Source organism: Cyprinus carpio, chromosome B3, assembly GCF_018340385.1.
Source record: "Cyprinus carpio isolate SPL01 chromosome B3, ASM1834038v1, whole genome shotgun sequence".
Lineage (NCBI taxonomy): Eukaryota > Metazoa > Chordata > Actinopteri > Cypriniformes > Cyprinidae > Cyprinus > Cyprinus carpio.
The window spans coordinates 9222634-9366812 of record NC_056599.1 but is presented as its reverse complement, the minus strand read 5'-3'; the positions used below and the strand labels follow the sequence as shown (position 1 = coordinate 9366812).

The 144179-nt window shown below is 36.3% G+C and overlaps 4 protein-coding genes and 1 long non-coding RNA gene across 7 annotated transcripts in view; all 5 read left to right on the top strand.

The window, feature by feature from the left end:
- LOC109097892 (protein shisa-6-like) overlaps positions 1–23456 on the top strand; it is an 89499-nt gene extending 66043 nt beyond the window's left edge. The window contains exons 6-9 of one of the 2 annotated variants that reach the window (XM_019111507.2): positions 11059–11121; positions 13373–13393; positions 16094–16219; positions 21278–23456. In XM_019111507.2, the coding sequence (XP_018967052.1) occupies positions 11059–11121; positions 13373–13393; positions 16094–16219; positions 21278–21900 (833 nt within the window). In that variant the 3' untranslated portion in view covers positions 21901–23456. The remainder of the gene's footprint in view (positions 1–11058; positions 11122–13372; positions 13394–16093; positions 16220–21277) is intronic. The other variant, XM_019111509.2, reaches the window with a different exon arrangement.
- Positions 23457–48556: 25100 nt separating this feature from the next.
- Positions 48557–51154, top strand: LOC109070264 (phosphoinositide-interacting protein). Of its 2 annotated transcripts, XM_042721461.1 has the most exons (2): positions 48557–48736; positions 50530–51154. In XM_042721461.1, exons 1-2 carry the CDS (start codon positions 48567–48569, stop codon positions 51002–51004), a joined length of 645 nt encoding a protein of 214 aa, XP_042577395.1. In that variant the 5' UTR covers positions 48557–48566; the 3' UTR covers positions 51005–51154. The 2 variants fall into 2 exon arrangements, with proteins under 2 accessions (XP_042577395.1, XP_018942392.1); XM_019086847.2 differs by lacking the exon at positions 48557–48736 and having other exon boundaries at positions 50432–51154.
- Positions 51155–55234: 4080 nt separating this feature from the next.
- On the top strand, positions 55235–57606 carry LOC109070266. The gene is made up of 3 exons (XM_019086849.2): positions 55235–55679; positions 56102–56487; positions 56913–57606. The coding sequence occupies exons 1-2, from the start codon at positions 55358–55360 to the stop codon at positions 56479–56481; spliced, it is 702 nt and encodes a 233-aa protein (XP_018942394.1). The 5' UTR covers positions 55235–55357; the 3' UTR covers positions 56482–56487; positions 56913–57606.
- Positions 57607–71934: 14328 nt separating this feature from the next.
- Positions 71935–100754, top strand: LOC109051403 (forkhead box protein K2-like). Its single transcript, XM_042719552.1, has 9 exons — positions 71935–72398; positions 88398–88589; positions 91712–91856; positions 92835–92981; positions 93618–93811; positions 94100–94308; positions 96939–97178; positions 97260–97472; positions 99047–100754. Exons 1-9 carry the CDS (start codon positions 72127–72129, stop codon positions 99238–99240), a joined length of 1806 nt encoding a protein of 601 aa, XP_042575486.1. The 5' UTR covers positions 71935–72126; the 3' UTR covers positions 99241–100754.
- LOC122136467 lies at positions 89645–90437 on the top strand. The gene is made up of 2 exons (XR_006154154.1): positions 89645–89775; positions 90286–90437. It is a non-coding gene; the product is annotated as an uncharacterized LOC122136467 (long non-coding RNA).
- Positions 100755–144179: the final 43425 nt, after the last annotated feature.

The following is a 144179-nucleotide window of genomic DNA, read 5'->3' as shown; positions in this document are numbered from 1 at the left end:
CTCTAACCCCTCAGAGAGACCTTTAGGTAGACCACCCCATACTGGACTAGCATATTCGAGAACTGGCCGTATAAAAATCAAATATACTTGCACTAAAACATCACAAGGAAGACCCGCTTTTTTTGCAGTGCAAAGATAGTATATTCTGGGGCGCACCTTCAAAATCATGTACTTAATGTGGGCATCCCATGACAAGTCAGAGGATATCTGAACTCCAAGCAATTTAAAGGTGGAGACTCTACTAATTGCATGTCCTGAGATAACCGGAGAGGGAGGGGAGGGAATGTTGTCCCCTCCCCTGGCACTAATTACCATGTCCAAAGTCTTAGCTCCATTCGTTGCTAATGTAAATTCCTGTCCCCATTCCAGTACAGAGTCCAAGGCCTTCTGAATGAGTCCAGGTAAGGATCCCATTAGAAACTCTGTGGTTGTTAGATCATCAGCATATTTCACAGGTATTACAGATGGAGGCAAATATGAATCCAGGCTATTTATGCATATGATAAAAAGCAGAGGGGATAGAAGTCCCCCTTGAGGAACTTCATTGACTTGATTGCAAATGATTGCACAGATACTATTTAAACGTAACTAAGATGATGACATCACTGAATTCAATGATGAACTGCCTTTAACTGTCATTTTGCATTATTGACACACTGTTTTCCTAATTGATGTTGTTCAGTTGCTTTGACACAATCTTTTTTGTTTAAAGCGCTATATAAATAAAGGTGTCTTGACTTGACCAGCTGGAACTGGAAAGGAGTTAGACACACAAGAACCCCACTTCACCCTCTGCTCTCTGTTACTCAGATAGCTCCTTACAATAAGGCGAAGGGGTCATCTAACATGCAAGTCAGCTAAGGAATGTGGTAGTGGATAATTTGCAGTTGTGTTTGTAGCTATTGTGTTAAGTGATCAAGTGATTAAGTTGTTGACATAATTTAAGTTGTTGACCTAATTTACCATGCATCTGAAGACTGAAGTAATGATGCTGAAAATTCTGCTTTGCATCACATGAATAAATTTCATCTTAAAATATATTACAATAGACAAGTTAATTTAAACTGTAATAATATTTCACAATTTTACTGTTTTTACTGATTTTTAATCAAATAAGTGCAGCCTTGATGAGCAGAACCGTATTCTAGCGTCGTTATGCACAAATATTATTGTACACAATCAGAGTGAAGTATTCCTGAGAGCCTGATGTTCCTGGCAGGTTTCGTGTGATTATCACAGAATAAACAACAGCCGCATGTAAGCATGCAAATTATGCATTCAAGTCTAGTCACTGAAATGTCAGTACGCAGTCAAAGACAATCCATAATTGCCAAGTCATTTACAGATCTGTGGTGCAATTTTCCAGTTTGCGGCGTCTTCACAAAGCCTGACATTTCTCCCTCATTAGAGCAGTTTATATTTTGTGCCTGTTCTCTGCAGGCTCGTGCCGCAAACACCAGCCTAATTGGGAGGAAAAATGCAAAGTAATTAATCAAACAAAATTAGGGCCAATGAGAATTCAGGAAAATAATCCACTTTACATTTTTTTTTTTTTTTTGTATCCTCATGCCGTTACGCGCCGCTAACCGAGTGGGAAGCTTGTTGTGTCGGTTTGGAAAGTTTTGATTAAGCCATACAGAATTAAAGTAGTTTATCATTCCCTGCTGCCAGAGAGATTCATTCACTTGGTTTGCAATCGTTTGACCATTTTTTTTTTTTTCTCCAGAAGCAGCAAGGTTGAGGGAACAAGATTGAGTTTGTGGCTCTGCGTGCCAAGCGTTTTAAGAGAGACACTCGGGTTGAATGAAAAAAGTGAGATCTGATGTGCACTGAAAAAGACATTGGTGTAGAAAGAGTTTTCACTCGGAAATTGCTAGTACATTTTTTAAATAATTACAAAAGAGTGGCAAGCAACACATCAAATTAAACATGGAATTTTTACTGAAAATTTCAGTAAAAAATACTGAAATAGTATTTTCTGGTAAAGCATACTCTAATCGCCTTTGTTTTGTTTACAATATATATAATTTTTATTTATTTATTTATTTATTTTACTGTGAAGACAACTTATTCAAGTTCACTTTTGAAATGTGAAAAACCTGTTGAGATATGAACTCATTGTATGTGGCCAAAAATGTGCATTAAAGAAAGGTTTACCTAGAAATAAAAATTAGCTGAAAATGTCCTCACCCTCAGGTCATCCAAGATGTAGATGAGTCTGTTTCTTTATCAGATTTGGAGAAATGTAGCATTACATCACTTGTTCATCAATGGATCCTCTGCAGTGAATGGGTGCCGTCAGAATGAGAGTCCAAACAGCTGATAAAAACATCACAATAATTTTACACAAGTAATGTAAGAATGTGAGTTCTATCCGTTAATGTCTGGTGAAGTTTAAAGCTGCATGTTTGTAGGAAATAAATCTATCATTACTGTAATTTAACTGTAAACCATTGCTTCTGGTTTAATACGAGTCCTCTATTCATAATAATGCTTTCTCCAGTGAAAAAGTCGTCTTGTCTGAATCAAGAGAGAAATATGCACAGATCAAGCCCTGTTTAAAAGCCAAAACAGACCAAAACTGATATAAACAAATATGTAAGAAACAAATCCATCAAGATGTTTTAACTTTAAGCCATTCCAGTGAAAAAAATCCATCTACTGTTGTCCTCTCACATCAAAATCCACCAAAACATTAGTTTTTCTTTCTTTCTTACTTTCTTTTACATATAACTGTTTTCAGTTGTAAACAGTGTTTGATCTGTGCATATTTCTCTCCTGATTCAGACCAGACGGCTTTTTTACTGGAAGAAGTGTTATTATGGATTATTTACTTATATTTTGACGAGAATCAATGGTTTAAAGTTAAAACATCCTAATGATGGATTTGTCTCTTGCAAACACACAGCTTTTTACTTCAAAAGACATTAACTGATGGGCTGGAGTGGTGTGGATTACTTGTGGATTATTGTGATGTTTTCATCAACTGTTTGGACTCTCATTCTGACGGAACCCATTCACTGCAGAGGATCCATTGCTGAGCAAGTGATATAATGCAACATTTCTCCAAATCTGTTCTGATGAAGAAACAAACTCATCTACATCTTGAATGACCTGAGGGTGAGGACATTTTCAACAAATTTTCATTTTTGTGTGAACCGTTTCTTTAAAATCCTTGTAATATTCACAGTATTCAAAAGGCTGCAAATCAAGTATCTTGTGAAGCATATTTTACTGTTTTGCTTTGTTTTGTACATCATGTGTTGTTTCTCCTGCACTGAGACTCATTCTCAGCTCCTCAAGCTCCTCCAGGACGTCATGTCACGCCGGCTCACGCTGCACCCCGGCGGTCGGACGAATCACTGCGTAGAGATAAACACAGTTTTGAATGATGTTACTTCTTTCAAACTGAGGAAGACATCAATTAAATCTGTGCTTATCTCTACAAGCAAGGCAATGAGAGCCGGATCCCAGCTCCATCACGCCATGACCTGCCAATGACGGATAACACGGCTGAAACAGAGCTTAGTCTCGCTTCACAGCCTGTCTCGCTGTGGAAAATGAATTATGCTGCACTATAGATGTTCATAAAATGCATGTTTAGCACTGCATTTCTGTACTTAGCATTCAAAAGTTTGGGGTCGGTAAGGGTTTTTGTTAAAGGAATTAATACTTTTATTCTGTGAGGATGCATTAAATTGATTGAAAGTGACAGTAAAGACATTTATAATGTTATAAAGGATTTATATTTCAAATAAATGTGTTTTCAACACTGATAATAATCAGAAACATTTCTTGAGCAGAAAATAAGCATATTAGAATGATTTCTGAAGGATCATGTGAGAATGTAGACTGGAGTAAGATGCTGAAAATATAGTTTGATCAAAGAAATTAATTACATTTTAACATATAGTCACATAGAAAACAGTTATTTTAAATTGTAAAAATATTTTACAATTTTACTGTATTTTTGGTCAAAATAAAGAACCTTCGGTGAGCAAAAGTGACTTCCTTCAAAAACATACATTTTACTGACCACAATTTTTGGATGGTAGCATGTATTATATATTGTATTGCTGTTCAGAAATATTGATAAATAAATTTTGATTAAGTGGTTTTCTGTAATTTTCTTTTTTCTTTCTTTTTCTTTCTTTCTTTCTTTCTTTCTTTCTTTCTTTATAAAGTATATTAGTATCAAAAGCATCTCTTTAGAAATAACAAGAAAAAATTGTCTGCAAGCCATATTTCTTCTGTAATCTGACATTTTTCAGAGTGAAACAGAAAATTCAGCTAGAATGAATGTAGAACGAGACTTGATCTTATCTGTCAGGAATTGACTGCATTGTCAGAAGTGGGCGTTACATACAGGAATTGCCTGGTTTGAAAATTATGATCTTGTAAATAAAGGTGGTTTCCGATACAGAGCATATTACAGTACATTATGATATAAGATTATCACGTGAATGTTTTCCTCTCTAAAACCACATGCTGATGAATAGTGCATGGTGTGACCAGGAATGCGCATTAAGAAAGTAAACGGGGTCAATTTTGATTTGCTGTTGACTTGAAAGCGTGTTGATTCCTCCATCTGTTAAGGACAGAAATTAGAGCTCTTCTGAAAGGCCTGCAGAGCCGCGCAGAGCAGTTTGATCTCCGTTGCCAGCTGAGAGCTGTGAAATGGCCCGTTCCCCTAGCAGACCACTCAATGTAGGGCACTTACATTTAGAAAGCGGCCTGGATGTGAGCTCTGCGCTTTAACTCTTGCTCTTAAAACTGCAAACAGCTGCTGCTCCTGTGTCAATGTGAAGTTAAGCGATCTTTCCTCATCCTGCTGTGTTTGTGGGATGAATGTGAATTCTGATGAACCGTTCATTTTATGAACAATTTGATTCATTTTTGTCCCTGGTAGAAGAACAAACTGGTGATTTGCATTGAAGGAGGGACCCAAGCCAAATTTAGAGATGAGAATATCACTGAGACTCAAGAACGGAGGGTGCTTTTCACTCGAGACCATCCAGAAACCTCATAGCAACACACTAAAAGCCACTCAGAACCGTGTGGCAAACACCCAGAACATCTTAGCATGAAGACAGACACATACAGTATGCTCAAACATACGGGCGATCCTGATGAAAAACATGTCCATGTTCCACTCTAAAATTAAACAGATAAATACATATATAAAAAGAAGTTTTGTGTTAAGAAAATAAGAGCTTTAAGGTTTTTTTTTTTCTTTTTTGAAAAGTGTTATTTTAGTATCATTGCTGTAATATTATAGTTTTTGTTAATATTTTGAATAGATTTTTGTTGTTGTTTTCTGTTTTCATTTGAATTTTAGTGAAATTTTAGTATTTATAGTTTTTATTAAGTTTTAGTTCATTTAACATATAAAAGTAGTTGAAATGAGAAAAATATGTTTTTTATATATTGTTTTGTTTCAGCTAATGTTTATTTTATTGCAATTAATATTTTAATTTTAGTAATGCTAATAACCCTGATAGTGACAGTTTTTGTTATTGTAATTTTATTTATCTTGTTGATTTATTTTTTATTTTGTGTATTTATGTAAATGATTCTCTTATTCAGCATTAAATTTCATTTATTTATTTCATGTGATTGATTGATTGATTGATTGATTGATTGATTGATTGATTGATGGATGGATTGATTGATGTTGTTTGCATGAGATTATTTTATGTTTTATGCAAGGATGCATTAAAGCGATTCATACAGTATTCATTTATTTATTTATTTATTTATTTCGTGTGATTGATTGATTGATTCATTGATTGATTGATTGTTTGATTGATTGATTCATTGATTGATTGATGTTCTTTGCATGAGATTCTTTTATGTTTTATGCAAGGATGCATTAAAGCGATTCATATTCATTTATTTATGTAATTTGCAGTATTTTCAATGTTGAAATACTTGGTGGTCCTAAAAACTTTTTCTTTTTCCTTATGCAAAATATAATTTCTTCTTTCTTGGTTTAGTTATTAGGGTAAAATGTATTCAGCACAATCGTCCAGTCATCATAACAGAATAAGTCAACTTTTTTTATGATAGGTAGCTAATATGAAGTTACCATTGTTCTATCACCGTATGGTGGAGAATTAATTTGTTGGAGAAGTTGTTTGAAAAGCTGATTTTTCTGTGAGGCGTTCTGTCAGACCGTCAGTCATACTTTGAGCCGTGTGTTTTATTGAGATGAATAAATTCCCCAGAAGCGCTGCTCATGTTAATCGGGTCAGCAGGAGTGTGTTTCTGCAGTGGCCGCTCTGAGATCTCTCAGCGTTTGATTAACATCCACCAGCAGGTTTTTAAGTGTCTGCCGCACACAGGACATTTCAGAAAGTGCTTTGTTCCAGCCTTTGGGAATATTGTCACTGTCTGTTGAATAACTCTGCCTTTTTCTAGGTCCAGATTCATTTATGTGCCTGACTGAATTCAGTGAGTTATTCACACAATTTATGTGACATATATTTAATATATGCAGCAGCACTGTATGTTTTATTAAAGGAATAGTTTCAACCCCATATCTTTCCAAACTTGTATTTTCACAAGGAGATGCTGTTCTTTTCCAGATGCTGTCAAGCTCCATCATATAAGAGAGGAATGTGGTTCTGTTTCTCAAACAAAACAATCATATGATTTCAGAGAACTTGTACTGTAGTGCACACATATTACTGACTACTTTTATGATGTTCACCTAAAAATGACAATTTGTTTAAAATTGACTCGTCAGGTCATCCAAGATGCAGATGACGAGTTTGTTGTTGATCAGATTTGGAGAAATGTAGCATTTCATCATCACTTGCTGTCAGCAATGGAGTCCTCGTTATCATAATAATGCTCCCTCCTCCAGTGAAAAAGTGCAGTGAAGAGAGGGTGCCATCAGAAACAACAAACGTGATAGAACCGCGCGGATGTATGTGAGAGGGAAAAATAAAGTTTTCACTTCACAAGGACATTAACTGATGGATGGATGTGTGGTGTGGGTTACTTGTGGTGTGGGTTACTATTGATTATACTTGTGGATTATCAGCTGTTTGGACTCTCATTCTGACGGCACCCATTCACTGCAGAGGATCTATTGATGACTGATGTAATGCTACATTTCTCCAAATCTGTTCTGATGAAGTAACAAACTCCTCTACATCTTGGATGGCCTGAGGATGAGTGCATTTTCGGCAATTTGTATTTTTTTTTTATTTTTGGGTGAACTAGTTCTTAAAGCAGTATTTATCAAATTATGGGTTGGCAACTAAAACATCTGTTAACCCTCTTCTGCAGTCGTGATTCTACTGTAAAAGTTTTGAAATTAAAATGCTAATTCTCATTTCTCCGCATGATCGTAAAATGAATTCACACCCCTGTGAATCTGACCTAACGGCATGTGTCTCGCATAACTGAATTAGAGGGCAAGGGTTGTGTTCTCTGTCAGCAAACAGCCTCTGTAGAGACAAGAGGATGTAGAAATAACTTCCAGCGCTTGAGGGGCTCTTTGACATTTTGTTTTGACACCAGGCCTGGGAAACTTCATCAAAAAATGTAAATTCAGAGAATTTATCACTTAAAGGCATAGTGTACAGTATGTCACGTATAAGAGCACATTTTGTAATTGATGTCTGGTGGAGGGGAACTCTTTCTTTAAAGGTCCAGGAATTTGTGGACCTCTTTGTTTTTTTGTTTTTTGTTGTTTTTTTTTTATGGGTCTATGTTTAGCTGAGTGCTATAACATTGGTCTAGGATGTGTCACCATGCAACAGTTTTTTTTTTTTTTTTTTTTTTTTGTAATGTCACTAAATGATCAAAAATCATAAGCCATGATTTGATTATTCAGCAACTAAAAACAGAACAACAACAAAATGATTATAGACAGGCCTTACATATAGGCCTTTTTATCCATTTATTTATTTTTTAATTAATTAATTCATTTATTTTTTAATTGGCAAATTCCCAGGGAAAAACTACACTGCCCATCAGGGTTGGGCAAAATTCAGATCTGGAAAATTGACAGTCTTTTGATTCATTAGTGTGATAATGCACAGGAAGTGACTTGGTAATGACTAGAAAATGAGTTTATTATATTGCATTTCACAGAAATTCAACACAGACTGAATATCCATCTCTCTATCTAGTCTTTACAAACTTTGCATTTCTGGTTTAAAAGGACAGTAACATGAATTTATTGTTATGAATTTCAATTCTGCATTATGTTTGTTACCTCAGTTTTAATTGAAATCCAATTCAGGAATTGAAATACAGGTCAAAAGTTTGAAATTAGATTTTTTTTAAAATGTTTTTGAGAAAAGTCTCTTCTGCTCACCAAGGCTGCATTTATTTGATCATAAAAATTTGATTTTTTAAAATGTTTTTGAGAAAAGTCTCTTCTGCTTACCAAGGCTGCATTTATTTGATCATAAATACAGTAAATACAGCAAAATTTTAAAATATTATTACAATTCAAAACAACTGTTTTCCATTCAAATATATTTTAAAATGTAATTCACTTTTGTGATCAAAGCTGAATTTTCAGAATCATTACTCCAGTCTTCAGTGTCACATGATTCTTCAGAAATCATACTAATATGATTTGCTGCTCAAGAAACATTTCTGATGATAAGCAATGTTGAAAACAGTTGTTCTGCTTCATTTTTTTTTTTTTTTTTGGAAACTGTGATGCATTTTATTTATCAGGATTCTTTGATGAAGAGACATTTTAAAAGAAATGCATTCATTTGAAATATAGAAATCTTTTATAACAGTACAAATCTCTTTACTGTCACCTGAACAATTCAATGCATACTTACTGAATAAAAGTATTAAAAATGTGTCATTGTTTCAAACCTTTGACCATTAGCTTGTATGCATGCCAGTGTTTTGCAATGAAAATAAGTTTCAAAACTTTAGAATGGCTGAAAGTCAATGTTTTGAGTTGTACCTTTTTTGATTATCTGCCATTCTTCATGGGATTTCAGTTCAGAGTTTTACAATTTTCTTATTCTCTTTGCTTCAGAAAGTGATGTTGTAATTTATCATAGAGCTGGTTAGTGTGTCTCAACATTTACAACTCTTTATTGAAGAATGTTTTGAAATCGCTATAGAGAAAATCAGCAGAAAAATATCCTTGCGAAATCAAGTGGACAGTCCCTGTTGTTCTGTGTTTGATGTGTGTTATCCAGAAACCCTGAAAGGCCTAAAACTACGAGGGACTGCTGGGGTTTGACAGCATGTGTTGTTGTTCTGTCTACGCTGAGCTGAAGTTGTTTTGGATCGCCATTTGAAGCTAATTGATCCCATCTCTGCATGTACCTGCAATGAAACATGAAACACGCTCCAAGGGTTTTAACAAACTCTGCATTCGGGGAAACTGTTTTCAGGCATCGTGCAAAGCTTTTTTGTATCCGCGCCAGAGATATTTCTTCTTTCAAACTCTCTCCTCACTGTCAGTCCTGATGAAAAGCGGGTTTGGTTTATGTAGCGAGGCTGCAAAGTGCGTGTCCGTGTGAAGCCGAGGAAAACTGTTTCTTGTCTGAAAGCACCAAACAAGTTCATTTACGTTGAGAAGTGAAGACGGGATAATTGGTCCCTTGATCAAAGCTGGCCGGTTGAGTGGGACAGCAGCTAGCGGTCCTGCGGTTTAGCATACAGCGTTGCTTTTTGTAATTGGACTGTGTTTTCTGCACCTAATCATCTGTGCTTGTCTGTTTCACTTTGGCCCTCAAATCCACACAGCAGAAGACAGCGAACAACTCAGTGATGGCTTGAAAGCACCAAACACGACATGTTTTTCTTCTTAGTGTCACCAGAGAGAGAAGTAAACCTTTGCACGTTGTTATTTACAAGCTTATTTCACGCTAAGATCATTGTTAACAAAAAAACGTGTCAGTGTTGATTTGTGACTGCATTATAGCCAATCAAATGCGCTGATGTTAATCACATATAAACACTGGGTTTTCATGCTGTTGTTATCAGCGGTGTCGTTTGCTAATGAGATATAATTGTGTAAATGATACTGAAGTGTCCCCGTGTCGCATTTAACGCAGATTTTATTTGTCTATTGATGCAAAACACTTTATAAAACCCCTAGACACGTCTTTGGAAATTCATAAGCGTGATTCCAAACCTCTGAACGTTAAGACACTGAGTAAATATGAATATCAATTGATTTATATTTACAACACAGCTGTGGTTGATTGCTATGTCAATGACAATTGCTGTGACTTGTACTTGGGGTTAATGAATTGAATAAAACAAACTAAAATATTGAAATTCTTTACTTATCTTTCAGTTTAGTTATTTTTTAGTATTTTGTTAGTTTTTTTTTTTTAAGTATTTTGCATTTATTTGATCAAAAATACTAATCACATTTAAATTACGTATAATATTGTCAAGAATTTAAAAGAACTGTTTTCGATGTGAATATACAAAATTCAGCTTTGATCACAGCAATAAATTACATTTTACAATATATTCACACAGACAACAGCTGTTTTAAATTGTAATAATATTTCATAATTTTACTGTTTTTGCTTTATTTTTAATTAAATAAATTCTGCTTTGCTGAGCAAAAGAGACTTATTGTGAAAACTTTTTACGAGTTGTATAAGCAACACTCACTTCTTTCTCAGAAAATGTACAAATCTGTTGTTTTCCGGCAGTCCTTGCATGAACCCTGTATCCCTGAGATCATAGTTTAATTTCAGTTTCAAGAGTAAACGCTGATGTCTAGCAGAAATGGAGCAATAGCGCTTTTATTAGTTTTTCTTTATTTGGTTAAAGGCATAAAGCTGCAGTTATTACAGTGTACTTGTTGATTTGATCTTGTTTTGCTCTCTGAAACTTTTCTGTGCGTGTTCCTAAAAAGTCTCAGGGGGATTTCTTTCGGGAACTGTACAGATGTTTTCCATTGTAAACACAGACGCATTGTCTTCCAGAAGCATCTGCTGGTCAGAAAAAGTGTCTGGAATGCTGCGTTTTCTCTGTCACGTTGATTAATTGGTATGGAATACATTAAACCACAGCAGTTTTTCCTTGGTTTTCTTTTGACAGATAACCATCCACATGACTACACCAGCCATCTGGATCTCACTGGGTCACACACACCCAAAATCGGTGAGTTGTTCGATATCTTTGTTTCCAGTAAATCCCGATCACTCATTTCGTCTGCAGTATGAAAATGATGCTCAAAAGCGGCTCAGAGTTTAATTGATTTGTGACGACATCTTGATGCTATCAGCATCTTCCACATCCAGATGGTTTGAAGGGTGAAGAACGTGGTGTTTAATATCAGATTGGAGTAATTAATGGAGCTAGATTTTATCTCCAGCAAAGATTTTCGTAATTAGCCTCATCAGATGAGCGCTGATAATCTCCATTACTCAAGATGCTTAACTCCCCGACAGCCCTCGAGATCAGAGATTTGATTGGGATGAAAAAAGCAGGGTTTTGACCAAAAAAAAAACCGGCCTCTTGACAGGAAATTAAAAGCTTAGCCTGTAAATGGAGGATTGTGTAACAAAACAGTATGCTAATCGGATCTGCACAGTTTGCCGACGTTATTGAAAAGCCACAGTTGTAATTATTCTGACTATATCTCGTCTTCCCAAATTTGATTTTGTGTGAAAAAGCTTTTCAGAGCGTAAGCACACATCGGTCACATCTCTCGAGGTGGAACGGCGATGCTATTAGCTTATACACTCAATTAAATCAAACGTCTTGTGTGCTAGATATCACTGAAACCAGTTAATATCAGCTCACTCCATTAATAATATTCTTTGTCAGCTCCACCAGGCTAAAACTTTCTAGTGGAAAAAAAAAAGAAGAAAAAAAAAATGTACATAAATGAAAAGAAAGGCAAACTATCAAATGCCATGGATGAATATTTACTGAGTAATCCACTGTTTTATAGAGGGTAGTCAACAAGATTTACCTGAGATTTGGAACCAAATTACATGGAGGAAAAATGACTTTAGAAAGATTGCTGCATCATTATGTTATTTTTACACAGAGATTTGTAGGTTTACTAGTGAAATCTGTCGACTTTAGTAAATGCATTACATGCCAAAAAGTTTGCATACCTGTAACTCAAGAAGTATTAAAGATATCTTGATATCCTTCTAGATTTTGGTTCTTAACAAAGATTTCTTATGGCATCTTTATTTTTAAGGCCCATTATTGTTCAGTTCCAGAGATATGGGGATCAAAATATGGCTCCGGGAGTAAATTGTACACCTTTCCAGTTGTCAAAAACCAAATGTGGTCACTTTGCATACATCTGGTATATTTTTTTTTAAAGAGGAATGTCATAAGAACAAATAAAGTTATAACTAGAAATGTATCATTTACTTCTGTCAAAACATCTGCATAGATCTTAACTGTCTGGGAGCCAAAACTATTATTTTTCCAAAGTTGGCATGCCTGTACCGCAAGCAGTATTAAAGATATCTTAAAGGGTTACTCCACCCCAAAATGAAAATTTTGTCACTAATCACTTACCCCCATGTCATCCCGAACATGTAAAAGCTTTGTACATCTTCGTAACACAATGTAAGATATTTTGGATTAAAATCGGGAGGCTTGTGAGTGTCCCATAGACTGCCAAGTAAAATACACTGTCAAGGTCCAGAAAAGTAGACTTGTTGAATAAAGTCGTTATTTTAGTTTTTTTTTTTTTTTTTTCGATTACAAAAAGTACTCTCATTGCTTCGTAACGTTACAGTTGAACCACTGATGGCAGATGGACTATTCTGACGATGCTTTTCATACTTTTCTGGACCTTGATGGTGTATTTTACTGTCAATGGGACAGTCACAAGCCTCCCGGTTTTCATCCAAAAAATCTTCAGTTGTGTTCCGAAGACGAACGAAGTTTTTACAGGTTTGGAACGACATGGGGTAAGGGATTAATGACAAAATTTTCATTTTGGGGTGGAGTATCCCTTTAATAAGCTTTTAGATTTTGGTTATTAACAAACTTTTCTTTTAGTATCTTCATTTTTAAGGTCCTCTAAGGTTTAATCCCATAAATATGGGGATCTCAGTGTATCTCCATGAGCAAACTGTTAAATTTCAAATCAAATGTGGGTCACTTTTAATTTAGCTGATACTTATCGTATTTGACAAAATTGTCATTTTGACTACTGCCTACAAAATTGTGGATTACACAGTGAAAATTAATCTATGATGTTTAATATTTTGGCTTTCACTACTATTTATGTTTGTCATTCTTCAGGAAAAAAAAAAAAGTAGCTAGGGATGTTTCTGAATTTGGTTGACACAGAATGATCCTGCAATATGTAACACCGTGAATTAAAAGCATGCAAAAGAAAGTTACTGATTTTGTGTTTCTCACTTGGGTTTGTTAGGACACCGAATAGACCACTACGGTAAGCTGTACACATGTTGTACATGTGTATGATTTCTCATTTCTTTGATGTCTGTGAATGTAGGGTGGACTCTGTATGTGTGCGATCTCTCTCTGTGTTGGTTTATGTTTGTGTGCAGTCTCTCTGTGCTTATCTCTATATATTTACACTCTCTGTGTTGGTCTCTATACTGCAAAAAAATATTTTCTTACTCAGTATTTTTATCTTGTTGTCCATTACAAATATCCCTTAAATCAAGATATGTTTACTTAAGATGCAAAATTACTTAATTACTAATCTAGTTTTTTTGAAAAATGTATCAAAATTAAAAGGAAAGTAAAAACTCTAAAAATTAATTCAAAGGGAAAACCAGTTTATTTTTCATACCCCATTGCAGGTCTGTACAGTGTGACATATATGTTGCATGTGGTACGAAAAAACTGGTCTGTACGATGAATAAATTTAACACTGTAGCACGCGTGGAATACAATTTTGCATGTTCATAATGGAGCCGCTTAATAGTGTTATTACATTGTGCTTGTTTGTTTGTGTGAGATTGATTATACTTGGTAGTTGGGTGTGCGATTTGACAATTTTTGATTGTGGACAATTAAAATGTCTCCACAATCTGCTTTTGAATAAATGTCATAGTATCGTGCTACAGCTGCAGTTCTGGCGCCTCCATCTCAATATACTGTGCAACGCCACATACATTCACATCAGTGTAAAGTTACACACATGGAACAATCACAAAAGTACATTATATGGATCTGCTTTAAAGCCAGTTAAGAATTTCATTCACGTTCTGTTCACACTGCACACTAAAACAGTGCCTGATTACTCGTTGTCTTTCGTGTCTGATTGACTTTGCATTTAATAATGTCAACAACACACAAGGTTTACATATAAACACAGTTGGTCATGTCTAAAATGAAAGTAAACAGTTGAGAGAGAAACAGATGTGTGCAGCTCTTAAAGCGACAGAACTAAACATGCTGCCACTTGTCATTAAAGGAATAGTTCACCCAAAAAATTAATTTCTGTCATTATTTGCTCACTCACATGTTGTCCCAAACCTGTATTCAACTCTTTCTTGTGCTGAACACAAAAGAAGATATTTTTAAGAATGTGGGTACCTAAACATTCTGACTTTCTAATAACAAAATATAAAATAATGACAAGGATTTTTATCTTTGCCCACTTTGGCCTAAATGTCTGCCATTCTTTTTCTGTGCTCTGTATGCAACATCGTTGCCTGTTTAAGTCTTACATTGTGTTTGTTTTCAGACATGATAACACACATTTTATACTTGTGCTACAACTGTTTGGCCTTTGCTACAACACTTTCAACCTCTGTAGCACCAGTGCTATGAGCAAAAAAAAAGTTAACACAGTCCTGCCCCACTGGCAGATGTTTGTTCTTGATTTAAACATGAAGTCATTTAATTTTGATAGTCTGATACTTCATAAATTTTGCTTTGCCCGAAAATGAACATTTGCTGAAAATGTGCTCACCTTCAGGCCATCCAAGATGTAAATAAGTTTGTTCTTTGTCAGATTTGGAGAAATGTATCATTATATCACTTTCTCAGCAATGGATCCTCTGCAGTGAATGGGTGCCGTCAGAATGAGAGTCCAAACTGCTGATAAAAACATCACAACAATCCATAAGAAATCCACACCACTCCAGTCCATCAGTTAATGTATTTTGAAGAGAAAAACTGTGTATTCGTATGAAACAAATACATCAAGACATTTTATCTTGAAACCATAATTTCTGGCCAAAATATGAGTCCATATTTCATAACACTTCCTCCAATGAAAAGGTCGTTCTGTCTGAATCAGTAGAGAAATCTGCACAGATCACTGTTTGCAAGTGAAAACAGTCCAAAACAGCTCTAAACAAATATATTAGTGGATTTTGATGTGAAACAGCAGCAGAAAATGAACTTTTTCATTGGAGGAAGCATTATTATGGAATTTGTAGTAGATTAGTTTAGATGGAAGCATTGGATTGTTTCTTACGAACACAGTTTTTCGCTTCACGATTAGTCATTAACTAATGGACTGGAGTGGTGTGGATTTCTTGTGGATTATTGTGATGTTTTTATCAACTGTTTGAACTCTCATTCTGATGGCACCCATTCACTGCAGATGATCCATTGATGAACAAGTGATGTAATGCTACATTTCTCCAAAATGGAGAAACAAACTCATCTAGATCTTGGATGACCTGAAGGTGAGCACAGGACATTTTCAGCAAATACATTTTTGGGGGTGAAGTATTCCTATAGGAAAGTTTAGAATTTTTACTAGGAAACAAAACAAAAACACTGAGTATGAAAATATTTTTTTGCAGTGTATATGTGGTCTGGTATATGTGCGCCTATGAAATGTCATATATACAAGTCTAGAAACACAAGCCTTTGAAAATAGCCTGCAAATCCCAGGCCTGGCAGTTCATAGTCCCATGAGCACAAAGTTAAAATGAGGGAACGACATTCCCAACAAGTGTTTTATTGGCTGAGCAGCTGCCTGGACCAACACTCACCCTCATTAAACAAGTTCTTCAAAAATGATTCCAGCACCCACACTATCAGACAGATGCCATGGAGGCCTGTATACACTGAGCTGGAACTTCTTTCTCTTATATGGGATGTGTTTCATCTTTCTCTTTCTCTCTCCCTCTCTGCCTCTTTTTTTTTCCTTTCTGCCCTGCAGAGAAACCGAGAATGAACAACATCCTGACATCCCAGACAGAGCCGTACGACCTATCGTTCTCCCGGTCCTTCCAGAACCTAACACACCTCCCACCATCCTACGAGATGGCCATGAAAGCAGACTTAAGTACATACTCCTCCCTTCATTATTATACATCCTATATAAGAGACAGAGAGATTCATTTTCATACATTCATGTGCAGAATTCACATGATAAATTATACAAGAATTGCATTAGATGGATTTGCAATAGTGAAAGATGTCTCTTCTGCTCACCAAGGCTGCAATTATTTGATCAAAAATACAGTAAACTTGAACTAAAGTGACAGTAAAGACATTTATAATCATGCAAAAATGTTCTGTTTCACATAAATACTGTACTTTTAAACTTTCTATTCATCAAATATATTGATTTCAACATTGGTAATAATCAGAAATGTTTCTTGAGCATCAAATCAGCATATTAAAATGATTTCTAAAGGATCATGTGACACTAGACTGAAGTAATGATGCTGAAAAATCAGCTTTGATCATAAAAATAAATTACATTCTCCAATATATTCACATAAAACAGTTCTTTTAAATTTTAGTAATATTTTACAATATTACGGTTTTTACTGTATTTTTATTAAATAAATGCAGCCTTGGTGAGCTGAAGAGACATGAAAAATATATTTAAAAAAAACATACGAATAATTTTATTTGCAAAAAGAGTTTATTTGCATTTTCAAAAATCATGTTTTTTATTATGTTGTCATGTTTTTATTGTGTTTTATTTTTCTTAATCAAAATAAGCCAACTGCAGTGTTTAATTGAGATTAATTGGAATGCACAATGAAAAAAACATGAGTCTGTTTTTGCAAATGAACTCTTCAAACTGACCCCAAACTTGCAGGTTTAAACCCCTGGTAGGTTGCGTCTTAAATGAGAAAGTGTGTGTGATCTGCTGTCACTTCAGTGTCCTTGCACAGGACGCTCATCTCCACAGGGACTGTAACTATAATACATGCACTGCGGATAAAAGCACCTGCTAAACGGAAAAATTACCAGCCGACCGGCTTTCATTAAATACAATAGGGCAGGATAAATTAAACATGAAAGTATTGCCATGCTGCGTTAACATAGTCCTGAGCCGAATGAAGAAAATGACAAGATTGAAAACCAAGAGGAATCAATAATGAAGCTTCAAATGGACACTGATCTCAAAAACAAACTTACCATGGATTACAGAGAATAAAAATCACAAAAGACCCATTAGTCGCTTCTGTAGACAGACATGAATAGTCACAGACGTGCTACAGACATGTTGGAGCATTGATGTGGATTTTCTTTACTGTGGGATGTAAAATAATGGTGCTTCTGGTGTCTTAAATCACAAGGCCTGTTTGTAGTGCTGTTTGAGTACTGTAATTTAAGGCTTCACCTGCTGTGAGTCGACCAGAGGCAGACCTGAGAGTAATGAACCGTAATGGAGAACAATTACTCAGGGTTTTAATAGGGAGAAGAGTCGCAGAGCAGAGAGAGAAGAGATAACATGCTATTTTACAGGATTAACCCTTAAAATACTACTGTTTCATATTTGATACACACATTTCTAAATTATCAACATGATCAAAACTTTGAAAAACCTGTCATACACAATCTACTACATGCCTTCTGTCGTCTGATTGATGGTTTTAGCAAGTCAAAGGTCTTTTAGTATAACTGTAAAAACGTCCACCTTTAGGCGGTGCTTCACGTGTCTTTTTGCTGTGAAGTCTTTATTAGTAATATTTCAATAGTAATACTTGCTGGACTGAATCATCTTAAGTTTACTTGATTATCCAGACATCATTTTTAAGAAAAATCATGTTCAAATGCATCAAATCTGATGATCAGGCTTTTGAGGAGCGCTTGTTTCCAGAAGCTTTACTTTCACTGTTCCTTGACGGAGGAATGATCATCACAAGCCTGCAAAACATCTCACATCTCATCTTTTGAAGAACATTTATTATCTCTCAATCGTCACAGCATTAAACTACAGAGTACTGATCATCAAACTAAGCATTTAAATATCGTTTATTGGCTGATACAGAGTAGTTACTGATATTTATATAATTTTAAATTTCTGTTATAAAGATTATTGATGTACGAGCTATCAGGATTTCATCTTGCTTTTTGACCATATAAATATCAGTTTCTGCACCAAATTACGGGATAAAACTAAAAAATAAAATAAAAATAGTAATTGAGACTTTTTCTTTCACAATTCAGACTTTTGTATAACAACCCTGAGGAAAAAAAAATGATATAAATGTGAGTCATAAACTCAGAATTGTGCCTTTTTTTATTTTACTAATTTTGTGGAAAACATAACTACAAAATGTAAAATCAGAATTAATCAGAATTCAGCAAAGAAAAAAAAAGTCAGAAATGCAAGACAAAAACTCTGAAATTCTGAGAAAATAAGTTCCAAGGTTCCATGATTTTCAGTGGACTCTTCCATTTCAACGTTACAATTGTAGATTTATCTGACTACTTTTTGTCCATATATAAGGCTTAATATGCAAAGTCAGCTTTAACAAAAAAAATAAAAATAAAATAAAAATATCAAACAACATTTATTATTTTGAGGAAACAACATGCTTTTATAGGTTGTCTGGTAATGAAAAAAAAAATAAAATTTAATTAAAAAAGAGATATTTAGCATAATAAATAAGAGACCCGGAAATAAAAAGGTTGCTCTCTTTGGCTCATAATGCAGCTGACCTGAGAGATTAGCACTCCCGCTCCTCGTGTGATGGGACGTCCAGCGCTCTTCATCCTAGAAGGCCAGTAGCTTATATTGTGCGTCTGTGGCATTAAATTGCATTACTGCATGCTGATCTAAAGCCGTCGTATCTGAGCAGATAATTGAGCTCTGGGGTCCGGCGTGACCGTCCGCCTGACCTTTTCATGTCTAATGTCATGCCCTCACATCAGCACATTCGGCCTTTGAGCGTGTTGGGCCGCCTGCGCTGTCAGTGATGGTAATTCTGAACTACAGCAGCTGGCCAGCTATCGGATCCTGTCTTCATTAACTCCAAGATAAACAGTCGAGCAGCGAATCGATAGCTGGTCTCATACTGAACGCTCACAAACACATTCATCTGCAGCTGCAGCCTCTGTCCACTGCTGCTCAGAAAAAGAAAAAAAAAATCATCTTGTCAATTTTGGGGAAGCTACTTAAAAACTGGAGCCTGTCAACAGTTCAAGTAGTTACAGCTATGCTTTTAGAAAAGTAATTACACTACATGACCAGCTAGAGATAAAAATAAAAGTTGTAAAATGTATTATTTTATTGATTTACTTAGTTTTTACACAAGTTTTGTTTTAGGGTTGTTTGGTAGAAGTTAATATACGTAATTTTTAGTGTGATGAATAAACCTTGAGTCAAAATTAGCTTGGACTTCCATAAATTAAAACATTTTAACACAAAATTCAGTTGTGAAAAATAAGCACGGATATTAATAAGCACTCAGATATCAATATAGATAGGTTACTCATTGACTGTTATAATTATAGATAGATAATAGTAAAATATAATACCAATAATAATTAATAATAATTATTGATAAGATATTAAAAGTTGTTCAGTTGTCACTGTAAAATAAATAATAATAATCATTATTATTCCTAAAAACTTATTTTAATTTTACAGTGAAATATCAACAGCAATATTCTTTTTTATTTTGTTTAATGTTTTATATAGTAGAAATACATTATAAAATCAAATTATTATTTTCTTTTTCTTTTTATTATTATTCCTCAATAACCTATTTTTCTGTTTTACAGCAAAATATTACAATAGTAATTTACACATTTCGTTTTTTTTCATATTTAGTTTAATATTACATATTTGGCCACACTGTGTAGTCATTAAACAACCACAGCTTTAATCACACTTTAAATAAATTTTGTATCTGAAAAAAACCTGAATAAAATTTTCTGTGCAGCCCTACAGGTTAGTAAATTGCATAATGGTGTGTGTGTGTGTGTGTGTGTGTGTGTGTGTGTGTGTGTGTGTGTGTGTGTGTGTGTGTGTGTGTGTGTTTACTAAATTGAAGTATAAAGCACATAACATGCAGTCCAGCGGTCATCCCAAACACCTACTGCTTCATGAGTAAGTAAAGGAAAAATAAATAAATAAATAAAACATTGCAGCATCTCAGGAGAAATGCCCTGTTCTTGAGTTCATCTGTTTCTCAACAAACTCAACACGTCCCACATAAACACACAGACACACACACACACCAGAGAGACTCATCATAGCCGCATAAACTCTGACTTTGTGTTTCCTGTGCCATTGTTGAGAAAAACAAGGAAAAGATAAACAGAGCGATAAAAGCTGAGAAAGTAAGGAAACAGACATCAAAACACAATTTAGTGCTGTATTTAACATCAGCAAAATCGTTTCTGCAGGACTTGTAGCTTTCACATCAGTTGTACTTTTTTTCTCCAAGTAACAAAATTCGAATTTAGGACAGCTTTTTTTCTGTGTTTGTTTTCTGCTTTTGTGACTGATCCAGTTATTTTAGTATCCTTAATAAAGTATGAGTTGGTTGTGTCTCTAATATCTCTAATTAATTCTTGTGTTTTTGTTTTTTTAGTTGAAGTAATTTAAACAGTATCTGTTTATATTTGTAGCATTTTTAACATTTTTTTTACTTATTTTCCGTTTTAGTTTAAATGCTGCCTTGGCAACTAATTTATTAACTAACTTTAATAATTACTTAGTTTTACTAAGTAATGTTTTACTTCTTTTTTTAAATTTAAGTTTTGCTTTGAGTAGTTTTAATTTGACTTCAATTAAGTAATAACATAACTACTTAGTTAACCAATTCAAATAACATAGATGTTTTTTTTCAATAGTTTGCGTTTAAATAGTTTGCCCTTGGCAACAAAATAAATTTTAATTTTAGTCAAGTTTCAGTTTATTTCAAGTAATGTGAATGTTTTTCAGTATATATTTTTTGTTTGTTTTTGTTGTGTTTTATTATTTTGAATACATTGGTAAATTTGTTTATTCTTTTTTAATTTAGTATTAGTTTAAACAGACTACAGATTTAGCTAAACTAAAAAGAGACAAGTAAAAAATAAGATGCGTAAATGTTTTTTCAATTGTTTTCGTTTACCGTTAACAGCACTGCTCTGCTCTCTTCCTCAGGCGACAAGGACGACGAGTACTACATACGCAAGCACCATTTGCCCGACCAGACGCATCGCGGCAACCTGCAGACGCACATGATCAAGTTGAACGTGGATCCACCAGCGCAGCGCCAGAAGCCCAAACGCGTGCAGCGCGCCATGTCCCAGGACCACGTGCTCTCGCCCGCTCACTCCAAACCACATCGGGACTATGACCTGTCGTCGTACAGCGGCGGTGCTGGCGGTCTGTCCCCGTACCACGGGCGCATCCTCTCCGAGGAGCAGCTGCTGTCGGCCGACCGACTGCACTCCCAGGACCCGCTGCTCTCGCCAGATAAGATGCTCTCCCTGCGGCGCTCCAATTTCCGCGAGAAGGCCATGTCACGGGCGTTGTCGCACACGGACATGTTCGTGCCGACCACACCAGTCATGGACAGGCACTACAAAATGATGAAGATGCATTCACACCCCAGCAGCAGCAACGAGTCCTACAACACACTGACTGTTGAAAGTGCACAGGTGGGCAACAAAAGGCAGGCATTCGCCAACCGCCGCATGCATACGGTGGACCACCTGCAGTATATCCCCGGACATCACCATCATCAGTACAGAACCGCCAGTAAGACTGAAGTAACTGTCTGAGTGGGCGAGAGGCGGGAGAGCGAATGATGTCAACAAACAATCCAGCTGGAGGAATCCGCGGCGGCAGCAGCCCACTTCGACAGGTTTCTTTTTTAAGCGTCCCACCTTGACCCGTTCCCGCTTCCAGCACAAGCTTTCCACTCCATCAGTTCCGGGTCGGCTTGGGAAGGACCTAAACTTTCTTTTCGCACGTAGAGTAAATGCAAGGGCTTCACGCGCGGACGCCAGACTAAAAACCTGAAACTATTTTTCCAGAACTGCTGCGAAACCTGCACTGACTTTATACATACAGTAAATCAGAACCTATATAGATTTATGATTTCTAACTCGAGTCCTATACAATAGCGATAGCGGTTGAATATAAACTGGCGTAAGCACTTTAGCGAGTGCCTCTTCTCAAAACACATCCCGTTTCGATAACGAAGTGGGGAAAGGGTTTAAAAGCACAATAAATGACTGATGTTGTTTTACTTTCTTTTGTCACATTCCCAGCTAACAGGGATCGTTTTTAGAACTTTAGCGAACATTCTGGAAAAGTTATGAACAAACGTTCTATCAGAAACGTTAATAGAACGTTCGTTTAAAGTTATCTGGTGTTTTCAAAATGTTTTTAAAGCTTCAGCACAACAACATTATTTATACATTGTTTATAGAACATTTGTTCCTGAAACATTTTGGCTGGATGATCAATTTATTTAATTTTTTTTAAACATTCTAGAAACATTCTCATAATGTTTGCGAAGTTATACAATGGAATGTTCCCTTAATGTTTTAAGCTCGGTAGTTGCTCTTTAAGTAATGTTAGTAGAACATTTGTTCAACGTTCTCTGGTGTTTAATAATGTTCTCAAAACGTCATTATAAAAACATTATTTTTTTCCCCTAAACCCATCTGAACGTTTTTTAAATGCTACTTTAGAATGTCAGAGAGCATTCAGAAGTAACATTCCCATAATGTCTGCAAAATAATCAAATGTGATGTTTTAGTTGGATGTTCATCTAACGTCTTTTAAATGTTATTACTTCTTCAAAAGTAACATTCCCATAATGTTTGAAAAATTATAAAATGGAATGTTCCTGAAACGTTTGCATAACCAAGAAACAACGATTTAAAATAAATAAACTGGACATTTAGAGATGGTTCAGAAATAACATTTTTATAACTTAATAGCAATGTTAGCAAAACATTCCTAGAACATATCTTTGTTAGCTGGGTTATCTCTGTTTTGTTTCTGGGTTTCACTGAGTTTTTAGTGCACCTGTGACAGTGTTTCATTCTGCGTAGGTGATTTGTAAATATGCTCGGTTAGCTGCAGTTAAACAGTGAGTTGGCTTTGTGGATTTTGGGTTGCTTTTTGCATTTTCATTGGTTCCGTTCGGACATTTTCTAGCATAATCAACACACCCAAAGTATATCTGACGACACAAATGTGTACAGTAATGTGTGTGTGTGTGTGTGTGTGTGTGTGTGTGTGTGTGTGTGTGTGTGTGTTTTCTAATCTGTACTTGTAGACTAATGGTGAATAAATTTGGTTGATTCAGCCATTCATACGCATTGTGTGCTAGTTTTGAATAGGAATCATATTTCTATTTGATTTTATGATTGTCCGACACAACATCTCTGACACATTGAACAAACAGACAAAAGCCATCGAAAGCAATTATGGTAAGAAAATGAGTGGCGGGTAATTAACGATAATGGAAGATATGCATTTCATAAGCAATTATACCAAATCAAATGGAGTTTACTCTTGAAAAGGTGTTAATTAACAGCATTCTCTCTATAATATTCACTATCAGTCCATCAAGGATTTTCCATGGTGCTTTGCCACAGCGATGATGGTCTGTAATAGTGTGGCACAACAGGGACACTACAGGGAATTTGTGCTGCTTTCAGTGTGTTGGTTCTTAAGAAATAAGGTTTTAATGAAATGTATGATTTGCTGAAGGTCGCCCACGGAACCCCCATCTTAAGCTTTCATAACTTTTTTTTGTTTTTTCTTTTTTTTTTTTTTTTTTTGTTTGTTGGATTTTGGTTTGAATTTGGAATATTAAAAATTATTGCTGATTGTTGATTATAAATTTGCATTTGTATAAAATGAAAGTTTGTGGTTCAATGCAAGTTAAACTTTATCAATAGAACTTGTGTCCAAAAAGCTTAGCTCTATCAACAGCATTTGTAGCATAATAACAGAAGTAACAGAATTTATTAATTTATTTATTTATTTATTTTAAACCACAGAAAATAATTTCAACTATTTATTTAAAAACCTTAATAATTGGATTATTTTGTTTGGTTGTTATAAAGCTTAAAAGCTCCGTCGGCTTCATTTGTAGAATAAGGTTACACTTTATTTTGATTGTCCACTTTGGACATTCTACTAACTGTAAGACATTAGACATTCTACTAACTGTACTAACTTTGCAACTACATGTCAATTAATTCTCATTAATTTGCAACTACTTGTGTACTAACTATGTTGTTTGTTGTGGACCCATCAAAATAAAGAGTAACCTAAAATAATATTGATTACCACAAAATAAAATAAATAAATAAATAAATAAAAACACAATAAATGTATAAAAAAAACATGTGCATGATAAATAATTTTTATTTGTACAATTTTAATTATTCATTGAATTATTTATTTAAAATATTTAAACAACAGAAAACTATTTCTTAACTTTTTAAATGTATCTTTCATTTGTTTTAAAAGCAATTTCATTATTTTTTTCCCTTAAAATGTGCACTTTTAAGCTGTTAAGTGTATAAATAATCATTATTGCAGTTCCTATGATGGTGGTGATGGGAGGATTGTTGTTGTATCGTAGAGAAAGAGGTGGTAAGTGAATTAATTGTGCTAATCTCATATAACACAATGTTTAAGCTTTGAAAAGGAGTGCATTTTATATCCAAGAATTACATCATTAATCAGTTTCTTGTTTTTCTTTTATTCCAGGCAGCATCTACTTATTTTCCATGCACTTTTACAAAAGCTGTCAGTGACTTCACTATATGTATTTATCTTTTTTTTTCTGTCCTTGTAGTTGGTTTTTTCTGTGTTTGTGATTTATTTATGACCCTGCTATGTTTCAGCGTAACTTCGCTACTAGTATAAGAGATACTCTGATACTCTATAAGAGATATGAGATGCTTCTTCACTTTTAATCTTCAACAGCAGGATTCGTATGAGACGTTTTTCAAAGATTCCCAGCAGCTGGAAAAATCCTCCTTTGATTGGCTGTTAACTTGAAGGACTGTGGCTGTCGCTCCTTTAGGCTACTATTGGAAACAGTAAATTGTGCCGTCCAGCTGTTTGTGGGCAGATTTGTCTACCAACAGGCACTGATTGTTTTTTTGTGATTTCGATCTGTAGTTTTGACTGCCCACACTGTCATTACATGATGAAATCAGACTATATTCATTGTGGTCAATATCCGGATATCAACACTAGTTGCTGTAATATTGACTCACCTGTCAGACTCATGACAGACTAGCTGTCAGAGTGAAAAGAGAGAATGGAAAACTGGAAATTTTGCCTCTGGTCATGTCATCATGACATCCCACCACAGTCTGACTGAATAAACACAACTACTGAGTATTGAGTATTTACAGACCTTCATTATTCCCTGTCAACCTGAAGTGTTGTTTTAATACAAATGAATTTTTGTCCTTAAAACATTTGCATTATTTAGTCTTTTCCTTGCCAATTAATGACGAGAAAATAGACAGTCTCTGTAAAACTCCACCTATATTTGTAATAATTAAGATTTGTCTTCTGCTCACCAAGGCCACATTTATTTGATCAAAAATGCAGTAAAAACAGTAAAATTGTGAACCATTATTACTATTTAAAATAACTGTTTTCTATTTGAATATAGTTTCAAATGTAATTTATCACAGCTGAATTTTCAGCATCATTACTCCAGTCTTCAGTGCCACATGATCCTCCAGAAATCATTCTAATACGTATGCTGATTTCCCGCTCAAGAAACATTGATGTCAATGTCTTACTGTCACAAACAATTTAATGCATCCTTGTTAAATAAGAGCACAGGCGGACAGTGACTAAGTACATTTACTTGAGTATTGTACTTAAGTACACTTCTTGAGTATTTGTACTTTACTTAAATATTTTTTTTTTTTCTACAAAACTTTAATTCCCCTACATTTGAAAGACAAATATTGTACTTTACAAAAAGTTCTTTATTCCAAAGATACTACAAGCTAGTCAGCCTATTCAGTAGCCTACAAATGCAACCTGAGAAACAGCCTATATATTTTTCACAATTCTTGGGACATTCCAGTTCAGCCCAATGCAAGGGTTCTGCCAGTAGTGGACACTAGTGGTGTGTACTCATTGAATTATATCTGTGTAGTATATATGGGTGGAAGTTTGTGAGGGAAGTTTGTGAGTGAAGGGCATAAAAAATGGACTGGAACACAGCCTTTGTAAGACATAGCCAACAAATGCACTGAGCAGCACTGCCATCAGAAATTAGTCTTAAAAGATGAAAGGGTAGTATGACAAAGATATCGCTTTCCTCAAAAACAAGTTGAAAGCATACTGAGCCACGGAGGAGACACTGTTTCTCAAGCGCTGTCCATGAGTGCAATACAAGACAGAGTGAAACACGGACAAATGCGTTACATTCTTTCATTCATAATCACTCATACCCCACTCCACCCCACCCCCCGCCGACAGTTTTTGCATAAGGCCCCCAGATGCCTAGGATCAGCACTGACTCTGCTCCACAAAATAGTGAGCTTTTAATACAGTAATAAGCTTTCGATGAAGCAACTTAACATTACTCATTCTAAAGTAATATTTCAAATTAGTAACGGAGGCTTGGGCCAAGCAGTTAAACTGTCAAACTGAGATTTAGACTGGTGGTGTAGTTGTGGTTGTTGTGTGTACAAATTTTTTTTTAAGATACTTGGTTGTTATTTATTTATTTTTTACACTGTTGTGTAAATGTTGTTTTATGAAAAGAGACATGTGTGAGTGTGATTGGTTGATGAAAACAAAAATAAATAAATAAATACAATACCAAATCTGATATGACTAATGTTATTTTTGCCTTGTGTTTGAACAAAGCTATTGGACGTCAGCTCTGGTGACATCAGTATCATAAAGGACACAGTCTGAGCTGTTAAATGATCAACATGATGGCCAGATGGCCACTATTATCACTTTTAATGTTGGGAAGACCAAAAAAAAAAGGAGAAAGTATCTTTCCATCCTAATTAAATATAATTTCAGATCTTGCATGATACGATCAGTCACTAAAATGGTTTTCAGCAAACACATTCACAGATTATTCGTCTGTGCATTGTTAATGACTCTGGTTTCTGATGGAGGCTGGTTGTTGTATCATGTATTACAGATGTTTTGTGTGTCTCTGATTGGATGCTTTGTAGTCTCGCTCCTCTCATGAATACGAGATCAGTACTTGTGTTCTCAATGGCCTGAAGCGCTACAATCAAATTAACTCCATAAAATTATTACAATCAATTTTTTGAAAAAAACTGCTTTAGGAGATATGCCATTCACAAAGTCGTTAGCTTAAACATTAGCATAGCTAAGATACGGACATCAAAACCCACTTTGAAACACCTCCGGAGTTTCGCCGTTTCGCTGAAGGTGCTTTGTAAAAAGTGATTACAAAGTCTTTGTTCAGTAACAGATGGTGAACACTGATTTCCCTTTGATGCGATAGTTTGATCTTGCTTCTAAGGCGGTTTTGTTTGTGTTTTCTCAGGTCTGTGTTCAGAGGGAAGGCGGGTCTTGTAGTGAAAATTATTCATAATATCGGAAACATCATCAACTTTACTTAGGGATGCATCTGTCGGCTGATGAGGACCAGATGTTTGCTGCTGCAATTATTATAGTTTTTAATTAAGTTCATAAGATGGATAGTTGTGATTTTTAATGAGGTTCCATATCATTGTGTTTTTTTTCTATAATGTTTGATTGCGGCAACAGAAGTTTAATATACAAATGGTGTAATAAAAAAAATCAGAAAATGCCATGTTAAAAATTATATTTGGTACAGAATATCAGATTTTTGCTACTACCAAAAAAGAAAAAAAAATGAAGAAAAACAGACACAAAATAACCATCCTAAACATGCTATTAGGTACAACATACCACATTTATTGATACTATATAAAAACTGACATAAATGTTTTTTTAATGTCATATAAAAATTTAAATAATTAATAATTATTATAATAATTATTAAAAAATAATTATTCAATAATGCTTTATATATTACTGTACATTTATATGCTAGAATATTGATCTGCAACAACAGTGATGATATATATATACAAACATTTTTGCATGGATAAGTGGATATAAATGCATAAACTTTCTGTGCAGTCTTAAACTAATCAGTATTGGTTTCAGTACATGTTCTTACAGTAAGACTAAAACTTATAGTATGTTCACTGAACTCATTTATTATTATTATTTTTTTTTTTTCTATGGTGTGACCCCTTTAAGAGCCCGAGTCTAAGATGAATGTGAAAGCAGCAGAATGGTTGGTCCTGTTCCATCACAACACAAACGCCTCCGTCCCTTTACACTCAGTGATTGTGGGGTGATACATCTTTCCGGACACGAAAACAATGCCTGCAAGCTCTAATTCTTCACGACAGCACTGTAAATGGGCCACAGATATGATGCCTGCTGTTATCGAAAACATTTGCATTTAGATGGGAAAAAAGTATGAGGTTAGTTTGAACACAGTAGATGTCAAATGCTCAATCATATATGTTGTGGTCAAAATTTTACATATATAGCTATATATAAATCTTAATTATTTTACCAAAACAAGCGGGATTGTACAAAATGCATATTTTTATTAAGTGCTGACCTGAATAAGATATTTCACAGAAAGTCGTGTACATATAGTCCACAAGAGAAAATAATAGTTGAATTTATAAAAATGACCCGTTCAAAATTTGGCACTTGACTCTTAATGCTGTGTTGTTACCTGAATCATCCACAGCATTTATTTATTTATTTATTTATTTGATAGTTTTTCATGAGTCCATTGTTTGTCCTGAACAGTTAAAACTTCCTGCTGTTCTTCAGAAAAATCCTTCAGGTCCCACAAATTCTTTGGTTTTCCAGCATCTTTTGCATATTTTGAATTTGAACATCTTTTCACACTGAGGATAACTGAGGGACTCATATGCATGTAACATGTTGGTCATACAATTTGCACGAGGATGAAAGAGATCAAAGAAAAGTATTTTAATTAGATAAATCCAGGAGATGGCGCAGAAACCATCTTCACATAAACGAGAACAGACAAAGACCAACTGTGGGCTTATACACATGTGGGTGAGAGCAGGCATTTGTTTGTTTACAGGCACTTTTTACGCACAAAAACAAAGTATTCACACATTTATGTTCTTAATCTTCTGCCAACAATTTGTAAAAAAAAAAAAAAAAAAAAATTGTAAAACACAACAATTTGTCACATTAAGCCATGTATTATCTTTTAATTTATAGGATGTCCCAGTTTAGGTAAATGCTACTGTCCCAATTTGTCCAACATGTTCAGGTAAAATAGGACAGTAACAAAACTTCATTAAAAAAATAATACAAATAGAACAAAGAGACATGCATATCATTGTATAAAATTGAATGATCACATGAACACATGTAATAAATTTATATTGTTGGTTGAAATACTGATTATAATAGATTTTAAACCTTAACTATTTTTATAGACTTAAACTATGTACGGGGACTTACCATGTACTTTCTCAGACCTTCCAGCATTTGAGTGGTAACCATGCCCATATGATTTACATTTGACTAATCAAATGTTGATATTCAAATTAGGTGTTATTACAACATTACAACATAAAAAAAAAGAAAAAAAAAAAGAGCACATCACCAAAAACTTATTTGTCCCACTTTTGCTGACTTTATGCAGCCCCAAAATCAGAAAGTTCCACCTTTATTTATAGGCCGCATTCATACTTTTTTTCTTTTTTTTTTTTTGGTCCCCACAGAAATGTGATTACTTTTTGTTAAACATAAGCTCACAGAAAAACATGTTTGTGTTCAGTGAGTTTCTCCAGTGAATCTTGATCAGAGTTCAGAGTGGCTCTGATCCGGAGATCCAGGAGGTGAGCCAGAGAAAAAAAATGAAAAATCATGAATAATGCAGCGTGTCACTCTGTGTAAATGTTACTTTATAATAAAGCGTGTTATCTGAAATGTTGCGGCTTCCAGCAATATGACACTGACAGGGCTGAGGGTAATTATTTTAACCCGGCTCAGACTGCTTGCGCTGCACAAATCCTCTATAAGCAGCACCGTATACGTGTTACAGACGAACCTACAACAACGAATCTAAATGCGACTTGTGAAAATTAATCAGAGCAGCTGTCTGGAATTTGCATGTAATGACTTCTTTGCTTGCTTTTATCGTAAGTAAGAGAATAATACCTTTAATTTATGAATACTAATAAATCCCTAGAGACATTGCATTCAAATGCTGCCAGGCCTATGTGTTATTATTCAGGCAGCTGCTGTAAACATGTCAACAGTTTAACTAACTGCTCAGCAAGATTTCAAACTGTTGAGCTGAAATAACCAAAGATGATGCATTCATATTACCTTGAAGGTGACAAAGGAAAGGGAGAATGCACGCTTGGGACAGTGCATGCGCAGTGGCTGGTCTAACCCAGAACGCAAGACTTTTAACGTTATTTGAGCATAAAAACAACATCTATGAGGTAGTTCATGCATTACAACTGCCCCCGAGCCACATGAGTGTTACCTTGTTTATCTGTTGACATACTTTTCAGTTAGAAAATTTACATATTTAAATGTAAAACTACATTGTAAAAATACAATGAATGTTATCTCCACATGATCTCATTGAGTTATTCTGTTAATATGTCTATTTTGTACCATTTCATTAGTTTGGCTCAAGACGTTTTTTACTCGTCAGCTGATTCATGTTTGAGTAAAATATATATTTAAATTATTTAAATTATTTAAAAAATAGTTGCCTAGTTGTAAAAATAGAATTCTGCAAAAATAGAAGTACTTTTGCTTTTTGAATGCATATGATGCCTGACATCTAAAATAATTTTAATCATGCAAAAAAAAATTATTACCATTATTACATACTATAGCAATAAAGTGATTACTTTGAGGAAGGCTTTTATTTGAGATACAGTGCATGGGTTAATATGAATAATTTTTTCAATGTTACAATTGCTCCCAAAAATGTTACAATTTCCCCCATTCTCCAACTTCTGAAGATATATAGGTCTAGTGCAAGAATCACATGGATTACTTAGGCTACGTTTATACGACAATGATGTAGTCAAAAACTGAAAAGTTTTTCCCTTGTGTTTTTAAAATGTTTCACGTATACACAACAATGTTTTCAAAATGATTCATGTTTACACATATCTGCAAAAATTGCCAAAAACATTGTATTATGTATGCCAGGCCAGTAGTTGGCACTGTCACCTTGTTAGTAAACGTTACTTGTAGGAAAGTGACAATTATATATTCTATATGATGCGTCTCCGCTGTTGATTGTAATATAGGTGAAGTAAATCAAAACTTTGCTGAAGAAGCGGTTAGCAAACTCTTGAACAGTACCCTGTACTCCGCCATTGTGTTTTATGTTTGTTCGCACTTGCCTTTGAAATCAACACATACTGCGCATGTCTACATAACTAACACATACACGCATGACGTCACCATTTTCAGTTATTCCTGTATTGGGTGTTTACACGGAAACAATAATGTCAGCCTTTTCAAAAACTTTTTTTCTGTTTGTTCTTTTTGAAGGACTTTTTTTTGCTGCAAACGTCATAGAAAGCAATTGTACTAATTCAGAAGACTTAGTGAATGAATCACGATGCTTTCATGGTGCTTTTTGTCCATTTTGAAGATCAACATGTTTTTATTAGACCTATTAAAAAAGAGCATCTTTCTTTATAGTGATGTTTGGAGCGACATTCAGGTGAGTAAATGATAACAGAATTGACATTTTCAGCTCATTTTCTATGGGTCACAAACTTCTGGGATTTTTTGTTTTGTTTTGTTTTGTTGAGAACTTTCCAGATCATTAATATGGCTGTGTTTGCAATTTGTCTGTAGATTAAAGTGCTTTGCAACCCAAATGATTGTCTGTGGACGAGGTGGTCTGGGGTGACCACGTCTCCGCAGTTCCCAGGGAATCATGGGTCCTGTGGGTGTAGAAATAGAGATGAGAAACGAAATGTGAAGCTGGGAACTTCTGAGGGGCTTATGGAGGAATCGATTCTTCACCTCAAAAGGAGAAAATGCAATCTACAACCCTGTGAGAATCTGAAGGATTCACCTTTACCCTTCACCGCTGGAAAAGTCTTTATGCACTGATCTCAGGTCAGAGTATTGAAACGCTGATCTTTGTTTAACCTGTGCATGTAATTAAAGTACTTGAGCCAGTCAAACTGAGCATCCTAATGAGGAATATGACTAGAACTGTGATTTCCTAACTGTGGGAACAAATATATGCTTGTTTTAGTTTGCTTTTGGCCTAAGATTATTTGGGAACAAAATAACACATTTATTGTCACTATAGAAAAACTATATGTGACCCTGGAACACAAAACTGCTCATGACAGTCAATTTTTCATGACAGTCATCTGAAAGCTGAATAAATAAGGTTTGTTAGGATAGGACACTATTTGGCTGAGATACAACTATTTGAAAATCTGGAATCTTAGGGTGCAAAAAATTGCCTTTAAAGTTATCAAAATGAAGTCCATAGCAATGTATATTACTAATTAAAGAAATAGGTTTTGATATATTTTCAGTAGGAAATTTATTTTTCATAAAAGAAAAATTGATAATTTTGACCCATGCACTGTATTTTTGGCTATTGCTACAAATATACCTGTGCTACTCATGACTGCTTTTGTGCTCCAGGGTCACATATTGATTTGATAAATGCCACAAACAATAAGGAAGTAATGTATTAAAAAAAAAATCATAAAAAATACCATGGTAAAATATTATAATGTACAAAATATCACATTAATTGTTACTATGGAAAAAAAAAAAACTGTGATTTGGTAAATGCCATAAAAAGAAAGAGAGAGAGAGAGAGAGAGAGAGAGAGAGAGAGAGAGAGAGAGAGAGATTACCATGTTAAAAAATGTTATTCAGTCCAAAATACAACATTTATTGTTAATACAGTAAAACTGTTCAATTGGTAAATGACAGGAAAATAATGCAATCAAAAAAAAAGAAAAGAAAAGAAAAGAAAAGAAAAGAAACTGTTTATTTAATGTAAAAAATAATATACTGTAATAAAAAAAATGACAGACTATAGAGATACAGTTGATTTGATCTGTTTTTGTTAGGTTATTTCAGCCTGGTGTTCTCCAGTATTTTATATTTCTTATATTCACATATGCATTTCCAGTATATCAAAAGTGGCTTATAAAAATGTTTCTGAGAAATTATAGGTCATGTCAAGAGCTCTTAAGAATAAAGAAAGTGATGGCAGAAACACAATCTTTTGGTTTTAGAGAGACCGGGCTTAACATTACATTTTTATACTGTGACATTTGGACTGCCTATAAAATGTTTTTGTTGCTGTTACTGAATATTTAAATAATAATAATAATAATAATAATAATAATAATAATAATAATAATAATAATAAATAAAATGCCATGCAGAATTGACACGTAGCTCAGCAATGAAGCCCTGCTGGACTGTGAACAGTGAGTCGAGGCTGAAGCCTTTCACATTAATTATGCTGAAGAAACAGACGGAGAAAGTGCTTTGGGTGAACATTCACCTCTGAACACTGTTTATATGTTCCCTAAAAGAAAAGTTTTGAATATAAGTGCATATTTCATGCATTAAAAAAAAAAAAAAAAAAAATTCATGCCACTTCACTCTTTTGCAATAATAACCCAGTATTTTATATAAAATAATAAAACAAGGCAAAATGATGCAGTTTGAGTTCTCTCCGTTCTCCTCAGCTCTATATTGTTTATCCAGTTTGTTAATTCAATAAATGCATATAATACCTTCAGCCATTAAATTGTCAAAGCAACTACAGATTTCTTTCACATCATCATAGCAACTTATACATTTGCTGCAAAATATCATTAGCAACTCAAAAAAAAAAAAAAAAACTTAATTTAGCTTGTTGTGATGTTTGTCTTTTGGATACTAGCATCTGCTAAATGAGTTTATGTATATGCAAACATTATTTGTCATCATTTTTTTCTCACATATTGTTTAATATGTAATGTGAACTCTATGCCTCTGAAGAAAACAGCTTGCAAAACAAAGATATTAGTGTAAAAAAAAATAACATTATAAAGTCAATAATCATAAAAAAAAAGTAACCACATAATTTATTCATGCTGCAGTGATGGGAGTTTAAAGAGTTGTATCCAATAAGCAGCATTAAATCAAAATTAAATTGTTTATTAAGACTCTGTAAGGCTACTGGAGATGATATTTGAGGGAATATAGTTGGTCTAATTTGTTTTTATGCAGAATCATAATAATTTACATTTGTTGTCATGTGTGATTTAAAAAGCCCTGGATGTTTAATTAGAAGTAATTGCTTTTTTACAGTGTTGCACATTAGCAGTTTCCTTATACTTATGTTGCCACCACTTTAAGAAACCAATAAGAATGTGACTTTACCACATTTAGGGAAAACTCCACTTGTGTCAAGCCTAAGAAAACCCATATCCATGGTAAAATCAATGTAAAGCAGTGTAAAGTTGTTCATTTTCTTGTTGTCCCGATGCTCTGAAAGTAAATGGCGCTGTGAATCTCTCTGTAGTACTCTCTCCATCTCTCCCACACAGAAAGTGAGTCTTGTTCGGGATCTTTGGCCCCATAACTCTTCTTTATTGCTTTGGCTGACTTTACCGCGGTAAGCGCTGACAGAGGCCTTTGTGCTCTAAGAGGAATGACATGTATTACAGGAGTCAATGGGTTCAAATCCAGTTTGAGATTCTGGACAATAAGTTCAGGATCCGGAGGGCAGATGCAGTAAGGAAACTCATCCGGAGGACTCAAAAACTTCACAAGAAGACTGATGTGTTTTCAGGTATTTAAAGATGAAGGGCCCTATTTTAACGATCTAAGTGCATGGTCTAAAACTCCCAGCGCAGGTGCACTCAGGGCGTGTCCAAAACGACTTTTGCTAGTTTAATGAAGGGAAAACAGTCGGCGTGCCTGAGCGCATGATCTAAACGGCTTGCCCCTATTCTCCTAATGAGTAATGGGTGTTGTTTGGGCGTAACGTGCAATAAACCAATTAGAGTCTCATCTCCCATCCCCTTTAAAAGCCAGCAGCTGCGCTCGCACCATGGTGGGTTCGCTATTTACATGGCAGAATGTAATTTTTCATTTTTAAAAATGTTTTTGTGCTGCTGTGTGTCCCTGTATGTGTAATAAGCAAAGTGTACACCACTACACACGTTGTACTAATGTGCTCTTTAAATAACAAAGAGACACAAATGGGCGCGAATGCATTTGCTATATAAAGGGTTCATATGATGTTGCTAAAAAGAACATTTTTTTTTTGCATTTTGTGTAATAAAATGTGTTTATGCGGTTTAAGGTTAAAAAAAAAAACATAATTTTTTCACATACTGTAAGTTATTGTTTCTCCACTATGCCCCGCCTTCTGAAACGCGTCATTTTCAGCTATCCAAAGCATTGTGATTGGCTGAATACCTCAAGTGTTGGACCGAAATGTTACACCCCTTGTCATACTGTGAAGTGTGTCCCGGTCAGACCACCAAAAACAATAAAAACCCATTACAAACGAGCCATTTGTAGCATCCAGTAGGGACATTATTATGGATTATAATGACTTATACCGTATTTTTACGCGTTGTGTTGCATCGCGCCATGTAAACATAAAACCATGTCTGCATTTGTGATCGGAGAAACGACAAACAACAAGCTCTACTCTACTTTACTCCAGTCCTCGCACCCCCCAGCTCTGCATATTTTGCACGTCTTTCTTTGTTAACACACCTTATTCAGATGATCAGCTTGTTAGAAGTGAACTCCATGCATGAACTGTGTTCCCATTGACATGGTCCCTACACAGTGTTCACTGCTCCCTACTCCCTGAGCAGGGGAAATCTGTTGAAGTTTACCTCACTTCTGAACATGCATTCACAGATTTGTGCTGCGCAACGTCTTCACACACGGACAAGTGTGACATCATATACCTCTGTAAATAAATAGAATTTAAATTCACGTCTCACACACTTCAATGCACTTTGAATGGATCATATACGTTTTCTTCGAACTGGGATCATGGCGGAATATCCAGTGATGTCCACTTTGCAGGGCACTTATGTTCGAATAGAACAAACGTCTGAAGCGATAAGAGAAACATACAAAATGTGCAGAGCAGGGGGGCGCGAGGACTGGAATTGATAACCACTGCTCTACACTGCACAAAACTTACATTTGAATCATCAGTGGCAAATCTTTTACATATGAAAACGTACTTACAGACTGTGAGTCAGAACAGCCGGCATTGTAGTCTTCTCTCCCAGGATCAGGAAACAGTCCTCCATAAAATGTGCTGCACATATCTGAATATTTGGGTTGAACTGTTCTGGTAAATAAAACTTAACCACTGATTTCTAGTTGTGTCCTCTTTTGGAAGGCCAAACAAAGTATTTTCGCTTTCACAATGAAACACACAGCGACTCCACAACATGGCACCAGCGGCAACAGCGAGAATCAAAGTTACACCTTCTTTCTTTGCGTGAACATTTGGGCAGGGTTATGCAAATCTTCCCACGTAGTGACGTAGACGTGGGGGCGTGGTAGAACGAGCCATTTTAGGAGGACGTGGACGAGTCTTAACTTTTATAAAGAATATCTCTTTGGATTTGAGACTTTAGTCTTTGCAACAATACAGATCTTCTTTATTCACCAAGAGCTTGTAACACTCCAAAGAGAAAGGAAAAATTGAAATCGCATAATATGACCCCTTTAAACAATGCGGCACAGGATGGGAAAATGAGAACTGTGTCGAGCTGAAACTAGCAAAAACACTTGTGCAGTGCTTTGCTCCGCATTGTGCCGGGTGTATGATAGGCCCCGAAGTGTGTCGTTTTTTGGATGTTCGGATAGTTTGTGATGTATCTGTTTAATGTTTACAGTCAATATAAGTCAGTCATAAGTAATTTGAACAGACAATTTCAAGGAATAGTTCACCCAAAAATGACAATGTGCCAGAATGTGCTCACCTTCAGGCCATCCAAGATGTAGATGAGTTTGTTTCTTCATCAGAACAGATTTGAAGAAATGTATCATTACATCACTTGCTCAGCAATGGATCGCAGGGCAATAATAATAACTTGTAAACAGTGCTTGATCTGTGCAGATTTCTCTCCTGATTCAGACGAGATGACTCTTTCACTGGAGAAAGCAACATTATGGATAGAGGACTATATGTCTAGAGTTAAAAATGTCTTCATGATGGATTAGTTTCTTACAAACACGCAGCTTTTCTCTTTACAAGTCATTAATTGATGGACTGGAGTGGTGTGGATTATTGTGATGTTTTTATCAGCTGTTTGGATTTCATTCTGACGGCACCCATTCACTGCAGACCATCCATTGCTGAGCAAGTGATGAAATGCAATGTTTCTCTTAAAGCAGATACACAGCTGTGTGATGTCAAACATCTGTTTTATTATATAAATACAATTATGATCCAGCAACAAATCCTAAAACCGGCATGTGAGTTTTGTGGTGAGAAACATATTAACAATGGAGGACAAAGAGACTGTGCAAAGATGAAAGACTCTTCACTTTAATCTCACAAGTGCAAAATACATAGAGATGCATTACAAAACATTCAATTAATCAAAAAAACAACTTACATTTACATAGATTTCTGAAAACAGCAGTAAAATTTGTTGCTTGTTGCTCGCAGTGTTTACATGAAAGTCTTTTAAGGAACAATGAATGAATAAATTAATCAGTTATTATTATTATTGTTATTATTAATTTTGGTCATATAACTTTACCTCAGAAAAAATGGATAATATGTCTCCTAAAGGTTTCATTAAATGTTTTACAACATGTCACTGTCAGACAGAGAGAGGGTGCTTTGATTCACAAATGAAGGTTTTATTCATCATACTCATCTCTTAAAAACTTGCTTACATGGGAAATATTATTCAGAAAAAAATTAAAATAAAATATTAGTTTTGAAATGCTTTTCCCCGGTGAATTCATTTGGAGCTGATTGTGTTGAACATGCAGTGTTTGCTGTCTGAAGGCTCATCACAGCTGCTCTCTGTAAAGTCTAATCGAGTCTGACTCACTGTGTTTCTCTAGTGCAGGTTTTCAGATGAATGTTAACTAATAACCCAAACAGACTCAAAAGTTTGCTGTTTGATCAGAAATGATGAGCTGTTTACCCACGACATTCTCACAGCACACAATAATTACCAAATAAACATCCTGCAAGGTGCTTCATCAACCCTTGTCAGTTTTTGATGTTTGTTGTTTCTGAAACATGAGAAACTGTCAGAGCAAACACATAAAACATAATTTAAATTTGAATTAATCTGCAAAAATAGATTGTTTTCTTTCATATTGCATAAAGCAATTAAATATAACACATCTTCTCTTGCTTTTTGATTTGTGTGTTATTGCTCAGGTTGCTAGTGGGTGTCAGAATTAAATTTAAGCCAACGTTTGTGTAGGCCTACTTGATAAAGAAGAAGAATTTCACATAAAAATAAATTAATACAAGAAGTTACCGTAAATTATAAACTATAAATGACCTTTCTAAAAACTTTACTAGATTATACTGGATTTACAATTACAATTTAGTAATTTTACTGTAAAATTAATACAAACATTACAGTACATTCTAAATTAAACAAGTTTACTTTCTAAATAATTTGAAAAACACATTTTACTAGATTTACAATGCAAGCACTTTAGGGCCAGATTTACTAAACAGGGCAAATTAGCGCAAGAGCGCAATTCCAAAACAGCGCCGATGGGTGGGAAATTTCTGCGGGTGATTTAGTGACCAATGCACCAATTAAAGAACACGGACGCAACATCTCATTTACATATCGACCCACGCAATATACCAAGCACAGCGCAAATTAGCGCAGTCGCAAATAAACAGAGCCGATGCACATCAGCTGTGGGTTACCTACAGTGGCAAAATAATTTAAGACATGCTTTTTTAAGCTGTAAATAATGGCGCAAAAATAGTTTTCCTTTTTTTAAATTTGATGAGCGCAAATGTTAAATCGCGTTGTTTGATTCATTGTAAATCTGGCCCTTAGTCATTTTACCTACACGAAAACTACAAATAATAAAAAAAAATCAGTGAGTTAACTTTCTAAATACTTCAACAGATCATGTACAAAATAAAAAGAGAAAATTATACATTCAATTTTAGCTTTTTTTTTTTAATTCATGAATCTCTTTTAAATGTATGAAAATTGAGGTGAACAACAACAAAAGGGCATTCAGGTCCCCATGTGATCTGTTAAGTTTGATTATACTTCGTTTTGAATTATTTTTTTTTTAATAGATTTTATTTTTGTTATTTGTTTAATGCATTGGATTGTTAGTGTTCATCTTTTTCTTATTTTGTCCATGTTTATTGTGATATTTTACTGTCAACAATAAACTTGATTTTTCAAACTAAAGACTTTTCAAACTAAAGAAGGTACGAGTCAATACTGAAATTGATTGAGTCTCAAGAGGAAATGTACAACTAGCTGCTTGTTAGTAAATTTAACAGAAGACCTGTCATATGTGTTAATGTGCGTTTAAAGCTGTTCAGTTAAACAAATCCATAAAAGAGAGAAAGATCTGCTGGGATCAGCAAGGACTTGATAACAATCTTTACCACACACACACACACTCACACACACACTATCCTACCCACACTGTGTTAAATAAATAAGTAGCTCCTGTCAAAGGAAGGGAACATGATAAATCCACACCTGTTAACAACGAGAGAGAGGGGCTGGTCTCTTGGTGAGTATTTGCATATGCTACTAATGTGATCAACGATGACATTCAGTCCCTGGACAAGCAGTGTTTGTTTTCTGCTGGATGTGATATTCACTGGCTGCATTAGTGCTAAATAACTAGTCATCTGAGTTCCCACTTTTCCTGTCTACTGTGACGTCTACATGGGCAGCTTCCTTTTAGAGCAACATCCAAACTGACTGCTTCAGAACAACAGCGAAAAACACAAATATTGTGTAAAATATTGAATTTATTTTCTATTCTTTTTGCTGTAAGTATCCTATTAAGTTTTTTTTTTTTTGGTATTTTTATTATTGCAGTGCATTCTGGCATTGTCTTCTCCACAAAGGACATATGCAAAGCTGCTTTAATTTGGAGAAATTAAAGAAAGCAACATAATTTAGAGTACATACCCCCTGTACGATACCATGCAGCTCACTAGATTTCAGCCGTTTAGTATGATTTGGGGTGATTTATAGACCGTTTTCTTGGTTGTCTGTGTTTTTAATATAAATCTGTCACTCCTGCCGAATGATTTTAGTTATACTGATTAATATAACACACAATAGAGTGAGGGAACTATGACTTCACTTTGTAGGCAGATCGGCTGTTAGCATCACACTGGTTCCCTCGACAAAAAGCCAATGAGATTTTTCCACAGGCTTATGGATTATCGCAAAAAAAAAAAATAAGCTCTGTGTTCATAGTTCATGAAATGTACACATTTTGTCTATTGAGATAATCTTTACAAAACAATAAAACTTTAATGAATTTTGAAGCCTAAATAAAGGCGCCAGAACTTAAAAGTTAAAATAAACAAACTACAGCACCACGGTCACTCGCCTTCAACGTCACCACCAGTATGCTCCCAACAACTATTTCTTATATTGTCAAGTCAGCTGCCTAAGTTTTTCGGATGCAGCCACTGACTATGTTTCTCTGTAGGTGAGGTGTGGACTTCCCTATTCTCGTAGAATTCCTAGAACAATTATTATTCTTATCGTCTTTGGTGTGAATGGGCCTTTAAAGGTACTAAAACTTATTTATTAAATTTGTCTGTTTCAGATTTTCCAATTTCAGATCTAATTGTCCATCATGCTTTCTGACCGATGAGTTCTCCTCAGTCTGTGTGGTTTTTGTTCAAAGCATGGTGTGAACTGCTAGTTCTGGCATACAGGGTGATTTGTCTGATTTGAAGCAGATTTATCGAGTTGTCTGTCTGGCTCCAGGGCTTTTCGTGTTGCGGTGAAAAAGAACATGACTCTCCTCGTTCTCTCATTTTTTTTTTTTTTTTTTTTTTGAGGATTTATCTGTGTTTGTATCAGTGTAGCTGCTTGTATGAAGCAGCCCGTCGTGTTAGACTGTTTTTTTTAAACGTGTCCTTTAATTAAGTTAACTATGTCAACAGGTTCACTCTTCAAGAAGCCAAACTACCAACAGCCAAACAAACAGCCAGCAGCTTTAAACCAGCCCATTAATCATCACAAGCGATGAGCATGTCAGATATGACCAGTGTGACAGCAGCTTATTTTACAGAGCTATCACGTGTAACAAAATGAGGTTATAAAAATGCTGTGGGAACATTGTTTTATGTTTTTTATATTGTTGTGTTGTATTTTTTAGGTTGTTTTTTTGTTGTTAAAAAATTATTATTAGATTATTCTACTAATATATTTTGTTTTTTGTTTTTTTTATTATGGAATGAATTAACTTAACATTTAAACCAATTTTCATATACATCTCTATATAGCCTACTAGTAGCCTACATATTTTAATATTTTATAAGCTAGGCCTAACCATTTCCATTCGGGTTTTGACCAGACGGCAGACGGATCCATTCCGGGGTGAGATGGAGCATTAAAGTTCTGCGGTTCAGTTTATAGGCTACTTGTTTTCATGGAGAGATGGACTTTTATTGCTTTGGTTTTGCTCTACAGGAGGGCAGATGATATTTCTAAGGTTGTCGATAAACAGCTCACAACCTTGACTGTGTGAAAGTGTGTGTAGCCTGTGTGTGTGTGAGAGAGAGAAAGACAGAGAAAGAGCTACATGTATGCAAGTGTGTTCTGAATATTGTCTTTCAGAGAGAACACAGACAGTATAGATTTTATTTAACTAGTTGGGCTATCACTTTCTTGCTGTTTAGATTCAGAGCTGGTGGTTAAGAATAAAGCTCTACTGCCCTCTAGTGTTGAGCACTGGTAAGTCTGATTCACTTGAATGAAGTGCTTGGTTCAAATTGTTTTTTTTTAATTAGAACAACGATTTCTTTGTCATTTCAAAGTCGTTTAACCGATTCTTTTTTTAGTTAAATATTTTGTCTTCTTGAAAAGGTTTGTTTGAGGTTATAGTGTGGCCTTTCATACCTTATTGCTTTTTAGATCAGTTTACTTGCTTTCATTATTTAACAGGGATATAAGTGAAGTCGTGTGACCCGCACCGCTCAGCTGGAACCGCTCTGACAGACCGTTCGATTCAGGATTGTGTGTGAATACATGCTCACATCTGCTTGAAGATTCATGCAATCGAACTTCTGGAAAGCATGTGTTTGAATGATTCAGTTCTTGTATCTGAAGTTGAATACAGCTCAGGGAATGCATCATTCTTCTTCATATGAACAGCAGAATATGATGGAAAGTGACTCCAGCACTGAAGCTCTACACGACTTTATGGGGAGAATCTGCCCTAATCACTCACTGATTAATGGTTTCCCGGCAGCTAGAAGGTGAGATCATGATCATATCAAGTCCTTTCATTCTATCTATCTATCTATCTATCTATCTATCTATCTATCTATCTATCTATCTATCTATCTATCTATCTATCTATCTATCTATCTACCTTTGCTCGTCTGAGGACACACAAGGTTACGTATGATCGTTCTGCACCATGGTATAATTTCCAATGCTGGAAAATGGAGCGTACATGGCGTCTTACTGGCTTGAATGTATACTATCTAGCTTGGAAGGATCTTCCGGGTGATTACAGAGCACTAATTAAGGCTGCAAGATCTGCTTATTTATCTCAGACTATTGAAAACAACCAAGGAAACCTTAACTATAAATTGTCTGCTCCAAGTTAATGCTGTTTCCACCATGCCTGTTTCTCAGCAGTTATGTAATTCATTTCTTCATTTTTTAAATTCAAAAGTTGATAATGTCCGTAAACAAATTTCCATTTCACCTGTTTCTTCTACCACATGTCAACGTTAACCAGAGTTCACTGGTGTTATTACTAACTTTCCTCAACTTGATACTGAAACTCTCAAATGGGAGGTATCTAACATGAAATCTACCACTTCCATGCTTGACCCTATTCCCACTAGTTTATTTAAATCTTGCTTTGATGCTTTGTGTCCTGCTGTTCTCAGTATTATAAATGACTCCTTACAGACTGGGGTTGTTCCAGCAGCCTTAAAGATTGCTGCTGTAACCCCTGTACCAAAATAAGAAAATATTGCACTGGACGACTTCAATAACTTTCCTCCTATTTCAAATCTCCCCTATTGGCAAAATTACTTGAGCGTATTGTTGCTTCTCATTTGTTTTGTTTTGTTAAAGTTATTAATGTTTTTGATCTTTTTGAGTCGGGTTTTCGTAAATTTCACAGTACTGAGACGGCCTTGGTCAAAGTCACCAATGATTTGTTGATGGCTTCTGACTCTGGTGCAACATCTATTCTTATTCTTATTCTTCTTGATCTAAGAGCAGCGTTTGATACTGTGGATCACAGTCTATTACTTACTCGTCTTGAAAGATTGTTTGGTGTGTCTGGGACTGCCTTAAAGTGGTTGAGGTCTTATTTTACTGACTGCTCCCAGTTTGTTTCTATGGGTGGTTATAGGTCTGAGATTAGCTCGGTCTCAACTGGCATCCCTCAGGGGTCGGTTTTAGGTCCTTTACTTTTTTTTTTTTAAATAGTATTTTAATTAGAATTTCCATTTTACAAAAAAAGTAAAAAAAATACATTTAGACAAATATATACAAATCAATGAATGGTAATATTAACAATAAAAAACAATATAAATGATTATTATATAATATAATATAAAAAAGAAAAAGAAAGGAAAAAACAAACAAGCAAAAAAACTAAGAACCAGGGCGTATATGCAGTTTCAGTGGTAAAGCATAAACAAACAAGCACTCAGTAGAGGGCAGAGCAGACAGGATACTTAGCCCGACATTACTAATCAGAGTCAGCATTTAACAGATTTAGATGATTCAGAAATGGTTGCCATATGCTGTAGAATTTATCAAGGTTACCCATAATTCCATACCTGACTCTCTCCATATGCAATATCTCAGTAAGATAAGTCAACCAGGTCTTGAACTGAGGGAACAGGTCAAAGTCACCAATGATTTGTTGATGGCTTCTGACTCTGGTGCAACATCTATTCTTATTCTTATTCTTCTTGATCTAAGAGCAGCGTTTGATACTGTGGATCACAGTCTATTACTTACTCGTCTTGAAAGATTGTTTGGTGTGTCTGGGACTGCCTTAAAGTGGTTGAGGTCTTATTTTACTGACTGCTCCCAGTTTGTTTCTATGGGTGGTTATAGGTCTGAGATTAGCTCGGTCTCATACTGGCATCCCTCAGGGTCGGTTTTAGGTCCTTACTTTTTTTTTTTTAAATAGTATTTTAATTAGAATTTCCATTTTACAAAAAAAGTAAAAAAATACATTTAGAAAATATATACAAATCAATGAATGGTAATATTAACAATAAAAAACAATATAAATGATTATTATATAATATAATATAAAAAAGAAAAAGAAAGGAAAAAAAAACAAACAAGCAAAAAAACTAAGAAACCAGGGCGTATATGCAGTTTCAGTGGTAAGCAAAGCATAAACAAACAAGCACTCAGTAGAGGGCAGAGCAGACAGGATACTTAGCCCGACATTACTAATCAGAGTCAGCATTTAACAGATTTAGATGATTCAGAAATGGTTGCCATATGCTGTAGAATTTATCAAGGTTACCCATAATTCCATACCTGACTCTCTCCATATGCAATATCTCAGTAAGATAAGTCAACCAGGTCTTGAACTGAGGAACAGTATCTGATTTCCAAAGTCATAGAATGATGCTCTTAGCAATAATCATTCCGTAAATAATGGTGCTTTGTACAGAGACATTATGAACTGACAAAGAAGCAGAATATCCAAATAATGCAATCTCTGGATCAGGCTTAAACTCAAAACCATACATGTCAGAAAAACACCAAAAATAATAAAGTTTAGGGCATGTCCAAAAGAGATGGGTAAGAGAGCCCCCTGCAGAGTTACACCGATTACATGTAGGGGAAATGGTTGGGAAAATCCTGTGTAATTTAGATTCTGAATAGTGCAATCTATGCATCACCTTAAATTGAATTAACTGATGCCTAGAATTAATAGAACAAGAACAAATCCTGCTAAGGCTCTCCTCCCACACTTCAGTTCCTATCTGTATACCTATTTCTTTCTCCCAAGCATTTTTTAAAGAATGCGAAGAAAAACTAACTTCTTCAGAGAACACAATTACAAAAAGCCTCAACACGTTGAATGTATCTGAGAGAGAAGGGGAAAATGCGTGATTGCGATATAGTGGGGCAAAAATAGCAGTGTCAGGTAATCTGCATCCCTTCTTGATCTGTCGCCATATTTTCAAACAGTTTGAAACAATAAAATTATCCACCTTAACAGATGCAGGCAATACAGAAGTTGAAAAGAGAAGTGCTGGGAGTGAACCGTTTTCAACTCCATTTTTTTTCAATAGCAACCCAGGGGGGAGTGTCAATTGAGATTTCTGTTTTATAATCCTCCTGCCAATAAACAAGGGCCCTCCCATTCGCTGCCGAGTAATAATGAAAAAAGCAAGGTAGCCCTAGCCCACCATTCTCTTTTGTTTTTTGTAAATGTATTTTTGATATTCTGTGAGCTTTAAATCCCCAGATGAAAGGCAGGATTACAGAATCTAATGATTTGACAAAAGCTTTTGTCAAAAAAAATGGAAGATTGGAAAGGAAGATTGTGTAGGAACTCATCATGAATGAATTCACTCTTCTGCAAATTAATTGTATATCCAGAGACTGTACCAAAAGATTTTATAAGATCCAAAAATAAAGGAATTGACTGCTCAGGATTCGACAGAAAGAGAACAACATCATCTGCATTCAAGGTAATGTAATGATCTACATTTCCCAGTCTTACAGGCTCGAAAGATGGATAGTTTCTAATACTGATCGCGAGGGGTTCGATCGCAACTGCAAAAAGCAAAGGGCTAAGGGGACATCCTTGGCGTGTCCCACGATGCAATAAAAATGACTTTGATTTTTCTTGATTTGTGAGTACGGCAGAGGTTGGGTGAGCATATAGTGTTGTAATCCGTGACAAAACGATAGTAATGTCAGAGTTTAAGGCCTCACGAGTAACATCACTCAGTTTAGGAAGATTCAAAGGACCTAGCCAATTAGAGATGTCCCCTCTTGCTCTTGATGTATATAATTGTTCGTAATATACTCTAAAACAATCCTTTATACTTTTAGGATCCACAAGTATGTCCCCTGTTTCTGATTTAATTTTGTGTATGGCTTTATTAGCTTGTAAAATTGCCCTAGCAATTTATGGGGCTTATCCCCTACTTCAAAATATTTTTGTCTTACCCTTAACAATTGATCCCATACCTGTCCAGATAAAATGGTATTATATTCATACTTTAATTTAAGAATAGTCTGTAAGGTAGAAGGGCTAGAGGAAATTCTATAAGAGGGTTCCAATTGAGATAATTCCTCTTCTATTTCTGATGTCTATGTTTGTCTCGTCTGGCAGAAGACTCAAATGAGATAATATGTCCCCTGATCACAGCCTTAAAAGATTCCCACAAAGTGGAGTCAGTTACTTCAGAATTATCATTGATATCTAAAAATTCTGAGATCTTTTGAAATATAAATTGACAAAATGATACATCAGAAAGTAGAGAAGGATGAAAACGCCAACAATATGGTTTAGTCTTATGGCCAAGATCAAGAACCACTGAAGTCGGAGAGTGATCAGAAATTAAGATGTTCTGATAATCTGAAGTGATCACGTTTGATATAAATTTGGAGTCAAGCAAAAAATTATCAATTCTAGAAAAAGATTTGTGCCTTTGTGAAAGAAAAGAATAGTCTCTACCTGCGGGATGTATCAGTCTCCATATACTAACCAGATTCATGGAGGACATTAGACTATTCAGAACTATGGAGGCAGAAGGCAACTGGCTTATTTGGGCTGACCTGTCTAAAACATTATCAAGCACACAGTTAAAATCACCACCTACAATAACATGCGAATCAGTAAAATCAGACAATAAATTAAATATTTTAGTAAAGAAAGTAGGGTCATCAAAATTCGGTCTATACACATTAAGAAGTGTAAGATGAAATGAATAAATGTAACCAGTTACCAAAATATATCGACCGTTTGGATCACTCAAAGTGGAAACATGTCTAAAAGGAACTGTCTTGCGGATTAAGATTGCAACTCCTCTGGCCTTGCTGGAGAATGTGGACTGAAAGATATGGCCAGCCCAGCTGCATTTAAGCATCTTCTCTCTAGTGGGCCTAATATGGGTCTCCTGTAAGTACATATACATCAGCGGACAGAGATTTCAACTGGGAAAATACTTTAGCTCGCTTGATCACATGACCCAAGCCACGCACATTCCAGCTGGTAAAAGTGATGCCGCTGCCCTTCGAAGGTAAACTAGGAGAAAATAAACAATATACAAGTATACCGCCCTTTTAAAACACTTAATGTTATAAAAATAAAAAAACAACTCACACAAAAAGAACATTATCCCCCAACCCCCATCCCACTTTCCCAAACAAAGTAAGAAAACGCATCCCAAAAACTCACTGAGGGGTAGCTGGACCATCAGAACAGCGAACCTATAGCTAAGAAGCCCTACAGCTCCCTCTCCAACCACATTAATAACTTTATGAACAAAAAATGGTCATATAAATGTCCCAGTCTGAATTACTGTTGCATAAGAGTCACATATCAGAGCATATTATGCCAGCATATGTAAATGATTTTCAAGACAGCGTCCCGATGTATACCTCCGCCTCGATTATACTTGTTGGTTATCCATCAAACACGTCTAAGATCTATGGGAGATAAGGCTTTCTCTTTCTATGCTCCTGTCCTTTGGAATTCTCTGCCTCTTGAACTTGGGAAGTTCAGAATTATGATGTTTTTAAAGTTCAACTTAAGACATATTGTTTTAAACTTGCATTTGCTTGTTGATTTTGTATTGTTTTTTTGTATTGATTATATTGTGTTCAGCGCTTTGAGAAGCTGCTTTTAAAGGCTTTATTACATAAAGTTTATTATCTATCTATCTATCTATCTATCTATCTATCTATCTATCTATCTCTTTCTATCATTTGCCTGTCTTCTCTTTATATTTTAATGGTAAAGGGAGAATGAATGGTCAGAGAGAGGAGGAGATAGAAAAGGATGAGAGAGTGTGGAAATGAGAGGAGAGGAGGGGGGAGAATTCCACTTAGTGTCCATCTAATGCACTTTACCCCACTCACACTCTCTCTCTCTCTCTCTCTCTCTCTCTCTCTCTGTCTGTATGTCTCTCTCTCTCTCTATCCCTCTCTCTCTCGCTCTCTCACGCCTCCGAGGTCTTGGATCATCTCACAGCAGAGGAGTTGACAGGACTGATGCTCATCTGACAGATATCAGACTCGAGAGGATCCTCACGATTACACACACACACACACACACACACACATCTGACAGGTAAGACCTTCCAATCTGTGTCTTTTAAACCTTATTTATTTATAATGAATGAGCAGCAATGTACTGAAGTACAGAAATGATCTGCATATCGTATATATCTTTTTAAATCTTTGCATTATGTAGAAATTACTCGTCTAACTCTCGGCTCATAACTGACGTTCACTGCAGTGTAATATTCACATGTGGGCTGTCTGGGATGTTTCTGTACAGTAGCTGATCAGGGTGTGGCCCTGTATGGCCTATAAACTCAACAGTTATTTTACTACAGCATTGCTGAGGTTTTCAAAAACAGCAGTGCATGTAATGTAGTGTGACTGCTGGTAACTTCTATGCTGTTTATTACATTAATTTTAACATTGTTTATAGTCTTCTGTTTGGTATGTTTTAGTGATGTTTGACAAGAAAAGCATTGCTGTTATTAATGTCGGTTTTAAATATTACACTAAACATTTGTGGTCTTGTTGAGGAGAGTTTGTGCTGTTACTTTAGTAACTGATCAGATGCAGCTGCTGGACCAGAAAACAGGTGAAAAAATCACCCAGATGCACAATGGAGGAGGAACTGGACAACATCTAAAAACTAGATGATGACAGAGCGAGGGTGCGGGACTCTCTTTGTGACAGACAGGAAGAAAATACAGAAACCACCCAAAACATCCTAGCAACTGTATAGCAACCAGCCAGAGTACCTTAACAACTGCCTAGCAATCTTAACATCAGCAAATTTTTGGTGCGTGCACCAAAGACATTTTTTTTTTAAATAAAATACAGCAACAATACAGCACAAAAAACACTATGGTTTGTTAGGAAAAACCATTTGCATATTAATTGATGTGTTGTGGGGTGCACATTAATTGTCAGTGCACATTATTCAAAATAAAAAACCTTTATTAAAATGCAGTAAATTACCCTTCCTTCAAAACGTGTTATTTTAGTATTGTTATACTATCTTTCTTTAACAGTTTTATATTTTATTTTTATATGTTGCATTTACATTTACATTTTTAGCCATTTTGTTGTGTGGTCTGTTTTTATTTATTTATTTATTTTTAGGGTTTGTGTGTGTGTGTGTGTGTGTGTGTGTGTGTGTGTGTGTGTGTGGTGTGTGTGTGTGTATATATATATATATATGTATATATATATATATATATATATATATATATATATAGTTTTGTTTGTTTGTTTTAAAGTTATACATTGAGTTTAACACACTGAAAATGTGAAATGTTTCCTTTTTATTTTAACTGACATTTATTTTATTTCAAGTAACTTTTTATTTAGTTTTAGTTAACTGTAATAGCCCTGCTCTTTAGTCTAGTTTATTTTATTTTAAATAACAAGAAATGCTTTTTATGGTTTTATAGGTAACTAAGCCTGCTGTGATTAATATAAATACATTAAAATAAATGCATTATCAAATGTTTAATTTGTGAACATAAGATTAAATAAGAAATGTATTACAATCATAAACCTTTTTTTTTTTTTATATAGTTACATTTTGTGCTATAATATTACTTGATTTCAGATAACTATTATTAAGTTTGGCAGCTAGCCTAGATTAAACATGTTTTTTTTTTTCTCCAGTTACATTTTTATTTCAAATATCAATTTTATTTATTTATTTATTTATTTGGTAGCTTTTGGTTGAATTTTTTTCTTTCTTTTTTCAAACTTTTTCAGATGCACTGCAGCATTAGCAATAATGCATTATTAAAATTATTAAAATTGTTTATTATGTGAATGTAAGACTGAATGCTTAAATTCAGAAGATCTCAGTTTCATTATTACCCGCAGGCTTGGCCGAACCAGGCGTCACAGTGCTGTTTACCAGAGACAGTGTGAGGCGCAGGGGTGCGGGGCGTCCAAAGACATGCCATCAGTCCCAGAGCACCTGCCCCTCAGTGACTGTCCGCGCTCATATTCCCGCGAGCAGCTCACGCCTCGCTCCGTGAACACAGTCTTCAGCTTGGCTCACAATGACACCTTCTGGACTCTGCAGCCCGCTGCGGGAAACTGCGAGTACTACTGGCAGGCCATCCTCCTCATGACGTCCGGGGGCAGCGTGCTGATCTGCGGGATGGTGCTGAGCGGACTTTACTTCGCTGGCTTCTCCATGATGGCCACCAACATCCTGGGCCCCGCTCTGCTATCTGTGGGGCTGATGGTGCTGGTGGTGGGGGTGGTTTTGATGCCCATCACACGACAAATGAGGCATCAGAGTGCAACTAAACACCTCTGCAGTTACTACAAGCCTCACATAAACATCTGAGGAGAACTTAATAGTTCTCTAGTAGGATAATTCAGTTCTCTTAATAGTAGGATAGTACACCCAGAAATAAAATTTCTGTCATCATTTACTCACCCTCCATAGTGACTAAAGTTTATTTTTTGGGGGGTGAACTATCCTTTTAAGGCAAGACACTGCCGGCAAAACATTTTATTATTATTATTATTATTATTATTTGTATTATGCACTGGTCAATTTTGTGATTTTGAGATATTTTGCTTCCTTAACTTAACTTTCAGACTAGAGTTATTATAGCAATTATCATTAATTAAAGCTATTACAAACATTTTTTGTTATTTGAAATAAAATAATAGTAAACATAAATAGTAATGTTTTAAATAAATAAACACAACAAAATTACATACATTTCTACTAAAATTAAACTGAAAACTGTAAATAAAAAATAAAAGCTAATTCAAAATATTAATAAAAACAATAATAAAAATGTTGTCCTTGCAACTAACTGAAATATTGAAGCATTATGATTACCAACAATAAATAAATAAATTGTAATATTTAAAAATATATAGTAAAACTACTAAAAAATAAATTAAACATTTAACAAAAATATATATTTTTTTTAATTTAACATTTAAACAAAAACTGAAAATATAATAAATGCAAATAAAGCAAAATATTAATAAAAAAAAAACTACATAATATAAATGATACCAAAATGTTTCGGATTAGTGGTAAGAGAAACAACCAAAACACATTTAATTGTCTGTGTTATTACACTTTATCAATTTGCGTCTTTGTGAACTGATTGTGGTGTGTGTGTGTGTTTACACAACATTTCAGGAAAAAAAAAAAAAAAAAAAAAAAAAATAAATATATATATAATATATATATATATATATATATATATATATATATATATATATAATTCAGAACAGTCATCTTAATGTACTGTGATTAATCAACTGGGGAAACATATTTTTATTCTATTCACCTTTAGTGTCTTGCCTTAATGGAGAAATTGCATCACTCATCATTCTGAACAAATGTATTAAACATAACTTGTTTTTGGATGACTAAATAGGCAAAAAATCTCATAAATTCCACATCTGCAGTAGAAACAGAGACTAAAGGATGGACTTTTTCCCTTGGGTCTGAAACCATGCATTCTTCAGAAGTGTAAGAATGTAGTTTACAAAGTTTTCTGGTTCGCTATGAGTCCTAACCAGCGTGGCGACTAGCCTGCCTGCTTTGTGTGTAGCTTTCAAACTGAGGTCAAAACTATGCATAATGTGAACATTAAAATTGTGTTTGAGTATTGACTCAAATTCTTTTTGTGAGAAATGTGTTGTCTTTTTTAAAGCTGGAAATATGTAAAACAATTTTTATACATTCTTTGTTAGGCTATTTAGTAGGCTTAATAATATTTTGAATTTGCGTTTCCTCATCATAGCCTACCATCCAATCAGGACGTGTCAGAGATTAGAAACTAAAGTCTGCAAACATGAATAGAAGAGAAAGATGCATGCAGCTTTTGTACACAGACCCAGATCTCTCGTTTGAATGACTTGAGCCCTCATTTGACAGGCAAATTTTTAGGATGTACAACAGAATCCAACATCATGTTTTATTATTGGCGTGTAAACCAGCAGCATAGTCTATATGAGACATCTGGGCCCGTATTCACAAAACATCTTAAGGCTAAAAGTAGCTCGTAACTCGCCGATTTAGGAGAAAATCTTGAAAATAATGGGCGTGTCAGTCCTAAATTTAGGACTCCTACATTTTTATGTATTTAAGTATTTCACAAAGCATTTTAGCTCTAAAACTAGCTCCTAAATCTCTGAAAGGTTAGAAGTAGTGAAGAGGACTCCTAGGTCACTAAAACCAAACCACAAACTATCATAAAATGGCTGTTACCAGCAATTAGCCTTGGAACGTAAACATTTTAGAAACATCTGACGATAGTGAGCTTATTTAAGGGTATCATCTTTGGTTTTGGAGGTTATCCCAACTCCAAATTTTCCTTTGATTATATCCTTGTTTTCATTAACCAGTTGGGTAAGAAGTAACAGCTGTTCTTGCGTCCAGTTTGCATGTCTTACTATCAGCCATGATTTTTCTGGTCTGTTAATTAAATGGCTGTTTATGTGCATATTCACTAATTGTTTATGTGCAACATACATGTAAGAGGCAGACAATTAGCTGAACACATACTTGTTTAATTAGTGACACTTAGTCTGCATTTTAAAATCCTTATTTGACTGTGGCAGCATTTTTATTTTCAAACCTTTATTTTTACTCTAAAATATTTCTATGAATAAATCTCTGACAGAGACTATCAGCCAATCACTGTGTGCATAGTTAGTAAGCAAGCTGACATCATCCATAGCAACAAGATTAACCCCGCCCCTTACTCTAAGCTTAAGACTTCTGTCTATTCCTCAGTAAAAGTTTGTCTCAGCAGCTTTGTGAATAGGTTTTAAGAGAAAACTCTTTGATAAAAACTTTTACTTCCATTTAGGAGAACTCTTAGTGGTAAGATAAAATGTTTTGGGTCCTGATATCTAGTTCAGTGCAGCCAAATTTACCATTGGTCAGAGAAATTTTGCAGGCGAAATCATTCAAATCCGTGCAGTCGGGAGTTTCCCATGAAGGTGGGAAACTTATGCCCACACAGTTTTCACTCTTGTTCAAGTTGCGAATTCAACATCTTGACCTAAAGAAAACTGCTTGAAAGTTACTAATTTAAAGGGGTCCTGTTATGCTTTTTCACTTTTTCAACTTTAGTTAGTCTGTAATGTTGCTGTTTGAGCATAGAAAAGATCTGCAAAGTTACAACACTCAAAGTCCACTTCAAAAGGAGATATTTTATTTAACAGAAATCACTTTTCAAGCTAGGAGTCTTCATTTCATTATTTACCCACTTCCTCCCAGATAGCATTTGAATGATTGTCAAGGCTGTAAATAGGAACATTTAGACTTTATTAAGGAAAAATAAATAAAGATTTTGATGTAAAATTGTAAATGTTTTGACCAAAACTATATTTTGTTTAGATTTTAAACTGTTGCAGATAAAATCATATAACTTACATTAGAATACATTTTAGATTCTCAGATGAAAACTGATGCATTTTTAAACTGCTAATTTCAAACCATTATGCTTTGGGGAAGTCGTGGCCTAATGGTTAGAGAGTTTGACTCCTAACCCTAAGGTTGTGGGTTCGAGTCTCGGGCCGGCAATACCACGACTGAGGTGCCCTTGAGCAAGGCACTGTACCCCCAACTGGTCCCAGGTGCCGCAGCATAAATGGCTGCCCACTGCTCCGGGTGTGTGTGTGTGTGTGTGTGTGTGTGTGTGTGTGTGTGTGTGTGTGTGTTCACTGCTGTGTGAGTGCACTTTGGATGGGTTAAATGCAGAGCACGAATTCTGAGTATGGGTCACCTTACTTGGCTGTATGTCCCGTCACTTTAACTCACTTTCACTTTAATACAGCTAGCTAAACACTAGATGACAGGGTGGGGTAAGTTGTAACACATTTTAGCATCCCCTTACATAGAACTGAGAACTTTCATGTTGTGTATAAGGAGCTTTTTGGCAGCTCAAAGCCAAAGGAAGTGTGGGTAAAATATGCCCTATAGTTTCTGGATCCACCAAGTCTGCTCTCTAGGGTTAAACAGATTGGTTTGACACCATTGTGACTCTGACTGAGAACATTCATACAGAGAACATTTAGATCTAGGCTTACATGTTCTTATCTACATGTTCTTTACACAAGTGCATTGAGTTGAGTGTTCATTAAGCATAAATAAGGAAGTTTGTCCTAGTAGTGTAATTTACACAAGCGCACACACACACTTGTAGGCCTATATGTTACGCAATGGGTAGGATTAGGGTTGTGGGGTAGATGTGTATCATATGTACACGAAAACTGCGTATTATACACAGGCAAAAGTCAATTTTTGTTTTCAATACCACAAGTTGTTGTTTTTATTTGGCGTAGCCTATTATTTATATGCATTTTCACGAGACCGGGCTCTTTTAATTGGTGCCTTTTGAAGTAAACAAACACTTTGTATAAAGGTTTGAGCACTCTAGCTCAAAAATTCAGCAACTACAAAATTGCTTCCTATAGCACGCTTCTGTCAGCAAATTAAGAGCCAGAATGGAGATGTACACGCTATATACTGCATACATATAGTAATCGTAAACATGCGATATAAGGCCATTTGATGGCAGTCCCACCGTCAGCAGCCTTGCAGCCATCGTGACGTCACGAGGGCGTTCCCTCCCTGTGAGCCAGGTGCGTCTCACCTGAGCTCGGCAGTTCTTCCGCTAGCGACGGGAGCTGCAGCATCCTCATCCTCCTTCTGAAGATGACGGCGCTGAGGTACATCGGCAGCTGCCTGCCGTTATTCGTCATGGCGATCGTCTTCGACATCCTCGGTGTGGTCCTGCTGTTCGTCGGGATATTCGGTAACGTGCGGATGCACGGCGTGTTTTACGGGGATTTCCTCATCCACACCGGCGCGCTGGTCTTGTTCGCCAGCCTGGCCTTGTGGCTCATGTGGTACGTGGGGAACATCAGGGTGAAGGACGAAGGTTTGGCGCGCAGATCGAGTGCCGCGCACAGCGTCAAAAAGCTCGCGAGGAAACTCACGGAGAGACTGTCCAAAACACACCTGAAGGACAACACCGGTGAGAGGCGTTTTATTATTTAACCGATGCTAAAACACCGACTTGGAATCCAAGAATTTAACATTAAGAACCTTTTTAAAATACAAAGAACCATATTGCAAGTCAAAAATCCTATTAAGTCAAACATGTTCTTGATAATAAACAGAGGCGTCTGTCAAACCCTAAAATTAGGATGTTATAAAAACCCACTGAAGTAGGCCTACCTTTCATTTTTTAAATGTATTATCCTTAAGTTCATGAATTCCATATTATTTTTACTTTTATTATTAAACGCTTAAAAATTTAATTTGTATTATTATTTTTATATTCTTTCAAGATTACATAATAAATTGAATATTAGATACTGATTAAATAACCATTACTATTTTTGTATTTGTGTATATTGATCTATAAATAGAAGCTCATCTATAATTTTTACACAGGTGAGAAAACAGGAAGCAAAGCTTCCACCATTCGAAACGTAACATGGGGAAAATCCACCTATTTCCCAGGACACAAAGATCCTGAATCGGATTTGATCAAATGTGATGAACTATCCAAAGAAAAGTCTGCTGATGATCAGTTCATGTGCTACCAGAATCAAGGCTACGAGGACGAGGAGTCATGCAAACCGATTCAGGAGACAGATGACCAGACCCGGTCAGAAGACGGTTCTGAATCAGATGTGAGCAAGTGCAACGAAGAGTCTCAGGAGAAGAAGGAAGGGCATGAAGAATCAGAATCAGACGTGACCAAAGATGCTGATAAAGCTCAGGAGGAGAAGCCAGTTGATCAGCCAGAGAGCATTGATGTTCTGCTGTGAGAAGAGGTGAGTTCAATGAACTCTAAATTACCAGCACAATAAAGTTCAATTTAACAGAATAAACTCAGAGTATGTGACTCGATCTTTACAGTTTCATGATATGCACATGACATTTTCATAAATAAACATCCGTGTGTTTTATTTTAACTGGTGTGTAATTGTTTACCAAGATTAGCTGCGGATCTAAACCTACAATTTAAATTATTTAGATAAGATCATACTTCTTACTTCTTATTACAGTCTTGCGTGCATTCATTTTGTAGTATTTTTATTTTATTTTTTTCATTTAAACTACATCATCCTTGACCTTTAATATCCATTATAGATGTGCATATAGATTTAAGAATTAAAACACACTCTCTTATTCATTCATAAATTGGAAATATGTCCTTCTCATAAAAATTTAAGAAGCTTGCTTTCTTTTTTTCTAGGTCCTAAAACAATGACTGAATAGCCAAGAACCTTCAGTAGTCGTCAGACGTTTGCCATCAGCAGTACATTTAGAGATACTGCGTACAATTCAAATAGTACTATAGTAAAACTGCTTGAATATAGTGAAACACAACCGTCTGTTGTGTTTATATGGGGGTTGAAGTTTCTCAGTGGCCTGATATCTGTAAAGCAGGGTGGCTGATTTAACACTGTAATACATTTTATGCACACCAAACTGGTGAAATGAAGTGAACTACTTGCACAGAAATCATTAGAAGAATGTATAATGCTTCGACAAAACTGTTGTTTCACCAGCTGAATGCTGATCATCTCAAAATGGCCAAAATATTGTCTGATGTATAGACATTCAATGTGTGTCACTGTGTCCACTTGTGTTGTGTTCTTGTTATCATTGATATTCCGTGTTGTTGTAAAGAGCTACTCAGGTACAGCCCTTGTTTTTTGCACATCCTCATTTGTAAATTCACGCACCACCTCATGCATTGTAGGAATCCATTTCCCTTTCAAAGTGAAAGCTGAGTGTTCATGCAAACTCCTTCAGAGTCAAGCCATTTCATTTGTTACACTCAATGTTGTCACCAGCGACCAAACCAGTCCGACAGCAAATGGACTGATAGTTTATTCATGCGATCTGTTAGTTCATCTTGGTACACAAGTGAAAGCTGTATATATATATATATATATATATATATATATATATTTCAAAATATACAAAAAAGGTCAAAATGTTTTCTAAAATGTTTTAAAATTCATTTAATGTAAATATCTTTTCTACCAATATATTGTAAGCCTTTTTTTGTATATTTTACATTTTTATTTTAAATTATGGTTTAAAAAAAATGATTTTGCCCTTCAGATATTTAAATCCAAGAAAATACATTGTAACAATGTTATCATTTTTACAGTATTTTCTTGTCTCCAAAATACATTTTTAAATATTTATGAAGTATATATAAATACATTTTAAATTTATTTATATATATATATATATATATATATATATATAGATATAGATATATAGATATAGATATATAGATAGATATATTTAATATTATTGAGCTTGACTGCTTACAGCATGTGTTTGAAATATATTTTGTCTGTTTTTTTGTTTGTTTGCTTTTTGGTCATATGGGTTTATCCAACATTGCTTTAGTGGAAAGAAATCAATCAAATCAATTGCTTAAATTACTGCTAATTATTGTGGCTACACAAAGAATTAATTCAACTATAATCAACTATATTTTTATTTATATATTCTTTTTTCAGTAGTGAGCGAGCTATGCTTGCGTAAACATGCTATGAAAAATTGGATGACGTATGTAAATATAAAACATGTAATCTTGACATGCCAAACAAATCCTGACTAAAACACTCCCTCTTTCACTCACAATACTGTAGTTGCTGTCGTTGTAACCAATGCAATATGAAATGCATGTAAAGTCAAAGCTGTTTTCAGTTTGTATAAATGATACACACTATTAAACCACATTTCACCCATATGACTGTGTGGTTCATTAGTGATGTTTGTTTAGTCAGCATTGCTTACGGTTAGTGATTTGATCTAATGCCTAACCTTTAATTTTCAAATTGAATAATGCCTCAATTCGTGAGACTTCCTGAAACGTGCAGTGTGTTTCTGTGACTCATACTGGTTGTTTGAGAATTACGTAACTGAGAAAACAACTCAGCAAAACTTGTAATGCTTCATCTGCGCCGGTGCTTTGACGAAGGCTTTTCTCTGTCTGTGGAAATCTCTGAATCTGTTCTAGTTTATCTAGTAGATCCACTGTCACGGTGATGAGAACAGTCTGAGGAATAATATGCAAAAAAATAAGTCTTGACAATTCCAATAGGCGTTCGGCAGGCAGTTGAACTTGTTTTGGTGGTTGCATGCCTCCCGTCAAAGAAATGCACTGCGTAAGAATGTGGGTGAGCTGCTTTATGAAAGTCTTGTGGAGAGAACGTTCCTGTCATTCACTCTTCAGGCTCATCAGCCTGCCATACGTCGGTCGGCTCTCCTCACCTGAGCTTCTCCAAGATGGACTGCAAGGAAAGAGTGGGACGCTGCTTCCTCTTTCTCTTCTTGGCTGTTCTGCTTGACGTAGCCGGACTAGCTCTCTTCCTCATTGGCATTTTTGCACCCATCAGTTTTTGGGATTTGTTTGTCCTGTCCGGACCGATCATCATCTTCCTTAGCTTGGTGTTTTGGATCTTTTGGTACCTGGGGAACCTAACGGTGCCATACCGAGAACTCCTGCCCAAGTGATCATGGACTGGAGGAGGAATATGGACTGGAGAAGTCGAATAAATTAACTTCAGGAAAACAAAAGGACTTTGGGAATCACTGAGTGACTAACAGAATGGATGAATGACGTGTCACTTGAAGGCCTGCTGGAGTCAACCATTTGATCATCATTGTCTTTGGAAATTAAACTCTTAACAGTGATTGCCTTCTCAAGAATGAGAATGAACGTGGGGTGCCAGAAGATAAACCCTGTTAATGAATTTTAACAGCGAAGGACTGGACAGCTTGACATCCAAAAAATCAGCTACTTCAATTAGATCTTCATTTTTTTTTTGTCCATTTTTTGAGCACATCATGATCGTGAAAGACTTATTTTTGAGTATCATGTGTAGTTCGCGCCTCTTTTTGGAAGATCCTGTCATGCACTTTATGGAAAACGTTGGAAAACCTCAGGTGAACCTCTCAAGTGCTGAGCTTGACCATAGACACTATGATTATTGCACTGTACTGAAAGTGAATTATTGATTTATGATCGATGTCTTGCATTTTCCACAGTCTTTTACCTTTATTTACAGGTTTACAAAACCTGTTATAACCAATATAACCATTAAGAACAGAAAAATGTTGATGCTGAATGTGAACACCTGTATGAAATGATACTGTGGTTATTGTGAATGTAACGTATAAGATTAATTTATAAAACAAAGTTTTTGTTTGCTCAGTGACAATCGGGGTGTCGTCTTCTAAAGTCTTTTGTTTTGGTCAGAGATGTCTTTCTGGAAACCAGATGAGCTGGAAACACCAGTGCAAACATCAGCATTGAGCGTGAGAGATCCACCCTGTGAGCATGACGCACAATATTTTTTTCTTTGTGATTTTGCATGAGGTGCTTCCTTGTCAAGGTGTCCAGTATTTTGAGATCATGGGACCAGCCCAATGCTACACGTTTCTCAGTAAACACCCAATCAGTCATTTTGACTGCAGAATAAATAGATAATGGTTGACATTGGTTGATAATGGTGATATTTATATTGCTTTTCAGTGTTCAGATCTAAAGACATTTCTGTTTGGTACAATGAATACTTGATGTTCAATGTAAATTTTGGATACTGAAGCAAAACCAGTTGGGATAGATTATGTAATGGATAGAAGTAAATAAAATCAATATTAATAAAGGAAATACACTGGAAATGGCAGCAGTATTATTATACAGAATGTACAGCGCTGCTCAGAGTTAGCTGGACTTCAATAATGTTCTCAAAACATTAGCACAGAAACACTTTAATCATGATTTATAGAATGTTTTTCTGAAACATTTTAGTTGGACGTTTGTCTAATGTTTTTTAAATGTTGCTATTTATTAGTTTCAGGTGTTTCAGAGAACATTTAAATGTAACGTTCCCATAAAGTTTCCAAATTATCAAATGGAACAAATTTTCTTAATGTTGTTTGTAACATTCACATTGCATTCATATAACTGTAACATTATGTTATAATGTTTTTAATAACATAATGCTGATGATAGTAAAATGTTCTTAGAACATATTTTTTGTTTTCTGGATATTTGCTAACTTCTGAACTTCCACAGGGGGGAAATTAAAAAAAAAATCCTTTCGCAAAGAAAGGAAAAAAGCCAGATTAGTGTGTTTCGCAAAGAAAGGAAAAAAGCCAGATTTGTTCAAAATTTGTTGAAAAAAATTTTTTTTCACTGACAACAAGAGAATTTCAAAAACTGACATAAAATTAAAATCTTTGTCAATGAATAAAAACAACAAAAAATGTCAGGGAGCAATTTGGGAAAATACACGAATCTGCGTTGTTCGGCATAAAATGCGTAAATAAAATGTCACCTAAGCTAAAATACACGCTGCACGTCGCATAAAATGTTAAAAAATGTCAATATGTGGGAGTAAGAGAAGAGCAGACATATGGATAAATCTGACGACGCAAGAGAGAACTCAGTTTGGTCTACAAACAATTCAGAAGACTAAAATATGACTTAAACTAAATGGCATTTGAGTCAAAAGACTATGACTAAAACTAAATCAAAATTTGCTGTCAGAATTAACACTCGGCCAGATAAGAATCTGACTTGCCTAAGATGGTGAACCCAAAGTGCTCCAGTATGATTTGGACCTGGCTTTACTTCTCCTCAATGCATAAATAACTTGATAAATATAATATCTAGAGCCAGTCTAGTTTTGATCTGAGATGTGGTGCTCCTGTGCCACATCTAGTGTTTATAAAGTTGTTCATAACAAACGGGTCAAATGCTGTGCTCGGGACATTTCTGGGCTGCGATCTTTGGCCAGTGGGTGTACCAGTGGGAGCCCTCAACAAATGACGACACATGGCGCAGGTGAGGGTGGGACTTCAAAAAACTGCAGTGACCAGGTGGGGAAGCAGCTACGGAAATGGCAAAAAACTAAAGTATAGAAAGTTGAATGCTCGGGCAGATAAAGCTCACTCCAAAACAAAAGTGAATCTGGAGTTGGCTTTCAGCCGCTGGCGAACACTGACAAAGAGATGTACAGTCCTACCTCATACTAAAAACTATCATCAGACTACATTCATCTGTCAGAATTTCCACCAGGTGAGAAATTATTAATTCTGAATTCATTACAGTGTTTAACTTTTTATGGTTTGTAATTTATTATGCTCCATTTGTTCATAGGATTAAGGAAGAATGTGAAGAACGACTATCAGCAGATAAACTGACAAACTTAATGAAGACGTGTGTTATTGAAATATTTGACAATGGAGGGTGGAGGTGTGGCAGAGGCATGTTCATTTGGTCTGGTAAGCGGTGCTCTTGTGCAACATCTAGTGAATGGAAAAATGTGCAAGTCATCTTTAAAGGGATAGTTCTCCCAAATTTATTATTTTTTTTTTTAAAACTTTATAAACTGTAATCTCTAGCTTCCCCTAACTGTTATGCACTTTCAAAAAGGAGAATGTGTCTTCAGTGGGAGACTAGTACATAAGCGTAGCACAAGCTCCGGTGAGAAGTGATGAATGTGATAGCACATAGGAGAGAGCAAAACAAAACTGCTCATGAATTAGAAGTAAAAACAAGGATTTGTAAAGAAAATGTTGGAAAATTTCAATATAAGCCAAGGGAGGAGGCTGGTTTTGTTTGCTGTAAACAAAACTTGGTTCTCGCAAGACTAGCATATTCTCAACCGAGCTTATGCTACTCCTACATCATCCACTGGAACGTAACTCTCTTGTGAACACATATACAACAGTTAGCGGAAGCTATGCTTTATAAAGTTTTAAATATGGATCTTATTCCTACACAAATGCATCAGTTCACTTCAGAAGGCCTTTATTAACCCCCAGAGCTGTGTGTAGAACATTTTATGATAGATGGACGCACTTTTTTGGGTTTCAAAATCTCGACCCTCATTAACTACCATTATAAATCCTGGAAGAGCCAGGATATAAAAAAATAATAATAATAATAAATAACAAATAAAAACTGGTTATATTGGTCTGAAAGAAGAAAGTCATATGCGCCTACTTGAGGGTAAGTAAATCATGGGGTAATTTTCATTTTTTTTTGGTGCACAATCCATTTAATAACTGGGAAAACTACGTAAGCTTGTTTCCTCCATTCGATTAAAAAAAAAAAAAAAAAAAAAAAAAACAATAAGGTAATAGCATCTTTTTGATTGATCTAACAGTTCTGACTTTTTCTCTCAATTCTGAGTTTATATCTCCAGGTTCTGACTTTCCTGAAATTTTGTATTAATAATGGTGTTGAAATTTACAGTATATACAGTATTTAATTATGCAATTCTGAGTTTATATCACAATTCTGACTTTTCTGAGTAAGCGAGATATACAGTAAGCTCAGAATTGCAAAATATATGGCATCTCTGAAAAAAAATCAGAATTGTGAAATATACATTTGCAATTGCGGGAAGAAAAAAAAAAAGAATATTCATAAACACTGTATACGAGCAGTAAAATCCCATCATTCTGATTATTCTGATTCATGATGCCTGGAATGTTGCCCCCAGATGTTTATCTACAGTTTAGGGGTTGGACTATATTTGATAAATTCTTGTAAAAGCTGCTTAAATCCCATTCTGCATAAGTGGGATGCTGTTGTTAGCCGCAGTCCTCCAGCAGAGTTATTACACCGGTTTCCTAAATGGTTTCTGTAAGAGCTTTCCAGTGTAATTGTTGGCTTTCTGGAGTGGTGAATATTGATCGCTCCGCTCTTTATTCCAATAACCCATGAGCATGCATCCTGGTGGTCATCGGTAGATGCAGAAAATACCACAATGAAGCACAAAAAGCAATTTATGTGTGTGTGAGAAGAAAAAGTGAAGCCATACAGAAGAAGAGATGTTAATGACAGCAATAATAGGATGAGGCCAGCCAAACGTCATATTTCATCACATAATAAGGATTGCATTTCGAAAGATCCATATAATTAATGTGAAAACTAATATGATGGCATAATCCAACAATTCCTTCTTGTCCAATATGTAGATGCTCTCAAGACCAAATGTTGGTACATTTGGGGTAAATGTACCAACAATATTAATGACCCATCTTTTTCACAGGGAATATACCATTTTTTTTTTTGTATCAAATGCTCTCTAGAATGAGCATGTCTCTCATTTCTCACAGTCCATTTACTGTATTAATCTTTTATATATTTTTGTTTGCATGAAGGTTATTTCCCCATTTTTACAGAATCTTAGATTGAGGAATAGTTCACCCTAAAATGAAAATTAGCTGACAATTAGTGAAAAGGCTTCATCAGAACAGATTTGGAGAAATGTTGCATTACATCACTTGCTCAGCAATGGATCCTCTGCAGTGAATGGGTACCGTCAGAATGAGAGTCCAAACAGCTGATAAAAACATCACAATAATCCACAAGTAATCCACACCACTCCAGTCCATCAGTTAATGTCTGGTGAAGAGAAAAACTTGATTTGTAAGAAACAAATCCATCATTAAAACATTTTCAACTTCAAACTGTTGCTTCTGGCTAAAATACAAGTCCATAATTCATAATAACGCTTCCTTCGGTGAAGAAGTTGTCTCGTCTGAATCAGGAGAGAAGCATAAGTTATATACTCTTATTTTAGCCAGAAGCAGCAAGCGTGCCTCTATTTTTTGAGCATCATATGTGTGTCAGTCAGTCTGGGGTCAATTAATGAAGGTCTTTCCATAACCAGACTTTGGTTACACAAAACCCTTGTGTAGATTTGCACATCTGGATAAAAATAATAATAATAATATTAAAGTATTTTCCTGTTGTTTGGATGTGTATTCAGTTAGGTGGCCTATAGTGAGAATTGTTTAAAACATGTACCACCTACAATAATCAATTGCCACTTACATAACAAAGAAGGCACCAGACAGATGAATTTGACACTCAGTATGTTCCTCATTTGTAAGTCCCATTAGATAAAAGTGTCTGCTGAATGAATTAACATGAATGTAGCATTAGAATTTAGACTTTACCCTTTATAATAAACCGTGTCTGCTGTTATTGTTGTTTTCAATGATGTACAACCTGTTTATATCCGTCATATGCCTGATGATTTTTTTTTTTTTTAATTAAAAAATTGAGTAATTGAGGTTCAGAATTGTATTACAGTCAAATAAACATTTTAAATAATAAACATTTGCTTGAACAGTGATTTTATTTGTGAGAATGTCATACTCTCTACTCAAACACGTGACAACAGCTTAACATCTCCCTCTGGTGGGTAAGGTAGAAGTTATTTTTGATTGATAAGTGTTTTTTTTTGTGGTGGTGTCAGTGTGGATGTTGTGTATAGCGAGACCAATGACCAATTTTCATTCATATCAAGGCTGGACAATAAAGTACAACTCAATACCATGGCAAGGAGAATGGGATAATTTGTGGAATAGCCTGTTAACCCCTTAGGCAGCCTAACAAACTGATGTGGTAAGGTATAGATTTTTTATTTTATTAATTATACGGAAATTTATGTATTATGTAATTTTGGACTCATTACTGTCATGTGCTTGCTTTAAACACACCGTAAGTAAAAACTGACTCAACCAATCAGGGAAAGTGTAAGTCTCATTTTTGAAAGGGTGTTTGTTGTGAATATTTAGATATATTGACTTTGTTCATACATTCTTTGTTTAGCTAACGGGCAGCATTTAAATCTGCATGGCCGCCTTTGGTGGTATGATCTGCTTACTATCATATTTTGTTTTATTTAGTTTACTTTTTTCATGTTGGAGGGGACTTACCTGTTTAAATAGCTCTTGAGTAGCATTAGCTTATGTTTACATTGAAATTTTAAGAAATAAATGCTTACAATTTTTTTGTAAATTGTCTCTAAATGTTTGTATCTCAGGGGATACTTTGCCATTTTAGGGGTATAAATCAAGATATAAAACACATATAGACTGTGTGACTATATGACTTTTGTAATCTTGACTTGTTGTTGTTGGGGTGTTATGGTAGTGGTTGTTTATTTTTTGATTGTTTTGTAATAGAAGTGATATTGTGACAGAAAATTATTGATTTGTGAAAGAAAGCTGCATCAAAAGAATTCAATATAGTTTGGGTGATACCCAGTGGTTATTTTTGGTATAGTGCCCAAACAAAATCTCACAGGAACCACAATTTTGGTGATATCAACTTCAAATTTGGAACATAACTTGGTTAGACGTATGGCTTAGATTTTATAGCAATTTGAAGTGCAACATATTTTATACAGTATTTATTTTATATACAATTTTTAATAAATAGTATACTGCATTATCTTTACTTTTATATTAAATTTTTTGTATGTTGACTTGGTTAGTCGGCACTTGAATTATAGAATAATCCTAGCTAAAACTGACTGTAGCGCCTGCTGGATCCACTAAACCTTACAACTTCCCATATTCCAATTGGCGCTCCTAATTTAATATAGAATAGCATTTGCTTCAAAAGAAGCTAAAAATTATTACCTCATCATGTCTACATCAACCTATTTATGACTTTTAAACCTCATTAAATTCATTACCCTTACACATTTGCTCTACTATACTTGATACCATGATCCCTCCATGTAAGTCTTGAGTCAAACAACACAGTAACCCCAAGAAATTTAAAACTTTCAACCCTTTCCAAATTCCTACCATACAGCTCCACCATTTTTAAACTTTTCATCATTATTTTCTTTTCCTAGTAAAAAACCTAAAAAAAGATCATTGTCAATAGAAGTAGAATCTAGCAACCCCATTTCCTTCCCCAATCTTCCACTAGAGTTAGAGCTTCCTGTACCTTCTTCAGAGTATATTTCACATTTTTCTCCCCCATTTTCATAAACTACCATCATCTGCAATAATGACTTTCCAATTCCTGGCTGAACATTAGCAAAAACCATCATTAATCATCATGTTGAACAGCAATGGACTAACAACACACTACCCAACTGAGGTGTCCCATTTTCTAACAAACACCTTCTAGATGTCTCTAGACTATTTTTTTACCTGAATACTTCTATTACATAAAAAGTCGATTAGCGCAGTTTAAACATATTGCCCCCAATTAACCTAGCAGCCTGCATTTTAATTATTTTTTAGAGTCATCCCTTCTACCCATAGCATGTCATAAGCCTTTTCCACGTCTAAAATTCTACCCATAGCATGTCATAAGCCTTTTCCACGTCTTTCATCCTCAAGTATCCGCCATGATATTGTCAATCAATATGGACTTGCAGCTCCCTCATTTTTGTGTTTTTTCCTAAACCGGCTCCTCCCTCACCAGCCCTCCACTCCCCATTCTTAGTGTTAAAGCTCATTAGTCTGCCAGCTTCTTGCTGTATCTTTCTAATGATGTAGTCGATAAATGCAAGAAGTGTGAAGTATCAAAAAGATACTATTGTTCCTAGTTCTACAGTGCCATTGGGCCGTCATACCGAAATCTTTTCAGAATTTGTATTGGGATTATTTGAAACTGCCTCGGCTCCTAATGTAGGAAGTTACTTTCCTTCCTCCCAACTTTGCTAATTATCATCTAAAACCTAATTTTCTTGTAATCCATTATCGCTGGCTACTGTCTTATATATAGACAATTCATCATCCATCCCAGTTCGAACTGAATTCTTGAACATGTTTTGTCCAATAAACCTTATTATCCTTTTGCCTAATATAACATCCTTCTCACTACTGCCTGTGCTCTGTCATTTGCTGATTACTGAAGTCAACAACAGTTAGCAGTTCTCCAGCAAGACATCAATTTCTAAATGCACATTGTTCTGTTCCTAATGACCCTACTTTCAGTTAAAAATCCACCATGGTCACTTTGGACATTCCACCTCTGAACGACAAAAGCTGCTCCTGTAGTACCCGTTTCTTGATCCTTTGAGCCATCAGTAAAAATTATTATATGTTCCTGATATCTTTCTCTTATATGACACTGGAATTCATACACTAAATTTGCCTCAGGATTATCTGACTTAATCCCTAGTATCTCTAAATCAGTGTTTGGGACCTCCAATTGCCATAAAGGAACTGATGGCCACAGTCCTCCTGGACAAAAGTTCTTGTCATGTATAGACATTTCCTGTGCCACTGCCTCCCCTGTCCATCCAAAACTTGAAAGACTTGCCACCTCTCTTTCCCAGCTTGTCTGAATTGTTATTTTGTCTGTGTGATAATTGATTTGATTGATAAATTTGTTTCAATGGTTGTCTTGATTGTTATTTTTTATCATATTGTTTGTGTTTTCTCCTGTTTCTACCTGCAGGGAGCACACTGGAGAAGATCGCATAGCCCCTGTACATATTCTCAGTGCCTTAGTTTGAATTATATCTAATCTGGCTAAAACTGACTTAGCTGCAGATCCATAAACCAAACACCCATATTCAATTCTTGCTCTAATTTAATATATATAAATTTGCTTCAAAGAAGCTATATCTGCTCCCCATTCTGTTCCAGCAAGACACCTCATTAAATTCATTACCCTTACACATTTGTCTACTATACTTGATACATGATCCCTCCATGTAAGTCTTGAGTCAAACACCACACCAAGAAATTTTAAACTTTCAACCCTTTCCAAATTCCTACCATACAGCTCCAGTTTTAAACTTTCATCTATTTTCTTCCTAGTAAAAAACATAAACTTAGTCTTCTCAATAGAGAATCTAAAACCCCATTTCCTTCCCCAATCTTCCACTAGAGTTAGAGCTTCCTGTACCTTCTTCAGAGTATATTTCACATTTTTCCCCCTTTTCCATAAACTACCATCATCTGCAAATAATGACTTTCCAATTCCTGGCTGAACATTAGAAAAACCATCATTAATCATTATGTTGAACAGCAATGGACTAACAACGCTACCCTGAGGTGTCCCATTTTCTACTAAACACCTTCTAGATGTCTCTATCCCTATTTTTACCTGAATACTTCTATTACATAAAAAGTCGAATGCATTTAGAATTCGTGCATATTTAACCTCGCCAACCTGATTCTTAATTATTTTCGTCAATTTTAATGGATCCAAACTCTTCACTCCTGGCTCTTCAAACCTCACAACAACATTCCATTTCTCCTCACTCTCTTTCATTCCTCTAGTCCGCTTTGCTTTATTTATCCTCCTAATCTGCCAGCTCCCATCATCTTGATCCAACTCATCCATACTACAACAACTATCTTCCTGGTTGTTTGCCATGATGTAGAATATATGCAAGTGTACCGTATACCGGACCTATACAGGCCGTCGGCCGATACTCCCGCAAAATTCTTCCTCCACTAAATCTATCCTAATTCTAACTATCTCTAAAGATGTTTATGTTTATAATCTCTCCGCTTTAACGCACCACCTCCTGTCCTCCGGCTATCCACCAACTCAGCCCGCCAGAAATCTGAACCTTGACCCATTGCTAATGTAATTTAGTTACTCTAACAATATTTTCTGATGGAACTGAAAACAACCCTGTGATAGCCATTGGTGATATTGAATTTGTCCGGTGTTATAATTGCTGTGGCAAATGTTTTGGTTATTTGTTAGCCTACTTATGACAAAAACTTTAGTACTTGTAAATCGATTTTTTATTTTTTTTTGCGTATTGAAAAATAAGGAATTTTTTATTTTGTTGTTTATAGTTTTTTGTTTTGTTTTACTATTATCCTTTTTTTTCTCAGATTTTTTTTTTTTTATTGTAATTGTATTTATATGTTCAAAAAAAAGAAATCAAATCAAAAACGCTTATCTCTTCAGCTATTATGGCCCCAGCACCTCAACACCCAGTAAGAGAGACTTGAAGAAGCACCACCTGACTGCACCGTCACTTTCCAGTATTGTATGTGCATCATCTGAAACACTTTCAAATCGGTCAGTAGTCAGTACCACTTTTATTTCTTTTTTTATTTTCATTGCATATTTTGAAACAATTTGGGTCTAAAACAGCTACACCATTTACAGAGAGGACCAGTCGCCTATTGAGGAAAGACTGGAAGATGATGAGCGCACCATGGATGCCTCTGAGGTTCTGGAGGAAAGGTAGATAAAGCCTCTCAAGCTTCCTAATATGCCAAATGATAAGAAATGTTGTAGAAAATAAATGAAAGTAAATTCACATACGAGCATACATCTTTACGATTATACTGTCACATACGAGCATACATCTTTACGATTATATTTAACTAATGACAATTAGTACATTTTTTAAATACATAATTACTTATCAAAATATCTCTCATTAAGCATAAACATAATTAACAGAAAAAAAAACTTACTGTGTACGTCTGTTCGTCAATTGCCATTGGAAGCTCATTGAAGCAGCCTACGTTTCTGCTGAATCCTGCAGCTCATCTGGCAACCTCGAGTCAGGGGGTAGGGGGAGGGGATACACCGCTCTACAGTATTTTTATAGGGATTGCAGTACCAGTTTAGGCCACAATCCTACATACGGCTCCTTTTAGCTTCTATAACCTTTTTTATACTTTCTTTTTTTGAAATGCTTTCACTTCAGAAATAATCTGCTTTGTGTCTTCTTCAAAAAGAGACCAACCTTAGTTCTGTATTCAGAAAGCGTTCAGGAATTACATCCATGTTGTAACAAGTATTGATAAATACGTGTTCTGTTTTCAGTTAATTTATACCCCCAACTGGCAACGTATCCTGTGTGATACAAACATTAAAATCAAAATTAAAAGTCATGTTTTGAAAAAAAAAGAAAGAAAGAAAAAAAAGAAGAAGAAGAAATCGAAGTTGTATTATTTGTGTCCCAATAAGGTGGAACATAGCAATAAATAAATTTTCTGATGTCTCTTTATGGTCTTGCCATTTTTAGGGTTAAATATGGTAGGCCTTTTGTATGGCATAGTAGCAATGTATCATGTCTAAGAAGAACATTTAAAAACCCATCCATACTATCACTATGGTAGGCTACTAACATGGTTAAAAAAAAAAAAAAAAAAATATATATATATATATATATATATATATATATATATATATAAATAAAATAAAAAAGCATGGTGCTTTTTAGCAAGTGTGAAAGCCATCGTGTTCTCTATTGTTCGGCAAACAGCCTGTGCTTCTTCTAGGAGCTGTTATCGGGTGTGATGGGGTGTGAACACACCCAGCAGCACTGTTTACAAACACCAGGAAGAGATGACGTCACCCTGCAGGAGCACATGTTCTGCGCCCATCTCCCTGTGCGCGTTCACGCGTCTAAAGAAATGGCCTCTGCTTAACGTTTAAACGACAGAGTACGTGTTGTTTCAGGAGAGGGTCACTTTCGCGCTCAGAACGCTTGAATAAACACGTTTGTTTTCATGACCTCCATACCCAAAACACACGCTGGTGGCGCTGAGGATTATGGGGGAATCGGAGACTGCAGACGTGGAGAGGCGTAAAGCACGGAGTGGATTCCAGTGGGACTTTGCTCCATGCTTACTCCGTTTTCTTCACTCAGAGATACACTTTCTTGTTTCTAAAGATACATTATGATACGCTTTTATGAAGATAGATGCATGTCGGGTTAAAATGTGAACTATTAGAATATAAAAAAAACGGACGATGAGTTAAAACCTTGGTTAATTAAATCAAATCACATTTATGAATTATGAACTTCTGTTTTTGGCGACATTTTAAACATAGTATGCAATTAATTACATTCAGTTGTAGCCTAAAGGTACTTTTAATGGCAAGATCGCTGCACATTCAAATTCCCAAAAGCACTTAATACACACAAGAAAAACATGAATAATAATAATAATAATAATAAATAATAATTTATAGTCATTACAATACATTTAGTCATGCTTTTCCAAAGTGACTTACAAATGGAAGCAATCAAAATCAACAAAAGAGCAATGATATGCAAGTGTTATGACAAGTCTGTGTCTTTATATAATTATATAGCTAATAAATAAAAAGAAATAGAATAGAAAAAGAATAGATCAAAGCTAGTAGTGGCTTTTTTTAAAAAAGAAAGAAAGTTAGAAAACAAATAGAGTGCAAGTCTTAAAGGTTAAAGTGTTGTTGTTGTTGTTTTTTTTGTTTAATAAAAAATATTCACTGTATGTATTATTCACTGTATTTATTAATATTATAAAGCCATTTCACATCCATGACAAATCTCCAGTCCAGTGTTGCCAACTCTCCACACACATGCGTGTTGAGGCACAGCGCAACCGACCTTCAAAGTCTTCAAAGTCTTCCATCTTCCTTATTTCATTGGTTGCGATTGAATTACTGCACCCCCTTGCGCGTCTCTGATTGGCTGACCTGCCTGTCAATCACAGCGGCCCCACCGCCAGCGCGCTTTGATTGGCTAAGGCCCTCTTCCCTTTCTCTGTGCGGTGAATCGCGGCGGTGGGTCGAGTCGCCGCCGCTGATGCTGGTGTCTCCGGTCGGGCACGTTTAACGTTTCACCCCCTTCATATTTTCCATTCATATTTATCGTGCCCCGTCCCGTGTGTGCGGAAAGATAAAGATGGCAGCGGTGGCCCGCCTGGAGGGCCGCGAGTTTGAGTATGTGATGAAGAAGCGCTCGGTGACGGTGGGTCGGAACTCGTCGCAGGGCTCGGTGGACGTGAGCATGGGCCACTCGAGCTTCATCTCCCGCCGGCATCTGGAGATCTTCACCGCCGCCGCGGAGGACACGGGCTCGGGAGAGTTTTATCTGCGCTGTCTGGGCAAAAACGGGGTGTTCGTGGACGGGGTGTTTCTGCGGCGGGGGGCGCCACCCCTGCAGCTGCCGCGAGTGTGAGTTATTATAACCTTCATCCTCTCTGTGCTCATCATCCTCATCGTCTTCGCTGCTATTGTTGTTGTTGTGATGCAGCAGCACCGGGAACACGTGCTAGTGTCCTTATGTTACACATTTTTTTCGTTTCGCTTTCAGAGCGCGCGGTGGGTCGTGTCTCAAACCCTAGTGAGCTGCCTAGCTAGACAGCATTCGCAGGCGTCATGCTGATGGTCATTGTGTGCGGCATCGTTTTTACGCGTGTGCATGTGGTAACGTTTCAAGTGCATGGAACGTTTTTGGGGCGTGACAGAGGTGGCGAGAATTAAATGTGGAGAGGTTTTTTTTTTTGGTGTTTTTGGACACCATACGTGCATGCAATATTTTATATGTTTGTATTAGGTGTTTGTTGGGTGTCATAGGTGCATGCTGCAGCAGTTTAGATGTTATTTTTGGGCGGCATAGTGGCTATGTAGGTTTTTTCAGGACATTGCTTGCAATAGTTTGGGGTGTTATTGATATAAGAATTATTTTTGACCAACAATAGGTGCATGCATCGTTTTGGTAGTCATAGGCACATGTTGTAGCAATTTTGGGGCATAGTAGGTGTGTGTAGTAGCATTTTGGGGGGCATCATAAGTGCATGGGCTTCAACATAGATGCATGTAACTGCATTTTTGGACACCATAGGCATGCATAGCAACATTTTTGAGCAACAATAGTTGCATGCAGCATTTTGGGGTGCTTGCAGTGGTTTGGAGGTTATAGGTGCATGCAATATGTTTGGGCATCATCATAGATGCACGAAGCAGCATTTTGTGTACCATAAGTGCATTCAGTATTTTGGAGGTGTCATAGGTGCATACTGCAGCAGATTAGAGCTTCACATGTGTACAGCAGTTTTAGGCATCATGGGCAATGCCACAAAGATGCTGTCAAAGGTAGGCAACTCCCTTGGTTTTTAATTTACATGCATATTCAGACATATGCATGCACATATCACATGCTATATTTGTCAGAAATGTGCCTGAAAGAGAAAATGTGTGTTTTCTTATGAAAGAATGAGTGTTGTTTTGTCTCACTTGGAGTGTAAACATACTGAGATGGTGAGATTGTGTTAACTAGGAGTTATATCTTAATTGTATGCATCGTGTGCTCTTTGTTTCTTAAGTGCTATTTTTTTTGGTGCATCTCAGAAAAGCAAAGCATGCCAGTTAGGTGGGTTTGCTGTCAGCTGTTTGCATTTTCATTATTTGTTTGTCTTGAAGATGTTGGACATCCGGGTGTGTTGATATTATCCTGAAGTTGACCTTTGGATGGTGCATTATCTGTATTAAGTCTCACCCACAGCTGGCCACCGTATTTCCGAATGATTTTGCAGTGTAGATTTGTACCTCTCAGGTATCTTTTTCTTTTCTCACACAACATCAAATCACAGTGTCGAGCACGACTGTAGTGCACACTTATCCCTTTGCTTTTTTTAACACATGACCCACATATCTCAATATAACAACAAATCTGTTGCACCCTACAATGCCAGCCTTAAAAGCAATTTTGTGCACAGCCATTTTCTGCCTTGCGAATCTTTCAGTGGAGTTCTACACAGACTTAAAAAGGCGTATCACCTCGAGATGTTCATGTTGATATGCAGTGTCACGTTTAGAGTGAAGTGAGCACATACAGTTTGACTGATTAGCTGTTTCTAAATAAGGAAGCATACATGTTTGTTTGAGTCGTATGGAGTTGCAGAGAGATTCTCTGATGTCTTTGTGCTGACAGACATGAAGTGGCTTCAGAAAATCTAAATAAGGCTTTTTTTATCCAACATCTCTCTTTAAAACTAGGGATCTATAAGATCTGTTTAATTTTAACCCAATTCCATTTTATTTTTCCCAAATTGAGTATTTTCCACGTTAGTGTGGTTTAAATTGCACTAATCATTAATCAAAAAGGATGTTGGATTGATTAAAGGGAAAGTTCACCCAAAAATGAAAGTTCTGTCATCATTTACTCGCCCCAAAGTGGTTCCAAACCTGGTTTCTTTCATCTGCAAAAGATATTTTGAAGAATGTTGGTAACCAAACAGTTGCTGGTAGCCAAGGATTTCTGTAATTTTGGAAGTCAATTGTTACCGTCAACTGCCTGGTTACCCACAATCTTCTTTTTTTTTTACAAGTTTTAAGGGTGAGTAAATGGCAGAATTCTCTTTTTTGGGTAAATTATTCCTTTAAAATCATTAAATTTGAAAATGTAGTTAAATAATTAAAAAAAAATTGCTATTTTTTTTTTTTTTTTTTTTTTTTTTTTTTTTTTCCAGTAGCACCCCTATGTTTGATTTAATCATCTAAATTTTGCAGAATTCTGTGACCATTCCATTTTTTATGCCTTTTATCCAAAGTGACTTAAAAGGATAGTTCACTCAAAGAAAATTTTGATTGGCATCATTTACTCACCCTTAATTTATTCCAAATCTGTATGAATTTCTTTCAGCTGTAGAACACCATAAAAGCTTTGAAGAATACTGGTAACCAAACAGCTGACGGTAGCCATTGACTTGCATAGTATGGAAAAAAATACTATGGAAGTCATTGGATACTGTCAGATGTTTGGTCACCAACATTCTTCAAAACATCTTCTATTCTGTTCAGCAGAAGAAAGAAACTCATACAGTTTTGGAACAACTTGAGAGTGAGGAAATGATGACAAAATTAACATTTTTGGGTTAACTGTCACTGTAAATTGCATTCAAATATGCTTGATATATTCAAGGTATATATTATATTTACTGGTAATCGAACCCATGACCTAAGCATTGCTTGGTTTTTAATGGATTACTTATGGCTGACTGCACTAAAATGGCTTGCAACATGAGTTTGTTTTTAAATGCCGGTCCTCAAGCAGCAGTTTTGTGTGTCTTTAAAGTTGTTAGTGCGCTGGATGTTGTGCTAATTAGACTGCCACTTCTCTGAAGATTAGAAAAGAGCCACGTCCACATACTGTAATTAGCAAGAAATCAATCCGACGCACCCGCTGAGACGCGCAGGACGTCCAGATGGTTTGTATGGACTATAATGGAAGGCGCGTTTGAGGTAGAGACGCTTTGAGTTACAATATTGATCAAGAAGCTAAAGAGCATTTAATTAGTGCAGAGCTTCATTGCGATTGGCTCTCTGTCAGCACAAAGAGCTGCTGACGTTTGCACAGATGTCATGACGAGGAACGACAGAAACCATTTTTTTCCAGCATTTTTTTTTTTGTCCACTTTGTTTGGGAAAATCTGTGTAATGGATTCAAACATGTTCATCGTGTAATCACGCTGCTGAGTCTTGACTTAATGCCACAGTCAAAAACTGATGTTCATTCAGTCCAGGTGGTGTTTTTCCCAGTGTTTCTGTGTTTTATTGTGATGGTTTTACGTGAGGTGTCGGGTGAAGCAGGACAAGCTCTTTGGATTGTAATAGACCTATGTCATAAAGACTATGCTAAACAAATGCACCTTGGCTGAACCCAGAGAAAGCCAAACACTGACCTTCTGGAAAGAAACAGACCGTCGTCTGTGAGGGAGTTTGCGCTGTCTCAGAGAACACTGGGAATCCACTGATTGCAGTGAAGATGTAGAGGATGAAAGAGTTTTGAAAAAATTATTTCAGTCTCTCAGACTCTCTTTCAGTCTTTAGTACAGAGAATCAGTTTTTTTTTTTTTTTTTGTCAGCCTAAAACCTTTGACCTAAAGTATTTAGTTAAAGTTAATATTTCAATAATTTAACAGCACATTTGCCTGTCACTGTTCTGTGAAATTGTTTATTGGTTAAGGAACATGCAGGTAAATAAAATATTTTTTAGAAGTTTAAGGTTTTCCTTTTTTTTTTTTTTTTTTTTTTTTAGTAGGTGTTTTTTTTTTTGTGTTACGCGGTAAGTCATTTTTTTTGTATTTCATATTTATAAAGTTTTATCAGCTAGAGATTAATCTGCAAGTGTAAATAAATAGAAGAAAATGTGATAATTAGGCAGTTAATTATTCCTTTCGTTAAAGAGTTAAAGGAGCTTTTTGACCTTCTTTGAAGTTAGTATAAAATTTTCCTATAGTTAGGAAATTGTTGTCATTTTTATTTATGTATGTATAAATGGACAATGCAGCTAAACATCTTTTTTATATAAGTTTGATGTTATGTATTATGTATGATGATATTGATATATTTATGTTTGAATGGGTGTTTTTTTTTTCCTTCTGTCAGAGGAAGCATTATTTTGACCAAACAGCTGTTGCATTCAAGCAGATTTAAAATATTTTCAGAAAGACAGTAAAAATCAACTAAAATATTTTCCACAGCATTATATTAACAGCAGAAAATATTAATTTGTGCAAAAATGATAATAAAAAAACAGCAATATTTATCTCCATACACACTCTTCTCTGTATTTTTAGCCTATTTTATTTATTTATTTAATTAATTTTTATACATTTAGAAGTAAAAATAAAAATAAAAAAATTAATTACTAATGACTAACTTTATGATATTTGTTCATCATTTTATAGGTCAAATATGCCTACATAGATTTTGTAGTCCTGTTTTTTCCTCTGAGTCTAATGGCACTTTTCCACTGCGTGGTATGGCGCGGTATGTCTCGGTACGGTTCACTTTTGTGGGGTTTTCAACTGGGTACAGTACCTGGTACTTTTTTTAGTACCACCTCGGTTGAGGTTCTAAGTGAAGTTCTTCTGTTCACGGATTGGCGGGAGAGAATCGTCACTACCTGCATCACTGAACTTGTGACACAAACACAAAAGAACTGCTAGATTTAAATCAGCACAGCCAGCAAAGGATCGAACGCAACTGTTTTGAATGAGTGCACCTTTTTTAACAAAACTTTTTAAAAAAGTTTTGTTGACTGTTGCTGAAGTACGAACGTTCCTCTCGTTGATATCAGAGGGTTTTTTTTAGGAGTCGCAGCAGTAGAGGTGGCGCAACTATAACGACGTGAATAATCCCGCCCACTCTAAAGAGATACTAAACTGCAGTGGAAACGCAAACTGAGCCGAGTCGTACCACGCAGTGGAAAGCGCCATAAGTCTCAGTTTACTGTCATGGCTGTAGACTAGACTAGAATTCTGGATGAGTGAGTCAAGTTTTAATAACCGCTATAAATCAGCGTAGTGACTTTTTTCCTGTTGTAAGGCAGTGAGTCACCGGGAATGGGGTAGTTTCTGCCTGGAAAGCATTAGGGTTTGGTGCTTTGGTCCGTCTTTTAGCACATACACCCCTGCCTATGATGTAATCTCGTTTTAGACTCAGTTCTCCTTCTCTGCTGTAGCTGTTGTATGCATATATAATTGTGAAGCTTAAAATGTTTCATATCTTCTATTATTTACTTCAAACTGTTGTCATTATTACAGATGAATAATGTTGCGACTTTTCCTTGGTGTATTTGCAAAAAAAATAAAAAAAATAAATAAAAACAAAGGGCATGAATTTACTCGCCACAAAGACTTTTACGTCTCTTCTGACATAAAACCAGTGAGATCCTTCATGATTTTGTTTGACTGACTAACATCAAATGCTTTTAAACAATGCATCATGTTGCGGTTTCATTTTATTTACTTTAAACAAACATGCATTTTCTGTCACATCATCTTTATTTATGCAGATTTCTTTTTTAAATACAGATAATTTCTAAGCAGCTTTGTAGTGATAAACCGGAAAATGGAGATTCAATGTTGCAAATGTAGGCTAATTATGTTTTATCGTAAAGCAGCTCTAAAAGGCAACAGTAAACATTATAGAGCCCTATGAAATGTGTTTTATTTTTTCCTAAATTCCGGTTTATTTTTTTTTTCCAAATTCCGTTTTTTTACATTTAAATTTTTCTGGATTCAGTTTTTTTTCTTGACTCCTTTTTAATAGTTAAATAAAATTTGTATTAATCAAAAAGCATGTCTAATTAATTAAAATCATGAAACTTATACATTTTAACATCAGTACAAAAATTACATGTTTAGGGCTCTATGGAATGTTTTATTTTTTTCTCACCATATTTTTTATTGGTACCAAATTATGTGTTTTAGCATATCAAATTATTTAAATGCATAAAACAACTTAACAACTTCTTTTTTTTTTTTTTTTTTTTTAAAGTAGCCTTATGAATATTTCCCCCTCAAATTCTGTGTTGTGTATTTACATTTTTCTGGTTATCAAATGAAGGCATAAAAAAATAATTTAATTTATCTTTTAATTATTGAAAATTAAGCAAACTTTATTTTTTGGCAAACAAAAAGGGGATTTACTTTTACAATTAAAACATGGAAGAAATGTTTTTTGATTATTCCTTAAAAAAATCATGTTTGTTTCATTTAAGTAGTAGTAGTAGTATGCTATGTACATTCTACTGAAAAATGTCTTTAAATCACTGGAGATGTTGTTCATGTGTTTACATCCTTATTTAGTCAGACGGCAGACGCTGAAATCACAGCGAGCGTCAGTTGTGCGCATTATGTGTGTAATAGGCTACATGAAACCCCCTGTCTGCGCCATTCATTAACAGAGACACGCAGAACATGCAGGATTCATATTTAAATTGACTTTTGTGGCTTACTATGTACAGTTACTAGTCCATATCGCGATTTGATTTAAGTGTTAATGACCTACTTTTGATTAATTCATTCAAAATTTGACAAATTCCGTGACATTACGCGTTAAACTGTGATTTCCATTTTTATGACTGGATTCCGTGATTCCGTCCGTGTTTTCTGCATCGAGGAAATCCTAGAGCCCTAAGATTATTCAGTTAAAATCCATTCTTTGTTAATTCAGATTCATGTTGTAATTGTACCATCCGTTTATTATTTTGGGTAAAACATGCATTTTTTTGTAAAGTTGTGTTGAAAAACAAAATATTTAAAAATGATTAAGTACATTTAATTAGGTAAAGTTTTGTTTTTTTGTTTTTTCTCTCTGTAAAGCACTTTAAAACTAATTGAAAAATGATCCAATAGATTTATTATTTTGGGGCAAAAATGCATTTTGTGTGAAATTGTTTAGGGAAAAAAATATTTAGGGGGTAAACATGAATTTGAAACAAAGCTGCTTTGAAACAAATTCAAATGAATTCAGAACGATCCGTTAAGTGCATTATTTTGGGGGTAAACATTAATTTTCTGTTAAGAAGTTTTGTAACATTGAATTTAAAAATGATTTAGGAAGTTTATTATTTTGGATTTAACATTCATTTTCTCATAAGCTAAAAGATTAATTGAATTGAAAGTGATCTAGTAAGTGGGAAATAGACAGGCAGGATAGATTAAGTTTCTTTTGCTACATCTGAACTGAATTCTGTCTAAATTCTCACCGTGTCGTGTTAACTGTGTCTTATTGTTTCTAAACTCAGTTTGTAAAGAGTGGAAGGCTTGGCATGATTCCTCAGCTTTAAGTGTTGAGTGGTGCAGACTGATGTAGTCTGAATACACAAATACCTTCAGTGCCATTAAAGCGAAAACTTTCACTGTTTTACCATGGTAAAACCTGTAGCATGTCACTGGACCTCTTCGGTGCTAAAATCTAATGGGGAAAAGACATTTTGCCAAAACTTGAGTGTTTAAATTTTTTCACTTTTACTTTTCAGTCACTATTTTTTTGGAATGTAACCAAGAAAAACAAAGCAAAGTTTTGGTTGTTTGGGTAAGCCACGCTTCCTGTGCAAGATCTGTAGACTATTTTTGTAGAAACTGTTCTGGTGTTTTGTGGGTAAGATGCAAGGAGATATGCAGGAACAAGTCTGTTCGGGTCTCACACAGACACACACACACAAACACACCACCCACAGGGAGGAATGTGAGGGCTTGAGATCCCAGCATTCCTGTTTTAGAGCGCCTCGTAGTTGCCATGACGGGATTGTGCTCTGAATGGCTGCCTGGAACAGAAACACATTTAACATTCACTCCTGAATAATCTAATTACAATTTGCATGAATAGAACAATTGTTGGATATCTGACAGACAGCTGGCAAAGTTTAATGAATGTTTATTGAAAGAGTCTCAATATTTTACATGAGAATAATTATTTTGCTTCTCTGAAATGCATTTGTTAAAAACTAGTACTTTAGTTTTTCATAAACGTTTTCAATTTCCTATTGTATCTCTGAGTCTCTAAGTTTGTAAATGAGTTCTGTTGTAACTAACAACTAAGTATCAGTGCTGAATACTAAGTGTTTATGTAAATGTTGATGGTCAAAGAGATATGATAATTTAAGTAGTGGTCGACCGTAGGGATGGGCATGATTAATCGACGATCGATAATTGATCGTTAAGAATTTCGTTGATCACGTTAATTTGTTATCGATTAATCTAATGCATTTTTTTTTAAATCTAATGCATGTTGCGTTGTGTAGCGTAGTGTGAGTCTTGAAGCAATTAAATGAATTTCACTGTGTGGCAGCAATTAAACATTTTACCACCAGGGTGCAGTATTTGACACCATACTCAGTTATCTGTGATCTCCCGGTTTGATTTCAAAAGAATAATCATGAAGAGGTCACGGCGAAGTGTGGCGTGGGACCATTTTGATTTAAAAAGCGAAATAGTTCACTGCAAACATTGCGATGCCGTGTATAAGTACAACACGGCCACGACTCAAATGATGTACCACTTAAACAAAGTGCATCCGTCTCTGGTTAATGTCGGTGGCGGTGCATCCTGCTCTCGGTCTCAACCTAGCATCAAGTCAGCGTTAGCACGGACTCGGAGCTGTGATGCACAGCGAGCAGAGAAAATTACCCAAGGGATCTGCAAGTTCCTTGAGATGGATATTCCGCCCTTAAAGTGTTGTTGAGGGCAATGGTTTTCGAGAACTGATTACATTTATTGGAATCCAGCATATCAAATTCCATCACGACGCACCATCACCAGATGGAAAATAGAAACTCACTACGAAGAACGAAAGCACCAGCTGTTAAAAGAATTGAGCAAAGTGAGAGAGTTGCTCTAACTACAGACTGCTGGACGCTTTAACAGCTGAGAGCTACATCACCATAACCTGCCACTACATCAGTGATGACTGGCAAATGAACTCAGCGGTCCTGCTCACAGAAAGCCTGCCAGGCCGGTATACAGCTGACCACCTCGCTGAGAAAATGAATGGAGCTGTAGAGCAGTGGGGACTTAAAGGCCGAGTTATTGCATGCGTTCATGACAACGCGGCCAATATTGTAGCTGCCAACAGTCCCAGCAGAGTGCCCTGGATTTCCGTTGCCTGCTTTGCACCACACCCTCCAGTTGGCCATAAATGACGGATTTGCACTGTATCTTCATCGGGTAATATCAGCGGCTAGTAAACTCGTTAGCCACTTTAATCACAGCACTACAGCAACCAAAGCTCTGCAAAAGAAACAGGAGCAAATGGGCCTCGCAACTCACCGGCTTACCCAGTCGTGTAAAACACGGTGGAACTCCGTGTGCGAGATGTTTGATCGGCTCGTGGAGCAGCGGTGGGCTGTTGTTGCTGTCTGTCGGACCCGAACCGTGACCAAGCTTCAAGATGCCAGGATCCTGGAGTTGAAGGATGAATACTGGCAGCTGATGGAGCACACACAGCCCGTGCTGTCAGCACTTAAATGTGCCACCACGGTTATGTCTGCGGAGAAAAACGTCTCCATCTCGAACACTTATCCCGTCACCTTCAGCCTCATCAATATCCACCTCATGCGCAGTGAAGGAGACGGGCCCAGACTCATCGAATTCAAGACAAAAGTGCGTTCCTTTCTCATCCAACGAATGAATGTAAGCTAAACTTTTTATCTTAGTTTACATATACATAATTACATGGATACTTTCCTGTTATCTGCGTGTTACCTTTTTAGATTTAAGCATAAGCCCCGCGAAGGAAGATAAAACGTTACTCCATAAAATATTCATTTTAATATTTATTTTATTCGTAAAATAAACAATAAAAAATATAACGTTAATATAACACACGTATTCGTTTATTCGTTACCTATTTAGATTTAAGCAATAAGCCCCGCGAAGAATAAAACTGTTACTCTTACTCCATAAAAATATTAATTTTAATATTAATTTTATTCATAAAATAAACAACAAAAAATACAACGTTTTCTGGATTATTGATTCCTCATTCATATATTTATACAGATTGAGTCTGGTGAGTGTGTGTCATTCGCCCTCCATGATCTCATCAAATGCTGGACCCTCGTCACAAACACCTGGGGCTTTCTTACACCAACACAGAGAGGGTGGCTGCTAATGTGAAACTGGTTTGAACTGGGAGAGCGGACGTACAGTAGTGGAAAAGGCTTTGATGGTGAGGGGGTGGGGGACCGATAGGGCGGCTATACAACAGAGCTCTGGGGACGTCAAATATAGGTGCGTTGGCTGGCGTTGTCTGACACGGACGAGGGTGAGCGCAAACACTGAAGTCGCGACCTCCCAGTCATCTGCTATGGCACAACTCCTTGGGGATCACTATAACACTCAATGCGAGGCTGGCATCGAAGCAGAACTTCAGAACTTTCTGAGGGAGACCCCCCCCCCCCCTGAATTGCACACCTCTACAGATTGGTGGAAAGTGAACGGAATAAGGTTTCACGGGCTGGCCCAAGTTGGTGTAGCGCGGCAGGTACGCGGTACCATATCTTATGGCAACGTCAGTCCCCCTCAGAGCGGGTGTTTTCGGCGGCTGGACTGACGGTCACTCAGGTTGCGGTCGCGTCTGACCTCAGATCACTGTCAACATGCTTATATTTCCTCAACAAAAATCAGTAAACTGGTGCAGAAGTTTTATGCGCGAGTTACTAAAGTTAGATAATATTTTTCACGAGGCTTTAAGTAGCCTAATTTGTTAAGTAAGCCTAATTGTTAGGAAGCCTTTCTTCTGGCTTGGATAGTTTTGAGTTACATTTTGACAAAACCTGTCAGATCTAAGTATTATTATGTTTTTGTTTAGTGTTATTGTTTAACATGATTCTTTTGTATTATTATTATTTTGGAACAAATGAGGTCTCCGTTTAAGAACGCCGGCTCGCAGCTGCAGGTTCCGCTGCTTCAGAGCACCGCATATGCACGCGCATATACTGTATGTTCAGTTTTCCTGTTGGTTGTTTGTAGTTTTATGTAGTATGCTTATCTTGTTATATTGTTATAAAGGTCTCATCGAGGAAAAACACGCTGTATTTTTGATTTCATCTTTGAATTATAAAAGTTAAATAATTAATTTTATTATAAAAATATTAATGATTAATCGATAGTCGATCGTTAATTCTCCCGACGATCGACTAAGAAAAATTAATCGAATGCCCATCCCTAGTCGACGGATATATCGGCCGATATTTGGCATTTTTCAAAATGGGGGGCTAGTTAAATACATTTTAGGACTACCAAAATCTGAAGAGTACCTGCCTGAAGGGATTTTGAAATTTTGCGAGCCCTGCTGAGCACATGTGAGCTATCTGTCTTATTGGCATATTTTTTTTCACATCGGACCGATGCCGATGTTTACATTTTAAGCCATTATCTGCTGATTCCGATAACGTTCCAATAATATCATGCATCCCTATTAAAAAGTATTTATTTGCCCCTTTCACAAATGTAAAAAGTATTAAATTTGAGCGGAAAATTTTTAATTCAAGTCGTGGCATTAAGACCGAGTAAAGAACATTTTAATTTTGCCTTCATATAACCTGCAGAAACCATGCTTGTTTTAAGTACTGATAAGTGAAGAGTGTTTATGTAAGTCTTGTTGGTCATATGAGTTCATTTAAGCTCATCAAATTCTCTCAACATTTACTCACCTTCATGCCGTACCAAACCCTTAAGGCTGTGGTTACTCTTAAGATACTTTTAATGAAACCTCAGAAATTTCTGTTCCTCCATTGAAAGTTTTTGAATCTAAGTTTTGCTTTCCTGGACTTTGAATGTAGAGGCAGAAAACTTGCAGGTTCCATTTAAAATGTCTTCATTTGTGTTTCAAAGATTAACCAAAGGCTTATTGGTTGGGAATGACATCAGGGTGAGTACATGACAGAATTTTCATGTTAGGGTCAACTGTTCATTTAACATGTTTGTATTGTCTAAGTTTAGTTGTTTTTGCATTTTAGTTTGTCAATTTTGTGGTTTGGACAGGAGAGGAATTTCTGTAAATTCCATGTCATGTAGAACATCAGACTCTTGTTTGACGAGAAAAGTATTCTGTTTTTAACAACATGACCTCAAGGAATGGATTTGTCACTCCAGAAAAGTCCAGCAGATGTTGTTGATAAAGCGTCTGGGTTCGCTGCTCATTCCTGACTGCTGTGCATCTGAATGGAGCTTCAGTTCTGTCGTCACGCTGCCAGTGTGCAGATGTTTTACTTGAGCACAAATCATAAGGCCAGATCATGTGGTGTTCTTATCGTCTCTTGTTGGATGTGGAAAATGTTGCTTTTATTTTTGTTTATAAGTGAATTGTTTATTGTAGTTTGTGTGCCACATTTAACTTAAGGCTCTAATCAAGAGCAGATTTGCCCACTAGAGAGATTGCAGTTTACAATAAGGTTTCAGTTGTTAACATAAAATAAACAATACTTATTCAAAATTTAGAAGTATTAAAGCAACACGCCCTTTCCAACACACAAATATATAATAGCCCAAATCATTACCAAATATCTAAAAAACTTTTTATTTTTAGCTGCATTGCCTAGTCATAGTGACATGAATTTACAGTAGTGAAAATGCATTTGAAAAATGAGTGAACTAAAATTAGTCATAGTGACATGAATTTACAGTAGTGAAAATGCATTTGAAAAATGAGTGAACTAAAATTGTAAACTTATCTAATACATTTTTAAAATCAAAACCTGTTAACATTAGTCAGTGAACTAACACAGGGTACCAATAGCTATTATTACTATTAAATATATATTGTTCTTTGTTTTTTATAATCCACTTTAGTAAGTTTGGATGAGGGTTAAAAAATAGATATTATTTTTTTTATTTAGTTTATTGTGATATAGTAAAATAACTAAAACTGAAAAAGAAATAAAAATTAATAAAAACTATAAATACATAATAAAATAAAATGAAAATGGGAAATATTAAACTAAAAACTGATTTAAAATAATTAATGCAAACTATAGTATCCCAGTGACACTAAAGAGTTTTTACTAAAATTACACCAAAGAGTTTTATTTTTATTAACTAACATTAGGCATGAATAATAAATATTTCACAAATCTGTGATCATTGTTTGGTCATGTTAGTTAAAGTTCCCCTATTATGCCATTTTTATGGTTCCTAATATTGTTTTGGGAGTTTCCTACAATAGGATTACATGCATGCAAGGTCAAAAAATGCTTTCGTTTTCCCAAATATGCATTTAATATCACCTCATTTTTCAGCGATTCTAAAACGATTCCTTCGAAGCAGTTCAAAGATTCAGTCTCTCTAAACCCCTCCTTTCCGTGACATCAAGATCATGTTCCGATGCGCATGCGCAGTCATAAGCGCGTTGTAACTACGCATGTGCACTGACTGGTCTAGCCTGAAAAATAAGCTTTTTAAATGCTAATTGAACATAAGAAACAGCATTCATAGGGCAGTTAATTTCAGTTTTTGTTGTTGATTAGAAATATGTGAATAGACTTTCCTTGAAAGGGACTTTGATTTTAGTTGTTTTGTTGCTTTTTTGATAAAATCGTCATTGGCTGAATAAAATCAGTGTTAGTGTGTTTTAAGGGAAGGAAAATATAAAATATAACATATTATTTTTAGAGAAATATAGATTTTATAAAGATATAAAAAAAATATATCTTTATGAACAATTGACGTGAAATGTAGAGAAGGTGATTTCAGAGAAGCTAGTTTTGAAAGCATAAGATCCCACCCTCCCTGCAAATCAGTCTCCAAAGCCATATCTCCTCCAAAACAAGCAAACACGCACAGACAGAGCAGAGGCTAAACAGCGACACAATGAGAGATGGCTTCAATGCTGTCAAACTACCTATTGTCTCATTCACCTCTCAGAAAAAAATTACAGAACAAAGCACATGATATTACAATAAAAACACCTTCCATTCTCATGCGATCTGCAATAGCGTAATGGAACGTGCTGGTGGCGCATCGTGTCTGCGTGAAGAGGGTGCACAGAAGTATGCAAATACATACATTGAGAGGCAGGTAGGACAGCCTATCGTTGCCCTCGGACTGAGAGATATGATTGGACAAGCATTTTATGGTCCTACGCCTTCAATAGACATAAGTACATTTAGACCACTTAACTTTGTGATTGCTATCGGAATGCAAAGAGACTTTCAACCAGCATGACTTTTTTTCTACCAAATAAGATACTTTGAATTTGAATGAATTTTTTTTTATGATATAAGTTAATTTGAATTTAAAGTGTCATTCACATAAGCAATAAAAACTGATTTCAGATCTGCACCGTTTCCTCTCACGGCTTTTTAGTTTCTAAAAGTTGAGTCTGGATGTTGGACGTAACTTGACTCAGGACGGTGTTTATTCCAGACACGTACGAATGCCGTCTCTGTTCCTGAACGAATGCAGAACAAAATCCTTCTTTCATTTGTTAGTGAATAAGCAGGATTCGGGATAATTGAAGACGCTGGGTGTGATTGGTGTGCATGTGTGCCGGCCTGTGTGCCAGGTCTGCAGGGGCCTGGCGCAAAGTTTAGTACAAGGTTTGGCACAGAAACACTGCGCCCAGTGCCAACCATATGGACCGTGACGCCGGAGAGGAGAGACTGGCCCTTGTCCACCACAGAGGGAAATCTCTCCACTGTTTCTTTACGGGGGCGCCTGTGTTCTTTAAGAAATGTACCAGTTTTGATGTGTTTTCTTTACCTTTTGTCTTCTCAAGTTAACAAGTAGTAGTTTATGAATTAAACTGATATTTAAAAGTCTGACAATTACGCAATATTGTGTTCATAATCGCAGATGAATCGCATTCGATTTTGAACACGATATCGCCTAGCTTGTCAGTGAAATACGGCTCTTGTGTAGTGAATGCCGCTCAATCTGAAAGCAGGTGATGCTGATTTACTACTAATCATGGGACCGGCTTCACTGATGAGATGCGCATGACAATCACATGCGATTAATTGCACAGCCCTAATTTTAATATTGTTATAATTATTTATAATCATTTTGGAAGAATTATTTGTGATTTTATTCCTAGTAAGCAGTGGAATGCAAACTAAATATATCAGATTCATATGTATGCTAATAAGATATATATATCTTATATCTTAAAAAATGTAAATATAACAGTATTAATATTGAACTTTTTTAAAATAAAGGGCTTTTTTTCCAGTGGCATTTCATTTTGGAAAATAGATTAATTTGTGCATTTTATTCTTATTTATTGAGCACAGTATGTTATTGTAATGCTGTATGATTAGCTGTGCTAAAATAACTGGTTTCTGTGTGAGCTGTGTTTGTTCATGTTTTGGTGGGTGAAGTGACTTGTGTACTCATGGGGCTGTTAGTGTTAACACTGAATATTATTTTGTCAAGGGGTGGTTAATTTTAGCATCACTTATACACCTGGGTTTTATTGCCACAGTCATCTTAGTCAAAGAAAACTTCTGTTTGAAGCAACAGTGTTTACATGCATTTAATAAACCAGTTACACTTATTGAACTGACTGCAAATATAAATATTCTAAACTGTGAGTTTCTCTGTTTCGCTGCCTGTTTTTTTGTGATTTCAGTTTGCATGTAAAGACCTTTTGATGTGCTTGTTCACTGGGACTCATTTGTAAAACATGAGCCGAATGTATTTCTGTGTTAATTGTTTGTAAAAACATTCACGCATCAATTGATATTATGATTTCAGACCCCTCTTTAAATGTTAAATGGCCTCTTCTCTCTCTTTTCTACCTTAAACGCTCCACCCATGTGTTTTGGAAGCGTGAAGCTTTGTTTTGGCCACAGATCTCGTTCTTAGGTTCGTGTTGATGCTTGTATGATCCATAACGATTATGTCTCTTAAGTTGCATAATCGCTTTCTCTCTCTTTCTCAGGTGCACATTTCGGTTCCCCAGTACAAACATCAAGATCACGTTCAGTGCGCTGGCGAGTGTCAAGCGTGAGAAGCAGGAATCGGAGTCTCCGGTTAAAGCGGTTCAGCCACAGATCTCCCCTTTAACCATTAACATCCCAGATAACATCGCTCACCTCATGAGCCCCCTGCCCTCGCCCACCGGCACAATCAGGTACAAACACTTTATATACAGCACACACCATCAGGAAACATTTTATAAACAACACACACCATCGGGTACAAACACATCACTAACGACACAAACCATTAGGAACAATTAGTTAATTAGTTAATAAATAATTAGTTATCTTGACAGCCTTCATCACCAACACACACCATCAGATACAAACACATCATCACCAACGCACAGCATCAGGTACAAACACATCATCACCAACGCACACCATCAGGTACAAACACATCATCACCAACGCACACCATCAGGTACAAACACATCATCACCGACGCACACCATCAGGTACGAACACATCATCACCATCAACAAACATCACCGACGCACACACCATCAGGTACGAACCATCGGTACATCACATCGACGCACACATCACCATCACACACCATCACACGGACACCATCAGGTACGAACACACCATCACCGACGCACACCATCAGGTACGAGCAACACATCAACATCATCACCGACGCACACCATCAGGTACGAACACAACCTCATCACCGACGAACACACACCAGTCACCATCAGGTACGAACACACATCAGTTACGAACACACCATCACCGAGCACACCACCTACGGTCACCATCCCGTACAAACACATCACGCACACCATCGGTACGAACACACCAACATCAGTTACACACCATCACCGACGCACACCATCACCCAAACACCATCACCGACATAAGTTACCATCACCGACGCACAACATCAGGTACGAGCACACCATCACCGAAGCACACCATCACAAACACACCATAACCGAACACACCATCACGACACACCATCATCAGGTACGAACGCACACCATCACAGACGCACACCATCACCGACGCACACCATGTAATACAAACACCATCACCGACGCACACCATCAACGCACACCATCAGGTACAAACACATCATCACCGACGCACACCATCAGGTACGAACACATCATCACCGACGCACACCATCAGGTACGAACACATCATCACCGACGCACACCATCACCGGCACCACCATAGGTACAAACACCCATCACCGACGGTCACCATCAGGTACGAACACACCATCACCGACGCACACCATCAGGTACGAACACACCATCACCGACGCACACCATCAGGTACGAGCACACCATCAGGTACGAACACACCATCACCGACGCACACCATCAGGTACGAACACACCATCACCGACGTACACCATCAGGTACAAATACATGTTACCAAAGCACACCATCACCGACGCACACCATCAGGTGCGAACACACCATCACCGACGCACACCATCAGGTACGAACACACCATCACCGATCACCATCACGAACACCACCATCGGTACGTCACCATCAGGTACACCATCAACGAACACATCACCATCACCGACGCACACCATCAGGTACGAACACACCATCACCGACGAACCACCCACCACACATCACCAGGTACGAGCACACCATCAGGTCAGGTACACACCAAACACACCATACGCATCACCGACGCACACCATCAGGTACGAGCACACCATCAGGTACCGACGCACACACACACCATCACCGACGCACACCATCAGGTACGAACACACCATCAAAACACACCATCACACGACGCACACCACCATCAGGTACGAAACACACCATCCACACACACCATCACCATCAACGAAACACACATCACCACCATCAGGTACGAGCACACCATCAGGTACGAACACACCATCACCGACGCACACCATCAGGTACGAACACACCATCACCGACACTCACCATCAGGTACGAACACACCATCACCAACGTACACCATCAGGTACAAATACATGTTACCAAAGCACACCATCACCGACGCACACCATCAGGTTCAGGCGAACACACCATCACATCAGGTCGACGCACACCATCATCAGGTACGGTACGAACACACCACACACCACCACCGTACGCACACACCATCACCATCATCACGACGTACACACCATCAGGTACGAACACATCATCACCGACGCACACCATCAGGTACGAACACACCATCACCGACGCACACCATCAGGTACGAACACATCATCACCGACGCACACCATCAGGTACGAACACACCACACCATCACGACGTCACCATCAGGTACAAACCATCACGGTATGTTACCACCAAAGCACACCAACACCATCACCGACGCACACCATCAGGTGCGAACACACCATCAACGACGCACACCATCATCAGGTACGAACACACCATACACCGACGCCGACCACCATCAGGTACGAACACACCATCACCGACGTACACCATCACAAAACACACCATCACCCGACGCACACCATCAGGTACGACGTACACACACCATCAGGCACGAACACACCATCACCGACGTCACACCATCAGGTACACAAATACACCTCAGGTACGTACACCATCCGGTACGAACACACCATCACCGACGCACACCATCAGTTACAAACACACCATCACCGACGCACACCATCAGGTACAACGAACACCATCACACGAAACACACCATCACCGACGGTCACCAACACACCATCAGGTACGAACCACACATCACCATCACACCATCAGGTACGAACACACCACACCCACCATCAGGTACGAACACAACAAATACCATGTTCACCGACGCTCACACTCACCATCAGGTACGAACACACCATCACCAACGTACACCAATCAGGTACAAATACATGATGTTGTGTTTTTTTTTGTTTTTTTGTTAAATTTTATTTTTACTTTTAATGAAAATAACACTGGCTGAATTATAAGATATAATTTATAGCAGAATGATATGAAAGCTTTTTTGTTGTTGTCGTTGAAGATTTTAAGTGCATTTGGAACAGAAGCTGTGACGTTCTTGTTCATTTTAAGTTGGTGATTTTGTGTGTTTGAGTTTGAATTGCAGCTGCAGCTGGGTCCTTTATGGGCTACTTTGATTTGATTGATTTAATTGAGTTTGGCTGCTACACAAATGAGGCAGTTTCCTGTTCTGCATAGAAAATTAAACTTCCTCCTTTCCTGCGGTCCATCTGTTTCCATCACTCTATTTCAGATGATGGTTTTGGAGTGTTTGGTAATACATTTCTCTGTCGTTTCTCTGTCAGTGCTGCTAACTCGTGTCCGTCCAGTCCACGTGGTGCGGGATCATCCGGTTACAGACTGGGCAGGATCGTGCCTGACCTACAGCTCATGAATGATAACTCTCAGTCTGAGAACGACAAAGAGGCATCAGAAGGAGACAGTCCAAAGGTGACAAACTGTCTGTACTGATAAACCTCACACTATCAGAGATGTAATAACCAGAGACATATAATACCAGTCAAAAGTTAGGAATGATTAAGATTTTTGTTACTGTTTTGAAAGGAAATCACTTATTGCTTACCAAGGCTGCATTTATTTGATTAAAAATATGGTAAAACAGTTAAATTGTGAAATATTATTGGAATTTAAGATAACTGTTATCTGTTTGAATATATGTTATGATGTTATGTATTTCAGTGATCAAAGCTGAATTTTCAGCATCATTACTCCAGTCTTCAGTGTCACATGATCCTTCAGAAAACATTCTAATATGCTTCAATATTTTTGTTGAAATGGTGATCATTCAAATGTTTCAAGCAAGATTATGATACAAAAACAAGAAAGAAAGAAATGTTATATTTTTTATTTAAAAAGATGCATTACATTGACTAAAGGTGATTTTATAATGTTACATTGTTGAATTTCAAATAAATGCTGTTCTTTTGAACTTTCTATTCATCAAAGAATCCTGAAAAATAAAATGTCTCAGTTTATCACAAGAAATAAGAAGCAGCACAAATGTTTTCAACATTGATAGTAATTAGAAATGTTTCTTGAATAGCAAATCATCATATTAGATTAAATTTATATTATATTTCTGAAGGATCATGTGACACTAAGACTGGAACAATGACGCTGAAAATGTAGATTTGGATCACAGGAATAACATTTTAATATACATTCACATACTAAACGACTATTTTAAATTGTAATAATATTTCACAATTTTACTTTTTTTACTGTATATGTAATCAAATAAATGAAGTCTTGTTGAACAGAAGAGGCTTCTTTCAAAAACATTAAAGCATTAAAAATCTTAATTATTCAAAGTTTTTGTTCTCAAAAAGTACTCTAAAAACTGTTGATAGAATCTAAATTAGTTCATCTTAAAGGTCAAATCTTCTAATAATCTGTCTGTTTCTCTAGGATGACTCCAAACCCCCGTACTCGTATGCTCAGTTGATCGTTCAGGCCATAACGATGGCGCAGGACAAGCAGCTAACACTAAACGGCATCTACACACACATCACCAAGAACTACCCGTACTACAGGACAGCAGATAAAGGCTGGCAGGTCAGTGCAACACCGTCAGATCAGCTGAAGACAATGCTGTTTGAACTGAACAGACACCCTCAGAAAGGAGTTACAGTAAATCATAATTCTGTATGATATATGAGGAATGTAATGCTTTTTGGCACTCTGTGAGCGTTGTTTTTAAGTAGGTAAGTAGTCAGTTTTAAGTAAACTGACTGTTTAAGAAAAGTATTTATCATTGAACCATTATTCAAGAGATTTATTCACAATCGCTGGTTCATCCAGTAACAAAACAAGCGTTTATGAATGAGACACTGAAAAAAATGTTTTGATTCTCAATTTACATTTTTTGTATTTTTTTTTTTTTTAGTAATTTTCTTTCCTAAAGCTACTTTATATATATTATTTTAACTTCAGTATATTTATATTCATCTGATTTAGACAATGTTAGATATACAGTTGTAGGCTTCTCATATTTATCATACGTATCTCATATATATATATATTATCTTTATATTTTTATAGATTTATTTATATATTAATTTTTATAGGTTTAGTTTGTTGTAAAAATAACGAAATTGCAAACATGGTTACTTGCTTACTATGTCTGTGAGAATCTATGCATCAGATATATGATGATGTCACTTGACAATATGAATGAATTCTCTGTTTCAGAACTCGATTCGTCATAACCTTTCACTGAATCGGTATTTCATCAAAGTCCCACGCTCACAGGAAGAGCCGGGCAAGGGCTCATTCTGGAGGATAGACCCATCATCTGAGAGCAAACTCGTGGAGCAGGCATTCAGGAAACGCCGGCCACGGGGCGTCCCGTGCTTCAGGACCCCGCTGGGACCCCTCTCATCCAGGTCAGGGTCATAGCACTTCAAGCACTTTAAGCATTCGATGTTCTTATCAATGTTGAAAACAATCATCCTGCTTTGTGTTTTTGTGGAAAGTCTGAAACATTTTGTTTTTCAGGATTCTTTGATGAATAGAAAGTTTAAAAGAGCAGCATTAATTTGAAATAGAAATCTTTTAATGCATCCTTGCTGAATACAAGTATTAATTTCTTTTGAAAATAATCTTACTGACCCCAAACTTTCAAGCGGTAATGTATGTAAAATGCATCCTGACGTTTTGGTCTCTGACAACAGGAGCGCACCGGCGTCGCCCAATCACTCGGGTGTTCTCTCCGCCCACTCCAGCGGTGTGCAGACCCCCGACAGCCTATCACGGGAAGGCTCACCTGTTCACATGGAGCCAGAGCCCACCTCTGCCCCGCCCCCTGCTGCTGCTTCCGCTGCTGCCGTCCAACCCAAGCTAGCTGTGATTCAAGAGGCCCGTTTTACCCAGAACACCACAGGTACTCAAACATAAACAAACATACACTTGTGTTGATCTTTTACTCTAAGAAACTCTTGATCTTTATTATAATTATGTATTATTTGTTTTATCTATATTTGTCTGTTTTCAATAATATTTGATGTATAATTGTAGACTAATCAGGGCTCCAGACTGCGACCAAATGCAGTTGAATTCACCGTAGAATAAATAAAGGTCCCTGCAAGATGAATAGCATTCAAATTCTGCACAGAAATCTCTGTTATAAACAGATCAAATGGCGCTGACATAGCAAACAGAAGCAGTAACGCTAACTGTAACCATGGTGTGGCAGAAATATTCGTATGTTATTACATTATTAATTTCAGGGTTTATACCGCCTTTTGAGAGAGAAATTCAAGCAATTTTCAATGACTACAAGCATTTCACACAACTGTTTCCAGCACTTTAAAGCTCCTTAAATGATCCAATTTGAATGTTATTTTCAATGAGATGACCAAAATATACTATGGTGAACCAACGCTTATGTAAAATTTAAAAATGCATCAAATCACCATTATAACCTGTAGATGGCAGCAGAGGGACGTTATTGGCGTTCAGTCATTCATTTTATACTTTCCGGCAATTTTTTTGAAATTTTAAATAACCATAAAATCACTATGTGAAAATATAAAATGATATTTACTAAAATCACTATTATAAAACCAGCTCCTTGTTGAGAAAGATAATGTAGCTAATGAGCGATTAAGCTATTTTATTGATTTTTATTTTATTTATTTTCATTTGGTGGAAAACGCGCACGCACACAATATGATCTGTATGAGTGACTAAACGTGTGTGCGTGAGACAGTGAAGACAGCGCATAAGTTTAGAACTCCTCTAATTTTTCTTTTTTTTTTAAATAAAGTGTCTTAATTTGTGCAATGATAACATATCAGCAGTGATTTGTAATGATTTTTTAATATATTAGTATGACTATGAGTGCATTACAATATAAATTTATTAGGACGAATACATTATTATCTATGGGCTTAAAAACAAGATGCAAACAATCAGAATATTGTACCTGGTGGGGAGTGCCCAATGTAAACTCGAAACATATGCCATTACCTATGTTATACTATGGTACAGTTATGCAGGCCCTACATAATGCAGAGGTCAGCTGCCTGCTCTGCCAATAGTTAAAAAATGGCCCTATAGTATGCAGAGTTTAATAAACAGCTGTTTACTAAATTCTGAGGTGAAATTCAGTGCAGTCCTGTATATCATGATGCGTATCTTATCGTGACTAGGCTGGTGATACACAGCCCTAGTATAAACATGCAATAAACAAGAAATGAACTAATAAATGCACTTATTAATGCAAAACAATAGTAATTTATTATATATATATATATATATATATATATATATATATATATAATATATATATATATATATATATATATATATATATAGAGAGAGATATATAATGTCATATCTCTCTGAAATTAAAAGAATACTGCATATTGTAATCTCTGAGTTAAGTCTATCTATTTTCAAAGCATTTGTCAGCAATACAGTTAAAATGGGGAAAATATGTGAAGGTGTGCCCCTAAATTTTCTGCTTGTGCTCCTCATTTTCAGTCAGGGGCTACAGTGCTCCTAGTAAAAATTGTTAGTGTGGAGCCCTGCTAATCTATATTTTATCATTTCTATCATTTTTATTTACTTAATATAAAAATAATCACAGATTATCGGTATCTGTCAGAATCTGTGCAACACTAAGTCTGCTGCATGGGTGGCGAACTCCAGTCCTGGAGAGCCGCAGCCCTGCAGAGTTCAGCTCCAACCCTTATTAAAACTCACCTGCCTGTAGCTTTCTAGTGACCCTTCTGACCTTGATTAGCTTGTTCAGGTGTGTTTGATTAGAGTTGAAGCAAAACTCTGCAGTGCTGCTGCTCTCCAGGACAGATGTTCGCCACCCCTGGTCTACAGTAAAATTGTAGACTACTCATTTAAATTTAATTTATTTATTATTATTATTATTATTATTATTATTTATTTGTGTGTGTTTTTTTTTTTTTTTTTTTTTTTTTTTTACGGACCTTAACAAAAAATAATTAGCGATTATCGGTATCTGTCCAAATCTGTGCAACACTCTATATTAATTTACAATAAAATTGTAGACTACAAATGTAATAAAATGTGATTTATTTAGTTGTTTATTTGTGTTTTTGTTATGGGCCTTAACAAAAAAAAAATTGCAGATTATCGGCAGGGTTATTATAGTAAATTAAACCTTAAAAAAAAAAATCTTTATTTAAAAAAAATAATAAAGTTTGACTAGAATAAAAATAAATAAAATAATAGAAAAACTTCTCATTTTAGTTTAAACTTGATTTGACTGACATTACTGAAATAAATAAAAACTGTATAGACATAAAAAATAAGAAAAAATTAAAACCTACAACAAAATTACTTAAACATATATTTAAAATGGAAACTATATAAAAATAAACAATTGTTTGAAATATTAATAAAATCTATAAATTAGGTTCTCAGTGATCCTAAAATAGCACTGTTTATCTGTATCTGTCTCAATCTGTGTGTCAATAATGCATCAATTAGTTTACATAACGTCACTAAGTGTGTGCTTGTTTTCTCTCTCAGCGTCTCCCATCACCACCCAGCCGGTTCTGATTGCGGTCCAGCGTCCGTTAACGCAGACGATCAAACCCGTCACGTACGCTGTGGCAGCCCCCGTCACGTCCTCCACCTCTGCGCAGCCGCTGATGCAGACGCTGCACGTGGTGCATCAGATCCCTGCAATGGCTGTCAGTACAGTTGGCGGAGCAAACCTGCAGACCGCCATCAAAACAGAAACTCTGGAGAATGGAGAGGAGGTCAAAGGTGAGCGCTTGGGTCCAGGCACTTGACCTGGTTTGAGTTTCTTCAAAAAAATCAGTACCAAAATGTGTTCTGTCTCTTTAGTGAAGGTAGAGTCAGTTCCTGGCATCACTCATGGCTCTATAGGCTCAGCCAATAGGATCATTCAAAGCAGCACTGCGGCCACACCCCTCCAGACGGTTACCATAGTGCAACAAGCGCCATTGGGCCAGCACCAACTGCCAATCAAAACCATCACCCAGAATGGCACTCATGTAGTGCCCATCGCCACTGCGATACAGAGCCAGGCTAACGCAGGTATTCATTCGCACATCTGATATCACACTCAACATTAATCATATCATTACAGGATAGCAGACTTTGAATGCAGATTTTATTTTCTTTCTATTCATATTCTTTTTTTGGTTGTTGTTCCCCCCATTTCATAACTGAAGAAGTCATGAAAATGGGTGAACTCAAAGTCATGGGCATTTCAGTATTGAAAATGACATTTCTGTATTACATTTCTGTATTTACTGTAAATTTCTATAGTGAATATACTGTAATTTTTTTTTTTTTTTTCAATTTATCTACCTCAGTCTATACCAAAGTAAAGGCTCAAGGCTTTAACTCTTGAATGCAAATAAATTATAGTAGTGAAATTACAACACTTATGACTTAAATTTAAAATAATTTATGTATATTTATTATTTAATATTCATTAACCCTTCAAAGTGAAGCAAAAGTGAATTCTAAAAACAAAAACTTCAAGTTTTTAACTCTTAAAAGTGAGGAAATTAAGTTTAAAAAATGCTATAATTGTAGTACTGTAAAGTAAAATAATTAATATACTTATGAAACATTCATTTTTTTTTTTTTTACAACTGTTGTTAACCCTTTGAAGCAAAACAAAAATTAGTCTAATTCTAATGTCAAAGAAAACCAAAGATTTAGTTCTTCGTCAAAATTCTTATTTACTGCTGTAAATTAATTGTTACACTTACTATCAAATATTATTTTGCACAACTGCTGTTAACCCTTTTTAAACAAAGCACCATAAATTCTAATGTCAAAAAGCTCAAGGCTTAAACTCTTGAAAGTGAAGAAATTAAGTTGGAAATGTTAATATTCTTATGAAATATAATTTTTTTTTTACAACTATTGTTAATCCTCTAAAGTTAAAAAAACGTAATTTTATCAAAGAAAACTGAAAGTGCAAGGCTTAAACTCTTGAAAGTGAAGAAATTAAGTTGGAAATGTTGTAATTTTACTACTGTAAAGTAATATAATTATTATTCTTATGAAATATTCTTTTTTTAAAGCATTGTTAACCCTTTGAAATGAAGCAAAAGTTAATTCTGTCAAAGAAAACCGAAAGTTCAAGGCTTAAACTGTAAACTTTAAACTTGAAAGTAAAAAAGTGAAGTCATATGCATTGTAATTTTACTATTGTAAAGTAAAACAGTTATTTTCACAACTGCTGTGTTAACCCTTTGAATCTAAGCAAAAATGAATTCTAATGTCATAGAAAACCAGAAGCTCAAGGCTCAAAGTCTTGAAAGTGAAGAAAATAAGTTATATATATTTAAATTTTACTACTGCAAAGTCACATAATTAATAAACATGATTTTTTTTTTTTTTTTTTTTTCACCATTGCTGTTAACCCTTTGACGTGAAGCAAAAGTGAATTCTAATGTCAGACCCCAGTGCCCAAGACTTTAACTTTTAAAAGTATACTTATTCATTTTGTTTTTAAATTTACAGTGCAGTTGTTTTACAGTATTAGTAATATATTTCTGTCTTAGAAATAATAATAATAGATTATTATAGATATTATTCAAAGACTTGAGAGAGGATTTTAATGTCAAGCATCTCTTTGTGTTTGTCTCCAGTGTCGAGTCCATTACACATGTTGGCCACTCACGCCTCGGCGTCCGCCTCCCTCCCCATGAAGCGGCAGAACGGAGAAAACGGGAGCGAGCCCCCGGAGAGCAAACGATTGAAAACCGAGGACGAAGAACACGCAGTCACCACCGACCCGAACGGAACCGCTGCGGACACAAACTCCACCAACCAGCACAACTAGTCACCCATTAACCACCACCACCACCACTTTCCCTCCCTATATTCTGGTTTTCTCTTTTCCTTTTTCTCCTCCTCATCACGGTTTCTCTTCCATCCAGCAGCTCACGGTGCCAAAACTGAAGGCTTGGACAATAACTCTTTGAACCGAAGCAAAAATGTCAAGAAAGAACCAAATGCATAAAATACTCTCCGTTACTATCTGTCATTTTCTGTAGCAACCCTTCTACCTGTTTTCCGTTTTAATACTCAAATGCCCGACTGAACAAAAACTCACACCTCGAAACACAAGAGCAACTGCCATCTGATTCGTAACTGGGCATTTTATTACAGAATTTCACAGATGTTGTAGGCGTTCGATCAGCTCAGATTCCGTTCTTTGGGAGTCATGGTGATTTTTAGAGACTCGTGGACAAAATTGAAAGCAAAAACGCCCTCCGGATGTGCAGATGTTGAGTCGGTGCACACTAAAAGGAATTCTAGAACCTCCGGAACTCGTGTGTTGCTCACAGCAGACTGAGAATTCCAGAACTCCCGCTTGCGGAATCCGGATTTTTTGGCACTGACAGCGGAACACGGGCTTCGATCCAACATTCCAAAGTTGGCAGTCCATTACGGAGGGTGAAAAGCCAAGAGGATGTCCTGGAATGGAATTACACTCCATAAACCACAAATAGGTTGTTGTCTTTTTTAAAATAGTGCATACTAAGACTGTACATGGAGCCAAAGGGATCAAAATATTCCAAAAACACATCAGATATTCCTAAACTTTCGGCAGCTAGCCTGACAGCATCTCCCACAACCCCCTGCAGCCGTCGTAGTGGATAATATGCAGTATTTTGTCGTTCATACGTGGAGCATAGGATCTGGGCGTGTTTTCATTTATAGAGACGTTTTAAAAAGTAATAATAACAATATATATTATCAGCAGCATATGAGCAGAGGAGGACATGGGACGTCCGGACTGTGTCCGTTTTCTGTTTTGTGAAACTAGGCGTAGTTTCTTTCTAAGATGGATAAAAATGTATCAGTGGAGTATTTCCTTCCTATGTTTTTCCTTTTCTGTTTATTTTTAAATCTGAGCAAAACCGGCTTTGTTACACCGACATATTTTCACGCAGATGCTGGAGTGGACGTGTCATTTCCATGTGTAGTCGAACTGTTTTCATCCAGCTTGCATGTAACGGACTAGACAAACGTACCTGTGCCGTCGATGTAATCCAGAAAAAAAAGCAAGATATGAGAGACTGCTTTGAATCAGACCAGTTCTGCACTTGATCAGACTGTTCTTTTTGTTTACTTTTTCCCTGTTTCCTTTCCGTTTCGTTCCCTTTTTTTTTTAGGCTGTATTGGTGTAGGCCGATTCTGTCTGCTTAATGATTTGATTCAGTTCTGGTCAGGCTGGTGAGTCTGACGGATTATATGTGTTTCAAACAAAAGCAAAAAAAAAAATATGATTGATGTTTGTTCTGCTTCAGTGGGTCAATGCTTTTTTTTATAAATTAATTTAAAACCTAACACTTGCGATGTTCTTGTCTTTTTTCAATTCAGAGTTCAAATTCAAAGGTTTTTTAAAGTTATTGAGGAAAACAAACAGGAATATTGTGAAATATTAACTGTCTTCTATTTGAAACTGAAAATGTTTTCAATATAATTAATTCCCGACGTCAAAGCTGAATTTTCAGCATCTTTTCTCCAGTCTTCAGTGTCACATGATCCTTCAGAAATCATTCTAATATGTGATTTGCTGCTCAAGAAACTTTTTTTTTTTGAATTTTTTTTATTTTTTGTGTTGAGTTGTGTTGTTTTGTTTATTTTATGTATTTTTTGTTTTTTTAGTTTAGAGTAAAAGGTTTTTAGGTCTGTTTTAGTTCACACAAGATGCTTTCCAAATTAAGTGTCCCAAAATAATGGTCTCATTGATGAGTTGTGATAGCCATAATCAAATGTCAGATTGCTTGATGGGATTTGGCAGAACATCACTAAAAACTATTCCTCAGATGACCACTTTGTGGCGCTGGTGTGTAAGCATTCACATGCAGCATGTAGCATTATTCAAATGGCTTGTGTTGTGTGTATGAGAAGGTACATTTCAATCCCTGTCGTCCTACAGATGATCTTAACACATGCGGTGTTGTTAATGTGGTCTAGATTTTTTAATTTGCACCAAAAATAGTTCAAACTTTACCCTCTCTTTATAAGATGGATCTCTAGAGAAAACATATCTTTTTAGTGCACTGTTAGTAAAGATGATTTGATTGACCTCCACGCCCCTCCTGAGGGGCTCGTCCTCTCCTTGTTGAGTTTTGACCTCTTTATGGGCTGAATTTGATCATGTAAGATGGCGTCTAAGATTTGGTGCCAATCTCTGAGAGGTCTTGGAAAGCCTTAAAAATCACCTGAAATGCTGTTGCATTTGGATAAAATATCAAGACTGTTTGAAATGCTAAAACAATAGATGTAGTGTTAAACGTCAATATGGTTTGTGTTTGTCATTAATGAATCACGTTGATGTTGTGGACTAGGTTGCACATGTGAAGTTTGAACACAATCACATCCAACCAAAACTTATGTTTACCATTCCTCAGCAAAATTTATAGGGCGAAACGCTCTCATTCCAATCTACTTTATAGACCTTTATAAGGTTGGATGCCATAATGAATTTATCACGGATTAAAGTGCACATGCTTTGTAAAGGTCTTAGATCACTTAATTTTAACAACTCAGATTTTTCAAAACATTTTCAAAACAAAGCATTTTTTTTTTCTTTTTCATATAGATGTTTCATCAGCTGAACAATCATTATGTTGTTATTGAGCTGTGCTTCATATCAAAGTCCCTTTAAGGCAAGTCATTTCACTTGATGGCCATCAAAATGCCTCTTGAGCACTTCAGTCATGCAAAGTACAGCTCCAAACATCAAATTCTTTAAAGCCGTTCATCACGCTTCTGATTGCATTTCATATTTGAAATCTGTTTCATAAACAATCATCTCATTATCTTTTCTAATAGTGTCAAAAAGCTTATTTTTCCGGCCAGACCAGCCAATGCGCATGCACGGTCATAAAAGTGCGCGTCTCAGAGCGTGGACTGTTTCCATCAAATATCATTATAGTAATATATATTTTGTAACAATTACATTTTACAGCATCCATGTGAAAACAAACCTGGAAAGAGAAGAGGCATGAGGATTTGGGGAGAAAAAGGAATGCACTAATTTTTAGTGCATTCCAGGGAATTATTCGTGGTTTATAAAAAATGCTGGGTTAAATAAAACCCAGTGCTGGGTAAAATATGGACAAACCCATCAATTGGGTTGTTTTCACCCAGCGGTTAGGTTACTGCCCAGAAGGTTGGATTAAACATTGAACCGAACTGTTGATTGAAAACAACCCAATCGCTGGGTTTGTCCATATTTAACCCAGCATTTTTTAGAGTGAATGGTAAATAAAATCAGAAGAGCAGACCACAAATGCACAGTCTTTTTTCATTTACTTACAGCAAAATACTAAGGAAGCGTGAAAATAATCGGGTAATGCAGCGGGCTGAAAAGAGTTTTTCTATAGTGTTGTTATATCACGTCACATTAATATCCCAAATATAACATTCTCCTGACATTTGAAAATAGAAAATTAATGAAAATTTATTACATTTTGAAAGCCCATTCAGTCAAAATGATGGATAAGGATTATTAGCGCAGTCTTTTGATTTGAAATGATTTGTTCCTATCTTTTTGAGTGGAACTTCCTCAAACCAGAAGTGCCTCTCGTAATTTAAAACGCAGTAGGCTCGTTAGGAAAATGGTGGATGAATTTACTTGCCTATTAACGATTGCCTAAATTATGCTTTACTTCCTGTCTCCGGAGGTACCTTCTTCTGATCGAATTTTGAAGGTAGCATAGATGTATCCTTCGCTGCCTTTGATATCCCACAATCCTGTGCGTTCCATTCTGTGACTGTTGAGCTAAAAAAGATGGTGTCTGAAAGTTGCATTTGGTAATCAGTTTGTGTGTAAATGTATATTTCTGACTAACTTTTTGCACGTTTGATGTTATTTCTAGTGAGAAATCAGTATTATAGTACTTAAATATTTGTTTAGTTATCACCAAAAGATCATTAAATTGTAGATCAAATTGTAGGCTGCCTCAGAAGGATGTTTGAATTGTATTTCATGTTGTGCGTTTGTGTAAGAAGGCTTTCCTGAATAGTTTTTGTGTGGTGAATTTGTGCAGCAGCAAGTCAGCTGCCTAGGCTTTCGCATGCAGCCCTAAAGTCTGAGTTCATAGTCCATCGTTACGCTTTTGACTATATGGCGGAATTTGTGACCACGCCGCAGCGTTTATAGTGAAGTGAACGTCTGATTGTTGGAGAACACATGACGGACAGATAAACATGAGAGAATAAACAGAGACTTTAGATTCAGCTGTTCATCAGCGTTGAGTTTATTTTGAAGTTTTATGTTCAGTTTTGGATGAAATGCTCTCCTTTTCTTCGCATTCGGCATGGTAAGGTGCAAAAACATGCCTCATCAGTCAGACAGCAGGAAAAGGCAGCAGCAGAAGATCAGAGGTAGCGCTGAAAGATAGAAAGCGAGACTGTGGGAGGTAAATTAAGGCTGTAATGAACACATCTCACTGAAACACTGATGTGGGAGGCGTTGCCATGGCGACCGGGCACTGAGTGATGCTGATGAGAGGAAACGATAGGAGCCCAACCTGAGAGTGTGTGTGTGTGTGTCAGACTCCTGCATCTGCCTCCATCACAGCCTTTCATGACCTCTAAATAAAGCAGGACCTTGAGCTGAACCGCGTCCTGTAGTTCATAAACTCACATGTCACACCTGACGCAAAAGCTAGACATCTCAGTTTCAAGGCCACGTACTCAAAGAAAAGCTGGACCGGTATCAGACCCATTTTATGCATGAGAACACTTTGTGAAAGACTCATGTTAGGTCTGAATTAAAATGTATGCTAATGTGAGTATATTTTGTCTTGAGTCATAAGCTTTGGAATAACACTTTTCTCTCTCTTTCTTCATGCAGGTTTCCAAGATGCGTGAAACACCCAGAGGACCTGCTAAATTTGACAGAATGTGCAAGTACACTATGTGGTATAAAGTACCCCACAATGCAACGTGCTCTACTTGAATGCATATGTACATAAAAACATTGACGTGAAATCAGAAGAAAAACAGAGAATGCGAAGATATAAAATTCTTTATATTTTGATTCATTATTTTATTATATTACAGTCCAACAGCCATTTCACCGTTTGTATCACTCCGCTTGCCGAAGTTGCCAGATTTCTCACAGATAGTGTTATGGCGGATGCCCAAATCCACTATAATTTAAAAGTTAGTTTTAAGAGCATTTTAGGCAAGAACGTACTTGTATGGACTTAAAATATGCTGTTTGTTAATAAAGATAACGTCTGTTTCAAAATTTGTTCAGCATTCATAAACCCGAGGAGAGAGCGCCTCATATCGGCCAGATCTTTTGGAATCTGGAGTCTCTATAGTGGTTAAACTGGAGATAAATTTTGTTTTGGGTAAATATAACGGGCAGTCTTTTGTCTCATTAATAATACTTGGCTTTTAACACAGTAATACAATAAGTTTGTAATTTTGTAATCTAAGCGTTTCTTCGTTACTTGTTTTATAGTTATGTTTTTGTTATATTTGGGATCAGTATTGGAAGTCTTGGGCTCAGCTGTTTAACTGTAAAATTGGGATTTGAGTTTTGGGTGGAAGGTGGTAGTTAGTAGTTAACACAGAGGAGGGATATTAAAGATTATGTATTCCCATTACGAAAAATAAGTTTATTCAAGTGTGCTATTAGTATACTTCTTTTAAACTAAAAAATAGGAAAGTATGCTTTTAGTTTACTTTTTATGTACTTCTCAGAAATGGGATTTATGTACTCCTCAGAAATATACTTAAAATGACATTTAAGTGTACTTGGGTTGTACTTACAAAAAGCTAAATATATTTGAACTATACTTGTGTTCCTAGAATCCGTGTTTTCATTGTTATACGGTAGAGGGCGCTAGTACGCATCTTCTGTACAGGATTTCCAATAAAACACAAAGTGAAGAAAAAAAAGAACCAACAGATACAAAACACATGTAATCTAACACAATCATCTGACATGAAACAGCATCAAAAACTGTAACTTTATGGAAAAAAACTGTCAACTGATGAAGAGGTAATAATGACAGTCAAGCTTTGGGGTGTTGATCGACTCCATCTATGTTTTGATTATCATTCTGAATCCAATTCATAGTCTTTTTTCAGCTTTTTGTTCAAATGTTATTTCTTTATTTTTTTTATGACACACCCACATTAAAGTGTTTAAAAAAGAATGCATGAAGCTAGAATAAAATGTTTTTTAAAAGCAGATACCATGTGCTTTTCTTGGATGTTTTGTATGTTGAGATCTTCATATAACAAAATATATACAAATTAAAACCTAACTAGGGACATAGTAGTATACTTAAAGTATGATGTAAGTTCACTTAAAGAAAAGTATACTTAAAATATACTTGAACTTTATTTAAGTATACTTATTTTTTGGTAAGGGCTCTCTTGTTATTTTTTATGTATTTACACATTTGCGCTGTCGAACTGTTGTATAAGTGAGATATGGCTGTATTTTGGGTGGGTTTTGTTTGTTTTTAGGTAGTGTATGATTACGTGTGACATCTTTGCCGTATACGTGTTATTTTTCTGATAAACACGTGCCCTTTTATTGTTTTAAGTAGGCTATTATTTTCTTATAACATTGCCGTTTTATTGTTTTAAGTAGGCTATTATTTTCTCCGACAGAGGGAAAATATTGTTTATATATAAAAAATTTATTTATTGAATAAAATGTTTAATAAACAACAACAACCACCATCATAAAAAGTTTCTAGTAGTCAAAAATATAAAGGCAGCGATCTGATTTAAGCATTGAATTTACATAACCATGAGATTTTGCCAAAACTATTTTCTCTAGAACTGATAATAGTTAGTGAGACCAAAGAGTAGACGTAATATCAGTGTGAGTATACTCAAGTAAGCAGAAATCTTGGCTCTGTAATTGTGTTTATCATTTCCAGATTTAATCTATATTACTGCACAGCTGTATGGAGTTAGATATAATACAACTTTACCTGCATACATACAGTGTACTCGTGTAAAGCCATGTATCCTGAATAGTAAATTCAGTCGCTCAGTTTATATATTATATTATATTATATTGTTGCAAAATTTAAACTATACCATACAGCTCTATAAAGTTGGATTTATAGTACATCCTAGCTTACTTGCCTATATACAGCAAATTTGTACTATATTGCATATCATGGCTCCATAATTGTTTAAACCATTGCAGGATGTAAACTATATCATTCAGATGTTAGATTTACTATATAAATATTATATAGATATTATCGCCCAGCTCTAATATGCTAAATGCAACTATATAAGGCAAAATGATATTATCTCATAAACACTTTTTATTTTATGTAAAGCTTCTTTGAAATAGTATGTATGTATTGTGAAAAGCGCTTGACTTTTTCTTCTGAAATCTGACTGTTGCGCTCTGTAGCAACATATAGTCTTTTTTCCTGGCAGCGATAAGAGCGAAAGCTGGTTCCAGACCCCTGTAGATCATCTTTTGGTGCTCTGAGAGCTATTTTGTCCTGTGACTAATCTAGATCCTCCTCTAGCCCACAGTCCTGTTTCTGACCCCTGACACAGAGGTCAGTGAGGGATCAGCCACAAGCTGATTATCTCGCCGCTGTTTTGCTAACAAGCTTCTCGGCTATTTGGCCGTACTTTTTCAGTATTCTAGGTCACTAGATTTAGTTAGTCTCTGTCTCCGTAAATGAGGATAGGTATATTTTCACTGACAAAGTAGTGCTATGGTGTAGTTTTTTGTACAATACTATAGTAATAGCTTGTTTTTATATATAGGCCTATCTTTGAACCATTCTTTTCCATTTAAACCTGATTTCAGTATTGTACAACAATAAAGTAAATCTGAGGACTATATATTAAATGTTTTTTTTTTTAATCAAATACTTTTTTTTTTTTTTGAAACAACAATAAATTTTTTTTATGTTTTTTTTTTTTTTTTGTTGTTGTTGATGTGTGAATTGTTTAGTATTTCAGGTCAATAAGTTTAGTTCACATATATGTGTCAATGATACATGAACATATGAAGTATTGAGTTATTGTCAAGGCTTTTCAGACTTGGTTTTACAATAATGCCTTGGTGTATGGACATTTTTGTTTTTCTAGGTCACTACATGTATGCGAAACTGAAAACATAATATAGTTATAATAAAGTACCATGATAAGCTGTTAAAAATATGATCCATATATCATGGTAACACGTATTTCCATTATTTTAACTCATGAAAATAATTTAACCAGTTTCAGCTTTTTATACAAGATTCACCTACTCAAGATTTCTATATATATACACTTATTCAGCCAGTTTGATAATACTTTAAGAACTTAAGGCAGCAACTGAACTTTTTCTTTTTAGTTGAATTAGTTGGAAATGTTTTACAAGGTATTACCAAGTTTTTTGGTCATGGTAGCAGTTTTCTCTCATGAGTCAAGGAAGCTGCTTTCCACAAATCAAAATTTCATGGCAATGATTTATTAACAAATGATTTCCCTGCTAAGTGCACTGCAAAAAAATATTTTCCTACTCAGCATTTTTGTCTTATTTTTCTGTAAAATACTGAAAACATTCTCAAACAAAGATACATTTACTTATACATCGTGTTTTCTGAAGAAAAAAAAAATTTTTTTTTTTTTAAAAGACTTTTTTCCCCTTTAAATTAAGAAGCTATATTTCTGATCCCATTGGCATATTTTTTTTTCTTATTTTAAGCACAAACTCAATTTCTATATATATATATATATATATATATATATATATATTGAAAATGATATAATATCTTGAAGTCATTTTGTGTCTGAAGTGAATGTTTCTTGATTCAAGAATGTACAGATATTTGTACTGAGAAATACTAAGAAAGAAAATCTTCATTGTAAGGGTGAATAATTAGCTGTCGTTCTAGTCCATTTATTGAAGCGGTGGAAAGCATGTACGTGCTGATCTGTCTTCCTCCACAGCAACACACGCTCAACAATCACAAGCGCTGACAATCGCTTCAGTGTTCATTGGCTATTTTCAGTGTTTAGCTCGTTGATTGATCCCTTGTGATCCTTATTGTGAAATCACAAAGCCGAACAACAATCTCTTTTGTGTTTGGAGCGTGTAATTCTGTGGAATTCAGGCCTGTAGGAGGCGCGGGTCAGGGTCCGAGCTGCTCTGAACCGGCCGCAGAGAGATTACATTATGAAAGAGACTCAGGTAAGTTGGGTTAGGATCAGCTAGTACTAACTTCCACCTGTTTTTAGCTCTCTCTGGATGAAGTTTTGTACTTGAGGCAGGTGTTTGGGATAAGTCTCTCTCTCTCTCTGTGTGTGTGTGTGTGTGTGTGTGTGTGTTTCTTTCTTGGGTCCTTGAATTGAAATGTGTTGGAGGCAAACAGGCGAAGCTGCAGGTCCACACACTCCCTCATGGAGGCGCTCTGGAGCAGCAGAGTGTTGAAGCAGTGGAATGGGCCTCTAGGTATCACACTCCAGAGAGTACAGCCTAATTGAATGTATTTCTCACTCTTCAGTGTCTGTCTGTTCTCTCCAGTGCTGCTGTGTAGAAGTGGTGAGTTTACAGGGATTAAAACTGAGTGTGTCATTTCCTCTGTGGAAACCAAATGACAGGAATTAATATTTTAATTTCCAGAAAACATAAATGTTATGAATCGTGCACTATATTCCAAGACTTCAGCAGTCGTGATCATTTTGTGAGAGGAGCAGGTACAAATTTACGGAAAACCACATAAGAAATTGTTTGGTAAATCATAATTATGATCATTATTGTGGCATCATGAATTAATGACACAAAAAGTGACACTTATGACATCAATCATGAATCGAATTTGTGATAAGTCATGATAATTATAATTGACAAAAATGTTAATGACAAATTTTAAACTTATAACGACATAAAAAGCCATAATTATGACAAATTGAAATTATGAGATAGTCATAATTATACACAAAAAATATATATATTTTGGCAGTTAAAGGTGACTTCTTATATCAGTTGACTTTAAAATGTTGACTGTCAAAAACTTCATTTTGACATCTCATCTTCAATTTGTCAGGTGACTTTTGATGTCGTAATTTATACTTATATCATAATGAATTCTCATAATTTTTGATGTCGTAATTTATACTTATATCATAATGAATTCTCATAATTAACTTGAATGTCATAATTTTCTCATTATTTATATAATATCTCATTATTTAATCTAGTCATAATTATGACTTTTTGTCAATTTAGACTTTTTATTCTCATAATTTTTTATCTCATAATTTGGAGTTATGTCATTTTATGATTTACCAAAGCATGTTTTCTTTTTCTTCTGTGGCAGAATTTGGCCTCCATGCAAATTTATTGCACTGACAATCTTTTGATCCACTTTGTTGTGTGAAAATCAAAAGTGCTGACATTCTGCTTAACATCCCTTTTTAATTTATTTTTATTTTATTTTAATCAACAGAAGAAAAATAAGCTAATATGGAAAGTGTGAGTAAATGATGACTTACTTGTAATTTGTGAATGCAGTGCCAGTGTTTTATTTGTGTTTTTCTTTGTTCTGGCACATTTTCTTCTGATTTGGGTGCTAGTATTTGGGGCTAGCAAAAGACTTCTGTTCTTTACAGACATTGAGTTAGAAGTTGACATTTCACTCTTGTAAACAGATCAATGTTTTAAAAGACAGAGTGCCAATGACATGCAACTGATAAACCAGAGTTGTCATGAAAACAAAATTGAAGCTTTTTAATCGAATAAGTTTGCCTCTGAAACAACTTTCTTTTCAGGCTGATGTCATCAAGGCCGAATAGACTACTGTAAACCAGTATCCAAAGAGAGACTACATCCTGGTAATGAATTTATATTATAAACTTTTTTATAAATTTGTAAAATTAAGTATTTTTAATGTTTATTCCTGTTATTTAATATTATGTATGTGTAATGTTATGTACGTAAAATGGTTTATGAATGCCATTTCATGTTGTTTTCAATATCACACATCTTATAAGATCATGGTTCAGTTCTTTACATGTAGCCAGATCCAATTTCTACATGACTTGGCATAAACCGAGATTTTCTGCTCTTCGAAGCAAGTTTAATGTTTATCCATCTGTTATCAGAGCAGCATAAACCTCCACACTGTCAGACTAACTATTCTATTTAATAAATATTGCAGGTTTGTTTGTGTTCTGTTTCTGTACCAGCTCTCTAATCAATAAGTGTGCAAATGGAGACATCTGTGTTTCTACACTTTAATTAGACACTAATTAGACACTAATGGGGATGTTGTGCCAAACCGCTTGTGTACACACACACACACACACATAATTTAGTTTGTTCGTAGTGCAGGATTAACAGTGTCTACTGGAAGCTGTAGGCAGTTTTACATCTGTAACAAACATCAGTCATAAACACACTCGAGGTCTGACAGCTGAGAACAAGGCAGTCACACACACACACACACACACAAACTATCCTTCCTTCATAGTGCAGGATTAACAGTGTCTACTGGAAGCTGTATGCTTGTAAAGGAAGTCCGTTACACATGCTGTAATGAAGTTGTGTTTTCTGCAGAGGGTCAGAGGTCAACATGACCGCAGGGTCACACAGAGGGCAGCTGTTATCAAACAGTATTAAGTATTTGACATGATCTGTCACTGGTGCGTACCTTATTAAAAGATACACACTAACCTTATTTAAGTCAAGTCACCTTTATTTATATAGCGATTTTAACAATACAGATTGTGTCAAAGCAACTGAACAACATTAATTTGGAAAATAGTGTGTCAATAATGCAAGTACCTAATAGTAAGCACTCATTTTTCAGTTAAAGGCAGTTCATCATTGAATTCAGTGATGTCATCGTCCAGGTCAGTTCAGTTTTAATAGTATCTGTGCAATCAAGTCAACGATATCGCTGGCAATTAAGTGTCCCCAACTAAGCAAGCCAGAGGCGACAGCGGCAAGGAACCAAAACTCTTTTTTCTTCTCTGGTTTTTTATTTTTTTTTTTTTTTTTTTGTTAAAAAGGTTTCTTTTTCTTTCTTTCAATCTGTATTGTTTATTTTTTAACTTTGTCTCTTATTTATATTTTTCCTTTATTCTTATTTATTTATTTATTTATTTATTCTATTGCAGTTTCTGTTCTGCTGCTTTTAAGGTCTTTACATTTTCATTTCTTTTAACTTTTTTTGCTTGTCTGTTTGCTTCTTCTTCTTCTTCTTCCTCTCTCTCTCTTGTAATCATGTTCCTCCTTTCTTATACAGGGTTCGGTAGAGCAGATGTCCTCCCGCATGTCAGACTGCCACACAGGTGCATTCTGGGTCTTAGACATCAGCAGGCTAATTGCTTCTACACTCTGGTGTGTTGTGACTGTATTTGGGTCTCAGTTGAGCTGTTGTCAACAGTTTCTGTCTTCCAGGAAGCTCTGGCTATAGATTATGTTATAAATTAGACAGATTGTCACCTGGACGCAGCTGCTCGACACCTGTGTGCAGGAGGTTTTAGCTGGGCAGATGTGGTTTCCAATGAAGGGGCTTCAGTTTGGTGCAGAGAGATTTGCTATCCATTTGGTGGAGTATTGAAGGAAATGAAGGATATATAGTGATATAGTGAAGGAGTAAGGTAGACTGAGAGCATTACTTAATATTTTTTAAATATATTTTTGATTCAATCTCTAACCTTTTTACTAAGACAGCCCCATGTTGGAATGGATAAATACGTCTCTTGTTTGCCTCTGGGTAGTTTTCACTTAAATGGGTTTATAACAGATGTTCCCTAAAACACACTGATGGCATGTTTAATTTCCTTTTTGAGCTATAAAAAGCCTTTTGCGTGGTTGTCAGGCTCAGGGCAGCCGCAAATCTCATGAATGAACCAGACTCATCTAATCTCCGGATTAGAACATCTGTGCGTCATGAACAACATGCTCTCTTTAAGTACAGGGTTGAGGACCTTTTTTCCTTTTCCTGACCTGCTCCGTGTTGTGAATGTCATTTAGTGAGACCATAGGGTATTCCAAAAGAACTCAAAAAGAAAGAAAGCAAATGGGCTATATGTCCATGATATGTTTTATTTTGTTCTCTGTATGTTCTTTTATAGGTAATACATTTTAAATTCTCCATAAGTTATTTTATAATTTATAAGTTACAAGTTAGAGTATTAAGTTCTATAAGTTTTTTGTAAGTAATTTTACTGTAAGTGTTAAGTTCTTAAGTTCTTTTGTAAGTTTTAAGTTTAAGTTTTTGTAAGTTTTTAAGTTTCTGTAAGTTATTTTGTAAGTGTTATGTTCTCTGTAAGTTTAAAATTCTCTGTTATTTTGTAAGTTTTAAGTTTCCTGTAAGTTTTTTTTAGTTTAAAATTCTCTGTTATTTTGTATATCTGTAAGTTTTTTTTAAAGGGATACTCTACCCCAAAATGAAAATTGTGTCATTAATCACTTACCCCCAAACCCATAAAAGCTTCGTTCGTCTTCGCTACTGCTTCTGTGTACAACTGTTGGCGCAAGCTACATTAAAGTGATTATTACGTTTTGAATATAGATATTTTTCTTACAAAAATGTATCAATTCGCTACAGAAGGCCTTTGTTCACCCCCCGGAGCTGTGTGAGACACTTTTTTTTAATGTATTGGTGATTTTTATTTAACTTCTTTTGGACCTATGCACTGCAACACCTGCTGAGTGGCATGAAACAGCTTGAAAGATCAAAGACAACTTTTAATATAACTCCGACTGGATTCGTCTGAAAGAAGAAAGACATATACACCTAGGATGACTTGAAGGTGAGTAATTTATGGGCTAATTTTTATTTTTGGGCGAAGTAACCCTTTAAATGAAGGAAAATTATTTCTAAATTTTTTGTTTTTTTTTTTTTTTTTTTTTTTTTTTGTTCTATGTTTGAGGAACTGCAGCGTATGTACAGCAGATATTTGTTAGCGAAAAGGAGAAGGAGGATATTAAGAACAAAGTTTATCCGTTTTTACGGATTAAGGTGAGTATTAAGCACCACATCTGCACTTGTGTGTACATCTGCCAGCTCCACCATTTTTCAAATTAATGACAGCTGTTTACGGCGATGCAAAGAATTGTGGGTTATCTGTAGCAGCGAAGGATACACCTCATGCATCCTCGGAATTCCTGTGAAAGAAGGTCGCATTCAGAGTGTCCTGCCTGCTTTTCTGAAATGAGACCGCCTCAATGACGTATGCAGTCTTCGAATGCGACCTCCGAAGAGCGCAGCCTTCTATATGAGACACAGCTATTGTGTTTACTATAGCCGCATTTAGCCACAAAACTAGCACCTTATTAGGAATAATACCTCAATTCCTGTGGAGACATTCTTGTCTACATCTCTGCTCCGTTGTCGAAACAATGGCGGACTGTTCACATCTCACTCAGGGCAGGTCCAAGGTAAAACGCTAGTGTCAATCAGCTATTGTGGCAGCGGCCTTCGTCTGTGTGATGTCACATAAACAAGAAGCTGAGAATGGCCTGATTTGAAAAAGGGGATATTATTTTTAGGGATTAAATAAAAACCACTGGGTGTATTTTTATCATTATAGAGTAGGTATAGGGTATGTGTACACACACTGCCAACACACATTTATGTTCAAACAAAATGTAAATGTGAATTTATTTTATGCATCTGATGATCCCTTTAAGTCTTATATAAGTTTGAGTGGGTACACACATTTATGTTCAAACAAAATGTAAATGTGAATTTATTTTATGCATCATGTGACCCACATAAAGCTTAAATTCAGTTCTGTAAATAGTCATGACATTGTTTTGTGGTTTTGAAACAAAATGTAAATGTGAATTTATTTTATGCATCTGATGATCCCTTTAAGTCTTTTGTTAGTTTTTTGATTTGACAGACTTTAAAGGTCAATGCCACAGAGGGTCTCTGGCGAGTTACTGCTTTATGCTGTTGAATTAAAGGGGTCATATGATGTTGCTAAAAAGAACATTATTTTGTGTATTTTGTGTAATGAAATGTATTTATGTGGTTTAAGGTTAAAAAAACACATTATTTTCCACATACTGTACATTAATATTTCTCCTATATGCCCCACTTTTCTGAAACGCATCGTTTTTTACAAAGCTCATCTGTCTGAAAAGCGAGGTGTGCTCTGATTGGCCAGCTATCCAGTGCTTTGTGATTGCCCGAATGCCTCAAGCATGTGACCAAAATGTTACGCCCCTTGCCATACTGTGATGCATGTCCCGGTCAGAACACTAGTGCGAAAACACAAAAACAATAAAACCCATTACAAACGAGCCATTTGTTGCATCCAGTGGGGACATAATTATGGATTATAATGACGTATCCTGTTTTTTACATGTTGCATTGCATCGTAATGTCAGTATTTGTGATTGGAGAAACGACAAACAACAAGCGCTACTCTACCCCAGCGGTTCTCAATTCCAGTCCTCGCACCCCCCAGCTCTGCATATTCACACATGGACAAGTGTGACATCATATACCTCTGTAAAAAAAAATAGAATTTAAATTCATGTCTCGCACACTTCAGTGCACTTTGAATGGAACATATACGTTCTCTTCGAACTGGAATCATGGCAGAATATCCAGTGATGTCCACCTCGCAGGGCACTTATGTTTGAATAGAACAAACGTCTGAAGCCATAAGAGAAACATTCAAAATGTGCACAGCAGGGGGGCGCGAGGACTATGAGAATTGAGAACCGCTGCTCTACACTGCTAAAAACTCACGTTTGAATCTTCAGTAGCAAATCTTTTACATATGTAAATGTACTTACAGACTGTGAGTCAGAACAGCCGGCATTGTAGTCTTCTCTCCCAGGACCAGGAAACAATCCTCCATAAAATGTGCTGCACACATCTGAATATTTGGGTTGAACTCTTCTGGAACAGTGTTGTAAATACAACTTAACCAATGATTTCCACGACATGGCGCCAGTGACAACAGTGAGAATCAAAGGTTACAACTTCTTACTTTGCATGAACATTTGAGCACCGTTATGCAAATCTTGCCCACATAGTGACATGGAGATGTGGGTGTGTATTTAAATGAGGCATTTTAGGAGGGCGTGGATGAGTCTAACTTTTATAAAGAATACTGTATCTCTTTGGGTTTAAGACTTTAGTCTTTGCAGTTTACACATCTTCTTTATGCACCAAGAGCTTATAACACTCCAAAGAGAAAGGAAAAAGTGAAATCGCATCATATGACCCCTTTAAACTTTTTTTTTTTTTTCAGGTGTTTTACCAGTATTTTGAATTGTAATCTTCATTTCATTGTGTTTCAGATTTAACAGAAATGTCTATAAAATTAATAGATAATATTGTGTGTGTAATGACCTGCCAGTACTTTTTGTTATTTTCTGTTATTTTACGGATTTATTTTTTTCAGTGTTGAATATTGACATCTGAATATTTGGGTTGAACTCTTCTGGAACAGTTTAGTAGTAAATACTGACTTAGAAACTACTTTTCAAAAATAGTATGTGACAGTGTTGTGTTTGATTTGTTTTCTCTCTCTGCAGTGCAAACCTAAGAATCCGGAACCAGAAGTTGAAAATGGAAATTATAAAGACATCAAGACTGATGACGTTGATTTCTGTCTGTCTGTCTGATGGTATATTGTGGTCCAGGTGCCGTTCTATACAAATGCACCTGCTGGGCATAGTATCGGTTGTAAGCACACTATCAGTATCACTGCTGCTGTTAGTATCTGCCTGACACCACTGATCCAGGCCACACAGTATTTCCCTTTCTATCAGAGATGTTATTCAAGCAATCAGCCTCAGAGGTCTGGTTTTACCTCTTTGCAAATCACATTATGAGATAAATGAAGCAAAAGACAAACAGATGAATCATCTTTTTCATTTCCTTTCAAAGAAAGCTCGATTAGTCAGTAAAATGTCGATTATAGATTGCTTTTATTCAGCTATTTTTAGTGTTTCCTTGTGGGATGTTTCTGTGTTAGTCCCGTGACCGTCAGCAGTACACCAAGACTTCAGAAGTCATATGACCTTAAGAATGGCTGAACAGGATCGCCAAGATGTAGATAAGATTGTTTCTTTATCAGATTTTGAGAAATGTTGCTTTACATCACTTGCTCACCAATGGATCCTCTGCAGTGAATGGGTGCCATCAGTCCAAACAGCTGATTAAAACATCACAATAATCCACAAGTAAAGCTGGCTGCACACTAGAGGATTTTAAGGCTGATTTTAAGCCCGATTTGCACCCCTGAGCGATCGGGTGGTGTGGCCCGATTTGCAGCTTGTCACAAGTGATTTTTTTTTGTCCCAAAAATCCTCTGTTGTGTGGTGTCATTATGATTATTTAACTGCTCCTGATCGAGACGGAGCATCCCCGAACTCAAATGATAAATATCAAACGTTTGATATTAAGGGCTCTTGATCGGGCTGCCTCTGACGTGATTCCAATGAGAGTGAGATTTAACTGTGAGTTACATGGCGTTACTCACATGATTATTTGCGACTTTTTTAGCCACAAAAATGCCACGAAGGCAGAATACATAAGGCATATTAAATCACCCATTTTCGTTGTTATGGTTTTATGAGGTTCTATCTGCATTCCGAGTAGTTTTGAGATATTGAGCTTCAAAGTTTTTGTGTTCCATTTGACTGTGTAGATAGAATGTTATTGTTTTTTTTTTTTTTAAATAAAAAGTCCCATAATGTACACAAAATGTAAAAAATCTATCACATAATGTAAATACGTTGACACAGAATAAGAATATGTGAATAACTCAATTTTGACAAAAATGTCAGATACCGTAGAACCTTATAATTCCAAGGGGACGATTTGTTTTTCACTGTGAAACAGAACCTGTGCCGGGAGGGTCAGCTGAAAACGTTGATTGTTCTCCATTTGTTTTTCTTCTATAGTCACGTTTGATCTTGCGAGTCTCCATGAGATCTCGTGTCACTATGAAATGATCTGTTCCTACAATCGACAAGTGTGTGGTCTCGTGGTCTGGTCGAATCATCAAGTGTGTGCGTTCAGAGGATTATAAGTCTAAAAAATAAAAAAAAAATTGGTTGAAACTGTCTTCTTGCGTGTGGTCTCCCATGGTTTTAAAATAGGTTAAGATTTGAAAATCGTCTAGTGTGCAGCCAGCTTAATCCATGCCACTACAGTCCATCAGTTAATGTGTTGTGAAGTGAAAAGAAGAAACACATCTATTACTAAGATGGTTTTAACTTTAAACCATTGCGTCTGGCTAAAATACAAGACAATAATAATGCTTTGTCTAGCGAAAAAGTAATCTCCTCTGAATCAGGAGAGAAATGTGTAAAGATGAAGCACCGTTTACAAGCCTAAACAGTCCAAAACAAATATGTTGGTGGATTTTGATGTGAGAGACGACAGGAGATGAGCTTTTTACTGGAGGAAGTGTTAATAGCAGGGCAGTCCTGGCCTTATGGTTAGAGAGCCGAACTAGTAACCTTAAGGTAGCGGGTTCGAGTATCGGTACCAGCAGGAATTGTAGGTGGGGGAGTGAATAACCAGCGCTCTCTTCCACCCTCAATACCACGACTGAGGTTCCCTTGAGCAAGATACTACAGCCACAGAAATGGCTGCCCATTTGTGTGTGTTCACGGTGTGTGAACTTGGATAGGTGAAATGCAGAGCACAAATTCAGAGTATGGGACACCATGCTTGGCCATGCGTCACATCCTTTCCTTTCCAAACTCTATTAACTCAAACTTTCTATTACAAACATGCAGCTTTTCATTTTAAATGATGTTTTCTGTTGGAATGGTGTGGCTTTTCACATGTGGATTATTGTAATGTTTTTATCAGCTGTTTGGACTCTCATTCTGACGGCACCCATTCACTGCAGAGGATCCATTGCTGAGCAAGTGATGTATTGCTACATTTCTTCAAATCTGTAAAAGAAACAAACTCATCTACATCTTGGATGACTTGAGGGTGATTATATTTTCAGCAAACTTTCATTTCTGGATGAACTATTCTTTTAATCAAATGGATTTAGATGATCTGGCTGTGACATGTAAGGAACTCTTTACTGACCAATCAGAATCCAGGACCAGAACTGTCAGCCATCATTACATCACAGGTCTATAGACCCTTAACTATTGAAACTCTGGAAATTCTTTCTCTATGTGCTGTTTGGGGAGGACTAGACAGATTAACAATGACTGTTTACCAAAGAGTTGTTTTGGCAGACTGCAATGTCCTCGACTTATCCATCTCCGAAAATAGAGCAAAGAATCCACAACCTGAGGAAGAACAGCACTACATCTATTTGAGTTCTTCCATGCCTCCCTTCCCACTGACATACTGTTTAAATTTTTCTTACATGAGTCACTTTTGATTGTTTAATATCAAAACACACCCACTGAACTTTTTATAAACCAAGGGAGCTGCCCACCTCAATGGCATTGTAGTATACAAAGGCTGTTCCAAACAGTAGGCCCAGATTGCATTGCAGTGTCAAAAAGCATTTTAAAGAGCAGCTTAAATTAGAAAAAAAATATTATAAATATGCTTTTTTTAATTTAGTAGTGGAAAGTACCTATAATATAAACTCATTAATCCCTTAAACTAAGGCTGTACTCACACTAGGCACGGTTGCCTTAACCTGAGCCCGAGCGTGATTATCCCCAATCCCCACTCCCCCGCTGGCCTGCACTCACACTTGCACTAAACTTTACGGGCCAGAGCACGCTTATGTCATGTATGAGATAACGGAGAACACCACTTTCACTAATATTCTGCCAAATAATTAATAATTAATTTATAATTCATGCCGTGCATTGATTTTGACTTGTATGTATCAGAAAATGATTACGGAGGCAGCTGAGGTTAATGAAATAATTTGCAGCTTTACGAGGGCTTTACTGGCAAACTACATTTCCTGTTCATCAATAAGGTAAGAACCAAAACCATTATAAACCTAAATATACTTAATTGAATTAAATTTATTGAAAAGTAAAGTGTAGTAGTAATAATATAATATATTTGTGGTCATGATTAGAGTAGCGCACACAAAATTGCATCTGTTCTGTTAGCGCTCACACTGCATGCGTACCACGCCCTGGTACAACTGAACCGTGAACCATGCCTGAGCGTGGCACAGAGCGCTCACACTAGTCAAATGAACCGGGCTTTGGGGGTCAAACACGTCTGGGAACGGTTCAAAACAGCTAGTGTGAGTACACCCCAATTAAACTCATTACCAAGTATTTTGTACACTTTTTGTGTACTTGTGTATTTTGTACACAAGTACACTTTTGGCTGCTACACGTCATCAATGTGCATTTCTACAGAGCTGGCACTGAGGCGGGCTCTGCAACAGACTTCTACCTGACAGTCAAAGCAGCAGTGGGTTACGAAAGTGTGGACCCAAGGGAAGACTATGAGGGTTTAGGTTGCGATTTAGGACTGGGCCTTATTATTTCTGCAATATCTTTTTATGGTATGCTGTTAGCATGATATTAGTATGAAAAGCCTGTGTCTTTAGCCTATGGACGTGCTTACATAGACTATGAGTCGGGTCTCCCATGTGCTTCACGTGAGGAGCCTAGTTGTGTTGCCTGAGGTGTTGCTGCCAGTGTAGGGTGTTTTAGGTTCCTCTTGCTTACATCAAGCAGAAAGGAAAAGAAAACTTTCTATAAAAGGCAAGGTAGCTTCCAATGTAGACAGATAAGGAACTATAGAGTCTTTATTTCATAAGGACATTAATCAGATTTTTGATGTTATCTGCTCTAAATATCATGTTTTCCTTTCAGTGAGGACAATGATATTGAATGTTGATAAGATCATGCAACATTTACATAAAAAAAACATGTCCGCACATAGGTGTGAGTGTTAAAAGGCCTTGGGCTGTGTTCACCATGGCATACAGTACTAGTGTACTGCCATGGGGCTCTGGGTTGATGTGGTTTGTGGCTTGTTTTAGCTAGTTGTCAATCATCCACCAGGTGAAAATTATTTACAACTTCAGACTTATGTGTCAAAGCAGTGTTACATTGCTTCTCTCTCTCTCTCTCTCTCTCTCTATCTATCTAAAAAATGGAGTCAAAATTAGATGTTAAAAATCATAGACAATATCCCATCCTATTTATTTGTTTAAAGGGATAGTTAACCCAAAACTGATTTCTGTCAATTTACTCACCTTCAGGCCATCCAAGATGTATGTGACTTTATTTCTTGAGTCCTTGGTGATTAATTTCTTCAGTCCTTCATTCAAGTGTTCGGTTCACACATACAAATATCATCGGTCCAAGCTGAACTGTTCACTGTCCAGTTCAAAAGAATCATGCATTGGACATCACTCCGGACTGTTTGCTTGAGGATCTGGATTAAAGATAAGTATTGTTTCTTTTTTTGCACACACCGATTGTTTGGCATTATAAGTCCTCAATATATTAATTGTCAGGAACAACGGGTATTAATTTTGCGTTTTGTGTTCCTTGATATGCTTTTTCTTATTTAAAGTGACAGTAGCCACTGACTTGCATTTTATGAATCACCAAGGACCATGGTTTCGTGGACATCTTGAAAAATGTAGTAAGTAATCCAAGTATTTTGTACATACAGGAGTTTGCATATTGAGAATAGTAAACAAACTGCAGAAATAGTGAGAGTTTTGTAGTATGCTATTCTAAAATTAGTGACACTTGTATGTTGGTGAAAGTTTCCTGATGATTCTTCACCATAGCTGTCTGTCAGTGCACACACATACACACACACTCGTGCATCCTGTCACACACACTTCCCCGATGAGGTTTACTCAGCAACAAGAGCTGTCTGCTGTTCCCATGGAAACAAAGTGAATCTATCCACTATCTCTCGTCAGCCAATCTGAGCGTCTAAACTCTCTCTATCTGCCTCCCTGGATCTTCTCTAAATCTCTAGCACGCCAACACACGGCACTGCCTGAACATCTCTGCTTACTGTAAATGAAATGCGTATCATTCATAAAGTCTTTGCAGTCTAAATCGCCCGGCTCTTCGTTGTCTTGAGACCTACAGGAGGGATCAACTTCAGAATACCTCATATGACTGTAATGTAGAATCTGACAAAGGGCACTTCCTGTTTTGATTGTGTTTACAGGAGAGCGCCGTGGCAACGCTTCAAATATTCAAACACTCATCGCCAAAGTTCCAAATTTAATTTGCGGCGATGTTCTGACCTCAGACGAGCTGGAAATCAGACACACACGTCACTCTGACCAGAGATGCACCGTGTGGGATGGACAGGTGCCACGAAGCACTTATGGTGACGCATGGCCTTGCAGAGAAGGATGACTGATAATCAGCAAAGAGTCTAGTACATTTTGCAGCTTTGCTGACCAGTTACTGTCCGTTTATGGTCTGTCTGACATGTAAAAACCAAACAGAGCTGCAATACAGTATAATATACCTTTCTGATAGTAGATAACTGGTTTTCTTGTACATCTCAAACCAAACTCAAAAATGTTATGTCATGAAACTAACAATATTCCTCAGAAGTGCTCATTGGAGCTGTCTGGGAACATGTAAACATAACATATCAGTTGGTGCACTGATGTAAACCTCTGACCCTCAGAAACTGTATAAAGTTAACCAGTCAGACTGGAAAAGTGCAACATGCATCAGACACTAACTCTCTGACCAATAACCATCCATTTAAGGTCTCATTGACATGTAAAACCAAAATGAGCTTCAGTCTTTTACTTGATGATTAGTAGTGGGTCAATTCGCTATTCACACAAATTTTCTAATCTTCAAATTTGATTTAAGATTACATTTCAAAAATCCATTACCAATTACCATGACCAATGAATTTTCTTTTCTTTCTTTTTTTTAAAGTAAATGTTTGTAACCTCTTGAACAGGAGATGTCTTAGATCAGATCAGAAAGACAGCTTCTATATTAAGAGTTTGAAAGTGGTCTGCCTCCTCCTCAAGTAGATGTACTGTCTCTGATATAAACTTTAAGAGCAAAGAATGATAGTTTATAGATGGTTTTCTTGCGCATCTCAAACAAAACTCAAAGATTTGATGTCATGAACCTCAAAGTCCTCAGTAGTGCTCACTGAAGCACTGTAAACACGACAGTCGGTGCTCTGACTCTCAGAAACTGTATAAAGTCATCCAATCATATTGGAAAAAGTGCAGTATGCAGCAGACGCTCACTAACATATTTGACTGTGTTTCTGTACATTTGTGCATTGCTGTTAAACGTTAGCACAAGGACAAACATCCACTGAAAAGCTGCTTCTGTGTTGCTTTTAAAGTCTTTATGCTTCCCCATCTTTCTCTTTCTTCTCCTGTCCATTTCGATTAGCTGCACTGAAAGCCTGTGGTCAGGATGAAAGGCTCATCATTTGGCTGTGATTCTGTGTCTTTCTCCTGCATGAATAAGCATATCCCAGCATCTCCAGACCCCCAGGGGCCTCCTGGATATTCTCTCCTGCTCCGGGCCTCCTCTCCTGGGACACAGCTTTCTACAGCAGTCTTTCTACTGCTGTAGATGTTATAGTACATCCAGAAAGGTCAAACAAAAGACAGAGCAGCACCTTTCCCTACTGAAAACACACATTCCATTTAGATCTGCCACTTTAAATTCTTGAGCTTGTGATAGTGATTGATTCTGATTGGGTGTCAATGATTTTATCATTCATCAGCTGGAAAAGAAATAGTTCTGGAAGTGATTCCAATGATATTGTTTATCTGTGCCTTTATCTTTATAGTTGTGGTGTGAACCCTACTATTCTTTAATATTGAGAACGACTTTTAGAACTATATCTTTATCGTTATCTTTACAGGTATCATCCTTAGTGTAAATGGGCCTTGAGGGGTAATAAGTCTGAAATGCACGCGCAATAGTATAATGAAGTTTTACAGGCTGAAAATCGATTCCAAGAAGAATCGATTCAGAGGTGCTGGAATCAGGAAGCGATTCTTCATTAATGGCTTTTTTCAGTTCGATAAAGCTTGCTTTATTCACCTCTTGGTTGAAAGAAATTAAACAAAGAAGCTTTCCATGGGGCCCGATCCAATCAAATGCCAAAGAGAATCAATTCTGAGGTGTTCAGAATCAAGAATCAATTCCAAAGTGTAGAATCGATTCCGTCAAAAGGAATAAACTCCTCTTTTTTGGTTCAATAGAGGCTATCATTATTCACCTCTTGGTCACTCATTAATAGTGATGTGAAGTCACCTTTATTATATAGCACTTTAAACAAGTGGCTTTATTGTATTAAACTTTGTTCATGTTGTAATTAACGTTTGCCAATAAATAAATAAATAAACAGGAGGGAATCGATTCAGAGGAGCTGGGAATCGAGAATTGATCCCAAAGTTTTAACTCCTATTTAATAGACCTTATCAGTGTAATGGAGATAATTCAGTCACTAAAATAATGAAAAATCTTGATTAATTTCCACAAACATGCATTCAAACTTTCATTCGTACCATTCAGTTCAATGAATAAGTTTTTTTTTTTTTTTACTTCTTTCTTTCTTTATAAAGCCCTTTCACACAACTACCGGTCGATCCAAAGTGCTGTACAATACAGCTAAAATAAAACAAATAAGAAACCACAAAACATCAAAACACAATATAATAATACAATTGACCTGGCTAGATAAAAGCTATTGACAAAAGATGTTTTTTAAGCAGATATTTAAATACTTGCAAAGACACCCCTTAGTTTCAAGCTGTCTTAGTTCTGGTGTAAACCAAGGTGCAGAATGAGTAAAATAAACAACACTGAATGATATTAGTTTTTGATCTGATATGGGCAAGTCTAAAGCATGACAGCTGGAAAGTGTTACACCAGAACAACAAATAAGGTCAGAAATATGGCCTTTACAATGAGTTGGAAAATTGACAAATTGCTGTATTCCAAAACTATCAAGGCATGATATAAACTCCCTAGTGAGAGTATTGTTGACATTGTCCATGTTTATATTAAAATCACCCAATATAATAACATTTGGAGATGTAGAACTCAGTAAAGTTAAAAATACCAAAAAATCATTAAAAAAAATAGTATTGCTCCTGGATGGACGATAAACAGTGGCTACAGCAGTAGGAACAGGCCCATTAATTGGTAAAACAGTGGACTCAAATGATTCATACAGAGACTCGTTCATGAGAGAAACTTTACACTTCTCATTATAAAGTATCGCAAGCCCTCCACCTTGACCAGATGCGTGAGGCTGACATGTGTAAACAAAACCAGGAGGGACAGATTGATTAAGCTGAGAAAAATCATGGGATTGTTGCCATGTTTCAGTGAGACAAAGGAAGTCAAACTTACTGTCATTCAAGAGATCATAAATTAGAGGTCCTTTGTTTGTTAACAAGAAAATATTAAATAAACCAAAAGTAAGAACAGTCGTGCCGGATTCGATGCTAGTTGTCCTGGCGATATTGGCCAGCACACTATGGTCGACAGTCCGTATTGACTTCTTTGGTAGATGCTGAGTCGACGACCAGAATGACCGTATTGGACCGGTGTCATCGTAGATATAATTCCATTGTGACCCACGATGGATGTACTTCTGCCAAGGATAGTAGATAATATCCTGGTGAGATTGAAGGGTCAGTGGTGGTTCAGTGACACGGGATCACAATGAAAAAGTTTTAGCACAGGGTGTAAAGTAGGAAGAGAGATGACCAAAATGAAGGGCACAGTCTCCATATGACTTTAAACCAAACAAAGTGATTTTGGTTTTAGTTCTCGTTTAACACTAAAAGATTCTGCTTTAACCATGTTTGTAACTCATTTAGACAATCCAAAAGAGGTCCTAAGAATTCTTTACTTTTATGCTGGAAGGGAAAATACAGCTGAGTATCATCCATGTATAGGTGGAAGGACACTCCACATTTCTCAAAGATAGCACCCATTGGTAGCATAAATATAGAAAATAAAACTGGGGCAAGAATTGAGCCCTGTGGCACCCCACAAGCAAGTGGGCGTGAGGATGAACTATGTTGGCCAATGGAAACAGTAAAACTTCTGTTTGTTAAAAAAGATTGAAACCATTTCAACACTTTGCCCTATAACCCAACACAGCTCTCCAACCTGGAAATCAAGATATTGTGGTCAGCCATATCAAATGCAGAGCTTAAGTCTAAAAGCACCAAAGCCACAGCATTCCACTTTTAAAAGTTCAGTTTCCGTGCAGTGTTGAGAATTAAAACCCTTTTGGAATTTTTCAAAAATATGATTTAACATCAAATGGGACTGCAGCTGGGTCAACACAATTTTCTCAAGAATCTTAGAAAGAAATTGCAAATCTGATATAGGCCTAAAATTATTAAAATTCAAGATCGTCCCTCTTTAATAATGGAGTTACTGTAGCTGTTTTTAGGCAGTCAGGAACAACCCCAGTAATTAGAGTAGTATTAAAAATGGTTCAAATATCATGTCCAACAGTATTGAAAATCTGTTTTAGAAATCTAGATGGAATATCATGAGAAGATGAAGTTGATCTTAAACGTTTAACAATGCATTTACAGGATTCAAAAGAAAAAGGCTGAAAATCGCTCTACAGCATCAGACTGCTTGATCTCTTAGGTTGAACAGAGTACCCCAAAGGCAGGTTAGATCCTAATTGTTTTATTTATTTATTTTTTTAAGATTGCAGCTGTTATTTTACATTGTTGCATAATGGCATTACTAGAGCGTATTTCTTAGACTCTGTCATGGTTATGTCACACAGAAACGTTCAAAGTTTTCCAGGAAAAGTTTGAACTCCACAAATTAACTTAGTTTTTGGTCTGATTTTGTTCAAAATGTCATCACACCAGTTTGTTTTTTGAGTGCTTGAAGCTTAAGCAGAGAAGTGATTATTGAGATGGACAGATAGACATAATACATGTGAAAAGTCAATGTGTGTGCCCTTTTATGATATGAGTCCTGCTGTATATGTGTGTGTGTTTGGTACCAGGAAGACAGGTTCTCAGTAAGAGCACACAACATCTCTGTTTAGAATAAACCTAGAGTCTCGCTGTCCTGCCAGGGGGTATCGTTTACTGTACTACCCCTGACTCCTCGCTTTCATCCCAGAGACAAATTTTATTACTCAGAGGTCATTCAGGAGCTGAAGTCTCCATGTGTTATTAAAATGTTCTCACTAGGGAAAAAAAAAGTCTTGGAAGGTTCTGGAAAAAGCTGTTTACTGAAAGGTTCTTTGTGAATCCAAAAATGGTTCTTCTATGGCATCATTGCAAAACCCCTGTTTGGAGCCTTTATTTTTAAGTGTTCAAGAATGGATTTACTGTTCAGAATTAGCTTTTTAGGACTGATTGTAATTATCTGTTATTTATTATCTAAAGGCTGGTAATACGCAACTGGTGCAGATTTTTGCACCAATAGTCAAAGCCAGTATGCAGATTTGACAGATTTCACAAAAAAATTGTGAAGTCTGTGATAGGCACATATTCTGATTTTTTAGTTTCAGACTATAATTTCATCTATACTATATTGCCAAAAGAATTGGGACACCCCCTTCCAATTTCACCAATGACTTTTACATATGGGTACAGTCATTTTAGACAATTCCAAAACTGTTGCAACAGAGATGGAAATACAATTTTTAAACACATGAATTGTTTCCATCTTTGTTGCCACAGTTTTGGAAGTGCCTTTTTTTGTTCTAAAGAAGAGGGTGTCCGAATACTTTTGTCCATATACTGTATGTACAAGTCATTGGTGTTTGGTGAAGAGTTTTTGGCTCAAGGTCAGAATTTAAAGTCACACCTGAGGTGTCCAGCTGGGATTAGGACTTGGCTTTCTGCAGACCAGTCAAGTTCTTCCACACTGACTGAATCAATCATTTCTTTTTGAACCTTGCCTTATACGCAGAGGCATTATGTCATGTTAGAATTGAAAAGGGTCTTGTCCAAACTGTTGCTATAAAATTAGAAGCACACAATTCCCTAGAATATCATAAAATGCTTAAACATTGAGATTTGTACTCATGGAAATTTATTTGTTGATATTATTGGTATGTAAAAATAATTTGGGGGGTGTTTCCCAATACTTTAGGCAATAGTGTAATATTTTGTGTGAATTTCATATATATATATACACCTGTTATGTGTTCAGTCTACAGGTATGTGCGCAGTAGTGTTTTTTTTTTCGTGGTTTTTTTTTAACAAAAAGACCTCCATCTACTACTTCCCAGATATGCATGATACTGCGTTTTAGTCATTTGTCATTTTGACAACATTGTCGTCCGTATGCTAAACTTTTTAAAACCGCAAAAGATAAACATTGCTGTGTTAAGACATCGTTGTAAAAGTTGCAAAAGTGTGATGCCTGTTGTTTTAAAATCCAATTTTAAAAGTCATGTAGTGTATACAATTCCTAAGATTCTATTTGGAATTAAACAAGGAAAAGGTAATATAGAACCAAATGCGTCAGTAGTCTGAGTAGCAAAGTTTGAGACATTGTCGAGACCTCTTCTGAAACTTAAGAAGAGAGACATCTATGATTACAGGGCTCTTCTTTTCAGAAACATTCAGGAGAAAGTCTCTGATTTATATCCATTTGGCCTCATTGCCGTTTAGGAAAACTGTTCTTTCTTTCCTACATTGATTTTTCTTTGTTTCTCATTCAAAGCGAGGTGAAAAGGACTCATTTGTTGGTTGAGTCATGTCTGATGTCTGGCTCTAACGTCAACATTTTATGATGACATTGTCTGCAGTGTTTGAGTAGCGTTTAAACCCTCGTTTGTCTGTCGGCCTGTCCTTGACAACTTGTCAAGGATTTCTGTCGAGCAGCAATCTCTCTCTCACACCCTCAGCATGGGGCGAAACATTGTTCTACTTCATCAGACGGCAGACAGAAAAGTTAAAAAGACTTCGGCCCACTCAAAATCAGCTGGAGCCGTGAATGGAGCTATGGGGTTTGGATCAAGGGATGTGTTTTGGCTTCAGGGGAGCCCGTGAACGAGCCTGTCTGATCTTGTCTGGAGCGCTGCCTGGCATGGAATGGAAAATACCCACCTCCTGCATGAAAATCAAGGAGAGGGCGAGGTAAATAATGGTGTGTGGATCAGATGGATGGCCTGACATATGCGTGAGGGCCCGTTCTGTGTGTGTGTGTGTCTCAGCGAGTTGGTGAGTGAGTGGGAGAGAGGAGGATACGAGACTGGCCTCTAGGAGAGGAGAGGCCCTCCTGCCTGTGGTATTCTGGGTGCCTCTGTGTTTAATCACATTACGAACACTTGGAAAACCTGGAGCGAGAGACAGACTGAAATCCACTGGGCTGCTCATGAAAGCTGTCAAGAACATGTCTAGGACAGATTTAAGCACAGAATCAGAAGAAAGAAGAAGGATTATGTTTGACCTGAAAGAAAATGAAACCTGTTCATAGGACCATTATGATTTACATTATCTCATCTTGACAACTAAGCACATTTTCCCCCAAACAACAGCACATTGTTTCTAGGAAATATGCTAATTATTTATATATATATATATATATATATATATATATAAGAGCATTTTGTTTCTAACATATTATTATTATTATTATTTATATTATTATTATTGTTGTTGTTGTTGTTGTTGTTGTTGTTGTTGTTGTCTGAAATAAATTCACACATAATTTTGCTTACATATATACACTCACATACAAACATACTCACAAACAACAACTGACTATTATATCTGAAAATATACAATGGTCAGAAGTTGTTTTAAACAACCAATGATACATAAAATATAGATCTTTTATACATAGAAAACAAAAATACATAGATTATACACATGATGTTTTATGACATTTTATTATGTTGTTTAATACATTTTCTCTGTCCACTTGAAATCAATATTGTATGTATGGATCGAGTGCTATGAATTTAATTTGTCATATACTTAATAATCTTTTATAATAAAGTTTAATTAACATTAAGGCCAATTCTTGATGGTAACAAGACGCTGAATAAATAATGTTTGTGTTTATTTTAAAAATCAGTGTAGTTTCTGGTTAAAAAGTGGCATGTTTAAGGGCCGTGAAGAGGTTTTTAGGCCTATAGGCCTCTGGGACCTGAGCATCAATTTAACTCCAAGTGAACACAGCAGAGATTAGCACACTTCTCCTCTCGTCTCCACCTCTCTTGTCTCTCTCTCAGCTCTCTTGCTCCAGTCCAGCTGATCCATTCCTGGTTTTCATTCTCGCATGTTCCCTGTGTGTAAAAGTAGGTCAGTGTTTGCTTTGTATTATTCAGCAACTGGGCTGATTAGAGAGAGAGAAGAGGGGAAGGAGGAGGGAGGGGGGGGGGGGGAGGGGGGGGGGGGGGGGGGTAGAGAGGTGTAGAGAGACGATCTCGCACCCAGGATCTTCGCACCCAGGCCTGTCTGTGTGTGTGTGTGTGTGTGTGTGTGTGTGTGTGTGTGTGTGTGTGTTTTGCAGTCTCATGCCAGCCTATGTCTCGATGGCTCATTAGCAGGAGTCACTGCTCCGCGGACCGAAGGTTGTCAGCTAAAATCAGACCTGCATTCCAGGGACACGGAGCGCCGTTCCCAGCAGGCCTTGCAGCACACAGCACGCTACTGTTCCTAACCCTCATCTGCCGCTTGCTCTTCCCCTCCCGATGGCTCAGCTCCCTGCGATAATGACCCAATGTACTTTCCTCTCTGGCTGTTTGCTGCATTCCTCAACCAGAGGAAGTGCATGAAAAGAGCTCCGGGAGGCCAAACAGAGCGCTTGTTATTGTGGGAAAAAAAATTAAGTCAAGTAAAACTATTACAAATACATCAGTAAAAGGCATTTCTATGTGTGCATTTTATGCAATACAAAGAAGATGTTCACATTTTTTTTTTTAAAAAGTGTTAGTGCTGCACGTTGCTAGGGTGTCTTGGGAGGTCGCTAGGGTGGTAATATGCAGTTACTAGGGTGTTTAGTAGCTGTTAACATGCTACTTGGTGGTCCAGGCTGGATTCTAGCAGAGGCTTGCATTAGTACTCAACTGCATTTAGGTTAGCATTGCTATGTGGTGCTTTTAGTAGCTGTTAACATGTCACTATGTGGTTGCTAGGGTGTTTGGGTAGTTGCTAAGGAGCTCTGAGTGGCTTCTAGCATATTGCAATGCAGTTATTAATACATTTTGCTTGAATATTTGACTCCATTTTACTTTAGCATTGCTGTGTGGTTGCTTAGGGATTTTTAGTAGCTGTTAACTTGTCACTATGTGGTTGCTAGTGTGTTTGGTTGTTTCTAGGGAGCTCTGGGTGGTTTCTAACATGTTGTAATGCAGTTACTGGTATGTTTTACATGACTACTTGACTGTGTTTTAGCTTAGACATTCATATGTGGCTGCTAAGGTATTTTAGTAGTTGTTGTCATGTCACTATGTGGTTGCTAGGGTGTTTGGGGTTGTTATCAGGGAGTACTGGCTCATTTCTAGCATGTTGCAATGAAGCTACTATGAAATTTTGGGTGATTACTTGGGCATTGTTTAGTGGTTGCATGGTTATGGGGTTTTTAATGTTTTTTACCCTGTTTCTGTGCAGTTGCTAGGGTGTTGAAAGTTTGTTTCTGTGCAGTTGCTATTGCTAGGGTGATTTGTATGGTTGCTGCAATGTTCTGGATGGTTGTTGTTGTTTTGTTTTTAAGCTGTTGGAAAGTTCTGGATGGTTGTTTACTTGTTTTGGGTATTTTAAGCTGTTGTTGTGCTGTTACTAAGTTGGGGTGTTTTTCGTACCCTGTTGCTGTGCAGTTACTATAGTAGCACATTGCAGTAAAGTTGCTTTCTGTGGTTGCTAATGTGCTCTGTTGCCAGGGAGTGGTTAGAGTGTTCTGTATGATTGCTTAGGCATTTCTAGGTGGTTGCTATGGCATTGCTAGGGTGGTTGTTAAGGTGTTTTGGGGTGGTTTTTACCCTGTTTTTGTGCAGCTTCTAGGATGTTCTGAACGTTAGCACATTGCAGTTGAGTTGCTAGGGTGTTTTGCATGGTTTCTGGGATGTTCTGGGTGGCTGTTAAGTGTGTTTTGAGCTGTTGCTGTGCAGTTGCTAGGGTGCTCTGATTTATAGTACATTGCTGCCAACGTTAGCACATTGCAGTTGAGTTGCTAGGGTGTTTTGCATGGTTTCTGGGATGTTCTTGATGGTTGTTACGTTGTTTTGGGTGTTTTTAAGCTGCTGCTGTGCAGTTAGTAGGGCGTTCTAAGTGTTTGTACATTGTAATTAAGATCTTAGGGTGTTCTGCGTGGTTGCTGAGGCCATGTGGTTGATACTGGGTTGTGACTGGTTGTTAGGAGACTGCTAGAGTGTTATAGGTGGTTGTTAAGGAGTGTTGGCTGGTTTTTAACTTGTTTCTGTGCAGTTGCTAGGGTGCTCTGAGTTATAGTACATTGCAAGTGAGTTGTTAGGGTGTTCTGTGTGGTTCTTAGGGCATTTTTATGGTGTTCTGCATGGACATGTTTTTTACCCTGTTGCTGTGCAGTTGCTATGGTGTTCAGAATATTAGAACACTGCAGTCATGTTGCTAGAATATTCTGCGTAGTTGCTAAGGCAATTCCAGCTGGTTGCTGCTAGGTTGTGGCTAGTTGTTCTAGGTGGTTGTTAAGGAGTGTTGGGTGGTTTTTAGCCTGTTGCTGTGCAGTTGCCAGGGTGTGTTTAATGAATGTTGTTTTGTTGATGTGTTGTTATTGGTTGGTGGTTTTTTGGAGATTTTGTTAGTTGGTGTATGTTTTTGTGTTGCTAGGGCATTGTTAATTGGTTGCTAGGGTGTTCTGCGTATTGTCCAAAAAAAATTAACAGTTATAATAATTAAGAGTGCTTTTTTTCTTTCACAGCAAACACTGCTGTAAAGGTGCATTTTTGTGCAGTTTGCTAATTTATTCAATGCAACTGATACTTAAAAATCGAGAGACAGATTTTTTTTGTTATTTATACAACTACACTCTGCTTTGATGTGTTTTGTTTTTCGGCTTCCTTGGTTACACTTGTAAGAAAGTGTGAAAACAGAGGTGACATTTTAACCACATTGTGTGTCTATGAGTGGGGTCACATATAGTTGAAGAGTTTCACTTTCCTGTTGCTCTGAACCAGTAGTTTCTGCAGTCTTTGCTGATGCGACAGTTTCTGCATGTGTTTGCGCTGTGCGGCCCCATGTTTGTGTTGTAAACTCTTTGAGGCCTTGGGAAACAAACCCAGTATGCGTGTAAAGCACTTGTTGCAGTTTCTACTAACCTGTGCTAGCGATTGCATAACCTCAGATGCCCCTGTAATAGTTTCCTCGTGATATAGAGACTGGCATCACGCCACCAGGAAGCGTTCCAGTCCCGAGCGTAGCTGTGTATCTTACTATTTAGAGCGTGTGTGGGAGACAGGGTTATCAGGGTCACTCTACTGTTGTTTCATAGGGGAGAAAAATCGCAAATGAAATCTCCTTAATATCCCATTTGTTTCTGCTATACAGCAATGAGATTGAATTGAGATCATTTTGCTCCTATTTTTCTTGTTAAAGCAACAGTTCACTCCAAAACTAAAATTTTGTCATTTACTCATCCTCAACTTTCTTTCTTATGTTGAACACACTCACACAAATTGTTGTTTTGAAGAATGATGGTTATTAAAAGAGCTGGCGGTAGCCATTGACTTTTAAATTATGGGGGGGGGAAAAAAAATCCTATGTAAATCAATGGCTACAAGCAACTATTTGGTTGCTAACATTCTGTAAAATAGTTCAACGGATCTTAGATTCATTCGTACTGGAATTGAAATGAACTGTTACTGAAAATTCAATACAGTAACCTGTTTATTTCGGTTATAAACACAAAGTCACCAAAACAAAGTGGAAATAGCGGTCATGTGTTCCTGTGTTTGTTGTGGTTAGTTTAATTGGCTGTTATTTATAATAAGGGCTCTTACCTAGCATGATTTAGCAGCTCATCTAATGATAAAGATCTTGCTGGTTAAAAATACTTTCATTCGAAACAAAAGGTCTTACTGAGTCCAAATTAATTTCTAATGCTGTTTTTATACTTATAATCAATGACTCAACATTAATCCACAATAGTCAATGGATGAGTAGTTTATTGTTTGTTTTCTCACTTTCAGAAGCTACGTAGCCTTGAATTATAGTTGTGTGGATGTGATTCTTCTCAGAGTTAGTTGGTTTGGTTAATGGAATAAAACTGTTTATTGAAATGCTTTTTATGAATCCTAAAGGAGAAAATGTGTGTCAAGGCCACTGACGAAGCGGGCATTCACTGTTACGCTCTTTAGCTGTATTAGTTCTGCTGGCGACTCTAACTGTGTCAAACTGTGTCCAAATGTATTACAGGCCCATTTGTGTGTAAGAAGTCATACGGTACAGATAAATGACCATGAATTGTTGAGAAGTGGCTGTGTTGAACATGTAATGTTTTGCTCGATGTATGAAGTCTGAGCGACTTCCTTACCTGGCATCATGGGACAGGAAAAATAGCGTCCCTCCCTGCTTTCAGAAACCGTTTTTGGGCTGAAGAGGAAACGTGTATTAGTGCTGAAAACATTCTGGACATTTAACTTTTAGGCTATGATCTATTAAAGCAGTAAAGCTTTTCCTTCGCAGTTTTAAAAAGTTTAGTGCATAGACGACAACACTATCAAAATGATACCGTTCCTGCAAATCAACGAAAACAACTAAAAAGCCGTATTCTGCATGCCAGGCCAGTAGATGGCGATGCCACTTTGTAAAGAAACGCTACGCAAATGCGCACATATGCATTCATATGGATTGAACGTGTAATATGCCATCCATGACTGCACCGTTTTCACAAATTCCTATTTTTACAGGAGGCACTATCACTTTCAAAAACTCACACCTTGAAATCCATTTTCAAAAAGTTTACAGGCACCCAAAACGCCATTGTTGTGTAAATGAACATCCAAAATCGGTGTTGCATAAACGTATTTTGGAGTAAACAACAGCTAATTTTTGTACATTCACCCTGAAGATAAGTTTGTTTCTTCATCAGATTTGGAGAAATGTAGCATTTCATCACTTGCTCAGCAATGGATCCTCTGCAGTGAATGGGTGCCGCCAGAATGAGAGTCCAAACAGCTGATAAAAACATCACAATAATCCACAAGTAAATCACATCACTCCAGTCCATCAGTTAATGTCTTGTGAAATGAAAAGCTGCATGTTTTTAAGATGTTTTTAACTTCAAACCATTGCTTCTGGCTAAATTATGAGTCCATGATCCATAGTGTTGCTTTTTCCATTGGAAAAGTCGTCTCATCTGAATCAGGAGAGAAATATGCACAGATCGAAAAACAAGTTACAAGAGAAAAAAGTCCAAAACAGTTCTAAACAAATATGTCAGTGGTTTTTGATGTAAGAAACAACAAGAGATGGACTTTTTCACTGGAGGAAGCTTTATTACGGATTATGAACTCATATTTTGGTCAGAAATTACAGTTTAAAGTTAAAAACATCTTGATGGATTTGTTTCTTACAAAGAAACAACTTTTCACCTCACAAAGACATTAACTGATGGACAGGAGTGGTGTGGATTATTTGATGATTATTGTGATGTTTTTATCAGCTGTTTGGACTCGCATTCTGACGGCACCCTTTCACTTTTAGCAAATGTTCATCTTTTTGAACTTACTTTAAAAAACGCATGTTATGAAGCAGTATACAGAAATTTTGTATAAAGATTGCTTGAATTAGTTCTAGTTCATTAGACGATGTGATGTTATGGCACGGACAAAAACACTGGAAGAGCTGTTTTATGGTGTGTCATATATTCTGTAATAATGTGTTCAGTTAAAATCATTGCATTTGTTCTCCGCTGAAAACGGGCTGTATGTGGGCGTGTCAATACTGTGAAGGTGACTCAAAAACAGAATAAATTGAAAAGCGTTTCATTGAAAACTCTTGAGTTTAAAGAGTTTTTCCTCTCGGTTGAGTCAGATGCCCTTGAGATGTTTTCTCCATCATATGTAAATCTATTACCATCTGATCAGGCTGTAAAATGATTTATGCAAAGTGGAAATATTCAGATGCACCTAAGCCGTTACCAATAGCAACCCATTGCCAGCGCTTTAATGATACAAACAGTTTGACGCCTGTGGGAAAAATTATGGTATGTGTGTGTGTGAAGATTCATTCACATACAGTATCTCTGTTAGACCGAAAATGACAGTAAATGGAGAGCAAATGGAGACTTTTGCTGAAGTCATCTGCTCCTCACATGTCATCTCATCCAAACAGTGTCTCAAACTGTGCTCAGATTGGCAAAGATAACAAAATCAACAAACAAGTCACCGATCTCAATGTTAACTCAAACTTTTCTTCTCAAAAGATCTGAGATGCTGCACAACCTCCACAATTTTCTAAATATTCAGTTATACAATGCATCTGGAAAGTATTCACAGCACTTCACTTTTTCCACATTTTATTACATGTTACAGCCTTATTCCAAAATGCATTAAATTCATTATGTCCCTAAAAATTCTGCAAACAACACCCCATAATGACAATGTGAAAGAAGTTTGTTTGTAATCTTTGTTTTTTTTATTTGTTGAAAAAATTTATTTAAAAAAAAAAAAGTAAATAAGTTTTAAATGAGTTTTCAATGACTTTGAAATTTGGTTTATAATTTTTTTATCATTTTTTCATGAGTTGTTTCTACAACTTCACTGGAGTCCACCTGTGGCAAATTCAGTTGATTGGACATGATTTGGACAGGCACACACCTGTCCATATAAAGTCTCACAGTTAACAGTGCGTGTCAGGCCACAAAACAAGCCATGGAGTCCAAGGAACTGTCTGTTGTCACAAGGAGTTGTCACAAATTTTAATTTATAGTGAAAAAGTGTTGATATCAGAGACATGATCCTATCAAATACATTTCAGATACATAATCCTAAAAAGAAAATATTGTACATAATATTTTAACAATTTGCTTTAGTACAAAGACAACATAACAGCTTATTTATATTAAATCTGTTCATAAATGGTGAGATCAAATGCAACATCTGAGCAAGTGGTTAATGAGTTAGCACGCAAACCAGGAAGTCTCTTGCTCTTATCACTAAATGATAGACATGAGAGTAAGTGGGATGTGTCTGCATATGATTTCCTGTTTCGTGAGGTTGCTCTGATGACCTTTATTTCAACTCGTCTGACGGGACACAGATTCCAGGTAGTGCCCTTAATGAACAATGACCCTGTTCACCTTAGCTGACATACTTTTCATGCTGTGATTGAAATCAAGGTGCAGATTTGGCATTAAATACAGCAGATTGTATCTGGAGTGTGTCACTATCTTTAAAAGCCAGCCTTTTGAAAAGAATAGTTGTCATTTACTTGCCCTCATGTTGCTACAAACCCGTACGGTTTTGCTGCTTTTAAACACAAAATGCAATTGCAAGCTGTCGGGCTTTTATATTATTATGATTTATTTGTGAATCAAATTGATTTTTGTCCTCCTACAGGGAAAATTAGGGGATCTGTTACAAAATTTGATAAAAATTGAAGTGGGAAATTTAGTGCAGTCATAATATAAAAGTCGATTAGTGAATTTTGGAAGCAATTATTTAATTTTGTTGACTTTTTAATGTCAGTTGTTTGGTGTTTATACTTAAATTATATAGCATTTTTATTAATATATGTAGAGGATCTATCAGCTTAATGGATGGTAATTATCAATATTTAATGGTACTTTATGGTGCTTTCTTGTCTTTTTCTGACTTGACAGCCCCACTGACTTCCATTGTATGGAAAAGAGCAGCACAGATATTCAGCAAAACATCTCCTTTTATGCTCCACAGAAGACAGAAAGTCACAGGGCTTTCAAACAGTGAGTATTTGAGTTCGATAGCCCACATATTCAGCTTATATTGTCAGTCTGCGCAGCAAGAATGCGGATGCCTCTGTCAATCTGCGTGTATGTTTCTTTTGTAAATAACAAAAAGAGCACCCTGTGCTTTTTTATCTCACCTGCCCACACTCTCAACAACCTCCACATCTACAACCTTTCCTCTTCCTCATCGCTGTCTCTCTCTCTCTTGGAGGGGGCGGTGTAGGCGTTCAAGGCTCAAAAGAACCAAGGAACATCGCCGCTACAGTCAAAAATATCTAAAGGAAGCACACATATGTGCACCGATTGTGTTGGCATTCGCGCTGTTGGCAGAGAAAAGCAGTGTTGGGCCGTTGTGGAGGATATTTCCATAGATGAGCAGCAGAGTGGCTTTATTTTTAGATAAATCACTCTGAGCATGCAAAGAAAGACAGTAGCCACAAAGCAGTTTGGGTGAAGAAGAGCCTCTTTGCAAACACACTTGACTCAGCGAGGGGATGAAAGGTCACACAGACACACACGCTGATGGCAGGGATGCAGCATATGTTGACATATGTGTCTTGCTGGTTTGTGTTTTTATGTTCAGAGTTGTAGTTTGTGTGTGTTTGAGGGGGTTCATGTGCCGTAATACGTCAGTGCACAGTGTGTCCTCCAGCTCAACCTGCACAGACCATCTGCTGGCACAATCGTCCGCCGGAGACCTGATGCTGGAGATTCTCTCACATCAGAGCGGCAGAAATAGAAAGAGAAGTCAACAGTACAATAACCAAAACCTCTATTTATTTATTTATTTATTTATTTATTTTTCTTTTTTTCAGAATTTAGCTGTAGTAGGATATATATATATATATATATATATATCCCAAGGGTAGCATGTACAGGATGAAAAGCAATGGTCCTAGAACTGAGCCCTGCAGTACTCCAAACTGAACTTGTGACTGATATGATACCTCTTCATTTACTGCTACAAACTTTTGTTACTTGAAATACAATAAATGTTTACTAAAACAAATGATTAATCTCACACACGCACACACACACACACACACACACACACACACACACACAATTATTTATTTATTTATACACACCATTTATTTTTATTTTTTTTTACAGGAATCAAGCATGCCTGTTGTCATAATGTCATTTATATATGTGTTTATATAGTTATAGTTTGAGGGAAATGGAGCAGCAAAACATCTTAGTGTTATCAAGAGGCAGACAGGTAGAAGAGATATATGATCACATGACACAAACCAGGAGGAAGAACAAAAACATGCTGAGAAACGTGTGTGTGTGTGTGTGTGTGTGGTGCTGTATGCATGTGACTGATAATTCAGTCAACTGTGAAATGTGAAACTGTGTGTGTGTGTGTGTGTGTGTGTGTGTGTGTGTGTGTGTGTGTGTTTGTGTGTGTGTTGGGAACAAATGGCACACACTTGCATCCAGATACCTGTTTGGGTTAAATAGCATTCACACACACACACACACACACACACACACACACACACACACACACACACACACAGTATGGTGTGCAAAATAGCATCACTGCAACCTTGGGATCACCACGTGAGGATCCACATCAAACACACACCCACACACCCCCAAGTAAATGTTCAACCACTAAAATTTTCAGAAACAAAATACCTGGATTTGTGTTCACAGGCTAAAAATTTAATTAATTAATTAAATTAGTATTTGATGTTATTTACAGCAACTTTGACTATTTATTTATTTATTGGTATATTTGTGTTTATATTTTTATACATTGTTTTACAATGTTGTAAAGAAAACTTTGACTATTTATTTATTTATTGGTATATTTGTGTTTATATTTTTTTTCTTTTTTTTTTTATGTTGATTATCTTTTTTGACTTTGGCTTTGACAAATATGGTACATGTTTGTTAGTGAACCCAATTTAATTCTCCTTTCATGATCTTTTAAATTGGCATCATCTTGAATTGGCCTTGTTTCTTTGTAGTCTTGTGAATTATGGCTTTGACTGTAAGTGAAGTAGAAGCCCAGAACCTGTGTGTAATTTTCTCCTCAGACTGACCTGAATGGAGCACTAATTAACAGAGACACACTTGAGTTTGTTTCAAGCATCTTCCAGCATTCATTCATGTCTCTGCCTTCATCTCAAACAGATGCTGTTTATGTAAGATGCTATTGTACAGCTGCAGCTCATGACAAGGTCATTGAAGGGCCGAGATCAGATATTAACATGACGTACGGTATGACTGATATAAAGAGAAATATTACTGGGCGACTGAAGTCAGTCCATAATCAGCTGCTGTTTCTGACACGGCTATATCTGATCCAAAGATATAAAACAATTCACTTTTATTTCCAAATTTTTTTTTTTTTTTTTTTTTTTTTTTTTTTTTGCCATATTTTTTTTTTTTTTTTTTTTTCATGTGATCAGTTTTTAGTACAGAAATTAATTACATTTTAAAATATATTCAATTGTAATATTGAATTGTAATAATGTTTAACTTTTTTAATTTTCTGTATTATAGATTTTAGAACACATAGAACACAAAAATGCACTAAAAGATCTGAAATGAAAACATAAATAGAAGACATTGGCTGGCAGTTAACAACCCTAACATTGAAATGTGATGATGAAGAAAGATCAGAGACTCTGAACAATAAGGTCTCAGATATGTGTCTCAGATATTTAGAGATGTGGCAGGGCTGCTGACACACAGCATGTCCATGGGGATTTTTTAATCAATATCAATATTTTACAGTCCAAACGTGTGTGGGAATGTGCTTACCTTAGGCACTGCAACTGAAGAAATATCTTGTTAGTTAGTAAGTCTCTTGAATAGCTTTGTCAGCTCTTCGACGGCTTGTGTTAGAAATATTCTAGAAATAGAAAAATCTAGTTAGTTAGTTAGTTAGAAACTGCTCTCTTGAATAATCCAGTGAAATAATGTTGTAATATAATATTCTAGAAATAGAAAAATCTAGTTACTTCTTTGGTACCACTTTATATTAAGTAACCCTAATACCTGTGTACTTACATAGTAACTAGATGTGTACATAGTATGTAACCACAATGTTAGTACACAGTGGTACATAGTATCTACAGCTCTAATGTTTGAATGGTATGTGTAAGTACAAATGTGTAACAAGACATTGGTATCAACACTTTTTGGTAGTGAAAGTACAAATGTGTAACAGGACTAACAACACTTTTTCGTAAAGAAAGTGTTAAACTTTATATTAAGTAAACAATTCCTATGGATTTACCATGTAATTACTCTGATGTAACACAGCAGCAACCATTAAGTTAGGCTTTGCATATGAATTGTGGTTGGTGTCCAGAATGTTACACTTTATATAAAGTGGACAGTTCCTGAGGAGTTACCATGTAAGTACACTGGTATTACAGTGGTGCACCAACTCCTCCCACTTTACATATCCCTAACCTACCCATCTCCACCCCCTGGATCCCATTTCCACCCCTAAACCTACCCATCTCCACCCCCTGGATCAAATTGTTCCAATTACTCTTATACATATTGTTGTTATAAAATGTAGCTGTATATGTCCTGTTACACATTTGTACTTACACAAACCATTCGGAGGATTGTTACATGTGTGTAGGTACAGAAATATTACAGCTGTAGATCTATGTATCAGTATGTACTTACACTGTGGTTACATACTACGTACACATCTAGTTACTATGTATTACATGTATTAGGGCCAGTTTGTTAGTCTTTACATACTCTCTTGAATAACTGTGTAAAAAAAATTTGTAAGTAATGAAATACAAAAACCTAGTTTATTAATATGATTACTCTTGTCATTGTGTTTTTATTTTCATGCAGTATTCATTCATTCGTTTGTTCATTCTTGTATGCATGTTTTTCATAATTTTTTATTTTTTTTACCTGCATACAGTTTATGCACAAATATCCCATGCTACCTCTCAATCAAATCGAGGTCATAAAGCTGCATGGAGTAATTAAAAAAGACACAGAATGCTTCAAATGTTTTCTCTTTTTTTATTTGACATATTTGACAATATGCAGTGTGTTGATAGAAAAGAAAATCTGTCCTTGACAAAAGTGAATGGGGGCAAATATCACTTGTTAATTTCTGACCCTGTTATCTTTTCCTATGTAGTTCTTGTGCAATATAAAAAACAATGTGAAATTCTGAAAAATAGCCACCAATGTTAGTTTGCATGTGTATAACAGATTGGCCTGGAATACTTTATGTTCAATGATATGAAAATATAATTATCTTTTGTTATTTTGCATGTGTATAACAGATTGGCCTGGAATACTGGTGGCGCGTAAGCCCCAGCAGATTTACTATTAAATAAAAAGAAAACATGCTTTCTTCCGGTGAAGACGCTGCTAGAAAGCAACAAGGACTGGGAGGAAAAGTATCCTCTGAAGGATAGAAATTAAAAGAAAAATCTCGTACCAAATATTGAAATATGGTGTGTCCATTAGGTTGAAAGCTGTGTGAGAGAGAGTTAAGCCGCATGACAGCGAGCTTCTCAAGATACCTCCGGTAAGGATGTTAATTCTAATGCGAGTGTTATGCTGATTGTGCTAGCTCCATTATGGCGCGAAATACTATTCTTTTTAAAACCAATCGGAGTTGTGAACCTGATTCTTGCTGTTTGATACCATATAGAAAAACTGATTCAGATTGTTTTATGTTGTTTGAGATGCTCATAAAAGATCGCTAATCGCGCTAGCCGCGTGCTAATCGTTAACATTTAAATACAAATGTTTTGATTTGTTTATGTTAGCTCAGATAAGCTAGTCACCACTGTAGCAGATCTTTGATCGTATTCACACCGCTAAAGGTGCCCTTTATACTGTTTTGTTGACCTAAGTCATTTGATTGAGGGTGTATTTATCCTCGTTTTCATATAATATAATATGTAAAATAAGGGTGATTTAGTTCATTTAATTGCTAATATACATGTTTGATATGTATATGAGGAGCAGAAGTTCATCTTAACTGTTAAAAAGGATAAATATATTAAAATGTGATGTTTTAAAATGTTATTAAGATGCATAAATAGATTTAAAAGGTTAAAAAAAACATAAATATCTGGTTTCAGAAATCTCATGATTTTATTTCTATACTGTGAGATGGAAGTACAATGATTGATTGAATGATTGTTGTTCATTGGAACTGATTTATGTTATATGGTGTGATGTGTACCTATTCATTTGCATAATGATTAGAGTATTTATATCCTTTACAACTGGTTATAATTGATTTGACATTTAAATGGAGAAATGTTGATAAGATTTGAACAGAAATGAGGCAATTGTAATTAATGCATTCTGTACTGTATGTATAGATTGGTTTAAGAAAGGGATAGACCATCTGAATCTGACCCTGGTGGTCAGTGGCGAGCCAACCGCAGAAGTGAACGGACCAAGAGCCTGGTGTGGCCAGCCGTGGCATCTTTGGAACCATCATCATCCTGTGCCTTCATTTAAAATACAGATAAGAACACACGTAAACCTACCCGGGTAGTGAAAAGAACATACATACTCCAAGAAACACACACACACCAAGAACTTTTATGGACTCTCTTTTTTTTTATTATTTGAGTTTATTTATTTTGGGTTTATTGTGCGCTGTGCACTCAGGAAGCCGGCTTAGGTAGGCAGGGAATGTAAATAACTGCCATTCATTTTGTTTAATACATTTCTCAAATTTACCTGTTTTGTGTTGTCTGTTCTCTGCTGACCTTTTACTATTTCAGGCTACGTATTCGTACCTAGAGTTTCGGATATTAGCCCAGCTTTAATTCTTTACTACTTAAATTAGTTATCAGTTACATTAACCTGATTGAGGGTTACAAGTGGCGAGCCAGCCAGGAGTCTGGTTATGTGTTAGCAGTGAACCACATTACACGTGTGTGAAACTATTTTCAAGTGTGTAAGCTATTTGTCACGTTTATAGATCACTCTTTACCAAACATGGAGTTCATAACGAGCTTAGGTATTAAAGTCCCCAATGCAGTAATGGTGAGTGGTTTGCTTGAATCACCAGAAGATGAGGAGATCATAGACTTCCTTAAGAAGTATGGCTCCATGAGACTTGTCCCAGTTACTGACATTAACTCAGAGTTTTATAAAAACCTGATTATTGAGTATCAAGATGGCATTGCTATTTAAGCCTTAGCCCCTCTTCTGCCCTACACACACAAACTTAAGGACAATCCAGATGTAAAATACTACGTTCAATGCTCTGGCAAGTGTGTACACAACTAAAATTGGCTGCAGTGTTACCAAAGCCTACCTTGATGAGATAAAGAAGTTAGCGAAACTAAGTGGACGAGGCTTCGAAGAGGTGCTGAAAGACATGATGTCAGAGATCAGTGAGACAATCGAGACTGATGGCAGTGGTGATAATGAGTTTGGAGCCAGACAGCTCAACACGTCTCTTGACACATTTGAAACCCCCACACCCCCAGCTGCTCCCAGATTCTTCTCGGGAAAGGTTAATTCATAGTGGTGCTGAGCCATCCCCACCAGCTCATGTGAAGCGAAGTCTGTCTGTTGTGGAGAGCGACTTGAATCCACCTGAAATTCAAAAGGTCATTGTTGAGCACATTGTGAGGAGAGATGAATTTAACACACATTCACACTTTCCCATCAAGCTTCGTTCATTCTCAGGCAAGCTCCCCAGACCCAATAGTGAGACAGACTACGACACATGGCGTTCACATGTTGAGCTTCTCAGGAAAGACCCCACCCTGTCTAATCTTCAGAAATCACGGAAAATCTTTGAAAGTTTGCTCTCCCCTGCAGCCGATATTGTCAAAAGACTAAGCCCTGAAGCTACTCCTGAAAACCTACCTTCAACTGCTGGACGCAGCCTTTGGAACTGTTGAGGACGGCGAGGAGCTTTTCGCCCAGTTTATGAATACTCTTCAGGATCCTGGTGAAAAGGCCTCTACTTACCTCTGCCGCCTTCAAGCTGCCCT

Coding starts and splice junctions, on each gene's coding strand:
- LOC109070264 (XM_042721461.1), top strand. CDS start 48,567: ATGTCTCTCTCTCTCTCTATCCCTCTCTCTCTCGCTCTCTCACGCCTC. Junction 48,737..50,529: donor CACACACACACATCTGACAG/GTAAGACCTTCC, acceptor TATTACCCGCAG/GCTTGGCCGAACCAGGCGTC.
- LOC109051403 (XM_042719552.1), top strand. CDS start 72,127: ATGGCAGCGGTGGCCCGCCTGGAGGGCCGCGAGTTTGAGTATGTGATG. Junction 88,590..91,711: donor TCGCCCACCGGCACAATCAG/GTACAAACACTT, acceptor TTTCTCTGTCAG/TGCTGCTAACTCGTGTCCGT. Junction 93,812..94,099: donor CTGGGACCCCTCTCATCCAG/GTCAGGGTCATA, acceptor CTCTGACAACAG/GAGCGCACCGGCGTCGCCCA.
- LOC109070266 (XM_019086849.2), top strand. CDS start 55,358: ATGACGGCGCTGAGGTACATCGGCAGCTGCCTGCCGTTATTCGTCATG. Junction 55,680..56,101: donor ACACCTGAAGGACAACACCG/GTGAGAGGCGTT, acceptor ATTTTTACACAG/GTGAGAAAACAGGAAGCAAA.